This window comes from Carcharhinus amblyrhynchos, chromosome 9, assembly GCF_965287045.1.
Source record: "Carcharhinus amblyrhynchos chromosome 9, sCarAmb.v2.hapA, whole genome shotgun sequence".
Lineage (NCBI taxonomy): Eukaryota > Metazoa > Chordata > Chondrichthyes > Carcharhiniformes > Carcharhinidae > Carcharhinus > Carcharhinus amblyrhynchos.
Genome location: NC_137332.1, coordinates 301,564 through 432,925, shown reverse-complemented (window position 1 = coordinate 432,925; position 131,362 = coordinate 301,564). Strand labels below are relative to the sequence as shown.

General features: G+C 46.9%; 1 protein-coding gene across 1 annotated transcript; it reads left to right on the top strand.

The window, feature by feature from the left end:
• The first annotated feature begins 44,220 nt into the window (after positions 1-44,220).
• On the top strand, positions 44,221-108,546 carry LOC145347543 (mitochondrial adenyl nucleotide antiporter SLC25A24-A-like). Its single transcript, XM_080195066.1, has 10 exons — positions 44,221-44,474; positions 62,843-62,969; positions 63,172-63,259; positions 70,221-70,332; positions 72,322-72,480; positions 73,128-73,280; positions 74,430-74,537; positions 81,046-81,213; positions 97,051-97,201; positions 107,182-108,546. Exons 1-10 carry the CDS (start codon positions 44,301-44,303, stop codon positions 107,364-107,366), a joined length of 1,425 nt encoding a protein of 474 aa, XP_080051192.1. The 5' UTR covers positions 44,221-44,300; the 3' UTR covers positions 107,367-108,546.
• Positions 108,547-131,362: the final 22,816 nt, after the last annotated feature.

The window sequence follows — 131,362 nt, the reverse complement described above, 5'->3', positions numbered from 1 at the left end:
CATGTGAAGGTGAAGCTAAGAGTGTACAAGTGTGTGGAATGAATCTTTTTAATTTTGAGTTTTCAGATCCTGATCCTATTTGCAGCAGCAATGAGACTTCCGACTTGATCTTACGTGAAGCAGCCAATTGGAGGGAGTGTGTAAGAAAGGTACCGCAGTAACCATGGGTGATTTTAATTTATACACAGATTGGACAAGTCAGATTGGCAAAGATGGGCAGGGAGATGAGTACATTCTAATGCCAACCAAGGAGCCAGGGAGCAGCTTTTTAGGCCTCATAAGGTGTAATGAGATAGGGATAATTAAATTTACCTCAAAGTGAAGGAATCTTGAAGCAAAATGTGAATTCTACCATATTTCAGGGTGAGTAGTGTGGGACTAAGACTAGTGAGTCAAACATAAATAAGGCAGTTACAAGGAAATGAAGAGAGAGTTGGCTAAATCAAGCTGGAAAATTAAGAGATAGGAGAATAGAGATGCAGTGGTAGATATTTCATGAAACTGAACAAAAATACATTGCAATGAGAGAAATTAGAGCAGAAGTAAGCAACATCCATAGCTAATTAAGAACATTAAAAATACTATCAAATTGAAAGAAATGTATACAATTCTACAAAGTTAGTGGTAGGTCAAAATAAAAACCAAAAGGAACGACTTTTAAAAAAGAGACAGACTAAAGTACAAAAGAATATATTTGATTGATTTGATTTATTATTGTCACATGTATTATCAAACAGTGAAAAGTATTGTTTCTCACACGCTATACAGACAAAACATACCATTCATACAGAAGGAAATGAGAAAGTGCAGAATGTGTGATACAGTCATAGGATGTAGAGAAAGATCAACTTAATGCACGGTATGTCCATTCAAAAGTCTGATAGCAGCTGGGAAGAAGTTGTTCTTGAGTCAGCTGGTACATGACCTCAGACTTTGGTATCTTTTTCCCAAAGGAAGAAGGTGGAAAAGAGAGTGTCTGAGTGTATAGGGTCCTTAATTATACTGGCTGCTCTGCTGGAGCAGTGGCAAGTATCAATGGATGGGAGGTTGGTTTGTGTGATGGATTGGGCTACACTCATGACCCTTTGTAGTTTCTTGCAATCTTGGGCAGAGCAGGAGTCATATCAAGCTTTGATAATAACCAGAGAGAATGCTTTCTATGGTGCATCTGTAAAAGTTGGCAACAGCCGTAGCTGACATACCAAATTTCCTTAGTCTTCTGAGAAAGTAGATATGTTGGTGGGCTTTTCTTAACTATATTGTCAGCATGGGGGGGACCAGGACAGGTCATTGGTGATCTGGACACCTAAAAACTTGAAGCTCTCGACCCTTTCTACTTCATTCCCATTGATGTAGACAGGGGCATGTTCTCCTTTATGCTTCCTGAAGTCGAAGACAATCTCCTTCATTTTGTTGACATTGAGGGAGAGATTATTGTTGCCGCACCGGCTAATATAATAAATAGTATAATGATATAGTATCATATATAATAGATAGTAAATTAGTTTCTACAAGTATTTCAGAGGAAAGGAGTAACTAAAGTCAGTGCAGGTCCTCTAGGCAATCAGTGTGGGCAATTAATAATGGAAAAGAAGGAAATGGTGGAATTATTGAACAGATATTTTACATCTGTCTTCACCGTACAAGACAATAAAATCATCCTAAAATACATATAAAACAAGTGGTGAAACCTAAAACAATCAAAATCACCCGGAAACAAGTACTTGGAAAATATTCATGGAAGATGTACATAGAACAAAGAAAAACTCCAGCACGAACAGGCCCTTCGGCCCACAAGTTGCGCTGAACATATCCAGACCTACCAGGCCAATCTATAACCCTCAATCCCATTAAATCCCCTCTACTCATCCAGAAGTCTCTTAAAAGACCCCAGCGAGTTTGCCTCTACCACCACCGACGGCAGCCGATTCCACTCACTCACCACCCTCTGAGTGAAAAACTTACCCCCAACATCTCCTCTGTACTTGCCTCCCCGCACCTTCAATCTGTGTCCTCTCATAGCGACCATTTCAGCCCTGGGAAATAGCCTCCGAAAATCCACCCTATCTATTCCTCTCAACATCTTATAAACCTCTATCAGGTCGCCTCGCAACCTTCGTCTCTCCAGGGAGAAGAGACCTAGCTCCCTCAACCTATCCTCATAAGTCATGCCTCCCAATCCAGGCATCATCCTTGTAAATCTCCTCTGCACCCTCTCAATAGCTTCCACATCCTTCCTGTAGTGAGGCAACCAGAACTGCGCACAGTACTCCAAGTGGGATCTGACAAGGGTCTTGTAAAGTTGCAGCATTACCTCCCGACTCCTAAACTCAATCCCTCGATTAATGAAGGCCAGTACACCATACGCCTTCTTGACCACATCCTCCACCTGCGAGGCCGATTTAAGAGTCCTGTGGACCCGGACCCCAAGGTTCTTCTACTCCTCAACACTGCTAAGGCTCCTACCCTTGACAGTGTACTCGTTCATCCCATTGGACCTGCCAAAATGGACCACGACACATTTATCTGCATTGAAGTCCATCTGCCACTTCTCTGCCCAGTCTTGCATCCTATCTATGTCACGCTGCAACTTCTGACATCCCTCCAGACCATCCACAACACCACCGACCTTCGTGTCATCGGCAAACTTACTAACCCATCCCTCCACTTCCTCATCCAGGTCGTTTATGAAAATGACAAACAGCAAGGGTCCTAGAACAGATCCCTGGGGCACTCCACTGGTGACTGACCTCCATTCAGAAAAAGACCCATCCACAACCACTCTCTGCCTTCTGCAGGCAAGCCAGTTCTGGATCCACAAGGCCAAAGGCCCTTGGATCCCATGCCCTCTCACCTTCTCAAGAAGTCTTAGAACATAGAACATTACAGCGCAGAACAGGCCCTTCGGCCCACGATGTTGCACCGACCAATTAAAAAAGCAATGACCCTCTAACCTAAACCAATCCCTTTCCATCCATAAACCTATCCACGGATCTCTTAAACGTCCCCAAACTAGGCGCATCTACAACAGCAGCAGGCAGGGCATTCCAATCCCTCACCACCCTCTGGGTAAAGAACCTACCTCTGACATCCGTCCTATAACTACCACCCCTCAATTTAAAGCTATGCCCCCTTGTGCTAGCTTTCTCCATCCGAGGAAAAAGGCTATCACTGTCCACCCTATCTAAACCTCTAATCATCTTATATGTTTCAATAAGATCCCCTCTTAGCCGCCTTCTTTCTAACAAAAACAACCTCAAATCCCTCAGTCTCTCCTCATAGGACCTCCCCTCCATACCAGGCAACATCCTGGCAAACCTCCTCTGCACCCTCTCCAAAGCCTCCACATCCTTCCTGTAATGTGGGGACCAGAACTGCACACAATACTCCAAGTGCGGCCGCACCAGAGTTGTGTACAGTTGCAACATGACGCTGCGGCTCCTAAATTCAATCCCCCTACCAATAAACGCCAAGACTCCGTATGCCTTCTTAACAACCTTATCTACTTGATTCCCAACTTTCAGGGATCTATGTACACATACACCTAGATCCCTCTGTTCATCCACACTATTCAGAGTCCTACCGTTAGCCCTATACTCAACACATCTGTTATTCCTACCAAAGTGAATTACCTCACACTTCTCCGCATTAAACTCCATCCGCCACCTCTCGGCCCAGCTCTGCAACCTGTCCAAGTCTCTCTGTAAACTATGACACCCTTCCTCACAATCTACCACTCCTCCAACTTTGGTGTCATCAGAAAATTTACTGATCCACCCAACTATACCCTCATCCAGATAATTTATAAAAATTACAAACAGCAGTGGCCCCAAAACAGATCCCTGAGGCACACCACTCGTAACTGAACTCCATGATGAATACTTTCCATCAGCCACCACCCTCTGTCTATCCGCTAGCCAATTCCTGTTCCAATTAACTAAAACACCCCCAATACCATACATCTGCATTTTCTGCAGAAGCCTTCCATGGTGAACTTTATCAAACGCCTTACTAAAGTCCATATATACCACGTCAACTGCCTTACCCCCATCCACCTCTTTGGTCACTTTCTCAAAAAACTCAATAAGGTTAGTAAGGCACGACCTACCCGCCACAAAACCATGCTGACTATCTCCAATCAATTCATTACTCTCCAAATAACTATAAATCCTATCCCTAATAATTTTTTCTAAAACTTTACCCACAACAGAAGACTCACCGGTCTATAATTCCCGGGAAAGTCTCTGTTCCCCTTCTTAAACAATGGGACAACATTCGTTATCCTCCAATCCTCTGGCACTATACCTGTGACCAACGACGACCTGAAGATCAGAGCCAGAGGCTCTGCAATCGCCTCTCTTGCCTCCCAGAGAATCCTAGGGTTAATCCCGTCCGGACCAGGGGACTTATCTATTTTCAAACCCTCTAGAATATCTAGCATATCCTCCTTATCAACTGCAATACTGTCCAGTTTACAACCCTGTAACCCAGTGTTCTCCACAGCTACATTTATGTCCCCCTGCGTGAATACCGAAGAGAAATATTGGTTCAATGCCTCTCCAATCTCTTCTGGTTCCACACACAAATTCCCACTGCTGTCTCTAACTGGCCCTAATCTTGCCCTAACCAATCTTCTGTTCTTAACATATCTATAGAACGCCTTAGGATTCTCCTTAATCTTATCAGCCAAAGTCTTCTCATGTCCTCTTTAAGCTCTTCTTAAAACTCTCTTTAACTCCCTCCTAGTCAATCTAAAGCTTTCTAGTGCACTACCTGAGCCCTCAAGTCTCATCCTGACATAAGCCTCCTTTTTCCTTTTAACCAGCGAAACAACTTTTTTAGTGCACCACGGTTCCCTAGCTCGACCATTTCCTCCTTGCCTGACAGGGACATACCTATCAAGGACTCGCAATGACTGCTCCTTGAAAAAACTCCACATTTCGGACGTTCCCAGCCCCTGTAGTCTCCTAGTCCAACCTATGCTTCCTAATTCTCTCCTAATAGCCTCATAATCGCCTCATAGTCTTAAGAACATAAACATAAGAACATAAGAAATAGGAGCAGGAGTAGGCCATCTAGCCCTTCGAGCCTGCCCTGCCATTCAATAAGATCATGGCTGATCTGAAGTGGATCAGTTCCACTTTCCCGCTTTCTCCCCATAACCCTTAATTCCCTTGTCTGTGAAAAACCTATCTACCCGTGACTTAAATATATTTAGCAAGGCAGCCTCCACCACTTCAACGGGCAGAGAATTCCAGAGATTCACCACCCTTTGGGTGAAGAAGTTCCTCCTCAACTCCGTTCTAAACTGCCCCCACCCCCTTATCTTGAGGCTGTGTCCCCTAGTCCTGCTGTCCTTTCTGAGCGGGAAGAATCTCTCTACCTCTCCCCTATTCATCCCCTTCATTATCTTATACGTCTCTATAAGATCCCCCCTCATCCTTCTAAACTCCAACGAGTACAGACCCAGTCTATTTAGTCTCTCTCCATAGTCCAACCCCCTCATCTCCGGTATCAGCCTAGTGAACCTCCTCTGCACTCCCTCCAAGGCCAAAATATCCTTGCGCAAGTGCGGCGACCAAAACTGCACACAGTACTCCAGCTGCGGCCTCACCAGTGCCCTGTACAGTTGCAGCAAGACCTCCCTGCTTTTATATTCTATCCCCCTTGCTATAAAGGCCAGCATCCCATTCGCCTTCTTGATCACCTGCTGCACCTGCAGACTGGGTTTTAGCGACTCATGCACAAGGACCCCCAGGTCCCTCTGCACCGTAGCATGCTGCAGCTTTTCGCCCTTTAAATAGTAATCCCTCCTACTATTATTCCTGCCAAAGTGGATAACCTCACACTTGCTAACATTGTACTCCATCTGCCAGGTCCTCTCCCACTTGCTCAGCCTATCTAGATCCCTCTGCAGACTTTCCACACCCTCCGCACAATTTGCTTTTCCAATCATCTTTGTCTCACCAGCAAATTTCGACACCCTACACTCAGCTCCCTCCTCCAGATCATCTATATAAATGGTAAATAGCTGAGGCCCCAGCACCGATCCCTGCGGCACTCCACTAGTCACCAACTGCCAATCAGAATAGCACCCAATGATTCCAACTCTCTGCCTCCTATTAGACATCCAATCCTCTATCCACGCTAACACCTTACCCCCAACTCCCTGCAACCTAACCTTCTGAAGCAACCTTTTGTGAGGCACCTTATCAAACGCCTTTTGAAAATCTAGAAACACCACATCCGCCGGTTCCCCTCTGTCTTGCATGGGGGACCTTATCGAACACCTTGCTGAAGTCCACATAAACCTCATCCACCACTCTTCCTTATGTAGAGGAATAAATTTGCAAGAAAATTTCAATTTTTAAAAATTCATTCATAGATGTGCACATGACTGGCTGGGCCAGCATTTATTGCCCATCCCTGAGGGCACTTAAAGAACAACAAAGAATAAAGAACAACCCAGCACGGGAAACAGGCCCTTCGGCCCAATGAGCCCACGCCGCCATCTTAACAAAGCATTTTCCTACACCTTCCTTGACCCGTGTGTATGTGTATGGTACCCCCATTGGAAACCAGATTCAGGGGAGAATAATTTCGGGACAATTTGTTACACCAATCAGTCCAAGAGCACATCTTTGGAGTGAGGGAGGAAACCGGAGCACCCGGAGGAAACTCATGCAACCACAGGGAGAATGCGCAAACTCCCACAGACACTGGCCCAAATCCATGGATCTGCACAGCCAGCAGTGCTAGTCACTGAGCTGTCGTGGTGCCTGTCTGCTGGTCCAGTTGTAAGCACACACACGACACAAAGTACTAGGCCACTCTCGAAACATCCACGCACGACCCACCGTGTGCATGTCCCTCGTTAGACAACAAGGTGGACCGACACACCTGCGGAGTAAAAGAGACAAAACATCAACACGTAGCATTAGATTTCCAGTGTCGTCCCGAGGCTCTGACCCTTATTTAAAACAGTCTCCTATAACCCTCCATCCCTGTTTCGCTCATGTGTCTACCTAAGTAAACTTTAAACAAGTCCAGCGTGCCTGCCTCCACCGCCTTACTTGGTAGTGCATTCCATACCCCCACGACCCTCTGTGTGAAAAACCTCCCTCTAGCATCCAAATTATACCTCTCCCCCCTCACCCTAAGCTCGTGACCCCTCGTGATATTTGTCTCCAATCTAGGAAAAAGCCTGCCACTGTTTACTCTATCTATACCCTTCATTATTTTATACACCTCTATCAGATCCCCCCTTAATCTCCGTCTTTCTAAGGAAAACAGCCCCAGTTTACCCAACCTTTCCTCATAACCCAGTCCTTCCATACCAGGCAGCATCCTGGTAAACCTCCTCTGCACTCTCTCCAGGGTCTCCACATCCTTCCGGTAGTAAGGTGACCAGAACTGGACGCAGTACTCTAAATGCGGTCTAACCAACGTTCTGTACAACTGTAGCATTAGACACCAGCTCTTATACTCTATACCCCTTCCTACAAAGGCTAGCATTCCATAAGCTTTCTTCGCAACCTTCTCCACCTATGTTGCCACCTTCAGTGACTTGTGTACTTGCACTCCCAGGTCCCTCTGTATTTCTATACACTTAATCGGTCTACCCTTTATCATGTAACTCCCCTCTACATTATTCCTTCCAAAATGCATCACCTCGCATTTGTCAGGATTAAATTCCATCTGCCATTTATCTGCCCAAATACCAGCCTATCTATATCCTGCTGTGTCACCTGACACTCCTCCTCACTATCCGCCAATCCTGCCATCTTTGTGTCATCTGCAAACTTGCTGATCACACCATGTACACCCTCTTCCAAGTCATTTATATATATTACGAATAGAAGAGGTCCCAGTACTGAGCCCTGCGGCACACCACTGGTGACAGACCTCCAGCTAGAAAAGGACCCTTCCACTACTACTCTCTGTCTCCTGTTGCCCAGCCAGTTTTCAATCCATCTAGCTACCTGTCCTTGTATCCCATGTGCCTTAACCTTTTCTACCAGCCTACCGTGAGGGACTTTGTCAAACGCCTTACTGAAATCCATATAGATGACATCAACGGCTCATCCTTCGTCAACCGTTTTTGTCACCTCCTCAAAAAATTCTACCAGATTCGTAAGGCAAGACCTCCCCTGAACAAAGCAATGTTGCGTATCCCTAATCAGATCGCAACGCTCCAAATGCTGATACATCCTATCCCTAAGAATTTTTTCCAACAACTTTCCTACCACTGATGTCAAACTCACTGGTCTATAATTACCAGGGTTGTCCCTCCTACCCTTTTTAAACAACGGTACCACGTTCGCTATCCTCCAGTCCTCTGGGACCTCACCTGTGTCCAAAGAAGAGACAAAGATTTGCGCCAGAGGCCCAGCAATTTCATCTTTCACCTCCCTAAGCAGCCTGGGATAAATACCATCAGGCCCCGGAGCTTTATCAGTCTTTATGCTACCTAAAAACCCTAGCACTTCCTCCCTCGTAATGGATATTTCCTTCGACTGGTCTACAGCTCCCTCCAAGACATTACAAGACACCAAACCCCTCTCCTTCGTGAATACCGACGCAAAGTATTCATTCAGGATCTCCCCCATTTCCTCAGACTCAGTGCATAGCTCCCCTCCTTTGCCCCTAAGAGGACCTATTTTCCCTCTAACCACCCTCTTGTTCCTAATATAAGAGTAAAATGCCTTTGGATTTTCCTTAATCCTATCAGCCAAAGCCATTTCATGACCCCTTTTCGCCCTTCCAGCTCCCCTTTTCAGCTCCCTCCTGCTCTCTCCCTATTCCTCCAGCCCTCTCTCCGTTCCCAGTTGCTTAGGCCTAACATATGCCTCTCTCTTCTTCCTGACCAAGTCCTCAATATCCCCTGTAATCCACGGCTCTCTAATCCTACCTTTCCCATCCTTCCTCTTTACCGGCACATGCCTTTCCTGCAACATTATCAGTTTGCCCTTGAAAGCCTCCCACTTGCCAACCGTGGACTTGCCAGCTAACAACCTCTGCCAATCAGTGTCCTTCAGCTTCTTCCTAATCCGGCTATAGCTCGCCTTCCCCCAGTTCAGCACCCTCCCCTTCGGACGGCACTCATCCTTTTCCATTTTTATCCTAAAGTCGACAGACTTGTGGTCACTGTTAGCCACATGTTCGCCTCCCTCAACCTCAACCACCTGCCCCGGCTCATTACCCAAAACTAAATCCAGTATAGCCCCCTCCCCAGCCGGGCTAGTTACGTACTGCTCCAGGGACCCTTCCAGCACACATTTTATAAATTCCTCCCCATCCGAACCCCCAGCTCTCGGCACCTTCCAATCCACTCCAGGAAGATTAAAGTCACTCACTACAACCACCCTATTCTTTCTGCACCTCTCTAAAATGTCTTTACATATGCCTTCTTCCATTGCCCTCGGGCTGTTGGGTGGTCTGTAGTATACCCCTAGCATGGTAATCGCTCCCTTCCTATTCCTCAACTCCACCCACAGCGACTCAATCCCTAACTCCTCCATATTATCCTCCCTCTGCACTACTGTGATGTTTTCCTTTACTAACAGTGCCACCCCACCACCTCTCTTCAACCCTCCTCTGTCACACCTAAAACACTTATACCCAGGAACATTCAGCTGCCAGTCCTGCCCTTCCTGTAACCACGTCTCTGTCACTGCCACCACATCTAAATTCCTCGCGAACATCAAGGTTCTAAGCTCGTTGTTCTCTGGAGCAGTGTATTGGTGGCTGGTGAGTCTGAACTGCGAGTGTACTATTATTTTCAATTGTATTGCCGGTTCGCGGGGTTTTTTTGTAGTTTGCGCTTTCCGTAGCGGGACCTGGGCACAGGAGCAGTCGGGAAGGGAGCGCGGGAGTACAAAAACAAGGCCGCAATAGACAGTGGGCAGCGTCGGGAATGGGCAGCAGAGTGAGGTGGGTGCAGAGTGAGGCGGGTGCAGAGTGAGGTGGGTGCAGAGTGAGGTGGGTGCTGAGTGAGGTGGGTGCAGAGTGAGGCGGGTGCAGAGTGAGGTGGGTGCAGAGTGAGGTGGGTGCTGAGTGAGGTGGGTGCTGAGTGAGGTGGGTGCTGAGTGAGTGGGTGCTGAGTGAGGTGGGTGCTGAGTGAGGTGGGTGCTGAGTGAGTGGGTGCTGAGTGAGGTGGGTGCTGAGTGAGGTGGGTGCTGAGTGAGGTGGGTGCTGAGTGAGTGGGTGCTGAGTGAGGTGGGTGCTGAGTGAGTGGGTGCTGAGTGAGGTGGGTGCTGAGTGAGGTGGGTGCTGAGTGCGGTGGGTGCTGAGTGAGTGGGTGCCGAGTGAGGTGGGTGCTGAGTGAGTGGGTGCTGAGTGAGGTGGGTGTTGAGTGAGGTGGGTGCTGAGTGAGTGGGTGCTGAGTGAGGTGGGTGCTGAGTGAGTGGGTGCTGAGTGAGGTGGGTGCTGAGTGAGGTGGGTGCTGAGTGAGGTGGGTGCTGAGTGAGGTGGGTGCTGAGTGAGTGGGTGCTGAGTGAGGCGGGTGCTGAGTGAGGTGGGTGCTGAGTGAGGTGGGTGCTGAGTGAGGTGGGTGCTGAGTGAGGTGGGTGCTGAGTGAGGTGGGTGCTGAGTGAGGTGGGTGCTGAGTGAGTGGGTGCTGAGTGAGGTGGGTGCTGAATGAGGTGGGTGCTGAGTGAGGTGGGTGCTGAGTGAGGTGGGTGCTGAGTGAGTGGGTGCTGAGTGAAGTGGGTGCTGAGTGAGGTGGGTGCTGAGTGAGGTGGGTGCTGAGTGAGTGCTGCAAGGGCTTTGGCTCACAGGGCTTAGGCAAGGTGAGATACTGGGCAAATCTTTCCATTTGTGTCCATAATTCTAAGGGCGGTCAATTAAATGGCAGGGTCCTTGGGGAGGTGTGTCAGCTGTGTAAGGTGCAATATGTGGGAGTTCCTGGAGACACGGCATCTCCGGAAAGTCCACATCTGCACCAAATGTCTGGAGTTGCAGCGTTTGAGGGCCCGGGTTAGGCGACTGGAGCTGAGGCTGGAGGATTTATTTTTAGTGAGGGGAGAATGAGGCGATAATGAATAGGAACCAGATTCAAGAGGGGATCCCAGAGCCAAGGAGGGGGGATGGGTGGGTTACAGTTAGGAAGGGGAAAAAGAAGAGCAGTAATGTTCCAAAGGCCACCCCAGGGGGAGTCTGTCAAGATAGCAGGGGTAAGGCACCAACTGAGGTGGAAAAGGCACAAGGGGAAGAGGAAAATGCCTTAGAGGGAAGGAAGGGGGCTGGATGTGAGATAGTGGTGGGGGACGGGAGGGTTAGAGGAATTGATAGGCGGTTCTGTGGACAAAAGCGGGAGTCCAGGATGGTAGTCTGCCTCCTGGAGCTGGGGTACAGGATGTGTCATAGAACATAGAACACAGAACATTACAGCGCAGATCAGGCCCTTCGGCCCACGATGTTGCGCCGACCAGTTAAAAAACAATGACCCACTAACCTAAACCAATCCCTTTCCATCCATAAACCTATCCACGGATCTCTTAAACGCCCCCAAACTAGGCGCATTTACAACTGCAGCAGGCAGGGCATTCCAATCCCTCACCACCCTCTGGGTAAAGAACCTACCCCTGACATCCGTCCTATAACTACCACCCCTTAATTTAAAGCTATGCCCCCTCGTGCTAGCTTTCTCCATCCGAGGAAAAAGGCTATCACTGTCCACCCTATCTAAACCTCTAATCATCTTATATGTTTCAATAAGGTCCCCTCTTAGCCGCCTTCTTTCTAACAAAAACAACCTCAAATCCCTCAGTCTCTCCTCATAGGACCTCCCCTCCATACCAGGCAACATCCTGGTAAACCTCCTCTGCACCCTCTCCAAAGCCTCCACATCCTTCCTGTAATGTGGGGACCAGAACTGCACACACTACTCCAAGTGCGGCCGCACCAGAGTTGTGTACAGTTGCAACATGACGCTGCGGCTCTTAAATTCAATCCCCCTACCAATAAACGCCAAGACACCGTATGCCTTCTTAACAACCTTATCTACTTGATTCCCAACTTTCAGGGATCTATGTACACATACACCTAGATCCCTCTGTTCATCCACACTATTCAGAGTCCTACCGTTAGCCCTATACTCAACACATCTGTTTTTCCTGCCAAAGTGAATTACCTCACACTTCTCCGCATTAAACTCCATCCGCCATCTCTCAGCCCAGCTCTGTAACTTGACCAAGTCTCCCTGTAGACTATGACACCCTTCCTCACAATCTACCACACCTCCGACTTTGGTGTCATCAGCAAATTTACTAATCCACCCAGCTATACCCTCATCCAGATCATTAATAAAAATTACAAACAACAGTGGCCCCAAAACAGATCCCTGAGACACACCACTCGTAACCGAACTCCATGACGAATATTTACCATCAACCACCACCCTCTGTCTCCTATCTGCTAGCCAATTCCTGATCCAATTACCTAAATCACCCTCAATCCCATACATCTGCATTTTCTGCAGAAGCCCACCATGGTGAACCTTATCAAACGCCTTACTAAAGTCCATATATACCACGTCAACTGCCTTACCCCCATCCACCTCTTTGGTCACTTTCTCAAAAAACTCAATAAGGTTAGTAAGGCACGACCTACCCACTACAAAACCATGCTGACTATCTCTAATCATTTCATTACTCTCCAAATAACTATAAATCCTATCCCTAATAATTTTTTCTAAAACCTTGCCCACAACAGAAGTAAGACTCACCGGTCTATAATTCCCGGGGAAGTCTCTGTTCCTCTTCTTAAACAATGGGACAACATTCGCTATCCTCCAATCTTCCGGTACTATACCAGAGACCAACGACGACCTGAAGATCAGAGCCAGAGGCTCTGCAATCACCTCTCTTGCCTCCCAGAGAATCCTAGGGTAAATCCCATCCGGCCCAGGGGACTTATCTATTTTCAAACCCTCAAGAATAACTAGCACATCCTCCTTATCAACTGCAATACTGTCCAGTTTACAACCCTGTAACCCAGTGTTCTCCACAGCTGCATTTATGTCGGAGAGGGTAGAGGGAATTTTGAAGGGCCAAGGGACCCAGGCGGATGTAATTATACATGTAGGAGAGAGGGACATAGGAAGGAAGAGTAGTGGGGAAATACGTACGCAGTTCAGGGAGTTGGGAGCCAGGCTGAAGTGCAGGGCCTCCAGGGTGGCGATCTCTGGGCTGCTGCCAGTGCCCAGCAATAGCAGGGATAAGAATAATGAGATCCTGCAGCTGAATGCGTGGCTGAGGGATTGGTGCAGGACAGAGGGTTTTAGAACATAGAAGATAGAACATAGAACATTACAGCGCAGAACAGGCCCTTCGGCCCACGATGTTGCGCCGACCAGTTAAAAAAACAATGACCCACTAGCCTATACCAATCCCTTTTCGTCCATAAACCTATCCACAGATCTCTTAAACGCCCCCAAACTAGGCGCATTTACAACTGCAGCAGGCAGGGCATTCCAATCCCTCACCACCCTCTGGGTAAAGAACCTACCCCTGACATCCGTCCTGTAGCTACCCCCCCTTAATTTAAAGCCATGCCCCCTCGTGCTAGCTTTCTCCATCCGAGGAAAAAGGCTATCACCATCCACCCTATCTAAACCTCTAATCATTTTATATGTTTCAATAAGATCCCCTCTTAGCCGCCTTCTTTCCAACGAAAACAACCCTAAATCCCTCAGTCTCTCCTCATAGGACCTCCCCACCATACCAGGCAACATCCTAGTAAACCTCCTCTGCACCCTCTCCAAAGCCTCCACATCCTTCTTGTAATGCGGGGACCAGAACTGCACACAATACTCCAAGTGCGGCCGCACCAGAGTTGTGTACAGTTGCAACATGAGTAGTTTTGTTGACCATTTAGTTTTGTTGACCATTGGGAAGTCTTTGCAAAGGAAGGGCACTTGTATAAGAGGGATAGGGAACATTTAAATGGGAAGGGGACACAGGCCCTTCGGCGCAACTCGTGGGCCAAAGGGCCTGTTTGTGCTGTAGTGTTCTATGTTCTATATTTTAGCTGGGAGGCTGGCTGGAGTGTTTAGGCAGGGTTTAAACTAGTATGGAGGGGGGGTGGGGAGGAGAGAGACAGCTCAGGCACTGGGAGTGAGTTGGAGGTCAGGGTAAGACTAGTTGATAGGAAAATCTCCCAGGAGAAGGAGGATCCGAGAGGGCCTGAGGGTCTTCGGTGCATCTGTTTTAATGCGAGGAGTGTGACGGGAAAGTCGGATGAACTTAGGGCCTTGATGTTTGCGAGGAATTTAGATGTGGTGGCAGTGACAGAGACGTGGTTAAAGGAGGGGCAGGACTGGCAGCTAAATGTTCCAGGGTATAAGTGTTTTAGGTGTGATAGGGGAGGGTTGAAAAGAGGAGGGGGAGTGGCGCTCTTAGTTAGGGAGCAGATCACAGCGGTGCAGAGGGAGGATAACATGGAGGGGTTGGGAATTGAGTCTCTGTGGGTGGAGTTGAGGAATAGGAAGGGGGCCATTACTATGCCAGGAGTGTACTATAGGCCACCCGATAGCCCATGGGCAGTGGAAGAGGGTATATGTAGGGACATTTTGGATAAGTGTAGGAAGAACAGGGTTGTTGTAGTGGGAGATTTTAATCTCCCTGGGGTGGATTGGAAGGTGCCTAGAGCTGGGGGTTCGGATGGGGAGGAATTCGTAAGATGTGTATTGGAAGGGTCCTTGGAGCAGTATGTAGACAGCCCGACTAGAGAGGGGGCGATACTGGATTTAGTTCTGGGCAATGAGCCGGGTCAGGTGGTTGAGGTTGCGGTAGGTGAACATGTGGCTAATAGTGACCACAACTCCGTCTACTTTAGGATACGAATGAAAAAGGATGAGTGCTGTCCTAAGGGGAGGGTGCTAAATTGGGGGAAGGCTAGATACAGCCGGATTAGGCAGGAGCTTAGGGATACAGACTGGGATAGGCTGTTGGAAGGCAAGACCACGTTAGGCATGTGGGAGTCTTTCAAGGGAAAACTGAAATGGGTGCAGGAAAGGCATGTGCCGGTTAGGAGGAAGGATGGGAAAGGTAGGATTAGAGAGCCGTGGATTACTAGAGATATAGAAGACCTGGTTAGGAAGAAACGAGAGGCATTTGTCAGGTCTAAGCAGCTGGGAATGGAGAGAGCGTTGGAGGAATACAGAGAGAGTAGGAGGGATCTCAAACGGGGAGTTAGGAGGGCAAAGAGGGGGCATGAGATGGCTTTGGCAGGTAGGATTAGGGAGAATCCAAAGGCGTTTTACTCCTATCTTAGGAGCAAAAGGGTCGCTAGGGGTAAAATCGGTCCTCTCATGGACAGACGAGGGGGATTGTGCTTAGAGGCAGAGGGAATGGGGGAGATCCTGAATGAATACTTTGTATTCACGAAGGAGAGGGACTTGATGTCTGGCACGGTCACTGAGGGAGCGGTAGATCGATTGAAAGATCTATCGATTACGAGGGAAGAAGTGTTTGGGCTTTTAGGTAGCATTAAAACTGATAAATCTCCGGTGCCTGATTGCATTTATCCCAGGCTGCTTAGGGAGGCGAGGGATGAGATTGCTGGGCCTCTGACGCAAATCTTTGTCTCTTCTTTGGACACAGGTGAGGTCCCAGAGGACTGGAGGATAGCGAACGTGGTACCGTTGTTTAAAAAGGGTAGGAGGGATAGCCCAGGTAACTATAGTTTAACGTCAGTGGTAGGTAAGTTGATGGAGAGGATTCTTAGGGATAGGACGTATGACCACTTAGAGAGTTGCGATCTGATTAAGGATACGCAGCATGGCTTTATTCAGGGGAGGTCGTGCCTTACGAATCTGGTAGAATTTTTTGAGGAGGTGACAAAAACGGTCGACGAAGGACGAGCTGTTGATGTGGTCTATATGGATTTCAGTAAGGCGTTTGACAAAGTCCCTCATGGTAGGTTGGTAGAGAAGATTAAAGCTCATGGGATACGTGGCCAGGTATCTAGATGGGTAGAGAACTGGCTTGCAAAGAGGAGACAGAGAGTAGTAGTGGAGGGGTACTTTTCTAGCTGGAGGTCTGTCACTAGTGGTGTGCCGCAGGGCTCAGTACTGGGACCTCTTCTCTTTGTAGTGTATATAAATGACTTGGAAGAGGGAGTAGGTGGTGTGATCAGCAAATTTGCTGATGACACTAAGATGGCTGGATTGGCAGGCAGTAAGGAGCAGTGTCTGGCAATACAGCAGGATATTGATAGGCTGGTTGATTGGGCAGATACGTGGCAAATGGAGTTTAATCCGGATAAATGTGAGGTGATGCATTTTGGCTGGAATAATGTAGGGGGGAGTTATATGATAAAGGGTAAGCCCGTAAGGAGTATAGAAATGCAGCGAGACCTGGGGGTGCAAGTGCACAAGTCTTTGAAGATGGCAGTGCAAGTGGAGAGAGTGGTGAAGAAAGCCTATGGTATGTTAGCCTTTATAGGAAGGGGTATAGAATATAAGAGCTGGAGTCTAATGTTGCAGTTGTACAGAATGTTGGTTAGGCCGCATTTAGAGTACTGTGTCCAGTTCTAGTCGCCTTACTACCGGAAGGACGTGGAGACTCTGGAGAGAGTGCAGAGGAGGTTTACCAGGATGTCGCCTGGTATGGAAGGACTGGGGTATGAGGAAAGATTGAATAAATTGGGGCTCTTTTCCCTTGAAAGACGCCGACTGAGGGGGGATCTAATAGAGGTATATAAGATTATGAAGGGTATAGATAGAGTAAACAGAGGTAAGCTATTTCCTATGATAGAGACACACAGTACGAGGGGCCATGGACTTAAGGTGAGGGGGGAGCGGTACAACACAGATATTAGAGGGAGGTTTTTCACACAGAGGGTAGTGGGGGTATGGAATGCTCTGCCAAGTAAGGTGGTGGAGGCAAACACGCTAGAGTTGTTTAAGAGTAACTTAGACAGGCACATGAGTGGGTTGGAGATGGGTGGATATAGGAGATTGTTTTAAGTAAGGGTTATTAGCATTGGGGCGTCCCTGGTAAGGTAAATGGATATGGTACAATAATAATGTTTTTTTTTCTCTTTTTCATTCACAGGTTTTAAGTCGGTCCACCTCGTGTCCAACGAGGGGCATACACGCGATGGGTCGTACTTGGGCTGCTCTTGAATGTTCGAGATTGGCCTAGTGCTTCTTGTCGTTAGCGTGTGCCTAAACTGGACCAGATACTGGGCAAGACGACAGCTCAGTGACTATCGCTGATTGCTGGGCAGACACATGGATTTGGGCCGGTGTCTGTGGGAGTTTGCGCATTCTCCCCGTGCTTGCGTGGGTTTTCTCCGGGTGCTCCGGTTTCCTCCCACACCCCAAAGATGTGCTGTTAGGCTGATTGGCAGGAATACATTGTCCCTAAGTTATTTTCCCTCAATGTGGATGGCCATAAAACATTAGATAAGAGTCATGGGTGGAGAGGGGGACTGGTGGTGTTGAGATGGTGGCGGGGGCTCGTGGGGCCGAAGGGCCTGTTTCCCGGGCTGATTTTGTTCTTTGTTGTTCTTTTGTTCTCTTTGTTCTTTGTTCTCATCCGTTTTACCCGTTACACTCCTTGCATTAAAACAGGCGCAATCCAACCCTCCAGGCCCACTCGGATCCTCCTTTCCCCGGATAATTTTCCTTTCAACCAAACCTACCCTGTCACCCAACTCACTCCCGATCCCAGTTCCTAATGAGCTATCAGTCTCATCCCCCCACTCCCCTCCCTATTAGTTTAAACTCTGCCGAAACACTCCAGCTAACCTCCCAGCTAAGACATTTGTCCCCCTCCCATTCAAATGTTCCCCATCCCTCTGTACAGGTGCCCTTCTCTCACAAATACTTCCCAGTGATCGATAAAAGTAAAGCCCTCTACCTTGCTCCAATCCCTCAGCCATGCATTCAGCTGCACGATCTCATTATCCCTGGCCCTGCTTGTACTAGGCAGCAGCCCAGAGATCGTCACCCTGGAGGCCCTGCTCTTCAGTTTGGCCCCCAACTCCTTGAATTGCCTACGTACATCCCCCCTGCTCTGCCTTCCTACGTCCTTCTCTCCTATGTGTATAATTACTTCAGTCTGGGTCCCTTCACCCTTCAAGATTCCCTCTATCCTCTCTGATACGTCCTGTACCCCTGCTCCAGGGAGGCAGACAACCATCCTGGAGTCACGCTTTTGTCCACAGAACTGCCTATCAATTCCTTTAACCCTCCCGTCCCCCACCACTACCTCATTGCCAGCCCCCTTCCTTCCCTCTGAGGCATTCTGGCCCTCCTGTCATTCCTTTTGTACCCATGTTGATGCCTTTTGGGGGGCCACTGGGGTGGTCTTTGGACCAGGACTATTCTTCTTCTTCTTCTTCTTCCCCCTCCTAACAGTTACCCACCCGTCCCGTCCCCCAGGCCCTGGGACCTCCACTTGTCCATGGTTCACAGCCATTATCTCCTCGTTCTCCCTAACCAGAAATGCCAAAGTACATGGAACTTAGTGAGATAGAGGGTTATAGGTAAGCCTAGTAGGTAGGGACATGTTCGGCACAACTTGTGGGCCGAAGGGCCTCTATGTGCTGTAATTTTTTTATGTTTCTATGTAATTGACACTTCCACTCTGGGGAATAAGCCTCTGACTATCCACCCTGTCTGTGCCTCTCATAATTCTGTAGACCTCTATCAGGTCTCCCCTCAGTATCTTTCCAATGAAAACAATCCTAGTTTATTCAACCTCTCCTCATAGCCAACACTCTTGAGACCAGGCAACATCCTGGTGAACTTTCTTTGTACATGTGAAACGGACAGATAATACTATCAAAGCTTTTTGTTTTGCAATCATCAAGACAGTTTACAAAATAAACCAACAGGAAAGGGAACAAACCATGCTGCCTGTCACTAACTCATCCATTTTCTTCCAAATGAGCAAATATCCTGTCCCTCAGCATCTTCCCCAAAAGTTTCACTATCGCTGATGTCAGGCTCACCAGCCTGTAATTCCCTGAGTTATACTGTGTGGGAAGTGTGTGCTGATTGGTGGAGGCAATGACATGGAAAATGCAAAGGTGAACAATTGCCTGCCAAAGACCATAAGACACAGGAGAAGGAGACCCCTCGTCCCAGCAGCTCTGATCCATCGTACAATCAGATCATAATAGTTCTGATATAATCCTCAATCCCACTTTCCTGCCTCAGAAACATAAAAACATGGATAATAGGAACAGGAAGAGGCCATTCAGCCCTTCAAGCCTGTTCCACCATTCATCACCATCATGGCTGATCATCCAACACAATAGCCTAATCCTGCTTTCTCCCCATAACCTTTGATCCCATTCACCCCCAGTGTGATATCCAGCCGCCTCTCGAATACATTCAATGTTTTGTCATCAACTACTTCCTGTGGGAATGAATTCCACAGGCTCACCACTCTTTGGGTGAAGAAATGTCTTCTTGACTCCATCCTAAATGGTCTACCCTGAATCCTCAGGCTGTGACCCCTGGTTCTGGACACCCCACCATCGGGAATATCCTCCCTGCATCTACCCCATCTAAAAGAGAAAATGTTGGAAAATCTCAGCAGGTCTGACAGCATCTGTAAGGTGAGAAAAGAGCTGATGTTTCGAGTCTGGATGATCTTTTGTCAAAACCAAAAGGCATAGAAAGCAGGAGATATACTGCAGGGAGAGGGAAGGAAAGGTGAGCCATAGCCACAGAAACCAAGAAAAATTGGCTGCAAATGGCAGTCCATTGAGAGAATAAAGAGTGTGAATGGCCAAACAGCAGAGAAGCTGAAATCAAAGGATAAACTGTGAGAGATGGAGATGTGGGAAGTGGGGGGGTGGGGGAATGGGTGGGACAGAGGTAAAATTTAGAAAAGGGGGAAGAGGGAAGCAAAGGAGGAGAAAAGGTAAGGAAAGGGGGATAATGTTTGGGGAAAGAGTGGGGGGGAAGAAAAATGAAGAAAGACAATAAAGAAATGAAAGGTAGAGAATAGTAAAAAACTAAACAAAATAAAATGAAAACAAAGAGGTGGAGGTGGGGAAGAGCAAATCACCTGAAGTTGTTGAATTCGATGTTGAGACGGGGAGGCTGTAATGTCCCTAACCAGAAGATGAGGTGCTGTTCCTCCAGTTTGTGTCGAGCTTCACTGGAACATTGCAGCAAGCGAAGGACAGACACGTGGGATGGGAGCAGGATGGTGTGTTAAAACGGCAGCAACAGGAAGGTCAGGGCCCTAATTGTGCACAGACTGAAGGTGCTGAGCAAAGCGATCACCCAGATCACGCTTGGTCTCTCTGATATAGAGGAGACCACATTGGGAACAGCAAATACAATTCAGCAAATTGAAAGAGGCCAAGTGGAACACTTCTTAACCTGGAATGAGTGTTTTGGGCCTTGGATGGTGATCATGGAAGAGGGAAAGGGACAGATATTCCATCTGTCATGTTTTTGCCCGCACATTTAACCTGTCTCTGTCCCTCTTTAGACTGTGTCATCTTCACCATTTGCTTTCCCATCCATAAACTTGGCAATAGTAGATTCACTTCCTTTATCCAAATCATTAATATGCATGGAAAATAATTGTGCATCCAGTGCTGATCCCTCTGGCACTCCACTACTTACAGTTTACCATCCTGAAAATGTTGCTCTTATCCCACCTCTCTGTTTTCTATCAGTTAGCCAATCTTCTATTTATGCAAATATATTATGCCAACTCCGTAGCTTTTTTATCTTACGTAGCCTTGTGTGCAACACCTGGCTGAATGTTTTTTGGAAATACAAGTATATTGCATCAACTACCCCTCTTCCCCGCTCCCCTCTCCCACCTCCCATCTTTCCTGCTCATTATCACCTCAAGAATTCTAATACATTTGTCAAGTATGATATCCTCTTCATTAAGTCATTCTGACTCGCACCATACTGGAAACATACCCCTAAATATTTAGTTCCCTACTTTGGTCTCCTTGAAATCCAATGTCTACATGGACTTTAGCAAGGCCTTTGACAAGGTACCACATGGTAGGTTGTTGCATAAGGTTAAATCTCACAGGATCCAAGGTGAGGTATCTAAATGGATACAAAATTAGCTTGATGACAGAAGGCACAGGATGGTTCACCATAGAAACCCTACAGTGCAGAAAGAGGCCATTTGGCCCATCAAATCTGCACTGATCACAATCCCACCCAGGCCCTAGCCCCATATCCCCACACATTTTACCTGTCAATCCCTCTAATCTACACACCTCAGGACACGAAGGGACAATTTTTTTAGCATGGCCAATCAACCTAACCCGCACATCTTTGGATTGTGGGAGGAAACCGGAGCACCCGGAGGAAACTGTGTGCAGTTTTGGTCGCCGCACTTACGCAAGGATATTTTGGCCTTGGAGGGAGTGCAGAGGAGGTTTACTAGGCTGATACTGGAGTTGAGGGGGTTGAACTATGAGGAGAGGCTGCATAAACTAGGATTGTACTCGTTAGAGTTTAGAAGAATGAGGGGAGATCTCATTGAGACATATAAGATGATGAATGGGATGGATAGGGTAGAGGTGGAGAGGCTCTTCCCGCTCAGAACGGACAGTAGGTCTCGAGGGCACAGCCTCAAGATAAAGGGGGGGGGGCGGTTTAGAACGGAGTTGAGGAGGAACTTCTTCACTCAAAGGGTGGTGAATCTCTGGAATTCTCTGCCCATTGAAGTGGTGGAGGCTGCCTCGCTAAATATATTTAAAACGCGGGTTGATGGGTTTTTGATAAGAGAGGGGATTAAGGGTTATGAGGAGAGGGCGGGAAAGTGGAACTGAGACACGACAGATCAGCCATGATCTTATTGAATGGTGGGGCAGGCTCGAGGGGCTAGATGGCCTACTCCTGCTCCTATTTCTTATGTTCTTATGAAACCCACGCAGACACGAGGAAAATGTGCAAACTCCACACAGACAGTGACCCAGGGAATCGAACGCAGATCCCTGGAGCTGTGAAGCAGCAGTGCTAACCACTGTGCTACCGTGTCACCCCTGTTGTAGAGGGTTGTTTTTCAAACTGGAGGTCCATGCCCAGCGGTGTGCCTCAAGGATCGGTGCTGGGTCCACTGTTATTTGTCATTTATATTTATGATAGGGATAAGAATTTAATAGGAATGGTTAGTAAGTTTGGTTAGTAAGTTTCCAGATGACACCAAATTGGTGGTATAAAGGGCGGACAATGAAGCGGGTTATCTAGGATTGCAATGGGATCTTGATCAACTGGATTAGTGGGCTGACGAATAGCAGATGGAGTTTAATTTAGATAAACGCGAGGTGATGTATTTTGGTAGACTGAACCAGGGCAGGACTTACTCAGTTAATGGTAGGGCGTTGGGGAGAGTTACAGAACAAAGAGATCTAGGTGTAAATGTTCATAGCTCCTTGAAAGTGGAGTCACAGGTGGACAGAGTGGTGAAGAAGGCATTCGGCATGCTTGGTTTCATTGGTCAGAACATTGAATACAGGAATTAGGGTGTCTTGTTGAAGATATATAAGACATTGGTAAGGCCACACTTGGAATACTGTGTACAATTTTGGTCACTCTATTATACAAAGGATATTATTAAACTACAAAAGAGTTTACTAGGATGGTTTACTAGGATGAGTACAGATTTACTAGGATGCTACCGGGACTTGACGGATTGAGTTATAAGAAGAGGCTGGATAGACAAAGAACAAAGCAATACAGCACAGGAAACAGGCCCTTCGGCCCTCCAAGCCTGCGTCACTCATGTTTCCAACTAGACCATTCATCTGTATCCAACCAATTCCAGTCTGTTCATGTGACTATCCAGATAAGTCTTAAACAATCCCAGTGTGTCCACCTCTACTACCCTGCTCAGCAGTGCATTCCAGGCCCCCACCGCCCTCTGTGTAAAATACGTCCCTCTGATATCTGAGTTAAACCTCGCCCCCACCTCACCTTGAACCTGTGACCCCTCGTGATTGTCACCTCCGACCTGGGAAAAAGCTTCCCACTGATCACCCTATCCATACCCCTCATAATTTTATACACCTCTATTAGGTCTCCCCTCATTCTCCGTCTTTCCAGGGAGAACAACCCCAGTTTACCCAATCTCTCCTCATAGCTAATACCCTCCATACCAGGCAACATCCTGGTAAACCTTCTCTGTACTCTCTCCAAAGCCTCCACATCCTTCTGGTAGTGTGGCGACCAGAACTGGACGCAGTATTCCAAATGTGACCGAACCAACGGTCTATATAGCTGCAACATCATACGCCAACTTTTATACTCTATGCCCTGTCCTGTAAAGGTAAGCATGCCATATGCCTTCTTCACCACCCTCTCCACCTGTGCTGCCACCTTTAAGGATCTGTGGACCTGCACACCCAGGTCCCTCTGTGTGTCTATACTCCTGATGGTTCTGCCATTTATTGTATAGCTCCCCACTACATTAGATCTACCAAAATGCATCACTTTACATTTATCTGGATTAAATTCCATCTGCCATTTCTCCACCCAATTTTCCACCCTATCTGTATCCTGCTGTATTCTCTGACAATGTTCATCGCTATCCGCAAGTCCAGCCATCTTTGTGTCGTCCGCAAACTTGCTGATCACATCAGTTACACCTTCTTCCAAATCATTTCTATATATTACAAACAGCAGAGGTCCCAGTACAGAGCCCTGTGGAACATCACTAGTCACAGACCTCTAGCCGGAAAAAGACCCTTCCACTGCTACCCTCTGTCTCCTGTGGCCAAGCCAGTTCTCCACCCATCCAGCTAGCTCTCCTTTTATCCCCTGAGATTTAACCTTTTGCACAGGAAGGATGTGGAAGCTATTGAGAGGGTGCAGAGGAGATTTACAAGGATGTTGCCTGGATTGGGAGGCATGCCTTATGAAGTTAGGTTGAGGGAGCTGGGACTCTTTTCCCTGGAGAGACGAAGGTTGAGAGGCGACCTGATAGAGGTTTATAAAATGTTGAGAGGAATAGATAGGGTGGATTCTCAGAGGCTATTTCCCAGGGCTGAAATGGTCGCTATGAGAGGACACAGGTTTAAGGTGCTGGGAAGCAAGTACAGAGGGGAATTAGAGCATAGAACATAGAACACTAAAGCACAAACAGGCCCTTCGGCCCACGAGTTGCGCCGATAATATTTTTTTTTAAATTAGTTAGAAACCGGAAGTAGTCACTAGGACGCTTACCGGTAGTTGTAGTTTTTTTTTCTCGGACCCCTAACCCTATAAATTAGCGCACAGAGGATACCCGATCCTCTACACTGGTAGAGAATCCCACCCTCCCACCTCCTCTAACCTAAATTATAAGTGTGGGGGAAGTTTTTTTTTATATATTTTTATTTTTCTGCTGGTAATTGTTTCAGGGATGGCAGTTCAGGCAGTAAGCTGCATCTCCTGTGGGATGTATGTGGTGAGGGACTCTAGTAGTGTTTCAGGTGATTTTACTTGTAGGAAGTGTGTTAGATTGAAGCTTCTGGAGGAGCGTGTAAAGGAGCTGGAGGTGGAATTAGAGGAACTCCGCATAATTCGGGAGGCGGAGGCGGACATCGATAGGAGTTATAAGGAGATAGTCACTCCTAGAAATGAGTCTTGGGTCACTGCCAGGAGGAGGGGAAAGAAGCAAGTGGGGGGACAATCCCCTGGGGCTGTTCCCCTCCAAAATAGGTTTTCGGTCCTGGAGGCTACAGTTGAGGAGGAATCAACTGGGGATAACCGAAGGGAGCAGGTCTCTGGGGGTGAGCCTATTGTAAAAGCACAGGTGGTTAGGGGTTGCAAAAGATTGGGACTTGTGATTGGGGACTCCACAGTTAAGGGGATGGATAGGAGAGTCGGAAGTAATGGTAGGGACTCGGGGCTGGTGTGTTGCCTACCAGGGGCTGGGGTCCGGGATGTATCGGAAAGGGTATTCAGGACTCTTAGGGGAGAGGGAGATCAACCCCAAGTTATAGTACATGTGGGGACGCATGACATAGGGAGGTTAAGGGAAGGGGATATTAAGCAGAGATTTATGGAGTTGGGGTGGAAACTAAAGGCCAAGTCTGATAGAGTGGTTATCTCTGGACTCTTGCCTGTGCCACGGGATAGTTTAGAGAGGAATAGGGAGAGGGAAAGTTTGAACTCGTGGCTGAGGGGTTGGTGCAGGAGGGTGGGGTTCAGGTACTTGAGCAATTGGGGCTCGTTCTGGGGAAGGTGGGACCTCTATAAGAGTGATGGTTTACACCTGAATCAGAGGGGAACAAATATCCTGGGGGGTAAATTTGCTAAGGCTATGCAGGGGGGGTTTAAACTGATTCAGAGGGGGGGTGGGATCCTGAGTAGAGGGGGTGAAAGTGAGGGGGGCATAGATGGGGACTGCAATGCACGGCATTGTGGGGGTGGAGCAGGGTTTGAAATGCGTATACTTTAATGCGAGGAGTATTCGCAATAAAGTGGATGAACTTGCAGCGTGGATCAGTACCTGGGACTTTGATGTTGTGGCCATTTCAGAGACATGGATAGAGCAGGGTCAGGAATGGTTGTTGCAGGTCCCGGGGTACAAATGCTTCAGTCGGAGTAGAGAAGGAGGTAGAAGGGGGGGAGGGGTAGCATTATTGGTCAAGGACTATATCACAGTGTCAGAGAGGAAGTTTGATGAGGACTTGTCTGTTGAGGTAGTATGGGGCTGAGATTAGAAATAGGAGAGGAGAGGTCACCCTGTTGAGAGTCTTTTATAGACCTCCAAAAAGTTCTAGAGAGGTTGAGGAAAGGATTGCGGAGACGATCCTGGTTAGGAGTGCAAGTAATAGGGTAATTGTTATGGGGGACTTTAACTTTACTAATATTGATTGGAATTGTTATAGCTCTAGCGCGTTAGAGGGGTCAGTTTTTGTACAAAGCGTGCAGGAAGGTTTTTTGACTCAGTATGTAGATAGGCCAACTAGAGGTGAGGCTATATTGGATTTGGTGCTGGGAAATGAGCCAGACCAGGTGCTAGACTTGGAAGTTGGTGTGAATTTTGGTGATTGTGACCACAATTCGGTTACGTTCACCTTAGTGATGGAAAGGGATAGGCATGAACCTCGGGTCAGTAGTTTTAGCTGGGGGAAGGGTAATTATGAGGCTATTAGGAGAGAATTAGGAAGCATAGGTTGGACTAGGAGATTACAGGGACTGGGAACATCCGAAATGTGGAGTTTTTTCAAGGAGCAGCTACTGCGAGTCCGTGATAGGTATGTCCCTGTCAGGCAAGGAGGAATTGGTAGGGCTAGGGAACCGTGGTGCACTAAAAAAGTTGATTCATTGGTTAAAAAGAAAAAGGAGGCTTATGTTCGGATGAGACTTGAGGGCTCAGGTAGTGCACTAGAAAGCTTTAGATTGGCTAGGAGGGAGTTGAAGAGTGAGTTAAGAAGGGCTAAAAGAGAACATGAGAAGACTTTGGCTGATAGGATTAAGGAGAATCCTAAGGCGTTCTATAGGTATGTCAAGAACAGAAGGTTGGTTAGGGCAAGATTAGGGCCAGTTACAGACAGTAGAGGGAAATTGTGTGTGGAACCGGAAGAGATTGGTGAGGCATTGAACCAATATTTCTCTTCGGTGTTTACGCAGGGGGACATGAATATAGCTGAGGAGGACACTGGGTTGCAGGGGTGTAAAATAGACAGTATTGCAGTTGATAAGGGGGATGTGCTGGATATTCTAGAGGGTTTGAAAATAGATAAGTCCCCTGGCCTGGATGGGATTTACCCTAGGATTCTCTGGGAGGCAAGAGAGGAGATTGCAGAGCCTCTGGCTCTGATCTTCAGGTCGTCGTTGGCCTCTGGTATAGTACCGGAAGATTGGAGGATAGCGAATGTTGTCCCATTGTTTAAGAAGGGGAACAGAGACTTCCCCGGGAATTATAGACCGGTGAGTCTTACTTCTGTTGTGGGCAAGGTTTTAGAAAAAATTATTCGGGATAGGATTTATAGTTATTTGGAGAGTAATGAATTGATTGGAGATAGTCAGCATGGTTTTGTAGTGGGTAGGTCGTGCCTTACTAACCTTATTGAGTTTTTTGAGAAAGTGACCAAAGAGGTGGATGGGGGTAAGGCAGTTGACGTGGTATATATGGATTTTAGTAAGGCGTTTGATAAGGCTCACCATGGTAGGCTTCTGCAGAAAATGCAGATGTATGGGATTGAGGGTAGTCTAGGAAATTGGATCAGGAATTGGCTAGCAGACAGGAGACAGAGGGTGGTGGTTGATGGTAAATATTCGTCATGGAGTTCGGTTACGAGTGGCGTGCCTCAGGGATCTGTTTTGGGGCCACTGCTGTTTGTAATTTTTATTAATGATCTGGATGAGGGTATAGCTGGGTGGGTTAGTAAATTTGCTGATGACACCAAAGTCGGAGGTGTGGTAGATAGTGAGGAAGGGTGTCATAGTTTGCAGGGAGACTTAAGACAGGTTGCAGAGCTGGGCCGAGAGGTGGCGGATGGAGTTTAATGCGGAGAAGTGTGAGGTGATTCACTTTGGTAGGAATAACAGATGTGTAGAGTATAGGGCTAACGGGAGGGCTTTGAATAGTGTGGATGAACAGAGGGATCTAGGTGTATGTGTACATAGATCCCTGAAAGTTGGGAATCAAGTAGATAAGGTTGTTAAGAAGGCGTACGGTGTCTTGGCGTTTATTGGTAGGGGGATTGAATTTAGGAGTCGCAGCGCCATGTTGCAACTGTACACAACTCTGGTGCGGCCGCACTTGGAGTACTGTGTGCAGTTCTGGTCCCCACATTACAGGAAGGATGTGGAGGCTTTGGAGAGGGTGCAGAGGAGGTTTACCAGGATATTGCCTGGTATGGAGGGGAGGTCCTATGAGGAGAGACTGAGGGATTTGGGGTTGTTTTCGCTAGAAAGAAGGCAGCTAAGAGGGGATCTTATTGAAACATATAAGATGATTAGAGGTTTAGATAGGGTGGATAGTGATAGCCTTTTTCCTCTGATGGAGAAAGCTAGCACGAGGGGGCATGGCTTTAAATTACGGGGGGGTAGTTATAGGACGGATGTCAGGGGTAGGTTCTTTACCCAGAGGGTGGTGAGGGACTGGAATGCCCTGCCTGCTGCGGTTGTAAATGCGCCTAGTTTGGGGGCGTTTAAGAGATCCGTGGATAGGTTTATGGACGAAAAGGGATTGGTTTAGGTTAGTGGGTCATTGTTTTTTAACTGGTCGGCGCAACATCGTGGGCCGAAGGGCCTGTTCTGCGCTGTAATGTTCTATGTTCTATGTACCGACCAAGCCATAGAACTATCTGTAACTCCCAATCCCATTAAATCCAATATACTCATCCAGGAGCCTTTTAAAAGACCCCAGTGAGTTTGCCTCTACCACCACCGACGGCAGCCGATTCCACTCACTCACCACCTTCTGAGTGAAAAACTTACCCCTAACATTCCTCACCAGTCCAATTTATGGTAAGGAAAAAGAAACTACCCAAGTCTCTTTGCAAACTGCTTCCTGTTTCTGGTATAAAATTAAAAAAAAACTAGTAAAGTTAGTTTTAAAAATCAGATGTTAGGGGTAAGTTTTTCACTCAGAGGGTGGTGAGTGAATGGAATCGGCTGCCGTCGGTGATGGTGGAGGCGAACTCGCTGGGGTCTTTTAAGAGACTTCTGGGTGAGTATATGGGATTTAATGGGATTGAGAGTTATAGATAGGCCTAGTAGGTAGGGATATGATCAACGCAACTTGTGGGCCGAAGGGCCTGTTTGTGCTGTAGTGTTCTATGTTCTAACCTGCCATGAGGGACTTTGTCAAACGCTTTACTAAAATCAATATAGACAACATCCATGGCCCTTCCCTCCACAACCATTTTTGTCACCTCCTCAAAAAACTCCACTAAATTTGTGAGGCATGACCTCCCTCTTACAAAACCATATATGCTGTCTATCACTAATGAGATTATTCCGTTCTAAATGCGCATACATCCTATCTCTAAGAATCCTCTCTAACAATTTCCCTACCACAGATGTCAAGCTCACCGGCCTATTATTACTCGGGTTATCCTTGCTACCCTTCTTAAATAACGGTACCACATTCGCTATCCTCCAATCCTCAGGGACCTCACCTGTGTCCAACGAAGAGACAAAGATTTCTGTCAGAGGCCCAGCAATTTCATCTCTTGTCTCCCTGAGCAGTCTAGGATAGATGCCATCAGATTATTTCACAGTCTTAACGTTCCCTAAAAAACCTAACACTTCCTCCCTTGTAATGGAGATTTTCTCTAACGGGTCAACACTTCCCTCTGAGACACTCCCAGTCAACACGTCCCTCTCCTTTGTGAATACTGATGCAAAGTATTCATTTCGGATCTCCCCTACATACCTGTAAAACCCTAAGGCGTTTTACAGGTATGTCAAGAACAGAAGGTTGGTTAGGGCAAGATTAGGGCCAGTTACAGACAGTAGAGGGAAGTTGTGTGTGGAACCGGAGGAGATTGGAGAGGCGTTGAACCAATATTTCTCTTCGGTGTTCACACAAGGGGACATGAATGTAGCTGAGGAGGACACTGGGGTGCAGGGGTGTAAAATAGATAGTATTGCAATTGATACGGGGGATGTGCTGGATATTCTAGAGGGTTTGAAAATAGATAAGTCCCCTGGTCCGGATGGGATCTACCCTAGGATTCTCTGGGAGGCAAGAGAGGTGATTGCGGAGCCTCTGGCTCTGATCTTCAGGTCGTCGTTGGTCTCTGGTATAGTACCGGAAGATTGGAGGACAGCGAATGTTGTCCCATTGTTTAAGAAGGGGAGCAGAGACTTCCCTGGGAATTATAGACCGGTGAGTCTTACTTCTGTGGTAGGTAAGGTTTTGGAAAGGATTATTAGAGACAGGATTTATAGTTATTTGGAGAGTAATGAATTGATTGGAGATAGTCAGCATGGTTTTGTAGCGGGTAGGTCGTGCCTTACTAACCTTATCGAGTTCTTTGAGAAAGTGACCAAAGAGGTGGATAGGGGTAAGGCAGTTGACGTGGTGTATATGGATTTTAGTAAGGCGTTTGATAAGGTTCACCATGGTAGGCTTCTGCAGAAAATGCAGATGTATGGGATTGGGGGTGATCTAGGGAATTGGATCAGGAATTGGCTAGCGGATAGGAGACAGAGGGTGGTGGTTGATGGTAAATATTCGTCATGGAATTCGGTTACGAATGGTGTGCCTCAGGGATCTGTTTTGGGGCCACTGCTGTTTGTAATTTTTATTAATGATCTGGATGAGGGTATAGTTGGGTGGATTAGTAAGTTTGCTGATGACACCAAAGTCGGAGGTGTGGTAGATTGTGAGGAAGGGTGTCATAGTTTGCAGGGTGACTTAGAAAGGTTGCAGAGCTGGGCCGTGAGGTGGCGGATGGAGTTTAATGTGGAGAAGTGTGAGGTAATTCATTTTGGTAGGAATAACAGATGTGTTGAGTATAGGGCTAACGGGAGGACTTTGAATAGTGTGGAGGAGCAGAGGGATCTAGGTGTATGTGTACATAGATCCCTGAAAGTTGGGAATCAAGTAGATAAGGTTGTTAAGAAGGCATACGGTGTCTTGGTGTTTATTGGTAGGGGGATTGAATTTAGGAGTCGCAGCGTCATGTTGCAACTGTACACAACTCTGGTGTGGCCGCACTTGGAGTATTGTGTGCAGTTCTGGTCCCCACATTATAGGAAGGATGTGGAGGCTTTGGAGAGGGTGCAGAGGAGGTTTACCAGGATGTTGCCTGGTATGGAGGGGAGGTCCTATGAGGAGAGGCTGAGGGATTTGGGGTTGTTTTCGCTGGAAAGAAGGCGGCTAAGAGGGGACCTTATTGAAACATATAAGATGATTAGAGGTTTAGACAGGGTGGATAGTGATAGCCTTTTTCCTAGGATGGAGAAAGCTAGCACGAGGGGGCACGGCTTTAAATTAAGGGGGGGTAGTTATAGGACTGATGTCAGGGGTAGGTTCTTTACCCAGAGGGTGGTGAGGGACTGGAATGCCCTGCCAGCTGCAGTTGTAAATGCACCTAGTTTGGGGGCGTTTAAGAGATCTGTGGATAGGTTTATGGACGAAATGGGATTGGTTTAGATTAGTGGGTTAGTGTTGATTTTTTTTAAAAAGCTGGTCAGCGCAACATCGTGGGCCGAAGGGCCTGTTCTGCGCTGTAATGTTCTATGTTCTATGTACTTCCTTGGGTTCTAAGCATAATTCCCCTCCTTTGTCCCTGAGAGGTCCGATTTTTTTTCCCTGACAACTGTTTTGTTCCTAATGTATGAATAAAATGCTTTAGGATTCTCCTTAATCCTGTCTGCCAAGAACATTTCATGACAACTTTTTGCCCTTCTCACTCCCCGTTTGAGTTCTTTCCTACTTTCTCTGTATTCCTCCAGAGCTCCATCTGTTTTTAGCTGCCTGGACCTAACGTACACCTCTCTTTTCTTTTTGATTAGACCCAGCTCTCGAATCCTGCCTTTCCTATCCTTCCTTTTTACAGGCACGTGCCTGTCCTGCAGCCCCATCAACTGCTCCTTAAAAGACTCCCACATGCCAGATGTAGATTTACCCTCGAACAGCCTCTCCCAATTATCTTGCCATCAGTACCCCATTTTATCCTGCCATCAGTACCCCATTTTATCCTGCCATCAGTACCCCATTTTATCCTGCCATCAGTTCCCCATTTTATCCTGGCATCAGTACCCCATTTTATCCTGCCATCAGTACCCCATTTTATCCTGCTATCAGTACCCCATTTTATCCTGCCATCAGTACCCCATTTTATCCTGCCATCAGTTCCCCATTTTATCCTGCCATCGGTACCCCATTTTATCCTGCCATCAGTTCCCCATTTTATCCTGCCATCAGTTCCCCATTTTATCTTGCCATCGGTACCCCATTTTATCCTGCCATCAGTTCCCCATTTTATCCTGCCATCAGTTCCCCATTTTATCCTGCTATCAGTACCCCATTTTATCCTGCCATCAGTACCCCATTTTATCCTGCCATCAGTACCCCATTTTATCCTGCCATCAGTTCCCCATTTTATCCTGCCATCAGTTCCCCATTTTATCCTGCCATCTGTTCCCCATTTTATCCTGCCATCAGTTCCCCATTTTATCCTGCCATCAGTTCCCCATTTTATCCTGCCATCTGTTCCCCATTTTATCCTGCCATCAGTTCCCCATTTTATCCTGCCATCAGTTCCCCATTTTATCCTGCCATCAGTTCCCCATTTTCAGCAACACCTTCAGGATCACTTCCTGCTGACATTAGTCTTTCAAAAGAGAGGCTCCTGATTGGTCCTTCATAAATCAGGTGACCTGTGTCCGCAAACTGTTCATTTCCAGTTCACAGAACTAGAATCTGAGCTACATTTTGTAAGCTACAGTTTTGTTTTCAAGCTTTGTGAGCTTTTCTTTTCTTCTTGACTAAATTTGTTATAGCTTTCATGCACCATGCTTCCTGTAACTACCATAACTTCCCTGTCTCTTTGAGGTATTGCTGTATAGAACTCCAGACAAATATTCCTTGAAAATGTGCCACATTTCTTCTGTACATTTCCCTGAGAAAACCTCTTTCCAATTTAAGCCTCCAATTTCCTGCCTGATAGCCTCATAATTCCCCTTACTCCAATTAAACACTTTTCTAGCTTGTCTGATCCTATCTCTCACCAATGCTAATGTAAAGGAGATAGAATTATGATCACTATCCCCGAAATGCTCTCCCACTGAGAGATCCGACACCTGTCCAGGTTCATTTCCCAATACCAAATCGAGTACAGCCTCTTGGAGGCTTATCCACGGACTGTGTCAGGAAACCCTCCTGAACACATCTAACAAACTCCTCCCCCCACCCCCCCCAATCTAAATCCCTTACTCTAGGGCGATTTCAATCAATATTTCAGAAATTAAAATCTCCCACCACGGCAACTCTGTTATTATTACACCTTTCCAGGATCTGTTTCCCTATCTGCTCCTCAACGTCCCTGTTCCTATTGAGCAGCCTTTAGAAAACACCCAGTAAAGTTATTGACGCCCTCCTGTTCCTAACCTCCACCCACAGAGACTCTGTAGATAATCCCTCCATGGCGTCCATCTTTTCAGCAGCTGGGACACTATCTCTGATCAACAGTGCCACTCCCCCATCTCTTTAACCTCCCTCCCTGTCCCTCCTGAAACATCTGAAACCCGACACTTGAAGTATCCAGTCCTGTCCTTGAGACATCCACGTCTCTGTAATGGCCACATCATATTTCCAAGTAGTGATCCACACTCTAAGCTCATCCACTTTGTTCACAACACTCCTTGCGTTAGACACATCTCAAACCTTCAGTCTGAGCGCTCCCTTTCTCCATCACCTGTCCATCCTCCCTCTCACACTGTCGACAAGCTTTCTCTTTTTGTGAGTTAACCTCCTCTCTCCCAGTCACTTCAATTTGATTCCCACCCCCCAACCATTCTAGTTTAAACTCTCCCCAGTAGCCTTAGCAAACTTCCCCACCATGATACTGGTCCCCCTGGGATTCAAATACAGCCCGTCTTTTTTGTACAGGTCACACCTGCCCCTAAAGAGGTCCCAATGATCCAGGAACCGGAATCCCTTGTTGCATAAGGCTAAATCTCATGGGATCCAGGGTGAGGTAGCCAAATGGATACAAAATTGGCTTGATGTCAGAAGCCAGAGGGTGGTTGTTGAGGGTTGTTTTTCATACTGGAGGAGAGTGACCAGCGGTGTGCCTCAGGGATCAGTGCTGGGCCCACTGTTATTTGTCATTTATATTAACAATTTGGACGAGAATATAAGAGGCATGGTTAGTAAGTTTGCAAATGGCACCAAGATTAGTGGCATAGTGGACAGTGAAAACATTATCTTGGATTGCAATAGGCTCTCGATCAATTGGGCCAGTGGGCTGATGAACGACAGATGGAGTTTTAGATAAATATGAGGTAATGCATTTTGTTAGCTTGAACCAGGGCAGGACTTACTCAGTTAATGGTAGGGCACTGGGGACAGTTACAGAACAAAGAAATCTCAAATACAGGTTAATAGCTCCTTGAAAGTGGAGTCACAGGTGGACAGAGTGGTGAAGAAGGCATTCGGCATGCTTGGTTTCATCGGTCAGAACACTGAATACAGGAGTTGGGACATCTTGTTGAAGTTGTACAAGACATTGGTAATGCCACACTTGGTCACCCTATTATAGAAAGGATATTACTGAACTAGAAAGAGTGCAGAACAGATTTACTAGGATGCTCCCAGGACTTGGTGGTTTGAGTTATAAGGAGAGGTTGGATAGACTGGGACTTTTTCTCTGGAGCGTAGGAGGCTGAAGAGTAAGATCTATAAGATAATGAGGGGCATAAAACAACAAGATGGTCAATATTTTTTCCCAAAGGTAGGGATGAGTAAAGCTAGAGGGCATTGGTTTAAGGTGAATGGGGAGAGATACAAAAGGGTCCAGAGGCAGATTTTTTTTTTTACACAGAGGGTGGTGAGTGTCTGAAGCAGAGATAGAACATAGAACATTCCAGCGCAGTACAGGCCCTTCAGCCCTCGATGTTGCGCCGACCAGTGGAACCAATCTAATGACCCTCTAACCTAAACTATTCCAGTGTTATCCATATGCCTATCCACTAACCATTTGAATGCCCTTAAAGTTGGCGAGTCCACAACTGCTGCAGGCAGGGAATTCCACACCCTTACTACCCTCTGAGTAAAGAACCTACCTCTGACATCCGTCCTATAACTACCACCCCTTAATTTAAAGCTATGTCCCCTCGTGTTAGCCATCACCATCCGAGGAAAAAGGCTCTCACTGTCCACCCTATCCAATCCTTTGATCATCTTGTATGCCTCAATCAGGTCACCTCGTAACCTTCTTCTCTCCAATGAAAATAACCTCAAGTCCCTCAGCCTTCCCTCAGAAGACCTTCCCACCATACCAGGCAACATCCTGGTAAACCTCCTCTGCACCCTTTCCAATGCCTCCACATCTTTCTTATAATGCAGCGACCAGAACTGTACGCAATACTCCAAGTGCGGCCGCACCAGAGTTTTGTACAGTTGTAACATGACCTCACGGCTCCGAAATTCAATCCCTCTACCAATAAAAGCTAACACACCGTACGCCTTCTTAACAACCTTATCAACCTGGGTGCCAACTTTCAGGGATCAATGCACACGCACCCCGAGATCTCTCTGCTCGTCAACACTACTAAGAGTCCTTCCATTAGCCCTATATTCTGTACTCCTGTTACTCTTACCAAAGTGAATCACCTCACACTTTTCCGTATTAAACTCCATCTGTCACCTCTCAGCCCAGCTCTGCAGCTTATCTATGTCCCTCTGCAAACTGTAACATCCATCCTCACTGTCTACAACTCCTCCAACTTTGGTGTCGTCAGCAAATTTACTAATCCATCCTTCTACACCCTCATCAAGGTCATTTATAAAAATGACAAACAGCAGTGGCCCCAAAACAGATCCTTGAGGTACACCACTTGTAACTGAACTCCAGGTTGAATATTTCCCATCAACCACCACCCTCTGTCTTCTATCAGCTAGCCAATTCCTGATCCAAACTGCTAAATCACCCTCAATCCCATGCATCTGCATTTTCTGCAGTAGCCTACCATGGGGAACCTTATCAAACGCTTTGCTAAAATCCATATGCACCACATCAACTGCCTTACCCTTATCCACCTCTTTGGTCACCTTTTCAAAAAAGTCGATAAGGTTTGTGAGGCACGACCTACCCTTCACAAAACCGTGTTGACTATCCCTAATCAATTTATTTCCCTCCAGATGATTATAAATCCTATCTCTTATAATTCTTTCCAAAACTTTGCCCACAACAGAAATAAGGCTCACTGGTCTATAATTCCCAGGGTGGTCTCTACTCCCCTTCTTGAACAAGGGGACATTTGCTATCTTCCAGTCTTCCGGCACTATACCTGTAGCCAATGACGACATGAAGATCAAAGCCAAAAGGTCTGCAATCTCCTCCCTAGCCTCCCAGAGAATCCTAGGGTAAATCCCATCCGGCCCAGGGGACTTATCTATTTTCATACTCTCAAGAATTGCTAACGCCTCCTCCTTATGTACCTCAATCCCATCTAGTCTACTATCTGGTATCGCAGTATTCTCCTCGACTACATTGACTTTTTCCTGTGTGAATACTGTCAAAAAATACTCATTTAGTGCCTCTCCTATCTCTTCAGTCTCCACACACAACTTCCCACTGCTGTCTCTGACTGGCCCTAATCTTGCCCTAACCAATCTTTTATTCTTGACATACCTGTAGAAAGCTTTAGGATTTTCCTTGATCGTATCCACCAAAGTCTTCTCATGTCCTCTTCTAGCTCTTCTTAGCTCTCTCTTTAACTCCTTCCTGGCTAATTTATAACTCTCCAGTGCCCTAACTGAGCCTTCATGTCTCATTTCTACATAAGCCTCCTTCTTCCTCTTCACCAGAGATTCAACTTCCTTAGTACACCACGGTTCCCTCGCTCGAGCACTTCCTCCCTGCCTGACAGGTACATATTTATCAAGGACTCGCAGTAGCTGCTCCTTGAATAAGCTCCACATTTCAGATGTTCCCAGCCCCTGCAATTTCCTACTCCACCCTATGTATCCTAAATTGACCACAATCCCACCCAGGGGCCCTACCCCCATATCCCTACATACTTACCTGCTAATCTGTCTAACCTATGCATCTCAGGACACTAAGGGGTAATTTTAGTATAGCCAATCAACCAAACCCGCACATCTTTGGACTGTGGGAGGAAACTGGATCACCTGGAGGAAACCCACGCATACATGAGGAGAACATGCAAACTCCACACAGTGACCTGAGCCAGGAATTGAACCCAGGTCCCTGGAACTGTGAAGCAGCAGTGTTAACCACTGTGCTACCGTGCCACCTCAGTCCTCTGGAACCCTCCCCGACTCCAGTGATTCCTGAAAGATCACCACCAATGTCTCCACCACTTCTTCAGTCTCCAATTCATAGGTGACAGCTCAGCCTTTAACACCATTATTTCAACAAGACTCATCACACGGGGCTTGGCTCCATCCACTGCAACTGGATCCCAGACTTCCAATCCCACAGATCAAAGTCAGTAAGGATAACTGGTGCTCCACAAGGCTGTGTCCTCAACCCCTTACTATTCTCTTTATACACCTTTGACTGTGTGGCCAAATTCCCCTCCAACTCGAATTTCAAGTTTGCTGATGACACCACTGTTATTGAAAAGGGTTCTTCGAGACAGGATTTACTCCCAATATGAAAATAAGTGGACATATTAGTGAGAGGCAACATGGTTTTGTTAAGAGGAGGTCATGTCCCAGTAACTTGATGAGTTTTTCAACAAAGTGATGAAGATGATTGATGAGGGTAGGGCAGTGGACGTTGTCTAAATGGATTTCAGTAAGGCCTTTGACAAAGTCCCTCATGGCAGACTGGTACAGAAGGTGAAGTCGTATGTGATCAAAGATGAGCTGCCAAGATGCGTATAGAATTGGCTTAATCATTGAAGAACGAGGGTAGCAGTGGGTGTGTTTCTGAATGAAGGGCTGTGGCAAGTGGCACTCCTCAGGGATCAGTGTTGGGACCTTTGCTGTTGTAATATATATATAAATGATTTGGAGGAAAATGTAATTGGTTTGACTTGTAAGTTTGTGGATGACACAAAGATTGGTGGATTTGCAGACAGCAATAAGGGCCATCAGAGGATACAGAAGGATATAGATCGGTTGGAGACTTGGGTGGAGAGATGGCAGATTGAGTTTAATCTGGACAAATGGACAAGGGTGGCACGTAGCACAGTGGTTAGCACTGCTGCTTAACAGCTCCAGGGTCCTGGGTTTGATTCCCAGCTCAGGTCACTGTCTGTGTGGAGTTTGCACGTTGTCCCCGTGTACACGTGGGTTTCCTCCGGGTGCTCCGGTTTCCTTCCACAGTCCAAAGATTGCGGGTTAGGTTGATTGGCCATGCTAAAAAAAATTCTCCCTTAGTGGCCTGGATGTGTAGGTTAGAGGGATTAGCAGGTAGATGTGTAGGGATAGGACCTGGGTGGGATTGTGGCTGAAGGGCCTGTTTCTGCCCTGTAGGGTTCTATGTTCTAAATGTGAGGAAATGCATTTTGGAAAGTCTAATACAATGAGGAATATACAGCAAATGGCAGAACCCTTAAGAGTATTGATAGGCAGAGGGATCTGGGTGTACAGGTACACAGGTCACTGAAAGTGGCAATGCAGGTGGAGAAGGTAGTCAAGAAGGCATACGGCATGCTTGCCTTCATCGGCTGGGTTATCGAGCTTACAAATTGGCAAGTCATGATGCAGCTTTATACAAGCTTAGTTAGGTCGCACTTGGAATATAGAGTTCAATACTGGTCGCCACACTACCAGAAGGATGTGGAAACTTTGGAGAGGGTACAAAAAAGATTTACCAGGATGTTGCCTGGTATGGAGGGCACTAGCTATGGGGAGAGGTTGGAGAAACTTGGTTTGTTCTCACTGGAACAATGGAGGTTGAGGGGAGACTTGATAGAAGGCTACAAAATTATGAGGGGCGTGGACAGAGTGGATAGTCAGAAGCTTTTTTCCAGAGTGGAAGAGTCAATTATTTGGGGGCACAGATGTAAGGTGTGAGGGGCAAGGTTTAAAGGAGATGTACGAAGCCAGTTTTTTTTTTACACAGAAGGTGGTCAAGCCTGGAACTCGCTGCCGGGGGAGGTACGATAGTGAGTTTTAAGGGGCCCCTGAACAAATACATGATTAGGATGGAAATAGAGGGATATGGTCCCCGGAAGGGTAGGGTGTTTTAGTTCAGTCGGACAGCATGTCGTGCAGGCTTGGAGGGCCAAACGGCCTGTTCCTGTGCTGTAATTTTCTTTGTTCTTTTGTTCTAGAAATTGGGAAGTTATGTTGCAGGATGTTGGTGAGGCCACACCTGGAGTATTGTGTTCAGTTTTGATCACTTTGCTATAGAAATGATGTTATTAAACTGGAGAAAGTGCAGAAGGGATTTACAAGGACGTTCCCAGGATTCAAGGAACTGAGTTATAGGAAAGATTGGACAGGCTAGGACTTTTTCCTTTGGAGCATAGGAAAGTGAAATGTGATCTTTAGAGGTGTTTAAGATTGGAAAAGGCATGGATAGGATGAATGCATTCAGTCTTTTTCCCAGAGTTGGGGAATCGAGAACTACAGGGCATCGGTTTCAGTTAAGAGAGGAAAGAATTAATGAGGAGCAACTTTTTTGCACAGAGGGTGATACGTATGTGGAATGAACTGCCGGAGGAAGTGGTTCAGGCAGGGACATGGATAACATTTAAAAAGCATTTGGACAGATACATGGGTAGAACATAGAACATAGGACATTACAGCGCAGAACAGGCCCTTCGGCCCACGATGTTGCGCCGACCAGTTAAAAAAACAATGACCCACTAACCTAAACCAATCCCTTTTCGTCCATAAACCTATCCACGGATCTCTTAAACGCCCCCAAACTAGGCGCATTTACAACTGCAGCAGGCAGGGCATTCCAATCTCTCACCACCCTCTGGGTAAAGAACCTACCCCTGACATCCGTCCTATAACTATCCCCCCTTAATTTAAAGCCATGCCCCCTCGTGCTAGCTTTCTCCATCCGAGGAAAAAGGCTATCACTATCCACCCTATCTAAACCTCTAATCATCTTATATGTTTCAATAAGATCCCCTCTTAGCCGCCTTCTTTCTGGCGAAAACAACCCCAAATCCCTCAGTCTCTCCTCATAGGACCTCCCCTCCATACCAGGCAACATCCAGGTAAACCTCCTCTGCACCCTCTCCAAAGCCTCCACATCCTTCCTGTAATGGGTAGAACATAGAACATAGAACATTACAGCGCAGAACAGGCCCTTCGGCCCACGATGTTGCGCCGACCAGTTAAAAAACAATGACCCTCTAACCTAAACCAATCCCTTCTCGTCCATAAACCTATCCACGGATCTCTTAAACGCCCCCAAACTAGGCGCATTTACAACTGCAGCAGGCAGGGCATTCCAATCCCTCACCACCCTCTGGGTAAAGAACCTACCCCTGACATCCGTCCTATAACTACCACCCCTTAATTTAAAGCCATGCCCCCTCGTGCTAGCTTTCTCCATCCGAGGAAAAAGGCTATCACTATCCACCCTATCTAAACCTCTAATCATCTTATATGTTTCAATAAGATCCCCTCTTAGCTGCCTTCTTTCTAGCGAAAACAACCCCAAATCCCTCAGCCTCTCCTCATAGGACCTCCCCTCCATACCAGGCAACATCCTGGTAAACCTCCTCTGCACCCTCTCCAAAGCCTCCACATCCTTCCTGTAATGTGGGGACCAGAACTGCACACAATACTCCAAGTGCGGCCGCACCAGAGTTGTGTACAGTTGCAACATGATGCTGCGACTCCTAAATTCAATCCCCCTACCAATAAACGCCAAGACACCGTATGCCTTCTTAACAACCTTATCTACTTGACTCCCAACTTTCAGGGATCTATGTACACATACACCTAGATCCCTCTGCTCATCCACACTATTCAAAGTCCTCCCATTAGCCCTATACTCGACACATCTGTTATTCCTACCAAAGTGAATTACCTCACATTTCTCCGCATTAAACTCCATCCGCCACCTCTCGGCCCAGCTCTGCAACCTGTCTAAGTCTCCCTGCAAACTATGACACCCTTCATCACTATCTACCACACCTCCGACTTTGGTGTCATCAGCAAACTTACTAATCCACCCAACTATACCCTCATCCAGATCATTAATAAAAATTACAAACAGCAGTGGCCCCAAAACAGATCCCTGAGGCACACCACTCGAAACCGAACTCCATGATGAATATTTACCATCAACCACCACCCTCTGTCTCCTATCCGCTAGCCAATTCCTGATCCAATTCCCTAGATCACCCCCAATCCCATACATCTGCATTTTCTGCAGAAGCCTACCATGGTGAACCTTATCAAACGCCTTACTAAAATCCATATACACCACATCCACTGCCTTACCCCCATCCACCTCTTTGGTCACTTTCTCAAAAAACTCAATAAGGTTAGTAAGGCACGACCTACCCGCCACAAAACCATGCTGACTATCTCCAATCAATTCTTTACTCTCCAAATAACTATAAATCCTATCCCGAATAATTTTTTCTAAAACCTTGCCCACAACAGAAGTGAGACTCACCGGTCTATAATTCCCGGGGAAGTCTCTGTTCCCCTTCTTAAACAATGGGACAACATTCGCTAACCTCCAATCTTCCGGTACTATACCAGAGGCCAACGACGACCTGAAGATCAGAGCCAGAGGCTCTGCAATCACTTCTCTTGCCTCCCAGAGAATCCTGGGGTAAATCCCATCCGGACCAGGGGACTTATCTATTTTCAGACCCTCCAGAATATCTAGCACATCCTCCTTATCAACTGCAACACTGTCAATTCTACTCCCCTGCAATCCAGTGTCCTCCTCAGCTATATCCATGTCCCCTTGCGTGAACACCAAAGAGAAATATTGGTTCAATGCCTCTCCAATCTCCTCCGGTTCCACACATAACTTCCCTCTGCTGTCTATAACTGGCCCTAATCTTGCCCTAACCAACCTTCTGTTCTTGACATACCTATAGAACGCCTTAGGATTCTCCTTAACCCTATGAGCCAAAGTCTTCTCATGTCCTCTTTTAGCCCTTCTTAGCTCACTCTTCAACTCCCTCCTAGCCAATCTAAAGTTTTCTAGTGCACTTCCCAAGCCCTCATGTCTCATCCGAACATAAGCCTCCTTTTTCCTCTTAACCAACGAACAAAACTTTTTTGGTGCACCACGGTTCCCTAGCCCTACCAATTCCTCCTTGCCTGACAGGGACATACCTATCACGGACTCGCAATAGCTGCTCCTTGAAAAAACTCCACATTTTGGACGTTCCCAGTCCCTGTAATCTCCTAGTCCAACCTATGCTTCCTAATTCTCTCCTAATAGCCTCATAATTACCCTTCCCCCAGCTAAAACTACTGACCCGAGGTTCATGCCTATCCCTTTCCATCACTAAGGTGAACGTAACCGAATTGTGGTCATCCCATTCATCATCTTATATGTCTCAGTGAGATCTCCCCTCATTCTTCTAAACTCTAACGAGTACAAGCCTAGTTTATTCAGCCTCTCCTCATAGCTCAACCCCCTCAACTCCGGCATATTGCAGAAGGTCAGGGGACATGGAGTTGGGGGTAGGGTGTTAGCGTGGATAGAGGATTGGTTGTCAAATAGGAGGCAGAGAGTGGGGGTCAATGGGTGCTATTCGGATTGGCGGATGGTGACTAGTGGGGTGCCCCAGGGGTCGGTGCTGGGGCCTCAGCTATTTACCATTTATATAGATGATCTGGAGGAGGGAACCGAGTGCAGGGTGTCGAAATTTGCTGATGACACCAAGATTGGGGGAACGGCAAATTGTGCGGAGGGTGTGGAGAGTCTGCAGAAGGATCTAGATAGGCTGGGCGAATGGGCCAGGAAATGGCAAATGGAATTTAATGTTGGCAAGTGTGAGGTGGTCCACTTTGGTAGGAAGAATGGTAGGAAGGACTATTACTTACGTGGCGAAAAACTGCAGCAGGCGACGGTGCAGAGGGACCTCGGGGTCCTTGTGCATGAATCGCAAAAACCCAGCTTGCAGGTGCAGCAGGTGGTCAGGAAGGCGAATGGGATGCTGGCCTTCATAGCGAGGGGGATTGAATATAAAAGTAGGGAGGTCTTGCTGCAGCTGTATAGGGCATTGGTGAGGCTGCAGCTGGAGTACTGTGTGCAGTTTTGGGCGCCGCACCTGCGCAAGGATATTTTGGCCCTGGAGGGAGTGCAGAGGAGGTTTACTAGGCTGATACCGGAGTTGAGGGGATTGAGCTATGAGGAGAGGCTGAATAAACTAGGCTTGTACTCGTTAGAGTTTAGAAGAATGAGGGGAGATCTCATTGAGACGTATAAGATGATGAATGGGATGGATAGGATAGAGATGGAGAGACTCTTCCCGCTCAAAAAAGACAGTAGGACTAGGGGGCACAGCCTCAAGATAAAGGGGAGGCGGTTTAGAACGGAGTTGAGGAGGAACTTCTTCACTCAAAGGGTGGTGAATCTCTGGAATTCTCTGCCCGTTGAAGTGGTGGAGGCTGCCTCGCTAAATATTTTTAAGAAGCGGGTTGATGGGTTTTTGATAAGAGAAGGGATTAAGGGTTATGGGGAGAGGGCGGGAAAGTGGAACTGAGCCACAACAGATCAGCCATGATCTTATTGAATGGCGGGGCAGGCTCGAAGGGCTAGATGGCCTACTCCTGCTCCTATTTCTTATGTTCTTATGTTATCAGCCTAGTAAACCTCCTCTGCACTCCCTCCAAGGCCAAAATATCCTTGCAAAAGTGCGGCGACCAAAACTGCACACAGTACTCCAGCTGCGGCCTCACCAATGCCCTATACAGCTGCAGCAAGACCTCCCTACTTTTATATTCCATCCCCCTCGCTATGAAGGCCAGCATCCCATTCGCCTTCCTGACCACCTGCTGCACCTGCAAGCTGGGTTTTCTTGAACAGCAGGTTAGGTGTAAAGATTCGCATTCTAATCAGTAATCTGTAAACTGTCTGTGCTTTATATGCTCTGTCTGAGGCCAGAACTCTCCATTCACCTGACGAAGAGACTAACCCGAAAGTTAGTGAGTTTACTATCGAATAAATCAGTTGGACTGAAACCTGTTGTCAGACTTTTTACTGTGTTTACCCCAGTCCAACACGGGCATCTCCACATCATCCCGACCCAATCCCAGCTCCGCCTTTCTGTCTAATCTCAGGAATTCTCCAGCGGGGATGGGCTAGTATATCTGGGATGGGCGGACAGGCCGTATCTCCCCGCCCTGAATTCCACATTTCCTGAGCCGCCCACAGCCGCTCCCAGCCCCACATCCCGGACTCGGAGCCCGCACCGGCCCGACACAAACCCGGAGCCGCTCCCGGACCCCGGACCCCGGCCCAGCCCACAGCCAGACCCGGCCTCTCCCAGCCCGGAGCCAGCCGAGACCCCGGAGCCGCTCGCAGCGCCCGGCCCGCAGCCCGCAGCCCGCAGCCCCTTCCCGGAGCCGCTCGCAGCGCCCGGCCCGCAGCCCCTTCCCGGAGCCGCTCGCAGAGCCCGGCCCACAGCCCCTTCCCGGAGCCGCTCGCAGAGCCCGGCCCGCAGCCCACAGCCCCTTCCCGGAGCCGCTCGCAGAGCCCGGCCCGCAGCCCACTTCCCCCAAAGCCGACACCCGGCCGCTCTCCCGGAGCCGCTCCCGATGCGGTGCGCTCAGTGCCAGGGAGCCGAGCCCGAGGCCGAGGCCGAGGCGGAGCGCCGCTATTCGCAGCTCTTCTCCCAGCTGGATGTGAACCGGGACGGGTGCGTGGATGTGTCCGAGCTCCGGGCGGCGCTGCAGGCCCGAGGCCTCAAACTACAGCCCGAGGCTCAGGAGGTGAGGGGGGGGGGGGGGGGAGAGGCGGGACTGGGGGGGGGGAGTGGGGGGGGTGGGTTGGGGGTGGTGAGGTGGGGGTTGGGGGGGGGAAGAGGCGGGCCTGGTGGGGGGGGATGGAGGTGGGGCCTGGGGGGGTGGGGTTGGGGCAGTGGTGGGGGGGAGCGGTGCCTGGGGGGTGGGGTTGGGCGGTGGTGGGGGTTGGGGGGCGCGGGTTGTGAGTCTGAGTGGCGCCGGTTGAATTTCCTGATCTTTAATGGTTTTGGGTCCTGGTGCTTGTGGTTGAGTTGATGCTGGTTGGACAGAATAACAACAGACTGGGGCGGGGGCATCAAAACTGAAACAGGAGGAGGCCATTCAGCCCCTCAAGCCTGTTCCACCGTTCATTACCATCTCGGTTGATCATCAAATTCAATATCCTGATCCCCTTCAGCTAAATCTAACTTCTTCCTGAAATCAGATGTTTTGGCATCAGCTACTCCCTGTAGTGATGAATTCCACAGGTTCACCACCTTCTGGGTGAAGAAATTTAACATACAAAACATAGAGAAACTACAGGAGTCTTAGCTGTGTTGAAGAGCAGAAGGATCTTGGGGTCCGGGTCCACAGGACTCTTAAATCGGCCTCGCAGGTGGAGGATGTGGTCAAGAAGGCGTATGGTGTACTGGCCTTCATTAACCGAGGGACTGAGTTTAGGAGTCGGGAGGTAATGCTGCAACTTTATAAGACCCTTGTCAGGCCTCATTTGGAGTACTGTGCGCAGTTCTGGTCGCCTCACTATAGGAAGGACGTAGAAGCTATTGAAAGGGTACAGAGGAGATTTACAAGGATGTTGCCTGGATTGGGAGGCATGCCTTATGAAGTTAGGTTGAGGGAGCTGGGACTCTTTTCCCTGGGGAGACGAAGGTTGAGAGGTGACCTGATAGAAGTTTATAAAATATTGAGAGGAATAGATAGGGTGGATTCTCAGAGGCTATTTCCCCGGGTTGAAATGGTCGCTACGAGAGGACACAGATTTAAGGTGCGGGGAGGCAAGTACAGAAGTGATGTTAGGGGTAAGTTTTTCACTCAGAGGGTGGTGAGTGAATGGAATCGGCTGCCGTCAGTGGTGGTGGAGGCGAACTCGCTGGGGTCTTTTAAAAGACTTCTGGATGAGTATATGGGATTTAATGGGATTGGGGGTTATAGATAGGTCTATAGATTGGTAGGTGTTGATGTGATCGGCGCAACTCGTGGGCCGAAGGGCCTGTTTGTGCTGTAGTGTTCTATGTTCTATGTACAGCGGAGCGGAGAAGCTACGACATATTCTCCGGAGTCTTCAACATATCATTGATGAAGATTCATCACTACAGGGAGTAGCTGATGCCAAAACATCTGATTTCAGGAAGAAGTTAGATTTAGCTGAAGGGGATCAGGATATTGAATTTGATGATCAACCGGGATGGTAATGAACGGTGGAACAGGCTTGAGGGGCTGAATGGCCGCCTCCTGTTTCAGTTTTGATGCTATTCAGCCCACAAAGTTGTGTCGAACATGTCCCTACCTTAGAGATTACTAGGCTTACCTATAATCCTCTATCTTACTAAGTTCAATGTACTTATCTAAAAGCCTCTTAAAAGACCCTATCGAATCTGCCTCCACCACCGTTGCCGGCCGCCGATTCCACGCACCCCCCCAACCCTCTGAGTGAAAAACTTACAGCTGACGTCTCCTCTGTACCTACTCCCCAGCACCTTAAACTTGTGTCCTCTTGTGGCAACCATTTCAGCCCTGGAAAAAGCCTCTGACTATCCATTCGATCAATATCTCAGCATCTTATACATCTCTATTAGGTCACTCCTTGTCCTTTGTCTCTCCAAGGAGAAAAGGCCAAGCTCCCTCTACCTATCCTCATAAGGTATGCTCCCCAATCCAAGCAACATCCTTGTAAATCTCCTTTGTACCCTTCCTATGGCTTCCACATCCTTCCTATAATGAGGTGACCAGAACTGAGAACAATACTCCAAGTGGGGTCTGACCAGAGTCCGATATAGCTGCAACATTAAGTGGAACTGAGACACGACAGATCAGCCATGATCTTATTGAATGGCGGGGCAGGCTCGAAGGGCTAGATGGCCTACTCCTGCTCCTATTTCTTATGTTCGACTCCTAGACTCAATTCCTCGATTGATGGTTTCTCCTCATCTCTGTCCTAAATGGTCTATCCGAATATCAGACTGTGACCCCTGATTCTGGACTCCCCACCCATCAGGACCGTCCTTCCTGCATCGACCCTGGTCAGTTCTGTTAGAATTTTAAAAGTCTCCGTGAGATCCCCCTCATTCGTGAGTTCTGCACGACAACATTCCGATGAGATAGGGAAGTTTTGGTAGGTTACAGGAACCGTGGTGGGCGAAAGTTGTAATGAATCTAGTCAAAAAGGAAAGAAAAGCATACAAAAGGTTCAGGGAGCTAGGTAATGTTAAGGATCTAGAGGAGAATATGACTTGTAAGAAGAAACTTACGAAGGAAATTGGGAGAGCCAGAACGGGTCATGAGAAGGCCTTGGCAGGTAAGATTAAAGAAAACCCAAGGCGTTCTACAAGTATGTGAAGAGCAAAAGGATGCAATGTGAAGGAATAGGACTTATCAAATGTGACGGTGGGAAAGTTTGTCTAGAACCGGTAGAAATAGCAGAGGTGCTTAATGAAACATATAAGATGATTAGAGGTTTAGACAGGGTAGATAGTGATAGCCTTTTTCCCCGGATGGAGAAAGCTAGCACGAGGGGGCACGACTTTAAATTAAGGGGGGGTAGTTATAGGACTGATGTCAGGGGTAGGTTCTTTACCCAGAGGGTGGTGAGGGACTGGAATGCCCTGCCAGCTGCAGTTGTAAATGCGCCTAGTTTGGGGGCGTTTAAGAGATCTGTGGATAGGTTTATGGACGAAATGGGATTGGTTTAGATTAGTGGGTTAGTGTTTTTTTTTAAAAGCTGGTCGGCGCAACATCGTGGGCCGAAGGGCCTGTTCTGCGCTGTAATGTTCTATGTTCTATGTTCTAATACTTTACTTTAGTATTCACGGTGGATAAGGATCTTGGTCGTTGTAGTGCAGGCTTACGGCGGACTGAAAAGCTTGAGTATGTTGACATTAAGAAAGAGGATGAGTTGGAGCTTTTGAAAAGCATCAAGTTAGATACGTCACCAAGAACTGGATGGGATGTACCCCAGGTCACTGTGGGAGGCGAAGGAAGAGATTGCAGAGCTTCTGGCGATGATCTTTGCGTCATCGATGGAGACGGAAGAGGCTCTGGAGGATTAGAGGATTGCGGATGTGGTTCCTCTATTCAAGAAAGGAAGTAGAGATAACTCAGGAAATTATCAACCGGTGAGTCTAACCTCAGTGGTTGGTAAGTTGATGGAGAAGATCCTGAGAGACAGGATTTATGGACATTTGGAGAAGTTTAGTATGATCAAAAATAGTCAGCAAGGCTTTGTCAAAGGCAGATCGTGCCTTATGTGCCTGGTTGAGTTTTTTGAAGATGTGACTAAACACATTGACAAAGGAAGAGTGATAGATGTGGTTTACATGGACTTCAGCAAGGCGTTCGATAAGGTGCCCCATGAAAGGCTTATTGAGAAAGTGAGAGGGCATGGGATCCAAGGGGACATTGCTTTGTGGATCCAGAACTGGCTTGCCCACAAAAGGCAAAGTGTGGTTGTAGATGGGTCTTCTTCTACATGGAGGTCGGTCACCAGTGGAGTGCCCCAGGGATTTGGTCTGGGACCCTTGCTGTTTGTGATTTCTATAAAAGTGGAAGGATGGGTTAGTAAGTTTGCTGATGACACAAAGGTTGGAGGTGTTGTGGATAGTTTGGAGGGTTGTTAGACATTGCAGTGAGACATTGATAGGATGCAAGACTGGGCGAAGAAGTGGCAGGTGGACTTCAACCCGGATAAGTGTGTGGTGGTTCATTTTGGCAGGTCAAATGGGATGAAGGAATATAATATTATGGGTAAGACTCTTGGCAGTGTGGGGAGATAAGAAGGATCTTGGGGTCTGGGTTCATAGGACTCTCAAATCAACTTTGCAGGTAGAGGATGTGGTTAAGAAGGCGTATGGTGTACTGGCATTCATCAATCGAGGGATTGAGTTTAGGAGTCGGGAGATAATGCTGCAACTTTATAAGACCCTGATCAGACCCCAGTTGGAGTACTATGCTCAGTTCTGGTCGCCTCATTACAGGAAGGATGTGGAAGCCATTGAATGGGTGCAGAGGAGATTTGCAAGGATGTTGCCTGGATTGGGTGGCATGACTTATGAGGATAGGTTGAGAGCGCTCGGTCTTTTCTCCTTAGAGAGACGAAGGATGAGAGGTGACCTGATAGAGGTGTATAAGATGTTGAGAGATACTGATCAGGTGGATTCTCAGAGGCTTTTTCCCAGGGCTGAAGTGGTTGCCACAAGAGGACACAGGTTTAAGGTGCTGGGGAGCAGGTACAGAGGAGATGTCAGGGGTAAGTTTTTCACTCAGGGTGGTGGGTGAGTGGAATCGGCTGTCGGCGGTGGTGGATTCGATAGTCTTTTAAGAGACTTCTGGATGAGTACATGGGACTTAGTAAGGTAGAGGGTTATCGGTAAGCCTAGTAGGTAGAGATATGTTCGGTGCTGTAGTTTTTCTATGTTCATCTGGACTCCAGCAAAAACAATCCTAACCAACTCAATCTCTCCTGATATGTCAGCTCTGCCACCCCAGGAATCAGCCCGGTTAACCTTCACTACACTTCCTCTAGAGCAAGAACATCCTTCCTCAGAAAAGGAGACCAAAACTTCACAATATTCTAGGTGTGGCCTCACCAAGGCCCTGTATAATTGCAACAACGCATCCCTGCTCCTGTACTCAAAACCTGTCGCTATGAAGGCCAATATACCATTTGCCGCCTTTACCGCCTGCTGCACCACTTGTACAAGGACAGCTGGGTCTTGTTGCACATTCTCCTCTCTCAGTTTATAGCCAGATAGTAATTTGCCTCCCTGTTTTTGCTACCAAAGTGGATAGCCTCACATTTATCCACATTATACTGCATCTGCCATTCAGATGCCCATTCACTCAGCCTGTCCAAATCATACTGAAGGATCTTTGCATCTTCCTTGCAGCTCAGCTTTCCACTGAACTTTGTATCATCTGAAAATTTGGAAATATTACATAAAGTTGCCTCATCTAAACCATTAATATATATTGTGAATCTTAGCTCTGATCCTGGTGGGCCCCTAGTAGCCAGTGCCTGCCATTTAAAAAAAATCTGTTTATTCGTAATCTTTGTTTCCAGTCTGCCAAGCAGTTTTCTATCCATCTCGATACACTAAGCTGCAATCCCGTGAGCTTTAATTTCACATGCTAGTGTGGGATTTTATGAAAGCTTTCTGAAAGTCCAAATTAAGCATATCCACTGGCTTCCCTAATCAAGTCTACTGGTTACATCCTCAGAGAATTCCAGTAGATTTGTCAAACATGATTTACCTTTCTGACCTTGTCCGATTCTGCCATTGTTTTCCAAGTGCTCTGAAATGGACTCTGGAATTTTTTTCCACTACTGATATCAGACTGGTCTATAATTCTCTGTAACGGGGTTACATTAGCTACCCTCCAATCTGTAGGAAATGTTCCAGAATCTAGAGAATCTTGGAAGACGAGAGGACACAGGTTTAAGGTGCTGGGAAGCAAGTACAGAGGAGATGTTAGGGGAAAGTTTTTCACTCAGAGGGTGGTGAGTGAGTGGAATCGGCTGCCGTCAGTAGTGGTAGAAGCGAACTTGCTGGGGTCTTTTAAAAGACTTCTAGATGAGTATATGGGATCTAATGGCATTGGAAGTTACAGATAGTTCTATGGCTTGGTAGGTATAGATGTGATCGGCACAACTTGTGGGCCAAAGGGCCTGTTTGTGCTGTAGTGTTTTATGTTCTACATTTATGACCACCAACACATCCACCATTTCTAGGGGCACTTCCTTAAGTACGTTGGGATGTAGATTATCAGGACCTGGGGATTTATCAGTCTCCTACCCCAAGAAAATTCCCCAAACCATTTCTCTACTAACATGGATTGCCTTCAGTTTCCCTGTGTTCCCCAGCATTCATGAAATGTTACTTGTGTCCCCCTTTGTGAAGACAGAAGCAAAGTATATATTCAGTCGGTCAGCCATTTCTTTGTTCCCCGTTATAAATTTCTGTTTCTGACTGTAAGGGTCGTATGTTTGTCTTCACCATTCTTTTTCGCTTCACATACCAATAGAAACCATGATGGTCCCTTCTTATGTTCCCTGCAAGCTTATTCTCTTGGACTGAGCTCAGTGCCTGGTATTGGGCTGGGGCGGGTCAGTGTTGAGTAACAGGTGGGTCAGTGCCCAGCAATAGCCAGGGGAAGGCTCGGTGGCTGCCATTGTGTGGGGGTCAGTGGCTACAATTTGGAGTATCATTGTTTGGCATTTGGTAGTTTCAGTACCCAGGATTGAGTGGGGTCAGTGCCATGGTTGAATGGGGCTAGTGGTATGCTATGGATTGTGTGGGGTCAGTGCCCAGCAACAGGCTGGGCAGAGACAATGCTGCCTGGCAACACTGGGTCTTGGGCCCATCGAGTCTGCACTGACATGTGGGTCTGTGATAGGTATGTCCCTGTCAGGCAAGGAGGAATTGGTAGGGCTAGGGAACCGTGGTGCACGAAAAAAGTTGATTTGTTGGTTAGGAAGAAGAAAGAGGCTTATGTTCGGATGAGGCTTGAGGGCTCGGGTAGTGCAGTAGAAAGCTTTAGATTGGCTAGGAGGGAGTTGAAGAGGGAGTTAAGAAGGGCTAGAAGAGGGCATGAGATGACTTTGGCTGATAGGATTAAGGAGAATCCTAAGGCGTTCTATAGGTATGTCAAGAATAGAAGGTTGGTCAGGGCAAGATTAGGGCCAGTTACAGACAGTAGGGGGAAGTTGTGTGTGGAACCGGAAGAGATTGGAGAGGCATTGAACCATTATTTCTCTTCGGTGTTCACACAGGACGATATGAATGTAGCTGAGGAGGTCACTGGGGTGAAGGGGTGTAAAATAGAAAGTATTGTAGTTGATACAGAGGATGTGTTGGATATTCTAGAAGGGTTGAAAATAGATAAGTCCCCTGGTCCTGACGGGATTTACCCTAGGATTCTATGGGAGGCAAGAGAGGTGATTGCAGAGCCACTGGCTCTGATCTTCAGGTCGTCGTTGGTCTCTGGTATAGTACCGGATGATTGGAGGACAGCGAATGTTGTCCCATTGTTTAAGAAGGGGAGCAGAGACTTCCCTGGGAATTATAGACCAGTGAGTCTTACTTCTGTAGTGGGCAAGGTTTTAGAAAGAATTATTAGGGATAGGATTTATAGTTATTTGGAGAGTAATGAATTGATTAGAGATAGTCAGCATGGTTTTGTAGCGGGAAGGTCGTGCCTTACTAACCTTATTGAGTTCTTTGAGAAGGTGACCAAAGAGGTGGATAGGGGTAAGGCAGTAGATGTGGTATATATGGATTTTAGTAAGGCGTTTGATAAGGTTCACCATGGTATGCTTCTGCAGAAAATGCAGATGTATGGGATTGGTGGTAATTTAGGTACTTGGATCAGGAATTGGTTAGCAGATAGGAGACAGAGGGTGGTGGTTGATGGTAATTATTCATCATGGAGTTCGGTTACGAGTGGTGTGCCTCAGGGATCTGTTTTGGGGCCACTGCTGTTCGTAATCTTTATTAATGATCTGGATGAGGGTATAGTTGGGTGGATTAGTAAGTTTGCTGATGACACCAAAGTCGGAGGTGTGGTAGATTGTGAGGAAGGGTGTCGAAGTTTGCAGGGTGACTTGGACAGGTTGCAGAGCTGGGCCGCGAGGTGGCGGATGGAGTTTAATGCGGAGAAGTGTGAGGTAATCCATTTCGGTAGGAATAACAGATGTGTTGAGTATAGGGCTAACGGGAGGACTTTGAATAGTGTGGATGAACAGAGGGATCTAGGTGTATGTGTACATAGATCCCTGAAAGTTGGGAATCAAGTAGATAAGGTTGTTAAGAAGGCATACGGTGTCTTGGCGTTTATTGGTAGGGGGATTGAATTTAGGAGTCGCAGCGTCATGTTGCAACTGTACACAACTCTGGTGCGGCCGCACTTGGAGTACTGTGTGCAGTTCTGGTCCCCACATTACAGGAAGGATGTGGAGGCTTTGGAGAGGGTGCAGAGGAGGTTTACCAGGATGTTGCCTGGTATGCAGGGGAGGTCCTATGAGGAGAGACTGAGGGATTTGGGGTTGTTTTCACTGGAAAGAAGGCGGCTAAGAGGGGATCTTATAGAAACATATAAGATGATTAGAGGTTTAGATAGGGTGGATGGTGATAGCCTGTTTCCTCGGATGGAGAAATCTAGCACGAGGGGGCATGGCTTTAAATTAAGGGGGGGTAGTTATAGGACGGATGTCAGGGGCAGGTTCTTTACCCAGAGTGTGGCGAGGGACTGGAATGCCCTGCCTGCTGCAGTTGTAAATGCGCCTAGTTTGGGGGCGTTTAAGAGATTGGTGGATAGGTTTATGGACGAAAAAGGAGTGGTTTAGATTAGTGGGTCAATGTTTTTTTTTAAAAATAAGACTGGTCGGCGCAACATTGTGGGCCGAAGGGCCTGTTCCGCGCTGTAATGTTCTATGTTCTATGTTCTATGTAAGAAACACTTGAACTGCTCACTTAATCCCATTCACCAGCATTTATTCATAGCCCTGAATGTTATGATGTGCCAAGTGCTCATCCAGGTACTTTTTAAAGGATGTGAGGCATCCCGCCTCTGCCACCCTCTCAGGCAGCGCGTTCCAGACCCTCACCACCATCTGGGTAAAAAGGTTTTTCCTCACATTCCCCTAAACCTCCTGTCCCTCACCTTGAGCTTATGTGCCCTCGTGACTGACCCTTCCACTAAGGGAAACAGCTGCTCCTTATCCACTCTGTCCGTGTCTCTCATAATCTTGTACACCTCGATCAGATCCCCCTCAGTCTTCTCTGCTCCAATGAAAACAACCCAAGCCTTTCCAACCTCTCTTTATAATTTAAACACTCCATCCCAGGCAGCATCCTGGTGAATCTCCTCCGCACCCCCTCCAGTGCAATCACATCCTTCCGATAATGTGGTGACCAGAACTGCACACAGTGCTCCAGCTGTCGCCTCACTAAAGTTCTAGACAACTCCAACATGACCTCTCAGCTTTTATAATCTGTGCCTCGATTGATAAAGACAAGTATCCCTTCATTACTCTACTAACATATCCTTCTGCCTTAAATACTACAGTGTCTTAGTTGCAAAGAACTTCCTAGCGTCCTGCCGTTCATTGAATAATCCCTTGCCAAATTACGACTTCCAAAGTTTATAACTTCACATTTTGAGAGTCAGTGCTGCCCGGCAACAGGCGTAGCCAAGTCAGTGCTGCCCGGCAACAGGCGTAGCCAAGTCAGTGCTGCCCGGCAACAGGCGTAGCCAAGTCAGTGCTGCCCGGCAACAGGCGTAGCCAAGTCAGTGCTGCCCGGCAACAGGCGAAGCCAAGTCAGTGCTGCCCGGCAACAGGCGTGGCAAAGACAATGTTATGCAATGGACAATAGGGGAAAGTGCCTCCATTTACTTGGATGAATTTGACTCCAACAACACTTCAGAAGCTCAACGTCTTCCAGGACAGAGCAGCCTGCTTGATTGACATCTTATCCAGAAAAATTCACTGCCTCCACCCCAGCACACAGTATCAGCCATGGATGTCAAGGTGCCTTGGGCAGCATCTTCCGAACCCACGACACCTACCGTCTGGAAGGACAAGGGTAGCAGATATCTGAGGACATCATCACCTGGAGGTTTCCTTCCAAATCACTCACCATCCTGACTTGGAAGTATACTGCGGTTCCTTCACAGTCGTTGGGTCAAATCCTGGAACTCTCTCCCTAACACCACTGTGGGTGTACCTGTACACATGGACTGCAATATCTGAAAACATCTCACCACAGCTCTTTCAAGGGCAATTAGGAATGTGCAATAAATGCTGGCCTAATCGGTGATGTCCACATTCCATGAGAGGGGGACCGAGTTGTCATGGTCCATGTAGGTGTCAGTAACATAGGAAGGACAAAGGAGGCGGCTCTGCACAATCAGTATGAGGACCCAGCACACAATTAAGAAGCAGAACCTCAAAGTTCATAATCTCTGAAGACTATAGATGGTATAGGAGTAGAGTTAAGAGAGAAATCAGGACAGCAAAAAGGGCACATGAAATTTTTTTGGCAGATAAGGCGAAGGTGTATCCAAAGAGCTTCTACAAATACATAAAGAGCAACAAGGGAGAGAATGGACCTCTTAAGGATCAACAAGGTAATCTGTGTGCGGATCCACAAGAGATGGGTGAGATCCTAAATGAATATTTCTCATCCCTATTTACTGTCGAGAAAAGCATGAATCTTAAGAAACCTGGGAAAGAAATATTGATGTCTTGAGAAGTGTACATATTACAGAGAAGGAAGAGCTGGAAGTCTTAAAGCGCATCAAGGTAGATAAATCCCTGGGACCTGATGAAGTGTGTCCCAGGACATTGTGGGAGGCCAGGGAAAAAACTGAGGTTCCCCTAGTCGAGATATTTGAATCATCGATAGTCACGGGTGAGGTGCCTGAAGATTGGGGAATGGCAAATGTTGTGCCTTTGTTTAAAAAGGGCTGCAGGGAAAAGCCTGGGAACTACAGGGTGATGAGCCAATTGTTGGAAGGTATTTTGAGAGACAGGATCTACAGGCATTTAGAGATGCAAGGACTGATTAGGGACAGTCAGCATGGCTTTGTGAGTGGAAAATCATGTCTCACAAATTTAATAGACTTTTTTGAAGGGGTGAGCAAGAAGGTAGATGAGGGCAGTGCAGTTGATGTTGTCTACATGGACTTTAGCTGGCCTTTGACAAGGTACCACATGGTAGGTTGTTGCACAAAGTTAAATCTCACAGGGTCCAGGGTGAAGTATCCAAATGGATACAAAATTGGCCTGTTGACAGAATGTGGAGTTGCCGGTGTTGGACTGGGGTAAACGCAGCAGAAAGTCTCACAACACCAGGCTAAAGACCGACAGGTTCTTGACAGAAGCCAGAGGATGTTTGTAGAGGGTTGTTTTTCAAACTGGAGACCTGTGACCAGCAGTGTGCCTCAGGGATCAGTGCTGGGCCCACTGTTATTTGTCACTTATATTAATGATTTGGACGGGAATATAGGGGGCATGGTTAGTAAGTTTGCAGATGACACCAAGATTAGTGGCATAGCGGACAGTGAAGAAAGTTATCTCCAATTGCAACGGAAATTTGATTAATTGGACCAGCGGACTGATGAATGGCAGATGGAGATTAATTTAGACAAATGTGAGGTGATGCATTTTGGTAGATTGAATCAGGACAGGTTTACTCAGTTAATGGTAGGGCGTGGAGAGAGTTACAGAACATTAAAGATCTAGGGATACATGTTCATAGCTCCTTGGAAGTGGAGTCACAAGTGGACAGAGTGGTGAAGAAGGCATTTGGCATGCTTTGTTTCATCTGTCAGAACATTGAATACAGGAGCTGGAATGTCTTATTGAAGACATTGGTTGAATGTCAAAGACAAGACGTTGGCAAGGCTACACTTGGAATACTCTGTACAGTTCTGGACACGTTATTCTAGAAGAATTACAAATCTAATAGAGAATAAACATATGAGACTAGAGGTTAGAAAAGAACAATGGAATAAAATGAAAAGCTTGATCTGAGTGTAGGTCGGATTCAACACAAAATTGATGAACTGAGATGGTGTTTACTAATAAATAGGTACGATTAGATAGCAATTACGGGGACATGGCTGTGGGAAGACATGGATTGGGATCTGAATATTGAGGGTGCAGGATATTTAGGAAGTACAGGAAGCGAGGAATAGGTGGAGGGGTGGCTCCATTAGTAACGCTTTTAGCAAATTCAGGAAACCAGAATGTGGGAATAGTTTGAGTACAGGTGAGAAATCATAAAGGGGAGAAGTCACTTGTGGGAGTCATGTATAGGCTGTCTAATAATAACCACATGGTAAGAAGCAGCATAAAGGGGAGAAACTAATTGGAGCTTATGAGAAATGCAAAGCAATAATCATAGTGTTATCCAACTGGAAACTGAAACCCTGTCCCCAGAACATAGAACATAACAGCACAGTACAGGCCCTTTGGCCCTCGATGTTGCGCCTACCAGTGGAACGAATAGAATAGAGCGTAGAATCATGGAATCCCGACAGCGCAGAAGGAACCCATGCATTCCATCAAATCTGCACCTACCACAACCCCACCCAGCCCCTGTTCCCATATCCCCACATATTTACCCTGCAAATCCCCCTAACACTAAGCATCAATTTCTTTTCTTGCCTCTTTCAATATTCTGGGATACACCGTATCTGGCTCTGGGAACTTGCCCATCTTATTGTTCTTCAAAATCTCCAATACCTCTTTTTTATTTCAACGTGCCCTAGAATGTCAACATCTTCCTTTCTACACTCACCATCCACCACATCCTTCTCCTTTGTGAATACTGATGCAAAGCACTCGTTAAGGACCTCACCCACCTCATCTGGCTCCACACACACATTCCATCCACTGTCCCTAATTGGATCTTTCCTTAGTTACCCTTTTCCTTCTTGTATATGCATAAAAAGCATTGGAATTCTCTTTAATCCTGCCTGCCAATGATATTTCATGGTCCCTTTTAGCTCTCCTAAGTCCCAGTTTAAGCTCTTTCTGCTATCTTTGTATTCCATGAGCCTTATCTGTTTTCAATTTCCTGGCTTTTGCAAATGTCTCCATTTTCATTAGAGGGTCATTAGATTGGTTCCACTGGTCGGAGCAACATTGAGGGCTAAAGGGCCTGTACTGCGCTGTAATGTTCTATAATATGTAGGAATATGGGAGTAGGGCCTGAATGGGATTGTGGCCAGGGCAGACTCGATGGGCCGAACGGCCTGTTTCTGTACTGTAGTGTTTCTATTTCTGTTTCTGTTTCTATTTCTACTTCTATTTCTAAAAATTCCCCTTAGTCCAGATAAACACTTTCCTAGCTTGTCTGATCTTATCCCTCTCCAATGCAAGTGTAAAGGAGATAGAATTATGATCACTATCCCCAAAATGCTCTCCCACTGAGAGATCTGACATCTGTCCAGGCTCACTTCCCAATGCCAGATCGAGTACAGCCTCTCCCCTTGTAGGCTTATCCACGGACTGTGGCAAGAAACCCTCCTGAACACACCTAACAAACTCCTTCCCATCTAAACGCCTTATCCTAGGGAGATTCCAATCAATATTTGGGAAATTAAAGTCTCCCATCACAACAACTCTGTTATTACTACATCTCTCCAGTATCTGTTTCCCTATCTGCTTCTCAACATCCCTGTTACTATTGGGCGGCCTATAGAAAACACCCATTAAAGTTATTGACCCCTTCCTGTTCCTAACTTCCACCCACAGAGACTCTGTAGACAATCCCTTCACGGCGTCCACCTTTTCTACAACCGTGACACTATCTCTGATCAACAGTGCCACTCAAAGAACATAGAACACTACAGCGCAGTATAGGCCCTTCGGCCCTCGATGTTGTGCCGATCAGTGGAACCAATCTAATGACCCTCTAACCTAAACTATTCCAATGTTATCCATATGCCTATCCACTGGCCATTTGAACGCCCTTAAAGTTGGCGAGTCCACAACTGCTGCAGGCAGGGCATTCCACAACCTTACTACCCTCTGAGTAAAGAACCTACCTCTGACATCCGTCCTATAATTACCACCCCTTAATTTAAAGCTATGTCCCCTCGTGTTAGCCATCACCATCCAAGGAAAAAGGCTCTCACTTTCCACCCTATCCAATCCTCTGATCATCTTGTATGCCTCAATTAGGTCACCTCGTAACCTTCTTCTCTCCAATGAAAATAACCTCAAGTCCCTCAGCCTTTCCTCATAAGACCTTCCCACCATACCAGGCAACATCCTGGTAAACCTCCTCTGCACCCTTTCCAATGCCTCCACATCTTTCTTATAATGCGGCGACCGGAACTGTACGCAATACTCCAAGTGCGGCCGCACCAGAGTTTTGTACAGTTGCAACATGACCTCACGGCTCCGAAATTCAATCCCTCTCCCAATAAAAGCTAACACACCGTACGCCTTCTTAACAACCTTATCAACCTGGGTGCCAACTTTCAGGGAGCTATGCACATGTACACTGAGATCTCTCTGCTCGTCAACACTACTAAGAGTCCTTCCATTAGCCCTATATTCTGTACTCCTGTTACTCTTACCAAAGTGAATCACCTCACACTTTTCCCTATTAAACTCCATCTGCCACCTCTCGGCCCAGATCTGCAGCTTATCTATGTCCCTCTGCAAACTGTAACATCCATCCTCACTGTCTACAACTCCTCCAACTTTGGTGTTGTCAGCAAGTTTACTAATCCATCCTTCTACACCCTCATCTAGGTCATTTATAAAAATGACAAATAGCAGTGACCCCAAAACAGATCCTTGAGGTACACCACTTGTAACTGAAGTCCAGTACGGTACTGGGGTGTAGTGCATGGTACTGGGATGCGGTGCACGGTACTAATCTCCTTATTTAAGGAAAGATATGAATGCATTGGAAGCAGTTCAGAGGTTTATTCCAGTAATACCAGCAGTGTGTGAGCAGAGGCTGGGCAGGCTAGCTGTATTGGCTGGACCCTTCAGGCAATTTGATTGGAAGTTTGAGGATGGTAGTAAGGGATGATATTGGAGCCAAAGAGCAGAAAGTGGAATCATTGTGGGTGGAGATTAGGAACAGCAAAGGGAGGAAGACGCTGGTGGGTGTCGTCTATAGGCCCCCAAATAATGATTTGGAGGTGGGGCGGGCTGTTAATGCGCAAATAAATGCGGCGTGCAGGAATGGGACGGCGATAATTATGGGGGATTTCAATCTACATATTGATTGGTCGACCCATGTTGGACGCGGTGGGCTTGAGGAAGAGTTCTTGGAATGCTGCCGGGATAGTTTCCTTGAACAGTGTGTGTTGGAGCCGACGAGGGAGCGAGCTATCTTGGATCTGGTGTTATGTAATGAGGCGGGTAGAATTAGGGACCTTGTGGTGAAGGATCCTCTTGGGGAGAGTGATCATTGTATGGTGGAATTTCTGATGCAGATGGAGGAGGAGAAAGTGGGTTCCCGGACCTGTGTCCTTTGTCTGAACAGAGGGGAGTACGGTAGGATGAGAGAGGAATTGGCGAATGTTGATTGGGGGAGCGCTTTGGAAGGTAGGTCTGCTGAGGAACAGTGGAGGATCTTTAAGGAGATCTTTCTTGGTGCTCAGCAGAAATTTATTCTGATGGTTAAAAAGGATCATAGGAGGAGAGATAATCAGCCGTGGATAATGAAGAAGGTAAAGGAGAGTATTAAATTAAAAGTGGATGCGTTTAGAGTAGCTAAGAGTAGTGGGCGAGAAGAGGATTGGGAGAGGTTTAAGTATCAACAAAGAATGACGAAGAAGTTGATAAAGAAGGGTAGGATAAACTATGAAGCTGGGCTAGCGCTAAATATAAAAAAGGATAGTAAGAGTTTTTATAAATATATGGAAAGGAAGAGGCTGACTAGGGTGAACGTTGGACCCTTAGAGGATGAGAGGGGGGACTTAGTGATAGGGGATGGGGAAATGGCTGAGGCCTTGAATAACTTTTTTGTTTCGGTCTTCACGGAGGAGGACGTGAATAGTTTGCCGGGTGTTAGCGATGGAAAGATGGTAGGAGTGGAGGGCCTGAATGACATTATTGTTACTAGAGAGGCAGTGCTCGGAAGACTGGAGGGACTGATTGTGGACAAGTCCCCAGGACTGGATGGAATGCATCCGAGGGTTCTGAAAGAAATGGCGGAGGTGATAGTGGATGCCTTGATGATTATTTTCCAAACATTGCTGGATTCTGGGGAAGTGCCGGAAGATTGGAAAACGGCTAATGTTACGCCGTTGTTTAAGAAGGGTGGCAGGCAAAAGGCAGGGAATTATAGGCCAGTTAGTTTAACGTCTGTTGTAGGTAAAATGCTCGAATCCATGATCAAGGAGAAAATAGCGAGACATCTTGAGGAGAATTGTTTGATAGAGCAGACGCAGCACGGTTTCGTTAAGGGGAAGTCGTGTCTGACAATTTATTGGAGTTCTATGAGGATGTGTCTAGGGCGGTGGATAGAGGAGAGCCGGTGGATGTGGTGTTTCTTGATTTTCAGAAGGCGTTTGATAAGGTGCCGCACAAGAGGTTATTACAGAAGGTCAGGGGGCATGGAGTTGGGGATAGGGTGTTAGCGTGGATAGAGGATTGGCTGTCAAATAGGTGGCAGAGAGTGGGGGTCAATGGGTGGTATTCGGATTGGCGGTTGGTGACTAGTGGAGTGCCCCAGGGATCAGTGCTGGGGCCTCAGCTATTTACCATTTATATAGATGATCTGGAGGAGGGAACCGAGTATATGGTGTCGAAATTTGCTGATGACACCAAGATTGGTGGAACGGCAAATTGTGCGGAGGGTGTGGAAAGTCTGCAGAAGGATCTAGATAGGCTGGGCGAATGGGCCAGGAACTGGCAAATGGAATTTAATGTTGGCAAGTGTGAAGTTGTCCACTTTGGTAGGAATAATGGTAGGAAGGACTATTACTTACATGGCGAAAAACTGCAGCATGCGACGGTGCAGAGGGACCTCAGGGTCTTTGTGCATGAGTCGCAAAAACCCAGCTTGCAGGTGCAGCAGGTGGCCAGGAAGGCAAATGGGATGCTGGCCTTCATAGTGAGGGGGATTGAATATAAAAGTAGGGAGGTCTTGCTGCAGCTGTATAGGGCATTGGTGAGGCCGCAGCTGGAGTACTGTGTGCAGTTTTGGTCGCTGCACTTACGCAAGGATATTTTGGCCTTGGAGGGAGTGCAGAGGAGGTTTACTAGGCTGATATCGGATTTGAGGGGGTCGAACTATGAGGAGAGGCTGAATAAACTAGGCTTGTACTTGTTAAAGTTTAGAAGAATGAGGGGAGATCTCATTGAGACGTATAAGATGATGAATGGGATGGATAGGATAGAGGTGGAGAGGCTCTTCCCGCTCAGAAAGGACAGTAGGACTAGGGGGCACAGCCTCAAGATAAAGGGGGGGCGGTTTAGAACAGAGTTGAGGAGGAACTTCTTCACTCAAAGGGTGGTGAATCTCTGGAATTCTCTGCCCGTTGAAGTGGTGGAGGCTACGTCGCTAAATATTTTTAAGATGCGGGTTGATGGGTTTTTGATAGACAAGGGGATTAAGGGATATGGGGAGAGGGCGGGAATGTGGAACTGAGCCACGACAGATCAGCCATGATCTTATTGAATGGCGGGGCAGGCTCGAAGGGCTAGATGGCCGACTCCTGCTCCTACTTCTTATGTTCTTATGTTGCTATGACACTGAGGGATATTAACAGAGGGGATGTGGAGACGATATTTCCGCTTGTGGGAGAACGTAGAACTCAGGGTTTAAAAATAAGGGATCACCAATTAAAACAGAGATGAGGTGATTTTATTTCTTTCAGAGAGTTGAGGATCTTTGGAATTCTCTTTTGGAAGAGCTGGTGTAAGGAGGGTTTGAATATTTTTTAGAGGTGCACAGATTCTTTGTAAGCAAGAGGCTGACAGGTTGGCAGGGATAGGGGAAGTTGCTATCAGATCAAGTGTGATTTTAGTAAATGATGGAGTGGGCTCCAAGGGCTGAATGGTCTTGTTTGTGTTTTATGAATGAATATAAAAGTGCAGGCTGAGGTGAGGCGAGTTCCTGGCTTTGGCAGAGCACAGGCAATAACTGGGAAAAGGTGGTGGAAGCAGCACCTGGTAATGTGCAACATTTTGCAGTGTGTTGTGGGATTAATACTCCCAAATGGCTGGTTTTGAGTTTATCAGGCGAATTCAGCAAAAGAGAGGATTCTATTTGAATAATTCCCCTTGCCTCCTCCCTTCCCCCACCAAACCTTTACATCGCTCTCTCTCACCCAATCTTTCCAAGATCCCCCCAACCCTCGCTCTGTCTTCTATCACCTGGAGTCTATTTCTTCTCGTCCCCAGACTCAATTTCCAGGGCTATGGGAGAAAGAGCTGGGGAGTGGGTCTAATTGGAAAGCTCTTTCAAAGAGCTGGCACAGACGACATGGGCCTAATGGCCTCCGCCTGCGCTGTATTCTTGATGCTGCAGCAATCTGTACAAACACTGATGTATAGGTGATCGTTTCTAAGTTCTGCAGTCTGACAGACATTTCATCTCCCAGTTTTTATTTACCAGTATGCTGAATTTTGCTTTAAACAGAAAATATTCAAATCTGCGGATGGTGACAAGAACGGGCAGCTGGACTTTGGAGAGTTTAGCAACTACCTCCGAAACCATGAGAAGAAACTTAAACTGGCCTTCAAGAGTTTGGATAAGAATAACGATGGTTAGTATTACTGGCCTGGCTATATTTGGAAAAATGCAATGCAGTACATGTTGCTGAACACATGCAGCAACTGGGCACGAACAAGCTGCTCGGAGCATGCGGCTCGCTCCTGTGTGGCACCCTGCGCGTGCGCTCCCATGCGGCGTGGTTCATCACTTGTTATTTTCTGAACATTTCAGTGAGATGTTATTTGATTCTTTAGGGAAGATTGATGCTGCTGAGATAGTTGAATCTTTGAAGAACCTGGGAATGAGCATCAGCCTTCAAGCTGCGAAGAAGATTCTTCAGAGGTGTGCGATTGTGGTAAACTTTCTCTTTATGGAACGTAGAATATAGAACAGTACAGGCCCTTCGGCCCTCAATGTTGTGCCGAGCTTTGGAGAGAGTGCAGAGAAGGTTTACCAGGATATTGCCTGTTTATATAAGGCATTGGTGAGGCTGAATTTAGAGTATTGTGTACAGTTTTGGTCACCTAGTTACAGGAAGGATGTAAATAAGGTTGAAAGAGTGCAGAGAAGGTTCACAAGGATGTTGCCGGGACTTGAGGAGCTGAGTTACAGAGAGAGATTGAATAGGTTAGGACTTTATTCCCTGGAGTGTAGAAGAATGAGGGGAGATTTGATGGAGGTGTATAAGATTTTGATGGGTATAGATAGAGTGAATGCAAGCAGGCTTTTTCCACTGAGGCTAGGGGAGAAAAAAAACCAGAGGGCATGGGTTAAGGGTGAAGGGGGAAAAGTTTAAAGGGAATATTAAGGGGGGATTCTTCACACAGAGAGTGGTGGGAGTGTGGAATGAGCTGCCGGATAAAGTGGTAAATGCGGGGTCACTTTTAACATTTAAGAAAAACTTGGACAGGTTCATGGATGAGAGGGGTGTGGAGGGATATGGTCCAAGTGCAGGTCAGTGCGACGAGGCAAAAAATGGTTTGGCACAGACAAGAAGGGCCAAAAGGCCTGTTTCTGAGCTGTAATTTTCTATGGTTCTATGGTATGGAGGGTCTTAGCTATGAGGAGAGATTGGGTAAACTGGGATTGTTCTCCCTGGAAAGATGGAGAATGAGGGGAGACCTAATAGAGGTGTATAAAATTATGAGGGGTATCAATAGGGTGAACAGTGGGAAGCTTTTTCCCAGGTCAGAGATGACAAATACGAGGGGTCACAGGTTCAAGGTGAGAGGGGCGAGGTTTAACTCAGATATCAGAGGAACGTATTTTGCACAGAGGGTGGTGGGGGCCTGGAATGCGCTGCCAAGCAGGGTGGTGTAGGTGGACACGCTGGGATGGTTTAAGACTTATCTGGATAGTCACATGAGCAGAGTGGGAATGGAGGGACACAAACGAATGGTCTAACTGGACAGATGAGCGGCACAGGCTTGGAGGGCCAAAGGGCCTGTTTCCTGTGCTGTATTGTTCTTTGTTCTTTGTCTGAAACCAAGGTCAAGCTATCCCACTCTCTATCGTTCTGGAGTGCTCCATGTGCCTATCCAATAACTGCTTGAAAGTTCCTAAAAAGTCTGACTCCACTATCACAGCAGGCAGTGCGTTCCACACCCCAACCACTCTGAATAAAGAATCTACCTTGGACATCCCTGAACCTTATAGTTATGCCCCCTAGTAACAGCTACATTAACCCGAGGAAATAATCCCTGCACGTCCACTCTATCTATCCCCCTCATCATCTTATAAACCTCTATTAAGTTGCCTTTCATCCTCCTCCGCTCTAAAGAGAAAAGCCCCAGCTCCCTCAACCTTTCCTCGTAAGACCTACCCTCCAAACCAGGCAGCATCCTGGTAAATCTCCTCTGCACTCTCTCCAACGCTTCCACATCCTTCTTATAGTGAGGTGACCAGAACTGAACACAATATTCCAAATGTGGTCTCACCAACATCCGGTATAACCCCACGGCTCTTAAACTCAAACCCCGTGTTAATAAACACTAACACGTTATAAGCCTTCTTCATGGCTGTATCCACTTAGAACATAAGAAATAGGAGCAGGAGTAGGCCATCTAGCCCTTCGAGCCTGCCCCGCCATTCAATAAGATCATGGCTGATCTGTCGTGTCTCAGTTCCACATTCCCGCTCTCTCCCCATAACCCTTAATCCCCTCTCCTATCAAAAACCCATAAACCCGCGTCTTAAAAATATTTAGCGAGGCAGCCTCCACCACTTCAACGGGCAGAGAATTCCAGAGATTCACCACCCTTTGAGTGAAGAAGTTCCTCCTCAACTCCGTTCTAAACCACCCCCCCTTTATCTTGAGGCTGTGCCCCCTAGTCCGACTATCCGACAGAGGGTAGTGGTTGACGGTAAATATTCATCATGGAGTTCGGTTACGAGTGGTGTGCCTCAGGGATCTGTGTTGGGGCCACTGCTGTTTGTGATTTTTATTAATGATCTGGATGAGGGTATAGTTGGGTGGATCAGTAAATTTGCTGATGATACCAAAGTCGGAGGTGTGGTAGATAGTGAGGAAGGGTGTCATAGTTTGCAGGAAGACTTAGACAGGTTGCAGAGCTGGGCCGAGAGGTGGCGGATGGAGTTTAATGCGGAGAAGTGTGAGGTAATTCACTTTGGTAGGAATAACAGATGTGTTGAGTATAGGGCTAACGGGAGGACTTTGAATAGTGTGGAGGAGCAGAGGGATCTAGGTGTATGTGTACATAGATCCCTGAAAGTTGGGAATCAAGTAGATAAGGTTGTTAAGAAGGCGTACGGTGTCTTGGCGTTTATTGGTAGGGGGATTGAATTTAGGAGTCGTTGTGTTATGTTGCAACTGTACACAACTCTGGTGCGGCCGCACTTGGAGTATTGTGTGCAGTTCTGGTCCCCACATTACAGGAAGGATGTGGAGGCTTTGGAGAGGGTGCAGAGGAGGTTTACCAGGATGTTGCCTGGTATGGAGGGGAGATCCTATGAGGAGAGGCTGAGGGATTTGGGGTTGTTTTCGCTGGAAAGAAGGCGGCTAAGAGGGGACCTTATTGAAACATATAAGATGATTAGAGGTTTAGATAGGGTGGATAGTGATAGCCTTTTTCCTCTGATGGAAAAATCTAGCACGAGGGGGCATGGCTTTAAACTAAGGGGGGGTAGTTATAGGACAGATGTCAGGGGTAGGTTCTTTACCCAGAGGGTGGTGAGGGATTGGAATGCCCTGCCTGCTGCAGTTGTAAATGCGCCTAGTTTGGGGGCGTTTAAGAGGTCTGTGGATAGGTTTATGGACGAAAAGGGATTGGTTTAGGTTAGTGGGTCACTGTTGTTGTTTTTTTTTTAACTGGTCGGCGCAACATCGTGGGCCAAAGGGCGTGTTCTGCGCTGTAATGTTCTATGTTCTATGTTCTATCCTTTCTGAGCGGGAAGAGTCTCTCCACCTCTATCCTATCATAGAACATAGAACACTACAGCGCAGAACAGGCCCTTCGGCCCACGATGTTGCGCCGACCAGTTAAAAAACAATGACCCACTAATCTAAACCAATCCCTTTTCATCCATAAACTTATCCACGGATCTCTTAAACGCCCCCAAACTAGGCGCATTTACAACTGCAGCAGGCAGGGCATTCCAATCCCTCACCACCTTCTGGGTAAAGAACCTACCCCTGACATCCGTCCTATAACTTCCCTCCCTTAATTTAAAGTCATGCCCCCTCGTGCTAGCTTTCTCCATCCAAGGAAAAAGGCTATCACTATCCACCCTATCTAAACCTCTAATCATCTTATATGTTTCAATAAGATCCCCTCTTAGCCGCCTTCTTTCTAGCGAAAACAACCCCAAATCCCTCAGTCTCTCCTCATAGGACCTCCCCTCCATACCAGGCAACATCCTGGTAAACCTCCTCTGCACCCTCTCCAAAGCCTCCACATCCTTCCTGTAATGTGGGGACCAGAACTGCACACAGTACTCCAAGTGCGGCCGCACCAGAGTTGTGTACAGTTGCAACATGACACTGCGGCTCCTAAATTCAATCCCCCTACCAATAAACGCCAAGACACCGTATGCCTTCTTAACAACCTTATCTACTTGATTCCCAACTTTCAGGGATCTATGTACACATAAACCTAGATCCCTCTGTTCATCCACACTATTCAAAGTCCTCCCGTTAGCCCTATACTCGACACATCTGTTATTCCTACCAAAGTGAATTACCTCACACTTCTCCGCATTAAACTCCATCCGCCACCTCTCGGCCCAGCTCTGCAACCTGTCTAAGTCTCCCTGCAAACTATGACACCCTTCCTCACTATCTACCACACCTCCGACTTTGGTGTCATCAGCAAATTTACTAATCCACCCAACTATACCCTCATCCAGGTCATTTATAAAAATTACAAACAGCAGTGGCCCCAAAACAGATCCCTGAGGCACACCACTCGTAACCGAACTCCATGACGAATATTTACCATCAACCACCACCCTCTGTCTCCTATCTGCTAGCCAATTCCTGATCCAATTTCCTAGATTACCCTCAATCCCATACATCTGCATTTTCTGCAGAAGCCTACCATGGTGAACCTTATCAAACGCCTTACTAAAATCCATATATACCACATCAACTGCCTTACCCCCATCCACCTCTTTGGTCACTTTCTCAAAAAACTCAATAAGGTTAGTGAGGCACGACCTACCCACTACAAAACCATGCTGACTATCTCCAATCAATTCATTACTCTCCAAATAACTATAAATCCTATCCCTAATAATTTTTCCTAAAACCTTGCCCACAACAGAAGTAAGACTCACTGGTCTATAATTACCGGGGAAGTCTCTGTTCCCCTTCTTAAACAATGGGACAACATTCGCTATCCTCCAATCTTCCGGTACTATACCAGAGACCAATGACGACCTGAAGATCAGAGCCAGAGGCTTTGCAATCACCTCTCTTGCCTCCCAGAGAATCCTAGGGTAAATCCCATCCGGACCAGGGGACTTATCTATTTTCAAACCCTCAAGAACATCCAGCACATCCTCCTTATCAACTGAAATACTGTCTATTTTACACCCCTGCAACCCAGTATCCTCCTCAGCTATATTCATGTCTCCCTGCGTGAACACCGAAGAGAAATATTGGTTCAATGCCTCTCCAATCACTTCCGGTTCCACACATAACTTCCCTCTACTGTCTATAACTGGCCCTAATCTTGCCCTAACCAACCTTCTGTTCTTGACATACCTATAGAACGCCTTAGGATTCTCCTTAATCCTATCAGCCAAAGTCTTCTCATGTCCTTTTTTAGCCCTTCTTAACTCACTCTTCAACTCCCTCCTAGCCAATCTAAAGCTTTCTAATGCACTACCCGAGCCCTCAAGTCTCATCCGAACATAAGCTTCCTTTTTCTTTTTAACCAACGAATCAACTTTTTTAGTGCACCACGGTTCCCTAGCCCTACCAATTCCTCCTTGCCTGACAGGGACATACCTATCATGGACTCGCAGTAGCTGCTCCTTGAAAAAACTCCACATTTCGGACGTTCCCAGTCCCTGTAATCTCCTAGTCCAACCTATGCTTCCTAATTCTCTCCTAATAGCCTCATAATTACCCTTCCCCCAGCTAAAACTACTGACCCGAGGTTCATGCCTATCCCTTTCCATCACTAAGGTGAACGTAACCGAATTGTGGTCATCCCATTCATCATCTTATATGTCTCAGTGAGATCTCCCCTCATTCTTCTAAACTCTAACGAGTGCGAGCCTAGTTTATTCAGCTACCCTTGGATGCATTCCATCCGGTCCTGGGGACTTGTCCACAGTCAGCCCCTCCAGTCTGTCGAGCACAGCCTCTCTAGTAACAATAATGTCATTGAGACCCTCCATTCCTACCACCTTTCCATCTCTAACACCCGGCAAATTATTCACATCCTCCTCCGTGAAGACCGAAACAAAAAAGATATTCAAGGCCTCAGCCATTTCCCCATCCCCTACCTACTAAGTCCCCCATCTCATCCTGAGTGGCAACGTTCAGAGATGTGTGGATATGAACCCCAAGATATCTCTGTCCCTCCACATTCCTTAGAACACTGCCATTGACCCTGTAATCCGCATTCAAATTTGTCCTACCAAAATGAACCACCTTGCTCTTTTCAGAGTTAAACTCCATCTGCCACTTTTTGGCCCAGCTCTGCATCCTATCAATGTCTCTTTGCAGCCTACAAGAGCCCCCCACCTCATCCACTACTCCACCAATCTTCATCAGCACATTTACTAACCCACCCTTCAGCCCCCTCCTCCAAGTCATTGATAAAAATCACAAATAGCAGAGGACCCAGCACTGATCCTCTGTGGTACACCGCTGGTAACTGGACTCCAGTCTGAAAATTTTCCATCCACCACCACCCACTGTCTTCTATGAGACAGCCAGTTACTTATCCAATCGGCCAAATTTCCCTCTATCCCACACCTCCTTACCTTCATGAGCCTACTGTGGGGAACCTTATCAAACACCTTACTAAAATCCATGTATACGACATCAACTGCTCTACCTTCATTTACACACTTAGTGACCTCCTCAAAGAATTCAATCAAATTTGTGAGGCAAGACTTACCCTTCACAAATTTATTGTTTATTCATGTGTTTTGGGCGTTGTATCTCCCTGTGACTAAGTCCTGCTGGCATGCTCCTCTATGAGTCAGGAAAACACCTTATTTAAATCATTGTGAAACATTATCTTTATTGTTAAAAGGCTGTAAATGTTGTTATTCATTCTCAGGTTCTGGGAAGGCCCACAAGGCCAATGTTTATTGCTCACGCCAAGTTTTACTGATCAGATGTGGTAGATTTGCACTGCTGAGGAAGCCACATTGCCCCTCGTTCCTGTGGCAGCTCCCTGCAGGGGCCATTCAGTTTAGGCCCACTCCCCTGCTCTTCCCTCTTCAAATTCAGTTTCTTTTTGAACATTATTATGAATCTGTTGCCACCACCCGTTCAGACAGCGTATTCCAAATCGCAATAATCTGCTGGGCAAAAATAATTTTAGCTCTGGTAAAGCTCAATATAAATGCAAGTTGACAAATGTGATGACTGAATCTGCATTGTGAGAGTCTGTGAATCCGAGGGTTCATGAAGGCAGCTCAACACCACCTTCTGAAGGGCAACTAGAAATAGACCATAAATTCTGGACTTGCTAGCAATGGTCACCTCACTGTAATGAGTAACTTAAATATTTCTAGAGGTTGATGTTGGGATATAGAAGGTGGAAAATATAGTCGATGGTTTCAGCTCTAACCTATACTATTTGCTTTCTCTGGGATACAGTATGGATGAAAACAGGACGATGACAGTGGACTGGAACGAATGGCGGGATCACTTTCTGTTCAATCCAGCAACAAGCATCCAAGAAATCATCCACTTCTGGAAACACTCAACAGTGAGAAATTGTATTTCAGATTCACACGGCGAATTGTCATTGCCCCGGAATTGCCATCAAATCAGTGTGCTCAGCGAGTGATTTAAACACTCTGGAGAGAGTTAGTGATATGCGGGCAGGGTTAAACAGTGCGGAATGATGTTGGGTGTGTTATTTCAGTGCCAGGTGCCCACCAACAATTAACCATACTTTTGAGGAGATGAAATCCCCAATTGAACGAGTTGGTTTCCTGTCTGATTTCAAGCTCAGCGCACACAGACACAGGCAGAAGGGAGCTGCTTGGAGGAGGAGGAGAGCAGGGAATAAAGAGGAAGGAGGCCTGGTGCTCATAGGCATGCCCCTCTGACAGAGACACAGGTCCTGGATCATGAGAGACAGCAGAGAAGGCAAGGAGACCAGCCCCGGAGAAGATGCCAGTACCCAGCTGCCAGCATCTTACACATCACAAAGGTCCCATAATCGCAAAAGGTTCTGGACTACAAGGGAAGCCGTGACAAAGATCGGGTTCCGAAGCCCGGGATCTCCGGGGGTGAATCTGTGAACCAGGAGAATTATAGAACATAGAACAGTACAGGCCCTTCGGCCCTCTATGTTGTGCTGAGTTATGTCCAAACTCAAGATCAAGCTATCCCACTCCCTATCATTCTGGAGTGCACCATGTGCCTATCCAATAACCACTTGAAAGTTCCTAAAGTGGCCGACTCCACTATCACAGCAAGGAGTCTATTCCACACCCCAACCACTCTCTGAGTAAAGAAAATTGATTTGATGGATACACTAGGATCAGAACAGGACACTGCAATCGACCCAGATCCCTGGATCTGGAAGGCAGCGAGAAGGGACGCAAACCCTGATCAGACCTTTATTGGGTAGCTGAACATGCCGTGCCCTTCCACAGTCCCTGGGCATCACCCCAGCCTCAAAAAGTTCACAATGAAACACTTCATGGGCCCAAACCCCTGACTAAGATTTATGCCCAGAACATCAATCCACAGCAATGCATGAGGCTGAAACTATTTGAGCTCACGGACTGATGTTTTATCAGCAATCATGAATTGCTGTCAGGTGCACACCCTGAGCCATCTCTGGCGCAGGCCCCAGGCCAGCCGATTACCGCCCAATCAGTCTCTTCTCGATCATCAGTAAAATGATGGAAGGGGTCATCGACAGCTCTGCCAAGCAGCACCTGCTCAGCAATAAGCTGCTCAGTGAAGCCCAGTTTGGGTTTCGCCAGGGTCACTCAGCTCCTGACTTGGTTCAAACATGGGCAAGAGAGCTGAATTCCAGAGGTGAGGTGAAAGTGACAGCCCTTGATATCAAGGCTGCATTCGATCGAGTGTGGCATCAAGGAGCCCCAGAAACTGGAATCAGTGGGTATCGGGGGCAAACTCTCTGCTGGTTGGAGTCATACCTGGCACATAGGGAGATGGTTGTGGAGGGTCAGTCATCTCATCTCATCTCCAGGACAGGTCTGCAGGAGTCCCTCAGGATAGTGTCCTAGACCTAACAATCTTCAGTGCTTCATCAATGATCTTCCCTCCATAAGGTCAGAAGTGGGGATGTTCGCCGATGACTGCACAATGTTCAGCATCATGAGAAAGTAACATTCATATCATTTAAGTGCCAGGCAATGACCATCCTCAAGAAGAAACGCAGATCCCAACCAATGTGGGGGTAGTATGGAACACTGGAGAGGATGGTGGGGTGCTGGGAAAGGGAACAGAGTGTGAGGGGAGATGAGTCTTGGGAAGGTGGTAACTATTGGAGAACCCGGTCCAATCAGAACGCTCTGCCCCGGTAACGGCATGAGCAGGGTCGGCAGGACAGAACGAGGTCATTTAGCTCGAGCAAGGTCAAGAGTCAGAGTGGATTCAGCACCAGGTCAACAGTACAAAGTTGCTTGAAAAGCCTGTCACAATTAGGCAGCTGATTTATCTTTAGTGGCAATGATAAATCTCCTTATAAAAGTGCTGCGCTTTCCTTCCGCAGGTTCTGGACATTGGTGACAGTTTGACCATTCCTGATGAGTTCTCAGAAGAGGAGAAGAAGTCAGGCATGTGGTGGAGGCAGCTGCTGTCTGGGGCAATGGCTGGCGCCGTGTCCCGTACTGGCACAGCTCCTTTAGATCGACTTAAAGTCCTCATGCAGGTAAACCCCCAAAAACACTCAGCATCTTTGCTGCTGTCTGCACCCAAATATAACTAAACAAAGCCTGCCGATAGATAATGAAACTCTCATTTTGTGAAATCTATCTCTACATCTTTTGGACTATCATAACTTGATAGTTTTTGTACAGTATTCTGAAAACTAAGTGATTGTAGTTTGTTAGATGTTGTACTGTACAACAGGCAGTTTAACCTCAAACACAATGAAGCATTAGTCTTGCAAAATGATAAGGTGTGTTTTAGAGATTAATGCACTGTTTAAATAAAGGTGGTTAGAATCTCATTGCAGAGAACTCAGTCACTGGGGTCAGATTAATAAGTATCAAAGGTTTTGTCTCGTTAGCCTGTCTCCCCGTCATCATTCTGCTAATGTGTGATGTTCAGGCTGTGTAAAATTGTTACCTTCCATGTGACAAATTCCACATTCTAGCTGAGATACTAATATCCAGGAGGATGGTGGTGTGCTCGTACAGTCACTGGATTAGTAACCCAGCTGCAATGGAAACAGGCCCTTCAGTCCAAGTTGTCCGTGCCAACCTTTTTTTTTTAAACCTCTAAGCTAATCGATAAATGCTCACATCCCATGTTGCTACATACTTGATATCTTAATAAAGTTTCTGCTTTAACCAGGTCCACGCTTCCAAAACAAATCAAATGAATATGTACAATGGATTCAAGCAGATGCTGAAAGAGGGAGGCGTGGTGTCGCTGTGGCGGGGAAACGGGATGAATGTGGTGAAAATTGCACCAGAAACAGCCATTAAATTCATGGCCTACGAGCAGGTACCGGGCTCCTTGGATCAAACCTTTCTAACTTTGCATTGAAGCAGATTTTGCCCGGAGTAGACGCTGAATTAAGAATAAAAGCCCAGTAACGTGTGTCTGTGGCGATTGTCATAATTGATCTCATCACCTTGGTGATACAAACTCTGGAATGCGAGAGGAATTCCAGCAAATATGAGCTGCTATTTGAGTCTGGATGTGGATGTGCCGGTGTTGGACTGGGGTAAACACAGTAAAAAGTCTGACAACACCAGGTTTAAGTCCAACCGATTTATTTGATAGTAAATTCACTAACTTTCGAGGTTACCCTCTTTGTCAGTTTCACCTGACTATCAAAATAAATCGGTTGGACTTAAACCTGGTGTTGTCGGACTATTTGAGTCTGGATCAGTGTTGGGATTGATGCTCAAGTTTGGGGCCGGGCCAGGGCCAGCTGGGGAGGTTTGGGGGGGTGGAGGGGGGATGGTGGGGGTTGGAGGGCCAGGGCCAGCTGGGGAGGTTTGGTGGTGGGGGGTGGGGGGGGGGGGGTGGTGGGGGTTGGAGGGCCAGGGCCAGCTGGGGAGGTTTGGGGGGGGGGTGGGGGGGTGGAGGGGGGATGGTGGGGGGTGGAGGGCCAGGGCCAGCTGGGGAGGTTTGGGGGGGGGTGGGGGGGTGGAGGGGGGATGGTGGGGGGTGGAGGGCCAGGGCCAGCTGGGGAGGTTTGGGGGGGGTGGGGGGGTGGAGGGGGGATGGTGGGGGGTGGAGGGCCAGGGCCAGCTGGGGAGGTTTGGGGGGGGCGGGGGGATGGTGGGGGTTGGAGGGCCAGGGCCAGCTGGGGAGGTTTGGGGGGGGGGGTGGGGGGGTGGAGGGGGGATGGTGGGGGTTGGAGGGCCAGGGCCAGCTGGGGAGGTTTGGGGGGGGGGGGGGGGGGTGGGGGTGGGGGGGGGGGGGTGGGGGGGTGGGGGGGGGGGGGGTGGGGGTTGGAGGGCCAGGGCCAGCTGGGGAGGTTTGGGGGGGGGTGGTGGGGGGATGGTGGGGGTTGGAGGGCCAGGGCCAGCTAAGGGGATTGGGGGTGTGGTGCAGGGCCACTTCCCCAGGCTGAGGTCATAGAAAATGTGTTTTCTGAGCTTCTGAATTTTTGGCACTTGACCTTTCTTCCATTTTCTGCAGTACAAGAAACTGTTTGCAAAGGACAAGCAAAACATTGCGACTACCGAGAGGTTCCTTGCAGGATCGCTGGCTGGAGCGACAGCACAGACCCTTATTTATCCAATGGAGGTAGGTGTGAATTAGACAAAGACCCAAAAATCAGGAGGGAATTGTAGACCTATTGCCAAGTCAGCCCAAATTTCCCTTGCCAGGATTTATGTTCCCACTTCATCTCACTATAACCTTTCTCCTTCATGTATTTATCCAACTTCCTCCTAAACACATTTATATTGTTTATCTCAACCACTCCCCATGGTAGTGAATTCTACATTCTGACCAATCTTTTGAGAAACAAGCCTTTCTTGAATTATCCATTGGATTTATACGAACATAAGAATTAGGAGCAGGAATCGGCCTTCTGGCCCCTTGAGCCTGCTCCGCCACTCAATAAGATTGTGACTGATCTTTTTGTGGACTCAGCTCCACTTACCCGCCCACTCACCATGACCCTTAATTCCTTTACTGTTCAAAAATTTATCTATCCTTGCCTTAAAACATTCAATGAGGGAGCCTCAACTGCTTCACTGGGCAGGGAATTCCACAGATTCACAACCCTTTGTGTGAAGAAGTCCTTCCTCAACTCAGTCCTAAATCTGCTCCCCCTTATTTTGAGGCTATGCTCCCTAGTTCTAGTTTCGCCTGCCAGTGGAAACAACCTCCCTGCTTCCATTTTATCTATTCCCTTCAGCACGGTGGCACAGTGGTTAGCACTGCTGCCTCATAGCGTTTGGGACCTGGGTTCCATTCCTAACTTGGGTCACTGTCTGTGTGGAGTTGGCACTTTTTCCCCATGTCTGCATGGGTTTCCTCCAATTGCTCCAGTTTCCTCCCACTGTCCGAAAGACATTGCTGGCTAGGTGAATTGCCCATGCTTAATTGTCCCTTAGTGTCAGGGGGATTAGCTAGGGTAAATGTATAAGGTTACGGAAATGGGGCCTGGATAGGATTGTGGTCGGTGCAGACTTGATGGTTGAATGACCTTGTGTGCTGTAGGGCTTGTATGATTCATAATCTTATATGTTTCTATAAGATCACTCCTCATTCTTCAAAATTGCAATGAGACTAGCCCCAATCTACTCAGTCTCTCATCATAAGCCAACCCCCTCAACTCCGGAATCAACCTAGTGAATCTCCTTTGCGACCCTTCCAGTACCGGTATATCCTCACTCAAGCAAGGAGACCAAAACTGTACACAGTAACTCCAGGTGTGGCCTCACCAGCACTTTATACAGCTGCAACGTAACCTCGCTGTTTTTAAACTCCATTCTTCTAGCAATGAAGGACAAAATTCCATTTGCCTTCTTAATTACCTGCTGCACCTGCGAACATAGAACACTACAGCACAAACAGGCCCTTCGGCCCACGAGTTGTGCCGATCACATCAACACCTACCAACCTACAGACCTATCTATAACCCTCAATCTCATTAAACCCCATATACTCATCCAGAAGTCTTTTAAAAGACCCCAGCGAGTTCGCCTCCACCACCACTGACGGCAGCCGATTCCATTCACTCACCACCCTCTGAGTGAAAAACTCACCCCTAACCAACGGGATGAACGAGTACACTATCAAGGGCAGAAGTCTGAGTAGTGTTGAAGAGCAGAAGGATCTTGGGGTCCGGGTCCACAGGACTCTTAAATCGGCCTCGCAGGTGGAGGAGGTGGTCAAGAAGGCGTATGGTGTACTGGCCTTCATTAATCGAGGGATTGAGTTTAGGAGTTGGGAGGTAATGCTGCAACTTTATAAGACCCTTGTCAGGCCTCATTTAGAGTATTGTGTGCAGTTCTGGTCGCCTCACTATAGGAAAGATGTAGAAGCTATTGAAAGGGTACAGAGGAGATTTACAAGGATGTTGCCTGGACTGGGAGGCATGCCTTATGAAGTTAGGTTGAGGGAGCTGGGACTCTTTTCCCTGGAGAGACGAAGGTTGAGAGGCGACCTGATAGAAGTTTACAAAATGTTGAGAGGAATAGATAGGGTGGACTCTCAGAGGCTATTTCCCCGGGTTGAAATGGTCGCTACGAGAGGACACAGATTTAAGGTGCGGGGAGGGAGGTTCAGAAGTGATGTTAGGGGTAAGTTTTTCACTCAGAGGGTGGTGAGTGAATGGAATCGGCTGCCGTCAGTAGTGGTGGAGGCGAACTCGCTGGGGTCTTTTAAGAGACTTCTGGATGAGTATATGGGGTTTAATGAGATTGAGGGTTATAGATAGGTCTGTAGGTTGGTAGGTGATGATGTGATCGGCGCAACTTGTGGGCTGAAGGGCCTGTTTGTGCTGTAGTGTTCTATGTTCTATGTTCTATCACTTCTGAACCTCCCTCCCCGCACCTTAAATCTGTGTCCTCTCGTAGCAACCATTTCAACCTGGGGAAATAGCCTCTGAGAGTCCACCCTATCTATTCCTCTCAACATTTTGTAAACTTCTATCAGGTCGCCTCTCAACCTTCGTCTCTCCAGGGAAAAGAGTCCCAGCTCCCTCAACCTAACTTCATAAGGCATGCCTCCCAGTCCAGGCAACATCCTTGTAAATCTCCTCTGTACCCTCTCAATAGCTTCTACATCTTTCCTATAGTGAGGCGACCAGAACTGCGCACAATACTCTAAATGAGGCCTGACAAGGGTCTTATAAAGTTGCAGCATTACCTCCCGACTCCTAAACTCAATCCCTCGATGAATGAAGGCCAGTACACCATACGCCTTCTTGACCACCTCCTCCACCTGCGAGGCCGATTTAAGAGTCCTGTGGACCCGGACCCCAAGATCCTTCTGCTCTTCAACACTACTCAGACTTCTGCCCTTGATAGTGTACTCGTTCATCCCGTTGGTTCTGCCAAAATGGACGACTACACATTTATCTGCGTTGAAGTCCATCTGCCACTTCTCCGCCCAGTCCTGCATCCTATCTATGTCCTGCTGCAACTTTTGCCATCCTTCCAGACCATCCACAACACAACCAACCTTCGTGTCATCAGCGAACTTACTTACCAACTGCTTGAGATTCTTGCACAAGGACACCCAGGTCCCTCTGCACAGCAGCATGCTGCAATTTTTACCATTTAAATAATAGTCCATTTTGCTGTTATTCCTACCAAAATGGATGATCTCACATTTACCAACATTATATCCCATCTGCCAGACCATCACGCACTTACTTAATCTATTTATATCCCTTTGCAGACTTTCAGTATCCCTTGCACACTTTGCTCTGCCACCCATCTTAGTGTCATCTGCCAATTTTGACACACTACACTTGGTCCCCAACTCCAAATCATCTATGTAAATCGTAAACAATTATGGTCCCAACACTAATCCCTGAGGCACATCACTAATCACTGATCGCCAGCCAGAAAAGCACCCATTTTTCCCCACTCATTGCTTTCTGTTAAGTAACCAATCCTCTATCCATCCTATTACATTACCCATAACACCGTGCACCTTTATCTTGTGTAGCAGTCTTTGGTTCAGTACCTTGTCAAATGCCTTCTGGAAATCCAGATACACCACATCCACAGATTCCCCATTGCCCACTGTGCATGTAATGTTCTCAAAAAATTCCACGAAATTAGTCAAACATGACCTGCCCTTCATGAACCTATCATTATCATGAAAGAGGTAGTGTTGGGCAAGTTGATGGGACTAAAGGTAGACAAGTCTCCTAGTCCTGATGGAATGCACCCCAGGGTACTAAAAGAGATGGCGTCTTACCAGTGGGACAATTTATATCCAGATGTCTCACTATTTCTTCCTCGGTGATAGATTCAAGCATTTTCCCTACTACAGAAGTTAAGCTAACCAGCCTATAGTTACTTGCCTTTTGTCTACCTCCTTTTTTAAACAGTGGTGTCACACTTGCTGTTTTTCAATCTGCGGGAAACACCCCAGAATCCAGTGAATTTTGGTAAACTATCACTAGTGCATTTGCTATTTCTCCCACCATCTCTTTTAGTTCCCTGGGATGCATTCCATCAGGACCAAGAGACTTGTCTACTTTTAGCCCCATTAACTTGCCCAACACTACCTCTTTCGTGATAATGATAGTTTCTAGGTTCTCCCCTGCCATAGCCTTCCTGTCATCAATTTTTGGCATGTTATTTGTATCTTCCACTGTGAAGATCAACACAAAATACCTGTTCAATGCCTCAGCAGTTTTCTCATTTTGTTATTACATCCCCCTTCTCATCCTGTAAAGGACCAGTGTGAGCCCTACCATTGATGGTCCCTTAGTTCTGTTCTCATCTAAAATTGGAAGCATTTTCTCTACCTGTACTCTCTGAGGGTAATCTGTGGAATTCTTTCCCACAGGGGGCTGTAGAGGCTGGGTCGTTAAGTATGTTCATGGCTGCGATAGACAGATTTTTTATCTGTAAGGGATTTGAGGGTTATAGGGATAGGTGGGAAAGTGGAGTTGAGGATCATCACATCAGATCAGTCATGATCTCATCGAATGGTGGAGCAGACTTGATGGGCTGAATGGCCTACATCTGTTCCTACGTCTTAAGGTGTAAAGACCTCTTCTTGTGTCATCTCTAGAAAAGAGAAAAATGCTCTGGTTTTCCTCATTTTTCCTGATATTATCACTAATTTCTGGTCTCATTCTTGTGAATGTTTAGAACATAGAACATTACAGCGCAGAACAGGCCCTTCGGTCCACGATGTTGCGCCGACCAGTTAAAAAACAATGACCCACTAACCTAAACCAATCCCTTTTCGTCCATAAACCTATCCACGGATCTCTTAAACGCCCCCAAACTAGGCGCATTTACAACCGCAGCAGGCAGGGCATTCCAATCCCTCACCACCCTCTGGGTAAAGAACCTACCCCTGACATCCGTCCTATAACTACCCCCCCCCAATTTAAAGCCATGCCCCCTCGTGCTAGCTTTCTCCATCCGAGGAAAAAGGCTATCACTGTCCACCCTATCTAAACCTCTGATCATCTTATATGTTTCAATAAGATCCCCTCTTAGCCGCCGCCTTTCTAGCGAAAACAACCTCAAATCCCTCAGTCTCTCCTCATAGGACCTCCCCTCCATACCAGGCAACATCCTGGTAAACCTCCTCTGCACCCTCTCCAAAGCCTCCACATCCTTCCTATAATGTGGGGACCAGAACTGCACACAATACTCCAAGTGCGGACGCACCAGAGTTTTGTACAGTTGCAACATGACGTTGCGGCTCCTAAATTCAATCCCCCTACCAATAAACGCCAAGACACCGTATGCCTTCCTAACAACCCTATCTACTTGATTCCCAACTTTCAGGGATCTATGTACACATACACCTAGATCCCTCTGTTCATCCACACTATTCAGAGTCCTCCCGTTAGCCCTATACTCTACACATCTGTTATTCCTGCCAAAGTGAATTACCTCACACTTTTCCGCATTAAACTCCATCCGCCACCTCTCGGCCCAGCTCTGCAACTTGTCCAAGTCTCTCTGTAAACTATGACACCCCTCTTCACTATCTACCACTCCTCCAACTTTGGTGTCATCAGCAAATTTACTGATCCACCCAACTATACCCTCATCCAGATCATTTATGAAAACTACAAACAGCAGTAGCCCCAAACAGATCCCTGAGGCACACCACTTGTAACCGAACTCCATGACGAATACTTCCCATCAACCACCACCCTCTGTCTCCTATCTGCTAGCCAATTCCTGATCCAATTAACTAAAACACCCCCAATACCATACATCTGCATTTTCTGCAGAAGCCTTCCATGGTGAACCTTATCAAACGCCTTACTAAAATCCATATATACCACGTCAACTGCCTTACCCCCATCCACCTCTTTGGTCACTTTCTCAAAAAACTCAATAAGGTTAGTAAGGCACGACCTACCCACCACAAAACCATGCTGACTATCTCCAATCAATTCATTACTCTCCAAATAACTATAAATCCTATCCCTAATAATTTTTTCTATGTTTTTTATGTTCTTATGTTCTAAAGGGATCAAGGGATATAGGAGGAAGGGGGGAATCAGGATATTGAATTCAATGATCAGCCATGATCAAAATGAATGGTGCAACAGGTTGAAGGGTTGAATGGCCTAGTTCTCCTTTTAGTTTCTATGTTGATCACCATTCCTTCACTGTCACTGGGTTAAAATCCTGGAATTCCTTCCCTAACAGTACCATGGGTGTACCTGCGTCATGTGATGGCTGCAATTTAAGAAACCAGCTTACCATCACATTGTCCAGGGCAATTAGGGATGTTCATGTTTCATTAATAAAATGAAGAAAATAATCTATATAATAATTTAGATACACTAGGATTTGGATGTCAGCTCTTAGGGTTGAAGGCCAGAGTTAGGGCCTCCCAGGACGTGATGGTGAAAGATCTCCCCCTTGCTCCTGTGTACTGGAATGATGTTCCTGACACTGAATTCTCACATAAAGAATCCAATCTCCAACTTGTTTGAAGAACGTGATCCCCAATCAGACCTCCTTGGCCAATGTGTTTAGCCACCACAGGTGAACAGGAATTCACTGTTTAATGATGGAGGCTTTGAGATCTGCTTCAGTCTAATTTCTAACTATTCTTCGGTTTTGCTAATGGTTTCAAGGTGCTAAAGACTCGAATGGCTCTGCGGAAGACTGGACAATATGCGGGGCTAGGGGACTGCATCAAGAAAATAATGAAGCAGGAAGGACTGATTGCATTTTACAAAGGCTACATTCCAAACATTCTGGGTATTATTCCATATGCCGGCATTGACCTTGCTATCTATGAGGTAGGTTCAAAAAAATAACCTTAAATATTTCCTTATATTCGTTGTTTAAGGGCAGGTGGGCCAGTGGTAAAACTCATCTATTCCTCGCTGCTCCATACACTCAAATCTACATAAAAGTTCAAAGTCCATCAGGCTCCTAACGGTCAAAGCTGCCAAACTGGACCTGCAGCAGTTGGTGAGGTAACCAACAAGAAGGAAAAAGTGACTTGTCATCATCAGTTTACCTATTGCAGATGTATTGAGTTGGATGATCAGCCATGATTATAATGAATGGCAGTACAGAATTGAAGGGCCAAATGGCCCCCTTCTGCTCCTATCATCTATGTCTATGTTAACTATCTGTGACTGTCTCTGCACTAGTGACTACCGCACAGTCCTTGTTGAGACAAGTGTGCCCCAAAGTGTTGTGTGGCACTACTGTGCTAAATTGGATAGATGCAGAACAAATCTAGCAACTCAAAACTGGACATCCGGGAGAGTGAGTGGGCATAATTGTTTCAAATGCATTCTGTAACCTCATGGTCTGGCATTTCCCTCACTTTAGCTTGACCATTGAGCCTGGTTCAATGCAGAGTGCAGGAGTGCATGCTAGGTGGCATGTCCCACGAATGAATAAAAACTAAGCTCCCAGTTCAGAGCCATAGAGTCACACGGTATAGGAACTGGTATTGGTCCCTGCTGACTGTCAAATACCTGTTAATACTAATCCCAATCTGGCAATGATCCTGCTTCTACTGCCTTTTCCTTTGTGTCTGTGCAACAAACATAATGAACATCCTTGAATATCCAGTTCCCAAGTCTGGTCACCCTGCGGCCATGTCTCTGTAATAGTGACTAAAGCGCATCCGTTTACCTCGATTTGTGCTTCCAATCACTATCTTGTTGAGAATGCTGCGTGCATTCCGACAGAGTTCCTTAAACCACAAGCAATACGGTTAGCACTGCTGCCTCACAGCGCCAGGGACCCAGATGGCTCCTGGTTCTGGACTCCACCATCAGAAACTCCTTGCATCTACCCTGTCCAGTCCTGTTAGAATTTTATTGATCTCTTTGAGATTCCCCCCTCATTCTTAATTCCAGCAAATACAATCCTAACCAACACAATCTCTCCTTATACGCCAGCCCTGTCATCACTGGAATCAGTCTGATAAGCCTGTGTTGCACTCCTCCTAGGGCAAGGATATCCTTCCTCAGGAGATCAAAACTCTGTCAGTATTCCAAGTGTGGCCTCACCAAGGCCCTGTATAATTGCATCAACACATCCCTGCTCCTCTACTCGAAACCTCTCTCAATGAAGGCCAATATGCCATTCGCCTTCTTTATCGCCTGCTGCACCTGCATGCTTACCTTCAGTGACTGGTGTACAAGGACATTCAGTTCCACTGCACACTTCCCTCACCTAATTTATGGACATTCATATAACAATCTGCCATCCTGTTTTTGCTACTGAAGTGGATAACCTCACATTTGTCCACATTATACTGCATCTGCCATTCATTTGCGCACTCATGTATCTTGTCCAAATCACACTGAAACATCTCTGCATCCTCCTTACGGCTCACCCTCCCAAGTTTGTATCGTCTGCAAATTTGGAGCTATTGGGCATGATCTTACCAGCCCCGCACAGTGGTCGATCAGCAAGGCAAGCCGGTAAGATAGGGCAAGAGGCAGAAGATCTGGTTGCACCTGGTTTCCCTCCTCTCACAATGTTCCAGCCACGTTTTGCTGACAAAATTATAACTATTAATGATATGTTTTATATTTCACTAATGAGCCCTCTCACTGGTGAGGACTGCAGATAGTCCCACTAATGGGGACCAGGATTCCTGGTGGGACTGGAGGTCATTGAAGCTTCCTGGATTTCCAGAGGCATTTGACAAGGTGCTGCACCAAAGACAGCGACATAAGATAAAGGTGCACAGTGTTACGGGTAATGTGTTAGCGTGGATAGAGGACTGGTTAACTAACAGAAAGCAAAGAGTGGGGGTAAATGGGTGTTTTTCAGGTTGGTGATCAGTGACTAGTGATGTGCCTCAGGGATCAGTGTTGGGACCGCAATTGTTTATGATTTGCATAGATGATTTGGAGTTGGGGACCAAGTGTAGTGTGTCGCAATGTGCAGATGACACTAAGATGAGTGGCAGAGCAAAGTGTGCAGAGGATGCTAAAAGTCTGCAAAGGGATTTTGATCGTCTAAGTGAGTGAGCGAGGGCCTGGCAGATGGGGTACAGTGTTGGTAAATGTGAGATCATCCAATTTGGTAGGAATAACATCAAAATGGACTATTATTTATGCTGCTGTGCAGAGGGACCTGGGTGTTCTTGTGTAAGAATCACAAAAGGTTGGTTTGCAGATGCAGCAGGTAATTAAGAAGGCAAATGGAATTTTGTCCTTCATTGCTAGAGGGATGGAGTTTAAAAACAGCGAGGTTATGTTGCAGCTGTATAAGGTGCTGGTGAGGACACACCTGGAGTTACTGTGTACAGTTTTGGTCTCCTTACTTGAGAAAGGATATACTGGCACTGGAGGGGGTGCAGAGGAGATTCACTCGGTTGATTCCAGAGTTGAGAGGGTTGGCTTCTGAGGAGAGACTGAGTAGACTGGGGCTATACTCATTGGAATTCAGAAAAATGAGAATCATAGAATCCTACAGTTCAGAAAGCGGCCCTTCAGCCCATCGAGTCTGCATCGAACACAATCCCACCCAGGCCCTACCCCCATATCCCTACATATTATCCCCACTAATCCCTCTAACCTATGCATCCCTGGACACTAAGAGGCAATTTCTTAGCATGGCCAATCAACCTAACCCGCACATCTTTGGACTGTGGGAGGAAACCAGAGCACCCGGAGGAAACCCACGCAGACACGAGGAGAATGTGCAAACTCCACACAGACAGTGACCTGAGCCAGGAATTGAACCCAGGTCCCTTGAGCTGTGAAGCAGCAGTGCTAACCACTATGCTACCGTGCGATATGTATCTGTAAAGCTATAGTTGGGGTGAAGCTATTGTGTGATTTGACTCATTTTCTGGTGTTTATTGAAATGTTTGCCACCTTTTTGTCTTGTCTGACATTCATTGTGCTTGTCCAATAAATGTTTCATTCTTTGTGTTAAAAGTATACCAGCAGATTCCTGGAAACGTGTTCAGTAACTGTCCACCGTGGTTTTTTAAAAAAATTAAAAGTTAGGATCTATCAAGGTAGGCTTCAATCTGGGACCTGACTAATTAAACCTCAACTGGGATCGTCACTTTATTAGCTTCATAAAATTTACTTTTTAGTCACAAAAAGGCTTACATTAACACTGCAATGAAGTTACCGAGTCATTGCACTCCACGCCTGTTCGGGTCAGTGCACCTAACCAGCACATCTTTCAGACTGTGGGAGGAAACCAGAGCACTCAGAGGGAACCCACGCAGATGTGGGGAGAATGTGCAAACTCCACACAGACAGTGATCCAACCCGGGTCCCCGGCACAATGAGGCAGCAATGTGAACCACTGTGCCACCATGCCGCCTGTTGACATAAGAATCATTAGAACTCAGAGCAGGAGTCAGCAATTTAGCCCCTCAAGTCTGCTCTGCCATTCAATATGATCATGGCTGATCTCATGTCAGGCTGAACTCCACTTTTCTGCCCGTTCACCTTAACCCTTCAAGCTCTGGGTATGCATTCATGGCAGGGGAGCATGTGCGGATCGCATGCGTGCCCAGCTGTCAGAATCTCCAATCCTGCTGCGCTAGAAAATCAGCATTGCACAGAATCGTCTCTAGTCGCCACGCTACCAGAAGGATGTGGCGACTTTGGAGAGGGTATAGAAAAGATTTACCAGGATGGTGACTGGTATGGAGGGCATTAGCTATGAGGAGAGGTTGGAGAAACTTGGTTTGTTCTCACTGGAGCGACGGAGGTTGAAGGGCGACCTGATAGAAGCCTACAAGATTATGAGAGGCATGGACAGAGTGGATAGTCAGAAGCATTTTCCCAGGGTGGAAGAGTCAATTACTTGGGAGCACAGGTTTCCTCAGTATACATCTTTGCCTCAGTATTCACAGTGGAAGCTGATCTGGGAGATTTTGCTATGGTTTTACAGCAGGTGGAAAAGATTGAGTATGTGGATATTAAGGAGGAGGATGTGTTAGATCATTTGAATTCTATCAAGATAGATAAGTCTCCGGGACCAGATGGCGATGATCTTTGCGTCGTCAATGGAGACGGGAGAGGTTCCGGAAGATTGGAGGATTGCAGATGTAGTTCCTATTTTCAAGAAAGGGAACAGAGATAGCCCGGGAAATTACCGACCGGTGAGTCTGACCTCAGTGGTTGGTAAGCTGATGGAGAGGCTTCTGAGAGACAAGATTTATGAGCATTTGGAGAGGTTTGACATGATCAGAAATAGTCAGCATGGTTTTGTCAAGGGCAGGTCGTGCCTTACGAGCCTGGTTGAGTTCTTCGAAAATGTGACTGAACACATTGACGAAGGAAGTGCAGTGGAAGTGTACATGGACATCAGCAAGGCGTTTGATAAGGTCCCCCATGCAAGACTTCTTGCAAAGGGAGAGGGCATGGGATCCAAAGGCCTTTGGCCTTGTGGATCCAGAACTGGCTTGCCTGCAGAAGGCAGAGAGTGGTTGTGGATGGGTCTTTTTCGGCATGGAGGTCAGTCACCAGTGGAGTGCCCCAGGGATCTGTTCTAGGACTCTTGCTGTTTGTCATTTTCATAAATGACCTGGATGAGGAAGTGGAGGGATGGGTAAGTAAGTTTGCTGATGACACGAAGGTCGGTGGTGTTGTGGATGGTCTGGAAGGATGTCAAAAGTTGGAGCAGGACATAAATAGGATGCAGGACTGGGCGGAGAAGTGGCAGATGGACTTCAACACGGATAAATGCGTAGTCGTCCATTTTGGCAGAACCAACGGGATGAACGAGTACACTATCAAGGGCAGGAGTCTTAGTAGTGTTGAAGAGCAGAAGGATCTTGGGGTCCGGGTCCACAGGACTCTTAAATCGGCCTCGCAGGTGGAGGATGTGGTCAAGAAGGCGTATGGTGTACTGGCCTTCATTAATCGAGGGATTGAGTTTAGGAGTCTGGAGGTAATGCTGCAACTTTGTAAGACCCTTGTCAGGCCTCATTTGGAGTACTGTGCGCAGTTCTGGTCGCCTCACTATAGGAAAGACGTAGAAGCTATTGAAAGAGTACAGAGGAGATTTACAAGGATGTTGCCTGGACTGGGAGGCATGCCTTATGAAGTTAGGTTGAGGGAGCTGGGACTCTTTTCCCTGGAGAGACGAAGGTTGAGAGGCGACCTGATAGAAGTTTATAAAATGTTGAGAGGAATAGATAGGGTGGATTCTCAGAGGCTATTTCCCCAGGTTGAAATGGTCGCTACGAGAGGACACAGATTGAAGGTGCGGGGAGGCATGTACAGAAGTGATGTTAGGGGTAAGTTTTTCATTCAGAGGGTGGTGAGTGAATGGAATCGGCTGCCGTCAGTGGTGGTGGAGGCGAACTCGCTGGGGTCTTTTAAAAGACTTCTGGATGAGTATATGGGGTTTAATGGGATTGGGGGTTACAGATAGGTCTATAGATTGGTAGGTGTTGATGTGATCGGCGCAACTCGTGGGCCGAAGGACCTGTTTGTGCTGTAGTGTTCTATGTTCTATGTTGAAGGGGCAAGGTTTAAAGGACATGTACGAGGCAGGTATTTTACAGAGAGGGTGGTGGGTGCCTGGAATTCGCTGCCGGAGGAGGTAGTGGAAGAGGATATGGAAGTGACTTTTAAGGGGCGTCTGGACAAATACATGAATAGGATGGGATTAGAGGGATATGGTCCCTGGAAGTGTAGGGGGTTTATGTTCGGACAGGCAGCATAGAATCCATAGAATCCCCACAGTTCAGAAGGAAGCCATTTGGCCGATCGAGTCTGCACCGATCACAACCCTACCCAGGGCCCTGTCCCCATAACCCTGCGAAACCCTTGTTAGTCCCCCTGACACTGAGGGGCAATTTACCACGTGCAATCCACCTAACCTGCACATCTTTGGAACATAGAACAGTACAGCACAGTATAGATCCTCCAGCCCTCAATGTTGTGCTGAGCTATGTCCAAATCCCAAGATCGAGCTATCCCACTCCCTATCATTCTGGAGTGCTCCATGTTACTATCCAATAACCGCTTGAAAGTTCCTAAAGTGTCCGACTCCACTATCACAGCAGGCAGTGCATTCCACACCCCAACCACTCTCTGAATAAAGAATCTACCTCGATGCGATTACTGTCACTGGAGAGGTAGTGCTTGATAGACTAATGGGACTGAAGGAGGACAAGTCCCCAGGACTGGATGGAATGCATCCCAGGGTTCTGAAGGAAATGACAGAGGTGATAGTGGATGCCTTAGTGATTATTTATCAAAATTCGCTGGATTCCGAGGAAGTGCCGGAAGATTGGAAAACGGCTAATGTTACGCCGCTGTTTAAAAAAGGTAGCAGACAAAAGGCAGGGAATTATAGGCTGGTTAGTTTAACGTCTGTAGTTGGAAAAATGCTATAATCCGTCATCAAAGAAGAAATTGTGAGGCATCTAGAAAAGAATGGTTTGATCGAGCAGACGCAGCACGGATTCGTTAAGGGGAAGTCATGTTTGACGAATTTATTGGATTTCTATGAGGATGTGACTAGTGCGGTAGACAGAGGGGAACCGGTGGATGTGGTGTTTTTAGATTTCCAAAAGGCGTTTGATAAGATGCCTCATAAAAGGTTGCTACAGAAGGTTAGGGTGCACGGAGTTGGGAGTTAGCGTGGATAGGGGATTGGTTGTCTAATAGGAAGCAGAGAGTTGGTATCAATAGGGGCTATTCTGGTTGGCGGTTGGTGACTAGTGGAGTGCCGCAGGGATCGGTGCTGGGGTCTCAGCTATTTACCATTTATACGGATGATCTGGAGGAGGGGGCTGAGTGTAGGGGGACAAATTTTGCTGATGACATGAAGATGAGTGGAAAAAGCAAATTGCGTGGAGAGTGTGGAAAGTCTGCAGAGGGATCTGGATAGGCTGAGCGAGTGGGTGAGGACCTGGCAGATGGAGTATAATGTTAGCAAGTGTGAGGTTATCCACTTTGGCAGAAATAATAGTAGGAGGGATTATTATTTAAAAGGCGAAAAGCTGCAGCATGCAACGGTGCAGAGGGACCTGGGGGTCCTTGTGCACGAGTCGCAAAAACCCAGTCTGCAGGTGCAGCAGGTGATCAGGAAGGTGAATGGAATATTGGCCTTTATAGCGAGAGGGATAGAATATAAAAGCAGGGAGGTCTTGCTGCAACTGTACAGGGCACTGGTGAGGCCACAGCTGGAGTACTGTGTGCAGTTTTGGTCGCCGCACTTGCGCAAGGATATTTTGGCCTTGGAGGGAGTGCAGAGGAGGTTCACTAGGCTGATACCGGAGATGAGGGGGTTGGACTATGAAGAGAGACTGAATAGACTGGGTCTGTACTCATTGGAGTTTAGAAGGATGAGGGGGGATCTTACAGAGATCTATAAGATAATGAAGGGGACGGATAGGGTAGAGGTAGAGAGATTCTTCCCGCTTAGGAAGGACAGCAGGACTAGAGGGCACAGCCTCAAGATAAGGAGGGGGGGGGTGCAGTTTAGATCAGAGTTGAGGAGGAACTACTTCACTCAAAGGGTGGTGAATCTCTGGAATTCTCTGCCCATTGAAGTGGTGGAGGCTACCTCACTAAATATATTTAAGTCACAGGTAGATAGGTTTTTGATAGACAGGGGAATTAAGGGTTATGAGGAGAAAGCGGGAAAGTGGAACTGATCCACTTCAGATCAGCCATGATCTTATTGAATGGTGGGGCAGGCTCAAAGGGCTAGATGGCCTACTCCTGCTCCTATTTCTTATGTTCTTACATCCCTCCTATATCACCCACCATGAACCTAGTAATAGCTACATCCACCCAAGGAAATAGTCTCTGAACGTCCACTCTATCTATCCCCCTCATCATCTTATAAACCTCTATTAAGTCGCCTCTCATCCACCTCTGCTCTAAAAAGAAAACCCTAGCTCCTTCAATCTTTCCTCATGAGACCTACCCTCCAAACCAGGCAGCATCCTGGTAAATCTCCTCTGCACTCTCTCCAATGCTTCCACATCCTTCTTATAGTGAGGTGACCAGAACTGAACACAATATTCCAAATGTGGTCTCACCAACATCCAGTATAGTTGCAGCATAACCCCATTAACTTCCTACCTTAGCCATGGAAATCTTTCCCCTTTTTACCACACTTCCTCCTCTCTAGAATATATTTTAGTTGGGAGGACTTGAATATCTCATTAAATATCTGCCCCTGTTCATCCACTGTCTGACCTTTTCGTCTTCCTGCCTAGTTAACTAGGGCCAAAGCTGTCCTCATGCCTACGTAACTACCTCGGTTTGACTCCGGGATGCAAGGATGGGGGTAAATGGGTGTTTTACTGGTTGGTGATCAGTTATTAGTGATGTGCCTCAGGGATCAGTGTTGGGACTGTAATTGTTTACGATTTACATCGATGATTTGGAGTTGGGGACCAAGTGTAATGTGTCAAAATTCACAGATGACAATGAGATGGGTGGCAGGGCAAAGTGTGCGGAGGATGCTGAAAGTCTGCAAAGGGATATAGATAGTCTTAGTGAGTGGGTGAGGGTCTGGCAGATGGAGTACAATGTTGGTAAATGTGAGGTCATCCATTTTGGTAGGAATAACAGCAAAATGGAGTGTTATTTAAATGGTAAAAAATTGCAGCATGCTGCTGTGCAGAGGGATCTGGGTGTCCTTGTGCAGGAATCTCAAGGAGTTGGTTTGCAGGTACAGCAGGTAATTAAGAAGCAAATGGAATTTTGTCCTTCATTGCCAGAGGGATGGAGTTTAAAAACAGCGAGGTTATGTTGCAGCTGTATAAGGTGCTGGTGAGGTCACATCTGGAGTATTGCATATAGTTTTGGTCTCCTTACTTGAGAAGGAGTATATTGGTACCAGAGGGGATGCAGAGGAGATTCACTAGGTTGATTCCAGAGCTGAGAGGGTTGGCTTATGATGAGAGACTGAGTGGACTGGGGCTATAGTCATTGGAATTCCGAAAAATGAGGGAGATCTTATAGAAACATATAAGATTTGGGGCGGTATGTTAGCACAGTGGTTAGCACTGCTGCTTCACTGCTCCAGGGACTTGGGTTCGATACCTGGCTTGGGTCACTCTCTGTGGAGTTTGCATAGTCTCCTCATGTCTGCGTGGGTTTCCTCCAGGTGCTCCGGTTTCCTCCCACAGTCCAAAGACATGCGGGTTAGGTTGATTGGCCATGCTAAAATTGCCCCTTAGTGTCCTGAGATGTGTAGATTGGAGGGATTAGTGGGTAAATATGTAGGGATATGGGGTAGGGCCTGGGTGGGATTGTGGTCAGTGCACGCTCGATGGGCCCAATGGCCTCTTTCTGCACTGTAGGGTTTCTATGATTCTATGATTATGAAGGGAATCGATAAGATAGAATCAGGGAAGTTGTTTCCACTGGCGGGTGAAACTAGAACTAGGGGCATAGCCTCAAAATAAGGGGAAGCAGATTTAGGACTGAGTTGAGGAGGAACTTCTTCACACAAAGGGTTGTGAATCTGTGGAATTCCCTGACCAGTGAAGCAGTTGAGGCTCCCTCATTGAATGTTTTTAAGGCAAGAATAAATTTTTGAACAGTAAAGGAATTAAGGGTTATGGTGAGTGGGCGGGTAAGTGGAGCTGAGTCCACAAAAAGATCAGCCATGATCTTATTGAATGGTGGGGCAGGCTCGAGGGACCAGATGGCTGACTCCTGCTCCTGGTTCTTACGTTCTTATGTAAGTGTGGGCCTCCAGTTTCTTGCCCTCAAACTGTGCTGGTTAGGTGCATTGACCTGAACAGGTGCCGGACTGTGGCGACTAGGGGAATTCCACAGAACTTCATTGCAGTGTTAATGTAAGCCTTACTTGTGACTAATAAATAAACTCAGGACACTAAAGTTTAAACTTTACATTTGAAATTCTAAAATGCTATGATCATTCTTCCTTAGAGGATCCTGAACTATGAGATCATTTATTAGCCCTTATTATACAATACCTATACAAATCCAGAGTACAAAGAACAGTACAGCACAGGAAACAGGCCCTTCAGCCCTCCAGGCCTGTGCCGTGCATTGGTCCAAATGGACCATGCGTTTGTATCCCTCCATTCCCAGGCTGCTCATGTGTCTATCCAGGTAATTCTTAAACGATCCCAGTGTGTCCGCCTCCACCACTCTACTTGGCAGCGCATTCCAGGCCTCCACCACCCTCTGCGTAAAATACGTCCCTCTGATACCTGAGTTAAACCTCGCCCCTCTCACCTTGAGCCTGTGACCCCTCGTGATCATTATCTCCGACCTGGGAAAAAGCTTCCCACTGTTCACCCAATCTATACCCTTCATAATTTTATACACTTCTATTAGGTCTCCCCTCATTCTCCGTCTTTCCAGGGAGAACAACCCCAGTTTACCCAATCTCTCCTCATAGCTAAGACCTTCCATACCACGCAACATCCTGGTAAACCTTCTCTGCATTCACTCTAAAGCCTCCACATCCTTCTGGTAGTGTGGCAACCAGAACTGGACGCAGTATTCCAAATGTGGCCTAACCAGCGTTCTATACAGCTGCAACATCTTATGCCAACTTTTATACTCTATGCCCAGTCCAATAAAGGCAAGCATGTCATATGCCTTCTTTACGACCTTCTCCACCTGTGCTGCCACCTTCAGGGATTTGTGGACTTGCACACCTAGCTCCCTCTGTGTTTCTATACTCTTGATGGCCCTGTCATTTATTGTATAGCTCCCTGCTACACTAGTTCTTCCAAAATGCATCACCTCGCATTTATCTGGATTAAATTCCATCTGCCATTTCTCCGCCCAATTTTCCAGCCTATCTATATCCTGCTGTATTGTCCGACAATGTTCATAGCTATCCGCAAGTCCAGCCATCATCTTGTCATCTGCAAACTTGCTGATCACACCAGTTACTCACTCTTCCAGATCATTTCTATATATCACAAATAGCAGAGGTCCCAGTACAGAGCCCTGCGGAACACCACTGGTCACAGACCTCCAGCCGGAAAAAGACCCTTCAACTGCTACCCTCTGTCTCCTGTGGCCAAAAGTCCGACAACACCAGGTTTTAGTCCAACCGATTTATTTGATAATAGACTCACAAGCTTTCGAGGCTTCCCTCTTCGTCAGGTGAATGGAGAGTTCTGGCCTCAGACAGAGCATATAAAGCACAGACAGTTTAGAGATTACTGATTAGAATGCGAATCCTTACACCTAACCTGCTGTTCAAGACCTGAAGTGGCTGACAATGTGAGTGGAAGGAGCACTGATCACAGATGACAATACACATCTCTGTAAACTGTGATCAGTGCTCCTTCCACTCACATTGTCAGCCACTTCAGGTCTTGAACAGCAGGTTAGGTGTAAGGATTCGCATTCTAATCAGTAATCTCTAAACTGTCTGTGCTTTATATGCTCTGTCTGAGGCCAGAACTCTCCATTCACCTGACGAAGAGGGAAGCCTCGAAAGCTTGTGAGTCTATTATCAAATAAATCGGTTGGACTAAAACCTGGTGTTGTCAGACTTTTTACTGTGTTTACGCCAGTCCAACGCCGGCATACCCACATCCTGTGGCCAAGCCAGTTCTCTACCCATCTAGCCACCTGTCCTTGTATCCCATGAGCCTTAACCTTCTTAACCAACCTGCCATGAGGGACTTTGTCAGACGCCTTACTAAAATCCATATAGACGACATCCACAGCCCTTCCTTCGTCGACCATTTTTGTCACCTCCTCAAAAAACTCTACCAAATTTGTAAGGCACGACCTCCCTCTTACAAAGCCATGCTGTCCATCACTAACGAGACTGCTCCGTTCTAAATGCGCATACACCCTATCTCTAAGAATCCTCTCCAACAACTTCCCTACCACGGACGTCAAGCTCACCGGTCTATCTGCTGTTCGTCAGCCCATTGGCCCAATTGATCCAATATCCATTGCAATTGGATATAACCTTCACTGCCCACTATGTCACCAATTGTGGTGTCATCTGCAAACTTATGAACCACGCCTCCTATATTCTCATCTAAATCATTCATATAAATGACAAATAACAGTGGATCCAGCACCGATCCCTGAAGCACACCGCTGGTCACAGGCCTCCAGCTTGAAAGACAATTCTTTACTACCACCCTCTGGCTTCTGTCAAGAAGCCAATTTTGTATCCATTTAGATACCTGACCCTGGATCCCATGAGATTTAACCTTATGCAACAACCTATCATGCAGTACCTTGCCAAAGGCCTTGCTAAAGTCCATGTAGACAACATCAACTGCACTGCCCTCATCTACTTTCTTGGTTACCCCTTCAAACAACTCATTCAAATTTGTGAGACATGATTTTCCACTCACAAAGCCATGCTGACTGTTCCTAATCAGTCCGTGCGTCTCTAAATGTCTCTCAAAATACTTTCCAACAACATACCCACCAGATGTGAGGCTCACTCTCCTGTAGAACAAAAAACAAAAAAAATTACAGCACAGGAACAGGCCTTTCGGCCTTCCAAGCCTGCACTGACCATGCTGCCCGACTTAATTAAACCCCTTCCTCCCCTTCCAGGGACCATATCCCTCTATCCCCTTCCTATTCATGTACTTGTCAAGATGCCTCTTAAAAGTCACTACCGTATCCGCTTCCACTACCACTCCCGGCAATGAGTTCCAGGCACCCACTACTCTCTGCGTAAAAAAATCTACCTCGTACATCTGCTTTAAACCTTGCCTCTTCCACCTTAAACTTATGCCCCCTAGTAATTGACTCTTCCATCTTGGGAAAAGGCTTCTGACTATCCACTCTGTCTGTGCCTCTCGTAATCTTGTAGACTTCTATCAGGTCCCCCCTCAACCTCCAGTGAGAACAAACCAAGTTTCTCCAACCTCTCCGCATAGCTAATGCCCTCCATACCAGGCAACATCCTGGTAAATCTTTTCTGTACCCTCTCCAAAGCCTCCACGTCCTTCTGGTAGTGTGGTGACCAGAATTGAACACTATATTCCAAGTGCAGCCTAACTAAGGTTCTATAAAGCGGCAACATGACTTGCCAATTTTTAAACTCTGTGCCCCGGCCAATGAAGGCAAGCATGCCGTATGCCTTCTTGACTACCTTCTCCACCTGCATTGCCACTTTCAGTGACCTGTGTACCTGTAAACCCAGATCCCTTTGCCAAGTAGGGTGGTGGAGGCAGGCACGGTAGGGTTGTTTAAGGCTTACTTAGACAGGCACATGAGCAGACTAGAGATGGAGGGATACAGGAGACTTTTCTAAATAAAGATCAAGAGCTTTGGAATGTCCCTGGGAATCAATTGATTCCTATGGACCTTCCAACATATTTCATGGCTCACTTGCTTTATTTCTGCGCTTCTGGTGATTCCGTAAATGTCTGTCTAAGTTTTGTATGTTTATTGATGTATTTTCTTTGACTTCACAGGAGATTTGGTCCGCCTTGTTGTGCAACAAGGGGCATACACGCGGTGGGTCGTGCAAGGCCTGCTCTTGGATGTTGCTTCAAGAGTTGCCTAGTGCTTCACGTCGTTAGTGTACGCTTAAACTGGACCATCTGACAGGCAACATGACAGCTCAGTGACTATCACTGTTTGCTGTGCAGATACATGGATTTGGGCCGGTGTCTGTGGGAGTTTGCACATTCTCCCCATGATTGCGTAGGTTTTCTCCGGGTGCTCCGGTTTCCTCCCACATCCCAAAAACATGCTCCTCGGCTGATTGGTGTAACAAATTGTCCCTAAATTAGTCTCCCCTCAGTCTTTCCCAATAGGTGTAGACAAAGATCATGGGTAGAGGAGGGTACTCATAACGTTAAAATGGCAGCGTGGACTCGTTGGGCCGAAGGGCCTGTTTCCCATGCTGTGTTGTTCTTTGTTCATATCCCATCAGGCCCTGGGGACTTGACTACCTTAATATTTCACCAGAACCCCAATACCTCCTCCTTGATCTCAACACATGTCTACACATCTTTTCCCAAACCCAACATCCACCAAGTCCTTCTCTTTGGTGAATAATGACGCAAAGCATTCATTTAATACCTCGCCCATTTCCTCTGGCTCCATGCATAGATTCCCTCCCTTGTCGTTGAGTGGGCCAACCCTCTCCCTGGCTACCCTCTTGCTCTTTATATGTGTAAAAAGCCTTGGGATTTTCCTTAATCCTGCTGGCCAGTACTTTTTCATGACCCCTTTTAGCCCTTCTTACTCCTTGCTTAAGTTTCTTTCTACTTTTCCCCATTCACTTTGGTAGGAATAACAGATGTGTTGAGTATAGGGCTAACGGGAGGACTCTGAATAGTGTGGATGAACAGAGGGATCTAGGTGTATGTGTACATAGAACATAGAACACTACAGCACAAACAGGCCCTTCGGCCCACGAGTTGCGCCGATCACATCAACACCTATCTATAACCCCCAATCCCATAAAACCCCATATACTCATCCAGAAGTCTTTTAAAAGACCCCAGCGAGTTCGCCTCCACCACCACTGACGGCAGCCGATTCCATTCACTCACCACCCTCTGAGTGAAAAACTTACCCTTAAGTTACCCCATAGATCCCTGAAAGTTGGGAATCAAGTAGATAAGGTTGTTAAGAAGGCATACGGTGTCTTGGCGTTTATTGGTAGGGGGATTGAATTTAGGAGTCGCAGCGTCATGTTGCAACTGTACACAACTCTGGTGCGGCCGCACTTGGAGTATTGTGTGCAGTTCTGGTCCCCACATTACAGGAAGGATGTGGAGGCTTTGGAGAGGGTGCAGAGGAGGTTTACCAGGATGTTGCCTGGTATGGAGGGGAGGTCCTATGAGGAGAGACTGAGGGATTTGGGGTTGTTTTCGCTGGAAAGAAGGCGGCTAAGAGGGGATCTTATTGAAACATATAAGATGATTAGAGGTTTAGATAGGGTGGACAGTGATAGCCTTTTTCCTCGGATGGAGAAATCTAGCACGAGGGGGCATGGCTTTAAATTAAGGGGGGGTAGTTATAGGACGGATGTCAGGGGTAGGTTCTTTACCCAGAGGGTGGTGAGGGATTGGAATGCCCTGCCTGCTGCAGTTGTAAATGCGCCTAGTTTGGGGGCGTTTAAGAGATCCGTGGATAGGTTTATGGACGAAAAGGGATTGGCTTAGGTTAGTGGGTCATTGTTTTTTAACTGGTCGGCGCAACATCGTGGGCCGAAGGGCCTGTTCTGCGCTGTTATGTTCTATGTTCTATTCCTAGGCTTTTCCCTGCAGCCCTTTTTAAAGAAAGGCACAACATTTCCCACTCTCCAATCTTCAGGCACCTCAGCCGTGATTATCAGTGATTCAAATATCTTGGCTAGGGAATCCGCAATTTCTTCTCTAGCCTCCCACAATGTCCTGGGATACTCTTCTTCAGGTCTCGGGGATTTATCTATCTTGCTGTGCTTTAAGACTTCCAGCATCACCTCTGTAATATGTACACTCTTCAAGACATCACTATCTATTTCCCCAAGTTCCTTAACATCCATGCTTTTCTCAACAGTAAATACTGATGAGAAATATTCATTTAAGATCTACCCATCTCTTGTGGATCTGCACATAGATGACCTTGTTAATTCTTAAGAGGCCCTATTCTCTTCCTTCTTACTCTTTACTGTGTAAAGAAATGCTTTCTTGTTTGGAGTTTGTTGTTTCTGCTGCTATTCTGAGTTCTCTTATTCCCTTTCAGACATTGAAGAAAACCTGGTTGAATAAATATGCCAAAGATTCTGCCAATCCAGGCATATTGGTCCTGTTAACCTGTGGCACCATATCTAGTACGTGTGGACAGCTGGCCAGTTACCCTCTAGCTCTGGTCAGGACACGGATGCAAGCGCAGGGTGAGATATTGTTAATCCCATGTGTGCTAGTCACATCTTTGTAATTAAAGCTTGTAAGGCTGTAGACTAGCTGGTATGTAACTCACTCCATTCAGTATCAGATATCAAATAACTATGTTGCAGTCCCATTTTACTGCCCGAGTTGGTGGTGGAGGCAGAGACACTAAACTCTTCTAAAAAGTACCTGGATCTACACCTTAAGTGCGGTAAGCTATGGGGCTATGGGCTGGCTGCAGGAAGGTGGGATTAGAAAGTGCACCTGAGTTGTCCATGGGCTGGCATGGACAAAATGGGCTGAATAGCCTCTTTGTGTTTTTCTATGGTTCTAAAGCAGAATATATGTTGAATGAATTTACAGCACCCTTTGTCTTGTCTAGTCCAGTCTCCTAAATGTTACTGCTCTCTGTGCCAGTTGCTGCATCAGTTAGATTGAATATGACTCTCAGGTCAGTTGCAGACTTTTCATGATGGTGTATTACTAGGTTAATCATCTGGAGAGCAGGAGTTCAATTCTCACCGTGGACAATTTGCATTCAATTAAAAAAAACCTAAAAATAAAAATGTTGTATCAGTAAAAGTGACCATAAAACAACCAGTTGTTAAAAATTCACTGAAGTAGATTAGAGGAGGAATCGTGTTATACTTACCTGGGTTAGGACTGAAATAAAAACAAAATAAACTCAACAGGTTTGAGTTTCAGTTCTAAGTGGCCCATCGGTTGGCAGCCCAGTGATTAGCATTACTGCCTCACAGTTCCAGTGACCTGGGACAGCGTGGTGGCACCATGGTTAGCATTACTGCCTCACAGTGCCAGTGACCTGGGACAGCGTGGTGGCACCGTGGTTAGCATTACTGTCTCACAGTGCCAGTGACCTGGGACAGCGTGGTGGCACCGTGGTTAGCATTACTGTCTCACAGTGCCAGTGACCCGGGACAGCATGGTGGCACCGTGGTTAGCATTACTGCCTCACAGTGCCAGTGACCTGGGACAGCATGGTGGCACCGTGGTTAGCATTACTGTCTCACAGTGCCAGTGACCTGGGACAGCATGGTGGTACCGTGGTTAGCATTACTGCCTCACAGTGCCAGTGACCTGGGACAGCATGGTGGCACCGTGGTTAGCATTACTGCCTCACAGTGCCAGTGACCCGGGACAGCATGGTGGCACCGTGGTTAGCATTACTGTCTCACAGTGCCAGTGACCCGGGACAGCATGGTGGTACCGTGGTTAGCATTACTGCCTCACAGTGCCAGTGACCTAGGACAGCGTGGTGGCACCGTGGTTAGCATTACTGCCTCACAGCAGCAGGGACCTGGGTTCAATTCAGGCCTTTGGTGACTGTGTGGAGTCTGCACCTTCTCCACAGATCTGCTCCAGTGAAAACAACCCAAGCCTATCCAATCTTTCTTCATAACTTAAACACTCCATCCCAGGCAGCATCCTGGTGAATCTCCTCTGCACCCCCTCCTGTGCAATCACATCCTTCCGATAATGTGGTGACCAGAATGTCAACAAATTGTCCCTAAATTGGATCTCCCTTAATCTGGTGCGCATCTAATTCCCTAAATTCGCACCCCTTTATTGTGGAGTCCACTAGAGGTAGACAAAAGCGTCGTCGGTCGACGAAAGACTTGAATAAGGCACTCACTGACTGTTAAAATGGGCGGTTTGAGCTTGTAGGCTGAAGGGCCTGTTTCCTGTGCTGTGCTGTTCTTTGTTCTGTCTAACTGCGCACAGTATTCCAGCTGCGGCCTCACCAGAGTTCTATCCAACTCCAACATGATTTCCCTGCTTTTGTAATCTATGCCTCGATTGATAAAGGCAAGTGTTCCATATGCCTTTTTCACCACCCTACTAACATGTCCTTCCGCTTTCAGAGGTTTGTGGACAAACATGCCGAGGTCCCTTCATTCACAGAACTTCCTCGTGTCCTGCCATTCATTAGATACTTTCTTGTCAAGTTGCTCCATCCAACATATATCACCTCACACGTTTCAGGGTTAAATTCTATCTGCCACTTACCTGCCCATTTGACCATTCTGACTATATCTTCCTGTAGCCCAAGACACTCCACCTCACGGTTAACCACCTGTCCAATCATTGTGATATCCACAAACTCCCTAATCCTATCCCCCACTTAGTCATCAATGTTGTTTATATAAATGTTGAATAATAGAGGGCCCAACACACATCCTGTGTTCCCCACTGGACACCGGCGTCCAGTCACTAAAACAGCCTTCTGTCATCACCCTCTTTCTCCTACAATTGAGACAATTTTGAATCCACTTTATCAAATTACCCATGTGAATTTACCTTCTTTACAAGTCTCCCTTGTAGAACCCTGTGCCTTTACTCGGTCTGTTTGCGGTGGGCTTCACTGGAGCATTGCAGCAGCCAAGGACAGATGTGTGGGCATGGGAGGAAGATGCTGAAGTGAAGTAGCAAGCAACCAGGAAGCTGGTGACATATTTGTAGATGGAGGGAAGGAAAGCCATCACCATGTCTGCCTTTAGTGTCTCCAGTGTAGGAGAGACCACTTTGGGAGCAGCAAATACAATTAACCAAATTGGAGGAGGTGCAAGTGAAATGCTGCCTCACATGAAAGGAATGTTTGGGACTTTTATTTTTATTAATTTGTGGGACATGGACATTGTTGGCTGGCCAGCATTTCTTGCCTATCCCTAGTTGCCCTTGGAGGGCAGTTGAGAGTCAACCACGTTGCTGTGGCTCTGGGTTCACGTGTAGGACAGACCGGGTAAGGACGGCAGATTTCCTTCCCTAAAGGACATTAATAAACCAGATGGGTTTTTCCAGCAATGATTTCACGGTCATCAGTAGATTCTAATTTCCAGATATTTTTTATTGAATTCAAATGTTGTATGTAATGTACAGGCAGCAAGGAACAGATCAGATGCTCAAGGAGTATAAAAAGTGCAAGAAACTACTTAAGAGGGAAATCAGGAGGGTTAAAAGAAGACATGAGGTTGCTTTGGCAGACAGAGTGAAGGAAAATCCAAAAAGCTTCCATAAGTACGTTAGGAGCAAAAGGACAGTGAGGGATAAAATTGGTCCTCTTGAAGACCAGAGTGGTAGACTGTGTACAGAACCAAAAGAGATGGGGGAGATACTAAATGGGTTTTTTGCATCTGTATTTACTGAGGAAGCAGGCATGGAGTCTACAGAAATAGGGCAAACAGGTAGGGAGGTCATGGAACCTTTACAGATTAAAGAGGTGGTGGTGCTGGCTGTCTTGAGGCAAATCAGAGTGGATAAATCCCCAGGTCCGGACAGGGTATTCCCACAGACCTTGAGGGAGGCTAGTGTTGAACTTGCAGGGGCCCTGGCAGACATATTTAAAATGTCAGTATTCAGGGGGGAGGTGCTGGATGATTGGGGGGTGGCTCATGTTGTTCTATTGTTTAAAAAAGGTTCCAAAAGAAATCTGGGAAATTACAGGCCAGTAAGTTTGACGTCGGTGGTGGGCAAGTTATTGGAAGGTGTGATAAGGGATAGGATCTACAAATATTTGGATAGACAGGGACTTATTAGGGAGAGTCAACATGGATTTGTGTGTGATAGGTCATGTTTGACCAATCTATTAGAGTTTTTTGAGGAAGTTACCAGGAAAGTGGATGAAGGGAAGGCGGTGGATGTTGTCTACCTGGATTTCAGCAAGGCCTTTGACAAGGTCCCTCATGGGAGGTTAGTTAGGAAGGTTCAGTCGCTAGGTATACATGGGGAGGTAGTAAATTGGATTAGACACTGGCTCAATGGAAGAAGCCAGAGAGTGGTTGTGGAGGATTGCTCCTCTGAGTGGAGGCCTGTGACGAGTGGAGTGCCACAGGGATCGGTGTTGGGTCCATTGTTGTTTGTCATCTGTATCAATGATCTGGATGATAATGTGGTAAATTGGATCAGCAAATTTACTGATGATACAAAGATTGGAGGTGTAGTGGACAGTGAGGAAGGTTTTCAAAGCTTGCAGAGGGATTTGGACCAACTAGAAAAATGGGCTGGAAAATGGCAAATGGAATTTAACGCAGACAAATGTGAGGTATTGCACTTTGGAAGGACAAACCAAGTAGAACGTACAGGGTAAATGGTAGGATTCGGAAGAGTGCAGTTGAACAGAGGGATCTGGGAATACAGGTACAGAATTCCCTAAAAGTGACATCACAGGTGGATAGGGTTGTAGAGGGTGCTTTTGGAACATTGGCCTTTATAAATCGGAGTATTGAGTATAAAAGTTGGAGTGTTATGGTAAGGTTATGTAAGGCATTGGTGAGGCTGAATTTAGAGTATTGTGTACAGTTTTGGTCACCTAGTTACAGGAAGGATGTAAATAAGGTTGAAAGAGTGCAGAGAAGGTTCACAAGGATGTTGCCAGGACTTGAGAAGCTGAGTTACAGAGAGAGATTGAATAGGTTAGGACTTTATTCCCTGGAGCGCAGAAGAATGAGGGGAGATTTGATAGAGGTGTATAAGATTTTGATGGGTATAGATAGAGTGAATGCAAGCAGGCTTTTTCCACTGAGGCTAGGGGAGAAAAAAACCAGAGGGCATGGGTTAAGGGTGAAAGGAGAAAAGTTTAAGGGAATATTAGAACATAGAAAAACTACAGTACAAACAGATCCTTCAGCCCACAAGTTGTGCTGATCATATCCCTACCTACTAGGCTTACCTATAACCCACAATCCAATTAAGTCCCATGTACTCATCCAGAACAAACATAGAACACTACAGCACAAACAGGCCCTTCGGCCCACAAGTTGCGCCGATCACTTGTATACCTACTAAGCCATAGATCTATCTATAACCCCCAATCCCATTAGATCCCATATACTCATCCAGAAGTCTTTTCAAAGACCCCAGCGAGTTCGCCTCCACCACCACCGACGGCAGCCGATTCCATTCACTCACCACCCTCTGAGTGAAAAACTTACCCCTAACATCTCCTCTGTACTTGCTTCCCAGCACCTTAAACCTGTGTCCTCTCATAGCGACCATTTCAGCCCTGGGAAATAGCCTCCGAGAATCCACCCTATCTATTCCTCTCAACATCTTATAAACCTCTATCAGGTCGCCTCTCAACCTCCGTCTCTCCAGGGAGAAGAGTCCCAGCTCCCTCAACCTAACTTCATAAGACATGCCTCCCAATCCAGGCAACATCCTTGTAAATCTCCTCTGCACCCTTTCAATAGCTTCCACGTCCTCCCTATAGTGAGGCGACCAGAACTGCGCACAGTACTCCAAGTGGGGTCTGACAAGGGTCTTATACAGTTGCAGCATTACCTCCTGTCTCCTAAACTCAATCCCTCGATTAATGAAGGCCAGTACACCATACGCCTTCTTGACCACATCCTCCACCTGCAAGGCCAATTTAAGAGTCCTATGGACCCGGACCCCTAGATCCTTCTGCTCTTTAACACAGCTAAGACTTCTACCCTTGATATTGTATTCCTTCATCCCATTGGTCCTGCCAAAATGGACCACTACACATTTATCTGCGTTGAAGTCCATCTGCCACTTCTCCGCCCAGTCTTGCATCCTATCTATGTCCTGCTGCAACTTCTGACATCCCTTCAGACCATCCACAACACCACCAACCTTCGTATCGTCTGCGAACTTACCAACCCATCCCTCCACTTCCTCATCCAGGTCATTTATGAAAATGACGAACAGCAAGGGTCCTAGAACAGATGCCTGGGGCACTCCACTGGTGATCGACCTCCATGCAGAAAAAGACCCATCCACAACCACACTCTGCCTTCTGCAGGCAAGCCAATTCTGGATCCACAAGGCCAAAGGCCCTTGGATCCCATGCCCTCTCACCTTCTCAATAAGTCTTCCATGGAGGACCTTATCAAATGCTCTTAAAAGAAGTCTCTTAAAAGACCCTATCGAATCTGCCTCCATCACCACCAACGGCAGCCGATTCCACTCACCCATCACCCTCTGAGTGAAAAACTTACCCCTGACATCTCCTCTGTACCTGCTTCCCGGCGCATTAAACCTGTGTCCTCTCATACCACCATTTCAGCCCTGGGAAAAAGCTTCCGAGAATCCACCTGATCCATACTCTCACAATCTTATACACCTCTGTCAGATCACCCCTTATCCTTTGTCTCTTCAAGGAGAAAAGACCGAGCTCCCTCAACCTATCCTCATAAGGCATGCCACCCAATCCAGGTAACATCCTTGTAAATCTCCTCTGCACCCTTTCTATAGCTTCCACATCCCTGTTGTAATGAGGTGACCAGAACTGCGCACAGTACTCAAAGAACAAAGAACAAAATCAGCCTGGGAAACAGGCCCTTCGGCCCAACGAGCCCACGCTGCCATCTCAACACCACCTCTCTACCCATGACCCCTATCTAATGTTTTATGGCCATCCAGATTGAGGGAAAACTGATTTAGGGACAATTTATTCCTGCCAATCAGCCTAACAGCACATCTTTGGGGTGTGAGAGGAAACCGGAGCACCCGGAGAAAACCCACACAAGCACGGGGAGAATGCACAAACTCCCACAGACACCGACCCAAATCCATGGGTCTGCTCAGCAATCAGCGATAGTCACTGAGCTGTCGTCTTGCCCAGTATCTGGTCCAGTTTAGGCACACACTAATGACATGAAGCACTAGGCCAATCTCGAACAACCAAGAGCAGCCCCAGTACGACCCATCGCGTGTATGCCCCTCGTTGGACATGAGGCGGACCGACTTAAAACCTGTGAATGAAAAGAGAAAAACATTATTATCATACTATACCTATTTACATTTCTAGGGACACCCCAATGCTAATGACCCTTATTTAAAGGTTGTCCTATATCCACCCATCTCCAACTCAGTCATGTGCCTGTCTAAGTTACTCTTAAAGGACTCTAGCATGCACAAGTCTTTGAAGGTGGCAGTGCAAGTGGAGAGTGTGGTGAAGAAAGCCTATGGTATGTTAGCCTTTATAGGAAGGGGTATAGAATATAAGAGCTGGAGTCTAATGTTGCAGTTGTACAGAACGTTGGTTAGGCCACATTTAGAGTACTGCGTACAGTTCTGGTCGCCTTACTACTAGAAGGACGTGGAGACTCTGGAGAGAGTGCAGAGGAGGTTTACCAGGATGTTGCCTGGTATGGAAGGACTGTGGTATGAGGAAAGATTGAAGAAATTGGGGCTCTTTTCCCTTGAAAGACGCCGACTGAGGGGGGGATCTAATAGAGGTATATAAGATTATGAAGGGTATAGATAGAGTAAACAAGTGGGGTCTGACCAGGGTCTTATAAAGTTGCAGCACTATCTCTCGACTCCTAAATTCAATTCCTTGATTGATGAAGGCCAGTACACCCTATGCCTTCTTAACCACATCCTCTACCTGCGAGGCCAATTTGAGTCCTATGGATCCGGACCCCAAGGTCCTTCTGATCCTCTACGCTGCTAAGAGTCCTACCCTTGATATTATCTTCCTTCATCCCATTTGACCTGCCAAAATGGACCACTACACATTTATCCGGGTTGAAGTCCACCTGCCACTTCTCTGCCCAGTCTTGCATCCTATCTACGTCACACTGCAACTTCTGACATCCCTCCAGACTATCCACAACACCACCAACCTTTGTATCGTCAGCGAACTTACAAACCCATCCCTCCACTTCTTCATCCAGGTCATTTATGAAAATTACAAACAGCAAGAGTCCCAGAACAGATCCCTGGGGCACTCCACTGGTGACTGACCTCCATGCAGAAAAAGACCCATCCACAACCACTCTCTGCCTTCTGCAGGCAAGCCAGTTCTGGATCCACAAGGCAACAGCCCCTTGGATACCATGCCCTCTCACTTTCTCAATAAGTCTTGCATGGGACACCTTATCGAATGCCTTGCTGAAGTCCATATAAACCACATCTCCCGCTCTTCCTTCATCAATGTGTTTAGTCACATTTTCAAAGAACTCAACCAGGCTCGTAAGGCACGATCTGCCTTTGACAAAGCCGTGCTGACTACTATTGAGCGTACTAAACTTCTCTAAATATTCATAAACCCTGTCCCTCAGGATCTTCTCCATCAGCTTACCAACCACTGAGGTTAGACTAACCGGTCGGTAATTTCCCAGGCTATCCCTGTTCCCTTTCTTGAATATTGGAACCACATCCACAATCCTGCAATCCTCTGGACCTCTCCCGTCTCCATCGACAACGCAAAGATCATCGCCAGAGGTTCTGCAATCTCTTCCCTTGCTTCCCACAGTAACCTGGAGTGCATCGCATCCGGTCCCGGCGACTTAGCTATCTTGATGTTATTCAAAATTTCCAACACATCCTCTTTCTTAATGTCCACATTAGGGGGGGATTCTTCACCCAGAGAGTGGTGGGAGTGTGGAATGAGTTGCTGGATAAAGTGGTAAATGCGGGGTCACTTTTAACATTTCAGAAAATCTTGGATGGGTTCATGGATGAGAGGGGTGAGGAGGGATATGGTCCAAGTGCAGGTCAGTGGGACTAGGCAAAAAATGGTTCAGCACAGACAAGAAGGACCAAAATGCCTGTTTCTGAGCTGGAATTTTCCATGGTTCTATGGTAAATTCTACCATCTGCCACAGTGGAATTTGAACCCGGATCCCCAGCACATTAGCTGAGTTACTGGATTAATAGTCTCACGATAATATCACTAGGTCATCACCTCCCCTCGGACAATGAGGAGGGAGGTCGGTAAAGGTGCAGATGTTACACCTGCTGCAGCGACAGCGCTACCAAGCAGCACCTGCTCAGCAATAATCTGCTCAGTGACACCCAGTTTGGGTTTCGCCAGGGGGTCACTCAGCTTCTGACTTCATTACAGCCTTGGTTCAAACGTGAACAAAAGAGCTGAATTCCAGAGGTGAGGTGAGAGTGACAGCCCTCGATATCAAGGCTGCATTCGACCAAGTGTGACATCAAGGAGCCCCTGAAACTGGAATCAATGGGATCGGAGGTAAACTCTCCGCTGGTTGGAGACCTGGTACAAAAGATGATGGTTGTGGTTGTGGAGGGTCAGTCATCTCAGTTCTAGGACATCTCTGCAGGAGTCCCTCAGGGTGAGTGTCCTGGACCCAACCATCTTCTGCTGCTTCATCAATGACCTTCCATCCGTCATAAGATCAGAAGTGGGGATGTTCACTGATGATTACACAATATTCAGCCACATTGGTGATTCCTCAGATACTGAAGCAGCCCATGTTCAAATGCAGCAAGATCTGGACAATATCCAGGCTTGGACTGACATGTGGCAAGTAACATTCGTGCCAGGCAATGACCAATAAGATTCACTCTAATCACTGCCCCTTGACATTCAATGGTGTAACCATCACTGAATCCCCCACTGTCAACATGCTTGGGGTTACCATTGACCAGAAACTCAACTGGACTCACCACATAAACACAGTGACTATAAGAGCAGTTCAGGGGCTAGGAATACTGCAGCGAGTAACTCACTGCGTTTCTCCCCAAAGCCTGTTCACCATTTACAAGGCACAAGTCAGGAGTGTGATGGAATACTCTCCATTTGTCTGGATCGGTGCAGCTCCAACAACACTCAAGAAGCTCGAAACCATCCAGGACAATGCAGCCCACTTGATTGAAACCACATCTACAAACATTCAATCCCCCACCACCAATGCTCAGTAGCAGCAGTGTGTACTATCTACAAGATGCACGGCAGCAATTCACCAAAGATCCTTAGACAGCACCTTCCAAACCCACGACCACTTCCATCATTGGTTCCAGTCCCACAAGAGTCGTGACTGACTCTTAACTACTCTGATGTGGCTTAGCAAAGCACAAACCCACTGCCAAGGTTGGGTGAGCAGTGGCCCTTCTCAGGGAAGCTAGGGAAGGACAATAAATGCCAACCTTACCAGTGATGCTCAACAGCAGGCTTGGCACAATGTCAAAATCTGAGCTTCAGAGTTTGTTTCATTTGATTGTGATGTTAACAGAAAGACTGTCTTTGCAGCTTCACTAGAGGGAGCTCAACAGCTTAACATGATGGGTCTATTCCGGAAGATTGTGGCTAAAGAGGGACCCTTTGGCCTCTACAGGGGTCTGGCCCCCAACTTCTTGAAGGTGATCCCTGCTGTAAGCATCAGCTACGTGGTGTATGAACACATGAAAACTGCTCTAGGGATTCAGTCCAGCTAAAGGAAACCAGATTTCAGCCAATCAGCAAATCTGGTTTGCAGCTTCATACAGATGGACAGAGGACAATTCCCAGGCCTCACACTCCATTTGGGAAAATTTGGAACCATTTCTTCACTCAGGAAGTTAGAAGTTTGGAAATCTCTCCCACAAAAATAAATGAATGCTGGACTAAATTAATGATTTTTAAATCTGTGATTGATAAATGTTTACAAACCAAGGATATTAAGAAAAATTGAGTCTGAGCAGGGAAATGAAGTTAAAATATAGATCAGCCATGATCTCATTAATTGGTGGAATTTGAAGGGTTCAGTGACCTGTTCCCAATTCCAAGGCAAAGTGAAATGTCGGAATTGCAGAACCTGATTCTTGAAATTGGTTACACAAATCACCAAATCCCAAAGTTTGAAGCAAAATTTCCAGCTGAGTGTCTGACCTTTGGGCCTTGATCTTTGCTTAACCCTGAGCCTGACTTAGGGCCTTGATTGCAAAGCAGCCCTGACCTCATTGGCCTGGGGAATGACCTCAACACTATTGCAATGTGCATTCTAAGATATGATTCTGTTCAATTGTCCGAATTTCCAGACAAGCTCACGATCTCGGTTGGTGCTTGTGGTTTTGTCTCGAGTAGAATCATTTTATCAAGTGTTCCTCAAACAAAGCATGAACGTTAAAATGGCGGCGTGGGCTCGTTGGGCCGAAGGGCCTGTTTCCCTGGCTGTTTTGTTCTTTGTTCTTTGTTCTTTGTTTTGAGAAATATGCACATTTTTTACTTTTCATCCACAGTATAAATTTTCAGGAAGTCTGTGTCTCTGGGAATAAATTTAATAACTTTTTCTCAGCTTTGCTTTGTTCCGCCATACATTTCAACCAAATAAACTTTAAATGCTCATTTTTTGTATTGAGTGCATTTACTCTCAATGTTCTGCCTGACGCCGTGCTTTTCTAATTGGCCAAGTCAGCTTGGAATCACTACACTATCTTGTGCTTTAAATGGAATGCTGGTGATGATATTTAAATAAATAATGGGTCTAATTTGAGAAAGTTTTGAGTCTGATTAATTTGAAATGTAATAAGCAGCTTTTGACTTGTTGGTTTCCTCCTGTACTTTTTATACTTTTATTTTATACATGGTGCATGGATTATTTTTTAATCAATAAACTGCTATGATTCATTTCTAACAGTCTGTAGCAATGTCTTAATACGTCAACCTTGTTTATTCACCCCAGCTTCTGATACAGGGTGGAGCCCAGTCTATCGCCTCATAGCAGCTAATTAATAGGTTAAAGGTCGAATCCATCGATCCAAGTTCTTGACAAGGGTGTGTCACACCACACACACATACACACTCTCAGACTTGGACACAGACATACATACAGATATAAACACAGATGTATTGGCCAACAAGGGATGAGGCCATCTTGTATTAGGTGTTGTGCAATGAGAAAGAATTAGTTGGAAATCTAGTTGTGAGGGAACCCTTGGGGACGAGTGACTGTAATATGGTCGAATTCTTTGTCAAGGTGGATAATGATGTTGTTGATTCTGAGACCAGGTCCTGAATCTCAGTAGAGGTAACTATGATGGTACGAGGCATGAATTGGCCATGATGGACTGGGAAACATTACTGAAAGGAAAGACAGCAGACAGGCAATGGCAGGCATTTAAAGAATGAATAGCTAAACTCCAGAAGTTGCTTATTCCTTGAACAGCCAGTGGTCGTGGTCCATATTGATACTAATGACATCGGTAGGAAGAGTGACAAGGTCCTGCAGCAGCAGTTTAGGGAGTTGGGTAGAAAGTTAAAAACCAGGACCTCCCAGGGCAGTAATCTCAAGATCACTTCCTGTGCCACTTGCCACTGAGGTGAGAAATAGGAAAATAGTACAGCTCAACATGTGGCTAAACAGTTGATGTAGGAGGGAAGGTTCCAGATATCTGGACCATTGGGATCTTTTCCAGAGCAAGTGGGACCTGTACAAGAAAAACGGGTTGCATCTAAACTGGAGGGGCCAACCATTGGGGCAGATTCGATAGGGTCTTTTAAGAGACTTTTGGATAAATACATAGAACTTAGTAAGATTGAGGGAGGCGAGGGATGAGATTGCTGGGCCTCTGACGCAAATCTTTGTCTCTTCTTTGGACACAGGTGAGGTCCCAGAGGACTGGAGGATAGCGAACGTGGTACCGTTGTTTAAAAAGGGTAGGAGGGATAACCCTGGTAACTATAGGCCGGTGAGTTTAACATCACTGGTAGGCAAGTTGATGGAGAGGATTCTTAGGGATAGGACATATGACCACTTAGAGAGTTGCGATCTGATTAAGGATACGCAGCATGGCTTTATTCAGGGGAGGTCGTGCCTTACGAACCTGGTAGAATTTTTTTGAGGAGGTGACAAAAACGGTCGACGAAGGACGAGCTGTTGATGTCGTCTATATGGATTTCAGTAAGGCGTTTGACAAAGTCCCTCATGGTAGGTTGGTAGGAAAGATTAAAGCTCATGGGATACGTGGCCAGGTATCTAGATGGGTAGAGAACTGGCTTGCAAAGAGGAGACAGAGAGTAGTAGTGGAGGGGTCCTTTTCTAGCTGGAGGTCTGTCACTAGTGGTGTGCCGCAGGGCTCAGTACTGGGACCTCTTCTCTTTGTAGTGTATATAAATGACTTGGAAGAGGGAGTAAGTGGTTTGATCAGCAAATTTGCTGATGACACCAAGATGGCTAGATTGGCAGGCAGTGAGGAGCAGTGTCTGGCAATACAATGGGATATTGATAGGCTGGTATATTAGGCAGATACATGGCAAATGGCGTTTAATCCGGATAGATGTGAAGTGATGCATTTTGGCCGGAATAATGTAGGGGGGAGTTATACTATTAAGGGTAAGTCCATAAGGAGTACAGAATCGCAGTGAGACCTGGGGGTGCAAGTGCACAAGTCTCTGAAGGTGGCAACACAGGTGGAGAAGGCTGCAAAGAAAGCTTACGGAATGCTAGCCTTTATAGGAAGGGGTATAGAGTACAAGAGCTGTCATCTAATGCTTCAGTTGTACAGAACGTTGGTTAGACCACATTTGGAGTACTGCGTCCAGTTCTGGTCACCTTACTACCGGAAGGACATGGAGACCCTGGAGAGAGTGCAGAGGAGGTTTACCAGGATGCTGCCTGGTATGGAAGGACTGGGTTATGAGGAAAGATTGGGTAAACTGGGGCTCTTCTTAGAAAGACGGAGATTAAGGGGGTATCTGATAAAGGTGTATAAAATAATGAAACGTAGATAGAGTCAACAGTGGTAGGCTTTTCCCTAGATTGGAGACAACTATCACGAGTGGTCACGATCTAAGGGTGAGGGGGGAGAGGTATAATTTGGATACGAGAGGGAGGTTTTTCACACAGAGGGTCGTGGGGGTATGGAACGTGCTACCAAGTAAGGTGGTGGAGGCAGGCACGCTGGACTTGTTTAAGGTTTACTTAGATAGACGCATGAGCGAAACAGGGATGGAGGGTTATATAAGACGGTTTTAAAAAGGGTCAGAGCCTCGGGACGATACTGGAAATGTAATAGTACATGTTAATGTTTTTGTCTCTTTTAATCCACAGGTGTCGGTCCACCTTGTTGTTAAACAAGGGGCATGCACACGGTGGGTCGTGCGTGTGCTGCTCTTGGAGGTTTCGAGAGTGGCCTAGTACTTTGTGTCGCTGTGTGTGCTTAATCCTGGACCAGCAGACAGGCACCACAACAGCTCAGTGACTATCACTGCTAGCTGTGCAGATCCATGGATTTGGGCCGGTGTCTGTGGGAGTTTGTGCATTCTCCCTGTGGTTGCGTGGGTTTCCTCCGGGTGCTCCGGTTTCCTCCCACACTCCAAAGATGTGCTCTTAGGCTGATTGGTGTAACAAATTGACCCTACACTATTCTCCCCTGAATCTGGCTACAGTAGGGGTACCATTCACATACACACGGGGCAAGGTAGGTGTAGGAAAATGCTTTAAAATGGCGATGCGGGCTCATTGGGCCGAAGGGCCTGTTTCCCGTGCTGGGTTGTTCTTTGTTCTTTGTACCATATCCATTTACATTACCAGGGACGCCCCAATGCTAATGAACCTTATTTAAAACAATCTCCTATATCCACCCATCTCCAACCCACTCATGTGCCTGTCTAAATTACTCTTAAACGACTCCAGCGTGCCTGCCTCCACCACCTTACTTGGCAGAGCATTCCATACCCCCACTACCCTCTGTGAGAAAAACCTCCCTCTAATATCTGTGTTATACCTCTCCCCCCTCACCTTAAGCCCATGGCCCCTCGTACTGTGTGTCTCTAACATAGGAAATAGCTTACCTCTGTTTACTCTATCTATACCCTTCATAATCTTATATACCTCTATTAGATCCCCCCTCAGTCGCTGACTTTCAAGGGAAAACAGCTCCAATTTGTTTAATCTTTCGTCATAACCCAGTCCTTCCATACCAGACAACATCCTGGTAAACCTCCTCTGCACTCTCTCCAGAGTCTCCACGTCCTTCCGGTAGTAAGGTGACCAGAACTGGACGCAGTACTCTAAATGCGGCCTAACCAACGTTCTGTACAACTGCAACATTAAGACTCCAGGTCTTATATTCTATACCCCTTCCTATAAAGGCTAACATACCATAGGCTTTCTTCACCACACTCTCCACTTGCACTGCCACCTTCAAAGACTTGTGCACTTGCACCCCCAGGTCTCGCTGCGATTCTATACTCCTTATGGGCTTACCCTTTATCATATAACTCCCCCCTACATTATTCCGGCCAAAATGCATCACCTCACATTTATCTGGATTAAACTCCATTTGCCATGTATCTGCCCAATCAACCAGCCTATCAATATCCCACTGTATTGCCAGACACTGCTCCTCACTGCCCGCCAATCCAGCCATCTTGGTGTCATCTGTAAATTTGCTGATCACACCACCTACTCCCTCTTCCAAATCATTTATATACACTACAAAGAGAAGAGGTCCCAGTACCGAGCCCTGCGGCACACCACTAGTGACAGACCTCCAGCTAGAAAAGGACCCCTCCACTACTACTCTCTGTCTCCTCTTTGCAAGCCAGTTCTCTACCCATCTAGATACCTGGCCACGTATCCCATGAGCTTTAATCTTTCCTACCAACCTACCATGAGGGACTTTGTCAAACGCCTTACTGAAATCCATATAGACGACATCAACAGCTCGTCCTTCGTCGACCGTTTTTGTCACCTTCTCAAAAAATTCTACAAGATACATAAGGCAAGACTTCCCCTTTACAAAGCCATGCTGCGTGTCCTTAATCAGATCGCAATGCTCTAAATGCTCATACATCCTATCCCTAAGAATCCTCTCCATCAACTTACCTACCACTGACGTTAAACTATAGTTACCCGGGTTATCCCTCCTACCCTTTTTAAACAACGGTACCACATTCGCTATCCTCCAGTCCTCTAGGACCTCATCTGTGTCCAAAGAAGAGACAAAGATTTGCGTCAGAGGCCCAGCAATCTCATCCCTCGCCTCCCTAAGCAGCCTAGGATAAATGCCATCGGGCCCCGGAGATTTATCAGTTTTAATACTACCTAAAAGCCCAAACACTTCTTCCCTCGTAATCGATAGATCTTTCAATTGGTCTACAGCTCCCTCGATGACCGTACCAGACATCAAGCCCCTCTCCTTGTGAATACAAAGTATTCATTCAGGATCTCCCCCATTCCCTCGGACTCTAAGCACAATTCCCCTCCTCTGTCCCTGAGAGGACCGATTTTACCCCCAGCCACCCTTTTGCTCCTAACATAGGAGTAAAACGCCTTTGGATTTTCCTTAATCCTAGCTGCCAAAGCCATTTCATGCCCCCTTTTTGCCGTCCTAACTCCCCTTTTGAGATCCCTCCTACTCTGTCTGTATTCCTCCAATGCTCTCTCCGTTCCCAAACTATTGATCAGGTGGATTCTCAGAGGCTTTTCCCCAGGGCTGAAATGGCTGCCACAAGAGGACACGGGTTGAGGGTGCTGGAAAGTAGGTACAGAGGAGATGTCAGGGGTAAGTTTTTCACTCGGGATTGTGGGTGAGTGAAATCGGCTGCCGTCGGTGGTGGTGGTGGCAAATTGGTTAGGGTCTTTTAAGAGACTTCTGGATGAGCACATGGGACTTAATAGGATTGAGGATTATAGGTAAGCCTAGCAGGTAAAGATCGGCGTAAGTTGTGGGCTGAAGAGCTTGTTTGTGCTGTAGTTTATCTATGATTCTAAGCTTAAAAGCAGCAGTGGGAAAAATTCTCAAATCCATTATCAAGGACTTCATAGCAGAGCATTTAGAAAGCAGTGGCAGGATCAGACAGAGTCAGCGTGGATTTATAGAAAGGAAATCCATAGAGCCACAGAAAATTATAGCTCAGAAACAGGCCATTTGGCCCTTCTTGTCTGTGCCAAACCATTTTTTGCCTAGTCCCACTGACCCACACTTGGACCATATCCCTCCACACCCCTCTCATCCATGAACCCATCTAAGTTTTTCTTAAATGTTAAAAATGATCCCGCATTTACCACTTTATCCGGCAGCTCATTCCACACTCCCACCACTCTCTGTGTGAAGAATCCGCCCCTAATATTCCCTTTAAACTTTTCTCCTTTCACCCTTAACCCATGTCCTCTGGTTTTTTTCTCCCCTAGCCTCAGTGGAAAAAGCCTGCTTGCATTCACTCTATCTATACCCATCAAAATCTTATACACCTCTATCAAATCTCCCCTCATTCTTCTACGCTCCAGGGAATGAAGTCCTAACCTATTCAATCTCTCTCTGTAACTCAGCTTCTCAAATCATGCTTGATTAAATCTGTTGCAATTCTTTGAAGATGTAATTAATAGAGTTGACAGGGGGAAACAGTCAATGTGGTATATTTGAACTTTCAGTAAGCATTTGAAAGCGTCCCGCACAAGAGATTATCATGCAAGATTAAAGCGTATGGGATTGGGGGAAGTGTATTGAGATGGATAGAAAACTGGTTGGCAGAGAGGAAACAACGAGTAGGAATTAATGGGTGCTTTTCAAATTGGCAGGCAGTAACAAGTGAGGTGCCACAGGGTTCGGTGCTGGGACCCCAGCTATTCACAATATATATTAATGATTTGGATGAGAGAACAAAATGTAACATCTTTAAGTTTGCAGATGATACCAAATTGGGGGGGAGGGTGAACTGTGACAAGGATGCAGAGATCCTTCAGAATGATCTGGACAGGTTGGATGAGTGAGCTGATCAATGGCAGATACAGTATAATTTGGGTAAGTGTGAGATTATTCACTTTGGAAGCAAAAACAAGAAGGCAGATTACTACCTAAAGATCCATCACTCTAGCTGAAGAAATTCCTCCTCATCTCTGTTTTAAACGATCGTTCCTTTAACCTGAGGTTGTGAGGTTGCATCTGGTTCTAATTTTTCATACTAGTGGAAACATTCTTTCCACGTCCTTCCCCCCTCATCCTTCTAAACTCCAACAAGTACAGATCCAGAGTCCTGAACCGTTCCTCATATGACAAGCTCTTCTTTCTGGGGATCATTCTTCTGAAGCTCCTCTGGACTCTTTCCAAGGCCAGCTCATTCTTCCTTAGATACAGGGCCCAAAATAGCTCTCTGAAAACGGATCTCTCTGTTGGCTGTTCCGGTTCATTGGCTGTCATTCGCAGTACAGTAACCGAAGAGGGAAGAGTCCAATTGAACTTCTCCGGAAGGCCACTGCCCTCGACTGGACTTGTATGGCCAAGCCATCAGGAGGTGCGTCAACACCAGATTCATCAACCGCACTCACAAGACAACCCTGAACATCACCCAAGCACAACGCAACGCCATCCACGCTCTCAAGACCAACTGCAACATTGTCATCAAACCAGCAGACAAAGGAGGGGCCATCTGTTATACTGAACAGAACGGATTACTGTAAAGAAGTGTACCGACAACTGAACAACAAGGAACACTACAGACAGTTACCTGCAGAACTGACCAAAGAACACACCCGTCAACTCAACACTCTGATCAAGACCTTTGATCCAGACCTTCAGAGCACCTTCCGTGCTCTCATCCCACGTACTCCCCGCGTTGGAGATCTCTACTGCCTCCCAAAGATACACAAGGCAAACACACCCAGCCATCCTATCGTACCGGGCAATGGGACCCTGTGCGAGAACCTCTCCGGCTACGTCGAAGGCATCCTAAAACCCATTGTACAAAGAACGCCCAGCTTTTGTCGTGACACTACAGACTTCCTTTTGGACAAAGTCCCTCATGGTAGGTTGGTGGAAAAGGTTAAGGCTCATGGGATACAAGGACAGGTGCCTAGATGGATTGAGAACTGGCTTGATAACAGGGGACAGAGAGTAGTAGTGGAAGGGTCTTTTTCCAGTTGGAGGTCTGTAACTAGTAGTGTGCCGCAGGGCTCAGTACTGGGATCTTTGCTATCTGTAATATACATAAATGACTTGGAAGAGGGAGTAACTGGTGTGATCAGCAAGTTTGCAGATGACACGAAGATGGCTGGACTTGCTGATAGTGATGAGCAGTGTCAGGTAATAAAGCAGGATATGGATAGGCTAGTAAGTTGGGCAGAGAAATGGCAGATGGAATTTAATCCAGATAAATGCGAAGTGATGCATTTTGGAAGAAATAATGTAGGGGGGAGTTATACGATAAATAAGAACAAAGAACAACACAGCATGGGAAACAGGCCCTTCGGCCTGCGCCGCCATTTTAACATCATGAGTACCCTCCTCTACCCATGACCTTTGTCTACACCTATTGGGGAAGATTCAGGGAAGACGAATTTAGGGACAATTTGTTGCACCAATCAGCCTAAGAACAGGTTTTTGCGGTGTGGGAGGAAACCGGAGCACCCAGAGAAAACCCACGCAATCACGGGGAGAATGTGCAAACTCCCACAGACACCGACCCAAGTCGGAGATCCGACCCAGGTCCACGTATCTGCACAGCAAACAGTGATAGTCACTGAGCTGTCATGTTGCCCGTCAGTTGGTCCAGTTTAAGCGTACATTAACGACATGAAGCACTAGGCAACTCTCGAAGCAACATCCAAGAGCAGCCCTCGCACGATCCACCGCGTGTATGCCCCTTGTTGGACAACAAGGCGGACCGAATCACCTGTGAAGTAAAAGAAAAGACATCAATAAACATACAAAACTTAAACAGACATTTACGGAATCCCCAGAAGCTCAGAAGTAAGACAAGTGAGCCATGAAATATGTTGGAAGGTCCATAAGAGTCAATTGATTCCCAGGGACATCCCAAGGCTCTTGATCCTTATTTAGAATGGTCTCCTGTATCCCTCCATCTCTAGTCCGCTCATGTGCCTGTCTAAGTAAGCCTTAAACAACCCCAGCGTGCCTGCCTCCACCACCCTACTTGCCAGTGCATTCCAGGCCCCCACCACCCTCTGTGTGAAAAGCCTCCCTCTAACATCTGAATTATACCTCGCCCCCCTCACCCTAAGCCCGTGGCCCCTCGTAATTTTTGTATCCAACCTAGGGAAAAGCTTACCTCTGTTCACTTTATCTATAACCTTCATATTCTGATACACCTCTATTAGATCTCCTCTCATTCTCCGCCTTTCTAAGGAGAACAGCCCCAATTTGCCAAATCTCTCCTCATAGCTCAGTCCTTCCATACCAGGCAGCATCCTGGTAAACCTCCTCTACAATCTTTCCAGGGTCTCCACGTCCTTCCGATAGTAAGGTGACCAGAACTGGATGCAGTACTCCAAATGTGGGCGAACTAACGTTCTATACAACTGCAACATTAGACGCCAGCTTTTATATTCTATACCCCTCCCTATAAAGGCAAGCATACCATAGACCTTCTTTGTCACCTTTTCCACCTGTACTGCCACCTTCAAGGATTTGTGTACTTGCACCCCCAGGTCCCCCTGCGTTTCTATACTCTTAATAGGCCTACCATTTATCGTGTAACTCCCCCCTACATTATTTCTTCCAAAATGCATCACCTCGCATTTATCTGGATTAAATTCCATCTGCCATTTGTCTACCCAATATACCAGCCTATCTATATCCTGCTGTATTGCCTGACACTGCTCCTCACTATCAGCAAGTCCAGCCATCTTCGTGTCATCTGCAAACTTGCTGATCACACCACGTACGCCCTCTTCCACGTCATTTACGTATATTACAAATAGCAAAGGTCCCAGTACTGGGCCCTGCGGCACACCACTAATTACAGACCTCCAGCTAGAAAAGGACCCTTCCACTACTACTCTCTATCTCCTGTTGCCCAGCCAGTTCTCAATCCATCTAGACATCTGTCCTTGTATCCCATGAGCCTTAACCTTTTTCACCAACCTACCGTGAGGGACTTTGTCAAACGCCTTACTGAAATCCATATAGACAACATCCACGGCTCGTCCTTTGTCGGCCGTTTTTGTCACCTCCTCAAAAAATTCTACCAGATCCGTAAGGCACAACCTCCCCTTAACAAATCCATGCTGCCTATCACTAATCAAATTGCCCCACTCTAAATGCGTATACATCCTATCTCTAAGAATCCTTTCCAACAACTTCCCTACCACTGACGTCAAATTCACCGGCCTATAATTACCTGGGTTATCCCTACTACCCTTTTTAAACAACAGTACCACGTTCGCTATCCTCCAGTCCTCTGGGACCTCACTTGTGTCCAAAGAAGAGACAGAGATTTGTGTCAGAGGCCCAGCAATTTCCTCTCTCGTCTCCCTAAGCAGCCTGGGATAAATGCCATCAGGCCCCGGAGTTTTATCAGTTTTAATACTACCTAAAAACGCTAACACTTCCTCCCTCGTAATAGATATTTCCTCCAACGGGTCTACAACTCCCTCCAAGACAGTACCGGACAACAAGTCCCTCTCCTTCGTGAATACTGACGCAAAGTATTCATTCAGGATCTCCCCCATTCCCTCAGAGTCTAAGCATAGTTCCCCTCCTCTGTCCCTAACAGGACCGATTTTTCCTCTAACCACTCTTTTGTTCCTAACATAGGAGTAAAATGCCTTTGGATTTTCCTTAATCCTGTCTGCCAAGGCCATTTCATGCCCCCTTTTCACCCTTCTAACTCCCCGTTTGAGCTCCCTCCTTCTCTCTCTGTATTCCCCCAATGCTCTCTCCGTTCCCAGTTGCTTAGACCTAACATACGCATCTTTTTTCTTCCTGACCAAGTCCTCAATCTCCCTAGTTATCCACAGCTCTCTAATCCTACCTTTCCCATCCTTCCTCTTAACCGGCACATGTCTTTCCTGCAACCTTTTCAGTTGTCCCTTAAGACTCCCACATGCCAAATGTGGACTTACCCTCAAACAGCCTCTCCCAATCAGTATCTATAAGTTCCTGCCTAATCCGGCTGTATCTCGCCTTCCCCCAATTTAGCACCCTCCCCTTCGGACATCACTCATCTTTTTCCATTAGTATCCTGAAATGGTAAGACTATTAAGAGTATAGAAACACAAAGGGACCTGGGGGTGCAAGTACACAAATCCTTGAAGGTGGCAGTACAGGTGGAGAAGGTGGCGAAGAAGGCTAGCCTTTATAGGAAGGGGTATAGAGTATAAAAGCTGGCGTCTAATGTTGCAGTTGTATAGAACGTTGGTTCGCCCGCATTTGGAGTACTGCGTCCAGTTCTGGTTGCCTTACTATCAGAAGGACGTGGAGACCCTGGAGAGAGTGCAGAGGAAGTTTACCAGGATGCTGCCTGGTATGGAAGGACTGAGCTATGAGGAGAGATTGGGCAAACTGGGGCTGTTCTCCTTAGAAAGATGGAGAATAAGGGGAGATCTAATAGAGGTATATAAGATTATGAAGGGTATATTTAGAGTGAACAGTGGTAAGCTTCTTTCCAGGTTGGATACAAAAATTACAAGGGGCCACAGGCTTAGGGTGAGGGGGGTGAGGTATAATTCGGGTGTTAGAGGGAGGTTTTTTACACACAGGGTTGTGGGGGCCTGGAATGCACTGCCAAGTAGGGTGGTGGAGGCAGGCACGCTAGAGTTGTTTAAGGCTTACTTAGACAGGCATATGAGCGGACTAGAGATGGAGGGATACAAAAGATTGTACTAAATAAGGATCAAGAGCCTTAGGACGTTCCTGGGAATCAAGTGATTCCTATGGACCGTCCAACATGTTTTATGACTCAATTGTCTTACGTTTGAGCTTCTGGGGATTCCGTGAATGTCTATATAAGTTGTGCATGTTGATTGATGTCTTTTTTTTAATCCACAGGTGATTCGGTCCGCCTTGTTGTCCAACAAGGGGCATACATGCGGTGGGTCGTGCGAGGACTGCTCTTGGATGTTGCTTCAAGAGTTGCCTAGTGCTTCACGTCGTTAGTGTACGCTTAAACTGGACCATCTGACAGGCAACATGACAGCTCAGTGACTATCACTGTTTACTGTGCAGATACATGTATTTGGGCTGTGGGAGTTTGCACATTCTCCCCGTGCTTGCGTGGGTTTTTTCTAGGTGCTCCGGTTTTCTCCCACACCCCAAAAATGTGCTCTTAGGCTGATTGGTGTTAACAAATTGTCCCTAAATTAGGCGTCCCTCAATCTGGTTATGTTTAACAATGTTAAAATGGTGGCGCGGGCTTGTTGGGCTGTGTTGTTCTTTGTTGTTGTTCCCACAGAAACTCAGCACACATGGAGCAGTCGAACCAGGAGCATTCCTCATCACAATGGATGTCTTGGCGCTCTACACCAGCATCCCCCACGATGATGGCATTGCTGCAACTGCCTTAGTACTCAATGCTGACAACTACCAGTTTCCAGATGCAATTTTACAACTGATCCACTTCATCCTGGACCACAATGACTTCATCTTCAACAACCAGTTCTTCATCCAGACACATGGAACAGCCATGGGGACCAAATTGGCACCTCAACATGCCGACATCTTCATGCACAAGTACGAACAAGACTTCTTCACCGCACAGGATCTTCAACCCTTGCTATACACTAGATACATCAATGACATTTTCTTCCTTTGGATTCATGGTGAACAATCACTGAAACAGCCATATGACGACATCAACAAGTTCCTTTCCACCATCAGACTCACCATGGACTATTCCCCAGAATCAGTTGCATTCTTGGACACACGCATCTCCATGAAGGACGGTCACCTCAGCACCTCACTGTACCGCAAGCCCACAGACAATCTCACAATGCTCCACTTCTCCAGCTTCCACTCTAAACATGTTAAAGAAGCCATTCCCTATGGACAAGCCCTCCGTATACACAGGCTCTGTTCAGATGAGGAGGATCGCAACAGGCACTTCCAGATGCTGGAAGTTGCCCTCATAAGAACAGAATATGGCGCTCGACTCAACGATCAATGGTTCCAACGCGCCACAGTGAAAATTGCACTGACCTCAGAAGACAAACACGGGACACAGTCGACGGAGTACCCTTCATCATCAGTACTTCTTTGGAGCGGAGGAACTATGATATCTTCTTCGGAGTCTTCAACATCTCATTGATGAAGACGAACATCTCGCCAGGGCTATCCCCACACCCCCACTTCTTGCTTTCAAACAACCGCACAACCTCAAACAGACCATTGTTTGCAGCAAACTACCCAGCCTTCAGGAGAACAGTGACCACAACACCACACAACCCTGCCACAGCAACCTCTGCAAGACATGCCAGATCATCGACACAGATGCCATCACCTCACGTCAGAACACCATCCACCAGGTACACAGTCCATACCCTTGCAACTTGGCCAACATTGTCTACCTGATACAAAGAACAAAGAACAAAACAGCCCGGGAAACAGGCCCTTCGGCCCAACGAGCCCGCGCCGCCATTTCAACATTACCAGTCCCCCTCTCCACCCATGACCCTTATCTAATGTTTTATGGCCATCCAGATTGAGGGAAACTAATTTAGGGACAATTTATTCCTGCCAATCAGCCTAACAGCACATCTTTGGGGTGTGGGAGGAAACCGGAGCACCCGGAGAAAACCCACGCAAGCACGGGGAGAATGCGCAAACTCCCACAGACACCGGCCCAAATCCATGTGTCTGCACAGCAATCAGTGATAGTCACTGAGCTGTCGTCTTGCCCAGTATCTGGTCCAGTTTAGGCACACACTAACGACGTGAAGCACTAGGCCAATCTCGAACATTCAAGAGCAGCCCCAGTACGACCCATCGCGTGTATGCCCCTCGTTGGACAACAAGGCGGACCAACTTAAAACCTGTGAATGAAAAGAGAAAAAACATTATTATCATACCATATCCATTTACCTTACCAGGGACACCCCAATGCTAATGAACCTTATTACGCTGCATGAAAGGATGTCCTGAGGCATGGTACATTGGGGACACAATGCAGACACTGCGACAATGGATGAATGAACACCACTGAACAATCACCAGGCAAGACTGTTGCCTTCCTGTTGGTGAGCACTTTAGCGGTCACGGGCATTCGGCCTCTGATCTTTGGGTAAACGTTCTCCAAGGCGGCCTTCACGCGGTTGTTTGAAGGCAAGTAGTGGAGGTGTGGGGATGGCCCTGGAGAGATGTCTCAGCATGCATTCGGCCTCAGAGGCGGCCACCACAACATATGACAGTGCAGAGTTGCCGAGCAGGAACTGATAGCCAAGTTCCGCACACGAGGATGGCCTCAACCGGGATCTTGGGTTCATGTCACACTATCTGAGAACCCCTATAACTTGCCTGGGCTTGCAACATCTCACTTGCTGTCCTGTCTGGAGACAATACACATCTCTTTAACCTTTGCTTAATGCTATCTCCACTCACACTGTCTGCACCTTTAAGAATTGATTAGCTGTAAAGTCTCATGTTCTCATCAGTATTTTGTAAACTGTGTTTGCCTTTATATGCTCTGTGTGTGACGAGAGCTCTCCACTCACCTGACAAAGGGGCAAACCCTAAAAGCTAGTGGGTTTACTATCAAATAAACTTGTTGGACTTTAACCTGGTGTTGTGAGACTTCTTACTGTATTTACCCCAGTCCAACGCCGGCATCTCCACTTCATAACCCTCCCTGCATCCAGTGATTGCTGAAAGATTGGCACCAATGTCTCCACAATTTCCTCAGTTATCTCTTTTAGAATCCTGGGGTGTAGTCCATCTGGTCAGGTGATTTATCCACCTCCAGACCTTTCAGTTTCCCCAGAACCTTCTCCTTAGTGATGGTCACTACACTCATCTGTGCCCCCTGACTCTCCTCGAGTTCTGGCATCTCACTGGTGTCTTCCACCATGAAGACTGATGCAAAGTAATGATTCAGTTCCTCTGCCATTGCTTTGTAATCTATTATTACTTCTCCAGCCTCATTTTCCAGTGGTCCGATGGCTATTTTTCCCTCTCTCTTACTTTTTATGTTTTGAAAAACACTCGTCCTATCTTCTTTTATATCACTAGCTATCTTACACTCATATTTCAGCTTCTCCCCCTTATTGCTATTTTAGTTGTCCTCTGCTTCCCAATCCTCTGGCTTCCCACTAATCCTCGGCACTTTGTATACTTTTTTTGCTTTTTTTCTGTCCTTGACTTCCTTCCTAAGCCACGGATGCTTCAACTTCCCCTTAGCTCGTTTCCTCCTGCTTGGGATGAATTTCTGTTGTGCCTTCCGAATAACCCTCAAAAATTCCTGCCATTGCTGTTCCACTGTCTTCCTGGCTAGGGTCCCTTTCCAATCAACTCTGGCCAGCTTCTCCCTCATGTCTTTGCAATTATCTTTATTTAATTGTAATGTCGTTACATCTAACTCCAGCTTCTCCCTCTCTAACTGCAGGGTAAATTCTATCATATTGTGGTCACTGTTCCCTAAGGGTTCCTTTACCTTAAGTTCCCTAATCGAGTCTTCCTCATTACACATCACCAAATCCAGAATTGCCTGTTCCCTAATAGACTCTGTCACAAACTGCTCCAAAAAACCATCTCTTAGACATTCCACAAATTCCGTTTTTTGGGATTCACTACTTCCCTGATTTTCCCAGTCCACCATGATTATTGTAATATTGCCTTTTTTAAATGCCTTGTCTATCTCCTGATTTATTTTCTGCGTCACATTCTGACTACTGCTAGGGGTCTGTACATAACTCCCACAACTTTTTATCCTTGCGATTCCTCAACTCTATCCACAGAGATTCTGTGCCTTCTGATCCTACATCGCTTCTTGCTATATATAAATGACTTGGAAGAAATGTAGCAAGTTTGTGGATGATACTAAGATTGGCAGAGTTGCGGATAATAATGAAGATTGTCAGTGAATACAGCAGGATATAGATAGACTGGAAAACTGGGCAGAGAAATGGCTTTTACTGGTAGAGGGATTGAATTTCAGAGCCGTGAAGTCATGTTACAACTGTACAAAACTCTGGTGCGGCCGCACTTGGAGTATTGCGTACAGTTCTGATCGCCGCATTATAAGAAAGATGTGGAGGCATTGGAAAGGGTGCAGAGGAGATTTACCAGGATGTTGCCTGGTATGGTGGGAAGGTCTTATGAGGAAAGGCTGAGGGACTTGAGGTTATTTTCATTGGAGAGAAGAAGGTTACGAGGTGACCTGATTGAGGCATACAAGATGATCAAAGGATTGGATAGGGTGGACAGTGAGAGCCTTTTTCCTTGGATGGCGATGGCTAACATGAGGGGACATAGCTTTAAATTGAGGGGTGATAATTATAGACAAAGAACAAAGAACAAAACAGCCCAGGAAACAGGCCCTATGGCCCAACGAGCCCGTGCTGCCATTATGAGTCCCCCTCCACTCATGACCCTTGTCTATGCTTAAGGCATTCCACATTGAGGGAAGACTAATTTAGGGACAATTTGTTACACCAATCAGCCTAATAGCTCATCTTTGGGGTGTGGGAGGAAACCGGAGCACCTGGAGAAAACCCACACAAGCAAAGGGAGAATGTGCAAACTCCCACAGACACAGGCCCAAATCCATGTATCTGCACAGCAAACAGTGATAGTCACTGAGCTGTCGTGTTGCCCAGCATCTGGTCCAGTTTAAGTGTACACCAACGACATGGATATGGGGGACATGGATATAGCTGAGGAGGACACTGGGTTGCAGGGGAGTAGAATTGACAGTGTTACAGTTGATAAGGAGGATGTGCTGGATATTCTGGAGGGTCTGAAAATAGATAAGTCCCCTGGTCTGGATGGGATTTACCCCAGGATTCTCTGGGAGGCAAGAGAAGTGATTGCAGAGCCTCTGGCTCTGATCTTCAGGTCGTCGTTGGCCTCTGGTATAGTACCGGAAGATTGGAGGTTAGCGAATGTTGTCCCATTGTTTAAGAAGGGGAACAGAGACTTCCCCGGGAATTATAGACCGGTGAGTCTCACTTCTGTTGTGGGCAAGGTTTTAGAAAAAATTATTAGGGATAGGATTTATAGTTATTTGGAGAGTAATGAATTGATTAGAAATAGTCAGCATGGTTTTGTGGCGGGTAGGTCGTGCCTTACTAACCTTATTGAGTTTTTTGAGAAAGTGACCAAAGAGGTGGATAGGGGTAAGGCAGTTGACGTGGTGTATATGGATTTTAGTAAGGCGTTTGATAAGGTTCACCATGGTAGGCTTCTGCAGAAAATGCAGATGTATGGGATTGGGGGTGATCTAGGGAATTGGGTCAGGAATTGGCTAGCAGATAGGAGACAGAGGGTGGTGGTTGATGGTAAATATTCATCATGGAGTTCGGTTACGAGTGGTGTGCCTCAGGGATCTGTTTTGGGGCCACTGCTGTTTGTAATTTTTATTAATGATCTGGATGAAGGTATAGTTGGGTGGATTAGTAAATTTGCTGATGACACCAAAGTCGGAGGTGTGGTAGATAGTGAGGAAGGGTGTCATAGTTTGCAGGAAGACTTAGACAGGTTGCAGAGCTGGGCCGAGAGGTGGCGGATGGAGTTTAATGCGGAGAAGTGTGAGGTAATTCACTTTGGTAGGAATAACAGATGTGTCGAGTATAGGGCTAACGGGAGGACTTTGAATAGTGTGGATGAACAGAGGGATCTAGGTGTATGTGTACATAGATCCCTGAAAGTTGGGAATCAAGTAGATAAGGTTGTTAAGAAGGCATACGGTGTCTTGGTGTTTATTGGTAGGGGGATTGAATTTAGGAGTCGCAGCGTCATGTTGCAACTGTACACAACTCTGGTGTGGCCGCACTTGGAGTATTGTGTGCAGTTCTGGTCCCCACATTATAGGAAGGATGTGGAGGCTTTGGAGAGGGTGCAGAGGAGGTTTACCAGGATGTTGCCTGGTATGGAGGGGAGGTCCTATGAGGAGAGGCTGAGGGATTTGGGGTTGTTTTCGCTGGAAAGAAGGCGGCTAAGAGGGGATCTTATTGAAACATATAAGATGATTAGAGGTTTAGATAGGGTGGATAGTGATAGCCTTTTTCCTCTGATGGAGAAATCTAGCACGAGGGGGCATGGCTTTAAATTAAGGGGGGGTAGTTATAGGACGGATGTCAGGGGTAGGTTCTTTACCCAGAGGGTGGTGAGGGATTGGAATGCCCTGCCTGCTGCAGTTGTAAATGCGCCTAGTTTGGGGGCGTTTAAGAGATCCGTGGATAGGTTTATGGACGAAAAGGGATTGGTTTAGGTTAGTGGGTCATTGTTTTTTAACTGGTCGGCGCAACATCGTGGGCCGAAGGGCCTGTTCTGCGCTGTAATGTTCTATGTTCTATGAAGTACTAGGCTATTCTCGAAACAACCAAGAGCAGCCCTCAGATGACCCACTGCGTGTATCCCCTTAGGACATAGAACATAGAACACCACAGCACAAACAGGCCCTTCGGCCCACTAGTTGCGCCGATCACTTGTATACCTACCAATCCATAGACCTATCTATAACCCCCAATCCCATTAGATCCCATATACTCATCCAGAAGTCTTTTAAAAGACCCCAGCGAGTTCGCCTCTACTCCCACCACCGACGGCAGCCGATTCCACTCACTCACCACCCTCTGAGTGAAAAACTTACCCCTAACATAGAACATAGAACATAGAACATTACAGCGCAGGACAGGCCCTTCGGCCCACGATGTTGCGCCGACCAGTTAAAAAACAATGACCCTCTAACCTAAACCAATCCCTTTTCGTCCATAAACCTATCCACGGATCTCTTAAACGCCCCCAAACTAGGCGCACTTACAACTGCAGCAGGCAGGGCATTCCAATCCCTCACCACCCTCTGGGTAAAGAACCTACCCCTGACATCCGTCCTATAACCACCACCCCTTAATTTAAAGCCATGCCCCCTCGTGCTAGCTTTCTCCATCCGAGGAAAAAGGCTATCACTGTCCACCCTATCTAAACCTCTAATCATCTTATATGTTTCAATAAGGTCCCCTCTTAGCCGCTTTCTTTCTAGCGAAAACAACCCCAAATCCCTCAGTCTCTCCTCATAGGACCTCCCCTCCATACCAGGCAACATCCTGGTAAACCTCCTCTGCACCCTCTCCAAAGCCTCCACATCCTTCCTGTAATGTGGGGACCAGAACTGCACACAGTACTCCAAGTGCGGCCGCACCAGAGTTGTGTACAGTTGCAACATAACGCTGCGACTCCTAAATTCAATCCCCCTACCAATAAACGCCAAGACACCGTATGCCTTCTTAACAACCTTATCTACTTGATTCCCAACTTTCAGGGATCTATGTACACATACACCTAGATCCCTCTGTTCATCCACACTATTCAAAGTCCTCCCGTTAGCCCTATACTCAACACATCTGTTATTCCTACCAAAGTGAATTACCTCACACTTCTCCGCATTAAACTCCATCCGCCACCTCTCGGCCCAGCTCTGCAACCTGTCTAAGTCTCCCTGCAAACTATGACACCCTTCCTCACTATCTACCACACCTCCGACTTTGGTGTCATCAGCAAATTTACTAATCCACCCAACTATACCCTCATCCAGATCATTAATAAAAATTACAAACAGCAGTGGCCCCAAAACAGATCCCTGAGGCACACCACTCGTAACCGAACTCCATGACGAATATTTACCATCAACCACCACCCTCTGTCTCCTATCTGCTAGCCAATTCCTGATCCAATTTCCTAGATTACCCTCAATCCCATACATCTGCATTTTCTGCAGAAGCCTACCATGGTGAACCTTATCAAATGCCTTACTAAAATCCATATATACCACGTCAACTGCCTTACCCCCATCCACCTCTTTGGTCACTTTCTCAAAAAACTCAATAAGGTTAGTAAGGCACGACCTACCCGCTACAAAACCATGCTGACTATCTCCAATCAATTCATTACTCTCCAAATAACTATAAATCCTATCCCTAATAATTTTTTCTAAAACCTTGCCCACAACAGAAGTGAGACTCACTGGTCTGTAATTCCCGGGGAAGTCTCTGTTCCCCTTCTTAAACAATGGGACAACATTCGCTAACCTCCAATCTTCCGGTACTATACCAGAGGCCAACGACGACCTGAAGATCAGAGCCAGAGGCTCTGCAATCACTTCTCTTGCCTCCCAGAGAATCCTAGGGTAAATCCCATCTGGACCAGGGGACTTATCTATTTTCAATCCCTCAAGAATATCCAGCACATCCTCCTTATCAACTGTAATACTGTCTATTCTACTCCCCTGCAACCCAGTGTCCTCCTCAGCTATATTCTTGTCCCCCTGTGTGAACACCGAAGAGAAATATTGGTTCAATGCCTCTCCAATCTCTTCCGGTTCCACACATAACTTCCCTCTACTGTCTATAACTGGCCCTAATCTTGCCCTAACCAACCTTCTGTTCTTGACATACCTATAGAACGCCTTAGGATTCTCCTTAATCCTATCAGCCAAAGTCTTCTCATGTCCTCTTTTAGCCCTTCTTAACTCACTCTTCAACTCCCTCCTAGCCAATCTAAAGTTTTCTAGTGCACTACCCGAGCCCTCAAGTCTCATCCGAACATAAGCCTCCTTTTTCTTTTTAACCAACGAATCAACTTTTTTAGTGCACCACGGTTCCCTAGCCCTACCAATTCCTCCTTGCCTGACAGGGACATACCTATCACGGACTCGCAGTAGCTGCTCCTTGAAAAAACTCCACATTTCGGACGTTCCCAGTCCCTGTAATCTCCTAGTCCAACCTATGCTTCCTAATTCTCTCCTAATGGCCTCATAATTACCCTTCCCCCAGCTAAAACTACTGGCCCGAGGTTCATGCCTATCCCTTTCCATCACTAAGGTGAATGTAACCGAATTGTGGTCACTATCACCAAAATGCACACCAACTTCCAAGTCTAGCACCTGGTCTGGCTCATTTCCCAGCACCAAATCCAATATAGCCTCACCTCTAGTTGGCTTATCTACACACTGATTCAAAAAACCTTCCTGCACGCTTTGTACAAAAACTGACCCCTCTAACGAGCTAGAGCTATAGCAATTCCAATCAATATTAGTAAAGCTAAAGTCCCCCATAACAATTACCCTATTACTTTCACTCCTAACAAGGATCGTCTCCGCAATCCTTTCCTCAACCTCTCTAGAACTTTTAGGAGGTCTATAAAAGACTCCCAACAGGGTGACCTCTCCTCTCCTATTTCTAATCTCCGCCCATACTACCTCAACAGACAAGTCCTCATCAAACTTCCTCTCTGACACTGTGATACAATCCTTGACCAATAATGCTACCCCTCCCCCCCTTCTACCTCCTTCTCTACTCCGACTGAAGCATTTGAACCCCGGAACCTGCAACATCCATTCCTGACCCTGCTCTATCCATGTCTCTGAAATGGCCACAACATCAAAGTCCCAGGTACTGATCCACGCTGCAAGTTCATCCACTTTATTGCGAATACTCCTCGCATTAAAGTATACGCATTTCAAACCCTGTTCCACCCCCACAATGCCGTGCATTGCAGTCCCCATCTATGCCCCCCTCACTTTCACCCCCTCTACTCAGGATCCCACCCCCCCTCTGAATCAGTTTAAACCCCCCCTGCATAGCCTTAGCAAATTTATCCCCCAGGATATTTGTTCCCCTCTGATTCAGGTGTAGACCATCACTCTTATAGAGGTCCCACCTTCCCCAGAATGAGCCCCAATTGCTCAAGTACCTGAACCCCTCCCTCCTGCACCATCCCCTCAGCCACAAGTTCAAACTTTCCCTCTCTCTATTCCTCTCTAAACTATCCCGTGGCACAGGCAAGAGTCCGGAGATAACCACTCTATCAGACTTGGCCTTTAGTTTCCACCCCAACTCCATAAATCTCTGCTTAATATCCCCTTCTCTTAACCTCCCTATGTCATGCGTCCCCACATGAACTATAACTTGGGGTTGATCTCCCTCTCCCCTAAGAGTCCTGAATACCCTTTCCGATACATCCCGGACCCCAGCCCCTGGTAGGCAACACACCAGCCCTGAGTCCCTACCATTACTTCCGACTCTCCTATCCATCCCCTTAACTGTAGAGTCCCCAATCACAAGTCCCAATCTTTACATCCCCTAACCACCTGAGCTTTTACAATAGGCTCACCTCCAGAGACCTGCTCCCTTCGGTTATCCCCAGTTGATTCCTCCTCAACTGTAGCCTCCAGGACCGAAAACCTATTTTGGAGGGGAACAGCCCCAGGGGATTGTCCCCCCACTTGCTTCTTTCCCCTCCTCCTGGCAGTGACCCAAGACTCATTTCTAGGAGTGACTATCTTCTCATAACTCCTATCGATGTCCGCCTCCGCCTCCCGAATTATGCGGAGTTCCTCTCATTCCACCTCCAGCTCCTTTACACGCTCCTCCAGAAGCTTCAATCTAACACACTTCCTACAAGTAAAATCACCTGAAACACTACTAGAGTCCCTCACCACATACATCCCACAGGAGATGCAGCTTACTGCCTGAACTGCCATCCCTGAAACAATTACCAGCAGAAAAATAAAAATATATAAAACAAAACTTCCCCCACACTTATAATTAGGTTAGAGGAGGTGGGAGGGTGGGATTCTCTACCAGTGTAGAGGATCGGGTATCCTCTCTACACTAATTTATAGGGTTAGGGGCCCGAGGAAAAAAACTGCAACTCCCGGCAAGCGTCCTAGTGACGACTTCCGGTTTCTAACTAATTTTAAAAAAAAACGCCGAAACTCGCAACTTTTAAAACTATAAATAAAAAGTTAAACAATAAAAACAGAAAAATGTACCTTTTTGCTGCCTCCTCACACGCCCAAAAATCGCTGCCTCTCGATACTGCTGCTCAGGAATATCTCCTCTGTACTTGCTTCCCAGTGCCTTAAATCTGTGTCCTCTCATAGCGACCATTTCAGCCCTGGGAAATAGCCTCTGAGAATCCACCCTATCTATTCCTCTCAACATTTTATAAACCTCTATCAGGTCGCCTCTCAACCTTCGTCTCTCCAGGGAGAAGAGTCCTAGCTCTCTCAACCTATCTTCATAAGGCATGCCTCCCAATCCAGGCAACATCCTTGTAAATCTCCTCTGCACCCTTTCAATAGCTTCCACATCCTTCCTGTAGTGAGGCGACCAGAACTGCACACAGTACTCCAAGTGGGGTCTGACAAGGGTCCTATAACGTTGCAGCATTACCTCCCGACTCCTAAACTCAGTCCCTCGATTAATGAAGGCCAGTACACCATACGCCTTCTTGACCACATCCTCCACCTGCGAGGCCGATTTAAGAGTCCTGTGGACCCGGACCCCAAGATCCTTCTGCTCTTCAACACAGCTAAGACTCCTACCCTTGATATTGTATTCCTTCATCCCATTGGTCCTGCCAAAATGGACCACTACACATTTATCCGCGTTGAAGTCCATCTGCCACTTCTCCGCCCAGTCTTGTATCCTATCTATGTCACGCTGCAACTTCTGACATCCCTCCAGACTATCCACAACACCACCAACCTTTGTATCGTCTGCGAACTTGTTAACCCATCCCTCCACTTCCTCATCCAGGTCATTTATGAAAATGACAAACAG

Excerpts from the sequence above, each read along its gene's own strand:
- LOC145347543 (XM_080195066.1), top strand. The coding sequence starts at position 44,301 with ATGCGGTGCGCTCAGTGCCAGGGAGCCGAGCCCGAGGCCGAGGCCGAG. Across the intron at positions 44,475-62,842 it reads TACAGCCCGAGGCTCAGGAG|AAAATATTCAAATCTGCGGA; the intron begins GTGAGGGGGGGG and ends TGCTTTAAACAG. Across the intron at positions 72,481-73,127 it reads GACTTAAAGTCCTCATGCAG|GTCCACGCTTCCAAAACAAA; the intron begins GTAAACCCCCAA and ends TGCTTTAACCAG.